Below are 144,179 nucleotides of genomic sequence, written 5' to 3'. Positions count from 1 at the left end.
ACCCTAACATTAACCCTTATCCTAACCCTAAACTTAACCCTAGCCCTAACTTTACCTCTTACCCTAAACCTTATTCTGAACCATCCCTAACTGTAACCGTAGCAAGCATTTGCTTATGAACAGATCTACAGAGCATCTACCGATGGACAATCTGGACTATCCAAATAAAGTGTGAGCGAACACACACACACACACACTTTCATAAGCTCTCCCTACCATACGCGTAGACACACACCACACCCTCAGGTATGCAATACAGTGTGTCGCCAATTTCGTTCTCTCTTACCAGGACAGAAATATTTTCTGGAAAAACAGTTACTATGAAACAAAGATTAATGATAGTAAAACGGTTTGGATCACTTTACATTACATTTTCGGCGAACTCGGCTCCATCCTTCATTGAATCAGGTGGCTCAATCATCACAAAACCCACCGATATTGCCAACTACTTAAATTGTTTTTTCATTGGCAAGATTAGCAAACTTTGGCATGACATGCCAACAGAAAATTCTGAACTTACACATCCATGCATAACTGACCAAATAATGAAAGACAAGCATTGTAATTCTGTAAAGTGAGTATGGAAGAGGTGAAACATATATTGTTGTCTATCAACAATGGCAAGCCACCTGGTTCTGACAACTTGGATGGAAAATTACTGGGGATAATAGCGGATGATATTGCCGCCCCCATTTGCCATCTTGTCAATCTAAGCCTACAGGAAAGTGTGTTTCCTCAGACCTGGAGGGAAGCAAAAGTCATTCTGCTCCCCAAGAACAGCAAAGCACCCTTTACTGGCTAAAACAGCCAACCAATCAGCCTGTTACCAACCCGTAGTAAACTTTTGGATCAAAAAATAGTGTTTGACCAGATACAATGCTATTTCACGATAAACAAATAAACAGCATATTTTCAAAGCGCTTATAGGGACGGGCATTCAACATGTACGCTACTTACACAAATCACTGATGATTGGCTAATAAAATAATAAGCAATACACAGATTGTTTTGTTAGTCTTCAGTGCAACTTTTGACATTATCTGTAATAAACTGCTGCTGTAAAAGCGTATGCGTTATGTAGTGTTCCCTCAGTGTTTTTCAGGCACTGAGCAAATTTCAGGTCTGCTTAACGTAAACCTGAATGTTGTGAAAATTCTGTGCAACTTTCAGCACATGTTTACTGTGAACACTGAGGTTGTACCCGCTTTAAGTTACAGTTTTAACAGTGGCCAAGTAGGCTACTGTAGCTATTTGATCATAATGTAGGCCAACCAGAGTAGCCTAACATCAAAACAATGGAGAAAATGCATCCCATAACATTTTAACATGGAAACGGCTGTTCTGTCATTCAGCCTAATGTAGCAGCCAATGTGGTGCTCAATGTAGGCCTACATTCCATGAGACTTTTGAAAAAAAGTGCAGGGCTTGACATTAACCTGTTTATCCACTTGTCCTTCAGACAAGGTGACTGAAAATGTTGTTGTTTGATGCAAGAAACCACTTTACAAAATACATTATTCCCATACCATTATTACAGAAAATCAGACAAATTATTCTACCCTCTGTCTATTGGCTACTTAGGTTATTCAAGCCTGTCTCAAAATACAACACTGCCCCTTTAAGACAAAAAAAAGCTCTTTACCTGACTCGCTTTTCAAAGACGTCTAGAAATGTATATGTTTTGTGCTCTTGTAGGAAGCAATCACTCCCCTATTGCTGACTACAGATTATCTATAACTGGGCTAATAACTCACTAACTAGCAAAGGATATGAACTAAATGTGCACACGTGGCTACAGCAGCTCTTACTTTGACCCCAAATGAAGAGCATCTACTCACGACCGCTCATGCTGCTAACACAGTCCAGTTCAATGTAAATGGAACATACCATATATGGCAATGATCTATTTGCATATAGGTCTACTGCAGCTCTGATTGTTTATACCGCACCGGTCTGTGTAGAGTACGGGCTGAGTAGTGCATGGGAAATGCAATAGAATCATACTCTGATGCTTTCTGCCTACAACAAAATCTCTTGCATAGTTTGTTTTTGTTTCGGTAATATTGCATTGATTCGATCACAATTTCCACAGTCCACGGTAAATGGAAACGTTGATAGTGTTAACAGGGAAAACCCTAGAACAGTGGTCACCAACCTTGTCTGAATCAAGATCACTGAGTCAAAATGTAAGCCGAGATCTACTACTCAGATTTTTCTTTAAACATGACTTTAAAAAATGTAAGCCTATGCAACAATCAATAACAGTTCTGTAGTAATAAGGTTTGTGCAGTAAGTTATAGGCCCAATACATTATCACTGCATATTGACTTTGCTTGAATTGCCCTGCCAATGCATTGTTGTTCAGGCAATAAAAAATACATTTAAACATTTTTTGGGGGGGCTGATGGTGCCTGCATCTGATGGTGAGTCTCAGCGGAGGGAGAGAGCAGCAGACTGAGGGTCCGCCTCTCAACATCCCTCCACTCTCCCTTTCCTCCACTGACAATGACCAAAAAGGGACACCATCTTCCAGCTGGCGAAACTCGACTCGCACCGCATTATTTCTGCCTCATGCACAAAGTCATGTCGAACAGAGAAAGTTAAATATTCCTCGAAATTAAAAAAGACCAAAGCCGCTAATAATAACAACACAAGCCTATAGATACACTTTCCTACTCATTCATTACTGCTGCAGTGCTTGTTGTAGCGCTGGGTGGAAATAGGAACAACGCGCATTTTATGGCTTATAAAAATGTGAAATACAAAGTGTTGACAGTGCTGAGTAAGAACTTGAACTCAGTCATAAAAACAGCATCTCTTTGCTGTATTCGCTGACAGTCTCTCTCTACTCATAGTTTTAAATGTTTAGAAATGTCACGGTATCAACTTTCTGTGGCTTTCTTTTATGACGTGCTACGTTACTGCAGACACGGTCATCTGAGCCATCCGATTGGCCAGCGGTAGGTCTATAGTGCACTTCATTTGCTTTCTGGGTCCGTAGGGAAGGCAGATTTTACTTTCAGACACATGCAATGGTTCAGAATGGCAACAGCTCACCTACCCGGGGCGCAGGGCAGCTGAATCGAGTGCACCTACCGCCAACAGCCCAAGACTAAAATGAAAAAATAGGAACAAAAGGCTTTATCGTTGTTGTTTTTTTACAGAAATGTTTGGCAATCGACTGGAGATTGCCAATGTCTTGGAGATTGACCGGTTGGTGGCCGCTGCTCTCGTGCTTCTCTCTGTGGGCTGATATTTCTGCGTGACAGTTCCGGGGCTACACGCGCGCAGCTTAGATGGAGCATTGGTGTTATGGCCTTACATACCCTGCTATATTGTGGATCGAGAGTTACCTGTATAACAGAACACAGGCCCCTTACTATTCAATCTTTACTAATGACCTGCCTGCCGTTGGCTCTGAGTTAAGCCTGTTTGTCTATGTATGCTGATGACTCAACACTCTACAGGTCAGCAACCACAGCAAGTGAAATCACTGCAGCGTTTAACACAGAGCTGCAGTCAGTTTCAGAATGGGTGGCAAGAAAGCAGTTGGTCCTAAATATTTCAAAAACTAAAAGCATTGTAATTGGGACAAATCATTCACTTAACCCTTAACCTCAACTAACTAATAATGTGGAAATTGAGCAAGTTGAGGAGACTAAGCTTCTTGGAGTATCCTTGGATTGTAAACTGTCATGGTCAAAACATTTTGACGCAGCAGTAACTAAGATGGGGAGAGGTCTGTCCATAATAAAGCGCTGCTCAGCTTTCTCAGCAATGCTATCATCAAGGCAGGTCCTACAGGCCCTAGACTACAGTCCAGTCGTCTGGTTAGGTGCTATGAAGAGGGACTTAGGAAAATTACATTTGGCCCAGAACAAGGCAGCACGGCTGGCTCGTAAATGTACACAGAGAGTTAACATTAATAATATGCATGTCAGTCTCACCTGGCTCAAAATAGAGGACAGACTGACTTCATCACTACTTGTGTTTGCGAGAGGCATTGACATGTTGAATGCACCAAACTATTAGCACACAGCTTGGACACCCATGCATACCCCACAAGATGCTACCTGAGGTCTCTTCACAGTCCCCAAGCCGGGGCGGCAGGGTAGCCTAGTGGTTAGAGTGTTGGACTAGTAACCGGAAGGTTGCAAGTTCAAACCCCCGAGCTGACAAGGTACAAATCTGTCGGTCTGCCCCTGAACAGGCAGTTAACCCACTGTTCCTAGGCCGTCATTGAAAATAAGAATTTGTTCTTAACTGACTTGCCTAGTTAAATAAAGGTAAAATAAAGCCTTGACCTCAATCCTATAGAAAATTTGTGGGCAGAACTGAAAAAGCGTGTGCGAGCAAGGAGGCCTACAAACCTGACTCAGATACACCAGCTCTGCCAGGAGGAATGGGTCAAAATGCACCTAACTTATTGTGGGAAGCTTGTGGAAGGCTACCTGAAACATTTGACCCAAGTCAAATTTTTACGAAGATTAAATGTCAGGAATTGTAAAAATAAAAATAAAAAAATTAAAAAGGGGGAAAAAAGTTGAAATGTATTTGGCAAAGGTGTATATAAACTTCTGACTTCAACTTTAGACACACCACACCCTCATTTATGCAAAACAGTGTGTCAACAATTTCATTCTCTCTTACCAGGACAGAAATATTTTCTGGAAAAACAGTCACTCATGATGACATCAGCTATGAGCAAGCCTGCATCCTCTACAACCTGGGTGAGTTGAACCATTTGAATGGTGTAGTGTAAAACTGACCTTAGATCAGCACTGAGGGCAAAACCATCCATTAAACAGCTATGTCCTGATTGCCATAATGTTGTCTTCTCTGTAGGTGCTCTCCACTCCATGTTGGGAGCCATGGATAACAGGGTGTCTGAAGAGGTGGGCAGAAGCAATGGCCGTCTATCTCTACCACGTTAACCTCTGACATCTCACACTGACATCCATTGTGTTGCCCCCCTCTTTCTGAAACTCAATATGTCCCTTTGTCTATTTCTCTCGCTTCCATCCTCACTCCCTTCTGTCTCCCTTCCCCTTTCTCTCTCCCTCTAGGGGATGAAGGTGTCATGTACACACTTCCAGTGCTCCGCGGGGGCCTTCTCCTACCTGAGGGACCACTTCAGCCACAACTTCAGCGTGGACATGAGTCACCAGATCCTTAACCTCAACATCAACCTCATGCTGGTAACTATTGCACACCGCACGTGTTCTCACACACACACACACACACACACACACACACACACACACACACACACACACACACACACACACACACACACACACACACACACACACACACACACACACACACACACACACACACTTCGTGGTTATTTGTCTCCATTCAGGGTCAGGCTCAAGAGTGTCTCCTGGAGAAGTCCATGCTGGACAACAGGAAGAGTTTCCTTGTAGCCCGCATCAGTGCTCAGGTAAATCTCTCTACTCTCAACACGACGTAGTAGCAGGGCACGATAACACCCTCTAGACCTCAGCTCCCGTAGAGCAGGGTTGTTCTCAATAGGAATCAAACGGGGAGGGACTAACTGAACTTGTCCAATAAGAAAATGCTAATTGTTTTTTGTTGCAAAATGTTTTGCTACGGTGTGCCCTAATGAATACGACCCAGGTGTGCGACTGTTCTGTTGTTGGCCTGGTGCAGGTGGTGGACTACTATAAGGAGGCATGCAGGGCTCTGGAGAACTCTGACACAGCTTCCATGCTGGGTAAAATCCAGAAGGACTGGAAGAAACTGGTGCAAATGAAGATCTCCTACTTTGCTTCCATCGCCCATGTGAGTTTGAGACAGAACAGTGAGTTGTGAGGGAGTTTATTGCGAATGTGTTCTCAATTTGGTTAACGGATACTCTGTTATTGAATAACAGAGTATTTATTTTTACATTTTTTATTTTCAGCTGCATATGGGGAAGCAGGCTGAGGAACAACAGAAATATGGAGAGCGGGTATGTCACCTTCTTGACTATCCCTACTCCCCCCGTGTATATTCCTCTGCATACCTCCATTCCTCTACATACCAATGTCTCTCCGTGTTTTTAACAGCTGGCTTACCTGCAGAGCTCATTAGACAAACTCAGTGAAGCCATCAAGTTGGCCAAGGTACAGTCACCTTCCAATTAACTCTGTGTGTAACCTTTTCAATTTGTCCTTCTGAAATGGTTTCTTTTGAATCTGTTATCAAGCTTACAATAACAAAGTAACTGTCTTTATGCTCCTTCCCCCTCAACCTCTCTGTTTGAACAGGGTCAGCCGGACAGCGTGCAGGAGGCCTTGAAGTTCACCATGGACGTGATAGGCGGAAAGTAAGCAGCTATATTCCCTACTGTATATTCACTTATGATAGTGGGTAGGTTGGTACAATCTTTACCCTTTGAGATAGGTAGACAGTCACACACACTCTGTCACTCAAACAGTGGCACTCTTGCTGAAGTGTTTCTCTGATCCTTCCTCTCCTGTTTTATTTAGCTATTCCTTATCCCCTGTCCTTCGTAGGTTCAACTCTGCCAAGAAAGACAATGACTTCATTTACCATGAGACTGTCCCCTCGTTGGAGACTCTTGCTTCCGTCAAAGGTGACATTAAACCCTGACCTATGACCTATCCTCACACACAACCTCTCCTGCATTTCATATACTATATTTTCATCATGTCCTCTCTAGGTGCCCCCTTGGTGAAGGCCTTGCCCGTGAACCCAACTGATCCCAGTGTCACAGGACCAGACCTGTTTGCCAAGCTGGTGCCCATGGCTGCCCACGAGGCCTCCTCTCTCTACAGTGAAGAGAAGGCCAAGTTGCTACGGGACATCATGGCCAAGATAGACAGCAGGAATGAGACTCTAGAGTGAGTAGGAGAGTCGGAGGGGCTGTGTGTGTATTTGTGTCGTCTAGGTACACCTTTTACGATTTAATATAGTGACTTTGTGTGGTTACTGACGTAGCTCTGGGTTTACAGGCAGTTTATGGACTCTCTGGGTCTGGAGCCAGACTCCGTAGATAACCTGGACATGTACAGTCACATCCCCCCTGTACTTATGGAGAAGTGTGCTGCGCTCAGTGTCAGACCAGACACCGTCAAGAGCCTCATTCAGTCCATGCAGGGTGAGTGGTTGGCCTGGGACACACACATACACACACATATATGTACACAGCCTTTCGATACTATCCCTATGTCTCTCTCCGTCAGTCCTGTCTGGTGTGTTCACGGACGTGGAGGCGTCTCTGAGGGAGATCCGGGACGTGCTGGAGGAGGACGAGGCCGGGGTGCGGGCGCTGCAAGAGGCGGCAGGAGGAGGCTCTGCGGCGGAGCTGCACCCCCAGGCACATGCCCAGACCCTGGCTGAGATCCGCAGGGACCTGGAGAAGTACATGGAGGCCCATGAGAAGGCCAGCTTCACCAACACAGAGCTGCACAGAGCCATGAACCTGCACATCAGTAACCTGAGGCTGCTGGGGGGACCACTGGATGCCCTGAGAGACGCCCTGCCGAGGCCACAACTCAACCAGGGTGGGTATAGGAAAGTGGAAAAGAGTTATGGTGTTTGTGGTGTCATCTAGAGTGTGTTTCTAAATATATATGTGTGTGTATTCCTACAGAGGAGGTGGCGGGGCTGCAGTGCATGAAGAGGATCCTGGGTAAGGTGCAGGAGATGAGGGACCAGAGGAGCACCCTAGAGAAACAGCTGCGTGACCTCATCCAGCAGGACGACATCACTTCCTCCCTGGTCACTACCGAGCGCACTGACATGAAGGTACAGGACATTGTGTGTGGGTTTGATCTTCATGACATTCTAGACTAACGCATGCCTCTTAACACACTATATGTAACATTTGCCTCTCTCCTCTCCCCACCTCCTCTCCCCCCCTCCCTCACTCCCCACCTCCCTCCCTCCCCCTCACTCTCCCTCCCTCCTCCCTCCCCCCCCTCCCTCCCTCACTCTCTCCCCCCCCTCCCTCCCCTCACTCCCCCCCTCCCCCTCCCCCTCCCCCCCTCCCTCCCTCCCTTCCCTCCCCCCCCCTCCCTCCCTCCTCTCTCCCTCTCCCCCCCTCCCTCCCTCCCTCTCTCCCTCTCCCCCCCCTCCCTCCCTCTCTCTCTCCCCCTCCCCCCTCCCTCTCTCTCCCCCCCTCCCTCCCTCCCTCCCTCCTCTCTCTCTCCCGCCCTCTCTCTCCCCCCCCTCCCTCTCCCTCTCCCCCCTCCCTCCCCCTCTCCCCCCCTCCCTCCCTCCCTCTCTCCCTCCCTCCCCCTCCCGCTCTACCTCTCCCCTCCCCCCACCTCCCTCCCTCCCTCACTCTCTCTCCCCCTCCCTCCCTCACTCTCCTCCCTCCCCCCTCTCCCTCCCTCTCCCCCACCTCCCTCCCTCCCTCCTCCCTCCCTCCCTCTCGCTCTCCCCACCTCCCCACCTCCCTCGCTCTCCCCACCTTCCTCCCTCCCTCCCCACCTCCCTCCCTCGCTCTCCCCACCTCCCTCCCTCTCTCCCTCTCCCTCTCTCTCTCCCCACCTCCCTCCCTCTCTCCCTCTCCCTCCCTCTCTCCCTATAGAGGTTGTTTGAGGAGCAGTTGAAGAAGTATGAGCAGGTGAAGGTGTACATCGACCAGAACCTGTCTGCCCAGGAGAACATCCTCAAGGCTCTGACGGAAGCCAACGTGCAATACGCCTCGGTCCGCAAGGGTCTCGCCAAGACGGAACACAAGTGAGCAAGGGCTTGGGAAGGGTTTTAGTAGGACACCAGCACTATTGGTCAAAGGACTTGTCAAAGGACACTGTTCCAGTCCAAGGTCATCGGGAAGGGGCCAATATAGGGAATCAGAACACACAAACAAATCAGAGCAGGTCCACTGGAAACACTAGATACATAAAGCACTAGCCTCATGTCATTGTTACTGAAGAAGTTCTCACCTCTCCCTTTCTCTTCCTCTTCCTCTTCTCCTTCCTTTCTCTCGCTCCAACTCTCAGGTGGAACGGCACGGTGCAGACCCTGGTGGCGTCCTACGAGGCTTACGAGGACCTGATGAAGAAGTCCCAGGAGGGGAAGGAGTTCTACGAGGACCTTGAGACCAAGTCCTCCCGCCTGCTGGAGAGAGCTAAGACTCTGTGTCAGGCCAGGGAGGAGGAGAGGAAGGCCGTGCTGGACAGGGAGACCCAGAAGAATCCCCCTTCTCGGCCCACTGCAGCCAAACCGTCCCTGGGGTCCAAGGGGGGCTCTGACGTGGACTCTGCCTGTTCTAGTTTGGAGGATGCCGAGCTAGCCCAGATCAACGCTGCTATACTGAGCCTGGGAGGAGACTTGCCTGACGAGCTCCGTAGTCTACCCCCCGACCACCCCTCCCTGCACTCTGCCATTCGCCCGGGACCTGAGGCTTTCCTTCCTGGTGCCAACCTGGGTGGCAATGCTTCATTACCCTGGCCAGGGGCACCTGGGCCACCGCTCTATACCCCTCAGTTCCCACCAAACCATCGCCCGCCCCAGTTCCCCGGCCCACTCCCCGCCCAGCGTTTCCCTCGCAGACCCTTCACTCAGCTACCCCCCCAGCAGACCCCTATTTCTGGCTATGCCCCTCCCCAGCCGCAAGCCCCCCAAACTGGGGGAGTCGGGCCTGCCCGTGCCCCTTTCCGTCCCTCCACTACTACAGTAGATAGTATCCAGACCCCCATCCCCAGTTATAACTCAGCCCCACGCCACCCTGTACCACCTACTGTCTCTGCAGGCTACGCTGTTCCCTCACAGATGGGTGTGTACCCACAGTACATGACCCAGCCTGGGGTGCCCTTGCAAGCACCCAGCCAGGTGTCACACCAACATCCACAGGTTCAGTACCAACACCCTCCTGGGCAGCTGCCCCCTGGCTACCAGTCTGCCCCCAGGGCCATGCCCGGTTCCCGACCCCCTCCCCAGGCACAGCAGGGTTACCCACAGTACATTCCCCCCCAGCACCAGCCCCGGCCACCCATGCCCCCCCAGTATCAGCAGCCATATCCTGGTCAGCCCCAGCCACAACCCCAGCATGCCTACCAGCCCCAGTTACCACAGGGCTATCAGCCTCAACATCCTCAGCAGGGCTACCTGCCCCAACAGCCCCCACACATGATCCCAAGGGGCCCTCACCCACAGATGCCCACCACTTCCCAGCCCATGCCCCCTGTCTCCCAACCATATATGCAACCTGCCAACCAACAGATGCCCCTGCACCCTCATCAGCAGATGCTACCTCCCCAACAACAACAAATGCATCCCAACACCCAGCAAATGCACCCGCATCCACAAATGCACCCTGGCCCTCATCAGCAGATACCCCCTAACAGCCAGCCAATGCCCCCAGTTTCCCAGGCTTACCTGCCCCCCACCAGCCAGCCCATGCCCCCTGGCCTGCACCAGCCCATGCCCCCTGCTTCCCAGCCCCAACATGTTCACCTCCCTCAGGCTTACCTGCCCAGGGGCCCCTCCCACCTCAGGGGCCCCAGATGCCCCACCCTGGTCAACCCCCCAACATGTCTACCAGCCCCAAGTACCACAGGGCTACCAACCTCCTATAATGCCTCAATCAGCCCCCAACAGTCCCAGGCTCCCCAGCCTGTAGCCCCCATGACCCCCACCATGTACCCTACTCCTCCAGGTGTGAACGGCTCTCCTGGAGCCCCACCACAGCCCACCTTTATGGGCCAACCTCGGCCCCCTCCCCAGCACATGATTCCACCAACTGCTGGAGCTCCTCCAGTGGCCCTCCCACCTAACGTCATCCTTCCCTCGCCCTCCCCTTCTCCCTCCCCGGGCCCCTCTTCCCTAGGCCTGGCTCCTCAGAGGCCCTCCCCGGCCCCCACCCCTGGCGGTCAACCCTCTCTCCCTTCCTCCTCATCCCCCTCCACCTCCCTCTTCCCGCGCCAGAACTCCTCCAGAACAGACGACCTGCTCTCCTCCAGCCCAGAGAGCCAGCCCGGTGGCCCCAAAGCCCCCGCCAACGTCCTCCAACCCACCAAGGCTGACCCTCAGGACGGGGAGCGCCGCAAGAAGAGCTCCCAGGGCGTCCGGCTGATCCAGGGCGACCCGTACCAAGCCCCCGAACGCGTAGCCCGCCTCTGCGGCGAACTCGAACGCTTCCGGTCGGCCGTGGAGTCTCTTGAGCGCCCGTCGGTGGACGAAGGTGGCCTGTCGCCGCTGGATGCCCGCTGGAAGGAGCTCCAGGAGGGGCAGGAGAGGGACGCCAGGCAGCTGTCCATCGCCATCGCCCGCTGCTACACCATGAAGAACCGTCACCAGGACGTGATGCCCTACGACTGTAACCGCGTGCTGCTGCGCTCTGGCAAGGACGACTACATCAACGGCAGCTTTGTGGAGGAGCTGTCGCCCTACTGCCCGCGCCTCATCGCCACGCAGGCGCCGCTGTCGGGCACGGCCGCCGACTTCTGGCTCATGGTGTGGGAGCAGAAGGTTTCACTGGTGGTCATGCTGGTCTCAGAGCAGGAGTTAGATAAGGTATGAACACACACTCAGGGGAGAAGGAATGGGCCATTTTATAATGCTTTATAATTTTATAAAGGCTTACTACTGTGGTAGTTGTACCACCTGTTTGGTTTTTACCCAAGAAGGAATAACAGGTAGGTAAGGAATTGGATAAGGCAGAACTTTGATTAGATGGTTTATTTACTTTCAGACTATTGACAGAAACATCTGTGAAAACACATTTCTTATTTAATTTGAAGTTAACAGTCCATATTTTGATTGACACATTGTAATTTGAGAGAACCCCAACTCCTAGTCGTTTCTTTACTGTGTTTCCGTAGGGAAAGGTTTTGTGCTATTTTCCGACAGAACGCGGCCAGCAGCTTGCTCAGGGACCAATCACAGTCACCCTGACTACGCAGAAGACCACACCCACCCACGTGGAGCGAATGATTGGCCTGCAATACCGTGACCAGAGCCTGAAACGCACCGTCATACACCTACAGTTCACCTCCTGGCCTGAGCTGTGAGTCCACACGGTAACAACTGTATAACCACTGTATGCATGGAAATTAATATCTGGCTAACGAATACCATTTCTCTTTCTCTCGCTCTCTTTCTCCCCACAGGGGTCTTCCTGAGAGCAAGAGCAATCTAATCTGCTTCATCCAGGAGGTTCATGGATACTACCTGCACCAGAGGCCCTTACACACACCTATTGTTGTGCACTGCAGGTAACACACACATTCTATTTTATTACTATCACCAAACATCATGATGATTCATCAAAACCAAGTGTGAGTATTGCCACGAACCCGGTCTCTCTCCGTGACCTCAGCTCTGGCGTGGGGCGTACCGGCGCCCTCTGTCTGCTGTATGCAGCGGTACAGGAGCTGGAGGCAGGGAACAGCATCCCTGACCTACCTCTACTGGTCCAGAAGATGAGGCAGCAGAGGAAGAACATGCTGCAGGAGAAGGTAAGAACACACATCAAACAAGCTCATGCTTTACAAGGGGTTAACTGTGTAGTTTCATAAGAGCGACGTCACATAGGCAAGTTCTCTAGTAAAAGCTCATGTCACTTTCCCAGTGCATTGAGTCAATGTTGTTTGTTGGTGTGATGGCTCTTCAAGGTGTCTCCTCTGGTGTCTGTCCGCAGCTGCACCTGAAGTTCTGTTACGAGGCGGTGCTGAAACACGCTGAGCAGGTCCTCCAGAGACACGGCTACCTCCCTACCGCCCCCTGCAGCAAGACACCCAGCACTGCTGCCACCAAGGTGAGCCCAGTCTCACTGAGACAGTTTTTCATCCTTTTTGCATTCGGGCTTTAGAGTCTCAGACACTTGAATAGTTAAGTTGATTGAGGTCGTAAATATGGTCCTATTGAAAAGTGAGTCGATAAACTATTTTGTATTTTCTTAAGATTTTGGTGGTACTCGATGTAAGCTAAAATTGAGAGGCCCTATAGATGGGTTAGCTGACAACGTCACGAAAACCAGGCTCACAAGAATTCCATGGGTTGTTGTGATTCTGGATGGCAAGATAGCTACCAACAATGACAAGAAACTGCCATGTGGGGAATCGTGACTCATGTCAGCTACAGTGCCTTGCGAAAGTATTCGGCCCCCTTGAACTTTGCGACCTTTTGCCATATTTCAGGCTTCAAACATAAAGATATAAAACTGTATTTTTTTTGTGAAGAATCAACAACAAGTGGGACACAATCATGAAGTGGAACAACATTTATTGGATATTTCAAACTTTTTTAACAAATCAAAAACGGAAAAATTGGGCGTGCAAAATTATTCAGCCCCTTTACTTTCAGTGCAGCAAACTCTCTCCAGAAGTTCAGTGAGGGTCTCTGAATGATCCAATGTTGACCTAAATGACGAATGATGATAAATACAATCCACCTGTGTGTAATCAAGTCTCCATATAAATGCACCTGCACTGTGATAGTCTCAGAGGTCCGTTAAAAGCGCAGAGAGCATCATGAAGAACAAGGAACACACCAGGCAGGTCCGAGATACTGTTGTGAAGAAGTTTAAAGCCGGATTTGGATACAAAAAGATTTCCCAAGCTTTAAACATACCAAGGAGCACTGTGCAAGCGACAATATTGAAATGGAAGGAGTATCAGACCACTGCAAATCTACCAAGACCTGGCCGTCCCTCTAAACTTTCAGCTCATACAAGGAGAAGACTGATCAGAGATGCAGCGAAGAGGCCCATGATCACTCTGGATGAACTGCAGAGATCTACAGCTGAGGTGGGAGACTCTGTCCATAGGACAACAATCAGTCGTATATTGCACAAATCTGGCCTTTATGGAAGAGTGGCAAGAAGAAAGCCATTACTTAAAGATATCCATAAAAAGTGTCGTTTAAAGTTTGCCACAAGCCACCTGGGAGACACATCAAACATGTGGAAGAAGGTGCTCTGGTCAGATTAAACCAAAATTGAACTTTTTGGCAACAATGCAAAACGTTATGTTTGGCGTAAAAGCAACACAGCTCATCACCCTGAACACACCATCCCCACTGTCAAACATGATGGTGGCAGCATCATGGTTTGGGCCTGCTTTTCTTCAGCATGGTCAGGGAAGATGGTTAAAATTGATGGGAAGATGGATGGAGCCAAATACAGGACCATTCTGGAAGAAAACCTGATGGAGTCTGCAAAAGACCTGAGACTGGGACGGAGATTTGTCGTCCAACAAGACAATGATCCAAAACATAAAGCAAAATCTACAATGGAATGGTTCAAAAATAAACATATCCAGGTGTTAGACTGGCCAAGTCAAAGTCCAGACCTGAATCCAATCGAGAATCTGTGGAAAGAACTGAAAACTGCTGTTCAAAAATGCTCTCCATCCAACCTCACTGAGCTCGAGCTGTTTTGCAAGGAGGAATGGGAAAAAATTTCAGTCTCTCGATGTGCAAAACTGATAGAGACATACCCCAAGCGACTTACAGCTGTAATCGCAGCAAAAGGTGGCGCTACAAAGTATTAACTTAAGGGGGCTGAATAATTTTGCACGCCCAATTTTTCAGTTTTTGATTTGTTAAAAAGTTTGAAATATCCAATAAATGTCGTTCCACTTCACGATTGTGTCCCACTTGTTGTTGATTCTTCACAAAAAAATAGTTTTATATCTTTATGTTTGAAGCCTGAAATGTGGCAAAAGGTCGCAAAGTCAAGGGGGCCGAATACTTTCGCAAGGCACTGTAGTTTCATCATGGTATATTTATCATGGACATGGTATATTTATCATGGACATGGTATATTTATCATAGACATGGTATATTGATACCATGTCGTGGTTGGACTGATTTCATGTTAATATGGCAAAACATTTGCGAGCTAGCTAATCAACAACTGTAATGATGTATGAGACAAGTGTTCATTGTGCACATTTGTTTTCAATAAACATTGGAGACTAAATATAGTTTACATGTTGTCAACAATCTAAGCCAACCACGTCTGTTTTGCACGTGTTGGTTTTGTTGCTTAACAACCAACCCTTCTGTGCTACACTACTGCTTTACTGCTCCCTCCTGTTTAAATATTGTCTGGTTGTCTTCTCCCTGTAGCCTTACTCTCGCCAGGAGTCCCAACAGGACATCGTTCTGGGAGGTGACATGACCATCAGCTCCATTCAGGCCACCATCGCCAAACTCAGCATCCGGCCCCCCAGTGCCTCTGACCCAGCCATGGACCCTGTCCCTGACATTGGTGCCCCTTCTGGCCTAGAGGACCAACCCTTCACCGGCCTGCCCTTGGATAGAGAGCGAGAGCCAGCCGCCACCCCCGTCCGGGACCCCTCTCCCAGCGGAACCCAACCCTCCTCCCTCAGTCCCCCACTCTCCTCCCCAGAGGAGGTTCAGTCCCCACCACCCAATGGTGTGGATACCACCGCCCCTTCCTCGCCCCCCACAGCCAATAACCAGGTGACCCCTGATCCAGCCCCTTCCTCTGGCCCGGCCCTGAACTCTCTGGAGCTGCTGGCCTCTCTGACGGCCGAGGCCTTCTCCATGGAGGGTGGTGGGTGCAAGGGGAAGCACCGTGTCACTAAGCAGAGCTTCCTGCAGCCTGCCGAGGGCCAGGGCCTCCACCAGGGGCCCCGCGAGGAGGAGGGAGACGACCCCCTGAGCAACCTCGACCCCCTCTGGAGCCTCAACAAGAACTGAAACACAGCCCCCGATGCCCTCGCTCTCACTTCATAGCTGTGTCAAACTAACCTGTAGCCTTTAGTACTAGTTCTTCTTGATTCTCTGCTAATGAACCAAAATGACTAGAATGGTGGAAACTCCAAGATTCACAACTAGAAGTTATTAGTGGTAGGGGCTGGTTTGAACCTGGTTTTGAATGCTTTAGGGACACTTCAGGGGTCCTACATTCAGTCACTAGTGACCTGGCTGTGCTTCTGGGACCGAATCACTGCACTTGTCTTTTCTTTCCCTGTCTTTCTACCTGTACCAGATGGGTCTGTTCTTCACTCGCTGCTTCAGAGCTGGCCACTCAGCTTCCCAGCATGCACTCCTAGCAGCAGTGTCTATGGTTCCCTCTTACAGCTGGTCGCTCTGGGCAAGGGGTTGGCGTGGACTCAGATGAAAGTGACTGATAGGATTGCCAAAGGGTGGGGGAGGAGCTTGCAGACGCAGGCTCTCGTTATGTTAACCGCATACATAGAGCAGAATCAGCACGTCTTAACAATATTTTTTTCCTTGTCTTTCATTAACACTGTAAATATATCTTGAATAAATTTAGGTTGGCATGGTTTTGACTATTGTATTTATTTAAAACACACCAACCGTGGATACTCAAACATTCCATAAGATAACCCCCCCCCCTACAGAAAATCACACACTACAGACCACATGACAAGGTATCAAAGACTCTTTATTTGGAAATTAGTACAAAGTTTTGCTCCTGTGTTAAAAATAGTAAAATAGCCCAGAACATTTGCTACCGCCACTACAGTCTGTGGCACCCTAGCCAACCGAAGGGAGGGGGTTCAGGAGGAGGGGGGCAGAACAGGCCTATGATTCCACAAAAACAATATTTACACCGGTTTCTTTCTGCCCCTCCCTCCCTCAACTATTTTGTAGGACCAAAAGGGTCGGGACATGGGCTGTGCTCCAATTATCTTAAATGCTTCCCTTCTCATCTCCTTTCATCACTACAGTGGCAGAACGCTGTAAAACAAATGTAGGAACTCCTGTTCCATAAACATTCCAATGTTGTTGGGAGCATAGTGCTCGCAGCACCAGAGTGATGAGGTTTCATTCCTGCATAGGCCACATATTGTGACAGTGTGGGTGGGTGTCATAACTATCGTATCATTATTTGCAAGCAAGGAGATAAGGAAAGGCAGCTTAAAAGGACCTGGAACACAACCATATTTAACTCAGGCAACCGTCTATATCCTTACAATGATAAGTGAATCGACACGCTCTAAAGCATTTACCTATTTACATTAAAAAAGGAAATAAATTAGAACCATTATATACGGGTGCACAACTCCAGTCCTTCTGGGATGGCGTGTGTCTGGGTTTTCGTTTCTTTTCAATTCATCATAAACCAGCCGACAACGCAACACTTGAGGACTAAAGCTGTCCACCCGTACATTCACAAGTCTGATGTGTGCGTTTTTATGCTTTCTGAATGTCTTTCTATACATTGTGTGTGTGAGCATGTGCATTTGAGAGGGTTAAGAGTTAGTGTTATATTTCTGTTGGTTGAAGTTGAGTGGATTTGCTTTTCAATATCAAGCATCTACATTCAGCTATGGGTGTAAGTAACCAAGTAGGCTAACGTCTACGGTCAAGTCCACTACGCGCTCGTTGCATTGCCTGTGTCTGCAGGCTCGCGCTACAGTCACTCAGAGGTAAGGAGAGAAAGGTTGAGTTATTAGTAGAGGCTCCAACCTAGAGGGTACCATCATAGCCCTCGCTGACTCCTTTGCTCACATGAAAAGACAAGGTGGAGTTAACCACATTACTGGTACACTACCCATCCTCTCCTTTTATGCCTGATAGGGTTCTCAAACTCACAAGCAGAGAATTACAGAGATAAGACCGAAAGAAAAGACACCTTTTCGGTGAATTGGGAAAAACATAGCGGACAGAGAAACGTAGTTGTACGATTTTTTTTCAAGAGGAAGCCATTTTAGGTATTTTAAAAAAGTAACGTGATTTCCTCAATGGAACCTTTAGTCCGAGAACAAGACGTACAAAAGGTAGAATGACAATGTTACTAACATAAAACCGTGCAATTGAATATAGTCACAATCTCAAAAGATCTGACATTTATCCTGGGCACAGTCAACATGGGAAGAGAGCAGCCAATGTAGAGCTGCCACACCTTCAGATGCAAATCTCAAATTCAAGCAGAAAGTATAGAGCCTTTTACAGTTTAAGGGGCTCTTAGGGGCCAGATGGGTCCTCTTGCAGCAACAGTAGCCCTAAAATCAGAGCTTGAGGCTGGGGTAAGGCAAGGAACCTCTCCCCCTCAATCCCCAACGCCAAGAAAACACAAGTGTTTTCAGTTCCAAAATATTATTACAAATCTTAATCTCATTATAACCAATGTTAAAAAAAAATACATCTAACCCTACATTTATGACATCATCTCCACATTATATTATGCACACCTCAAATTGTTATTTAAAAATGTATCACTAATAAATAGATTTAAACATAAAAAACAACCCCCTCTCAAGGTGCATTTCATTACAGTAATCGTATCCAGTTCCCTCTCGCACACACACACACAATAATGAAGGATTTTTGTCAGCAATGTTTTCACCATAAAACAGGACTGTTTCTTCCCCAGGACACAAAACACACACATGCTAATAACTGCTTTGCTTAGCCCAGCGGCCCTCAGACTTCATGACATGAGCCTGCTACAGCTGCACTACATTGATTGGCTGGCGTGGTATCAAACACTCCGCCAATGACAGCAGCATAGTGTGCAGTGACAGTCTGATTGCTGGATGGGAACCCCCTTGGGGTGTGTACCCCAAACCATCCAATGCTTGGATACAAGCTAGTAACAAGGCCAAAGGTCATCTTTCTGGTCAGACAGACCTCACCCTGTGGCAGGTTGACCACTTGTAAGTCTGTCTGTACATCTGTCTCTCCAACCAGACATTAGCTTTGTAAAAAAAGGCTATGTATTGCTATAGAAATGCCCTGCCAGCTAAATCATGTGAAGCGCTAACAATCTGAATGAGCCACAACTCTTTCCAAGGAGATTGTCCAACTGCAGCATAGTGTAGGGCCAAAATGAGTTGAGTTTGCATATATCCCCATTGTCAGTACTGACCATTTTGTCTACTTCTCCAGGCCACTGTGTGGCGCCTGTCCTAGTTCTGCTTCTGCTCAGTCCAGCTTCTCCAGCACCGCGGGTACGTAGACCAGGCTGAGCTCGGAGCCAAAGTCGCAGACGATGGCGGCATTGTTCAGCACCACGAGCTGGCGGACCCCCTGGCCGTCGCTGCTCTGGCCCAGGTAGACCGTCTGGAGGAGGTCCCCGAAGTTCAGGTCCCAGAAGGACACACAGCCCTGGCCCCCTGTCACCAGGAGAGACTCAGAGATCACCCCCAGACTGGCACCGCAGCCCACCTCCTGGGGGAAGGGGGAAAGAAAGACAGGTTAGGTTTAAAGAAGGAAGGATAAATTGGGATAGAAGCAGGTGAAGAGGCATAAACTATCGTTGAATAACAGGAAACTAGTTTACCTGATTTCTCCCAAATTAGCCACACAGAGACGCACCTGCTGTATGGAGTAGAGCTTGATGCCCGTGCTGCGGTCCCAGATGCAGATGAGGTCGTCGAGGCCGCTGCTGATCACGCACGATGTGGTGCAGACCAGTGAGGTCACGTCGCCGCGGTGACCGTACACGTGGCTCACCCGGCTGCCCGTCAGCACATCCCACAGACAGATTGCTCCGTCCTGCCCCCCACTGGCCAGAACCATGGTCTGCAACACGACAATGACATACTTCACATGGGTCATATTCATTAAGTACTTCACATGGGTCATATTCATTAAGTACAAACAGAAAAAAGTGAACTGCTATGAGGGACTGCCTGGACTTGTTCATAAGAAATCCTAATTTTCCGTTGCAAGATGTTTTGCTACGATGTGCCCTAGTAAGGGGGGCTTACACTTGAATGGATTTTGATCGGAAAGGAGTACCTTAGGCCGCGTTTACACAGGCAGACTTTTAACCAATGAGACCAGCTCTGAAAAAGATCTGATTTGAAAAGATTTGATGTGATTGGTCAAAAGACCAATTAGTGTAAAAAATATCAGAATTGGGCTGCCTGTGCCTTAGTGACTCTCCTGCACAGCCAGCAAGACTGGTACAGAAGGTATGGAGAAGGTGGAATTTTAGGAGCAAGGTGAGCACATTGCATAACTATCCTTCTGGGGGAAATTCTTAAAGGGAGCAGACTTTGGGTTGGAATGCAGCCAGACAACAGTTTAGCCATTGGAACACAGCTTTGGGGGACATGGCTGTACCATCGGACTGCCCCGATGGGGGGGGAATACAGACTGTACCATCGGACTGCCCCGATGGGGGGGGGGGGGGTACAGACTGTACCATCAGACTGCCCCAATGGGGGGGGGATACAGACTGTACCATTGACTAACCTGGTCTATGTAGATGGCAGTGATTCCACCAGAGTGGCCCTGGAGCGTGAAGAGACAGCATGAGTCCTCCAGACGATACACCTGACACACAGGGACAAACAGCAGGGTTTTAGTGTGTGAGTGTTGATTTTATACTGTATTATCATGCAAAAGGTCGGTGAACGATATACACGTGTGTGTGTGTGTGTATGCGTTTCTGTACATCTGTCAGCGTGTTTCTGTGAGCGTGTCCTCCCTCACCCTGACAGTGTGGTCCTGGCTGCCCGTGACCACTCTGCCGGCAGCGGCTCGCAGCACCGTGATGGGTTTCTGGTGGGCACACTGCACCGAGCGCGTCAGCTGGCATGAGATCACATCCTCACTGCTGTAGCAGGGCGAGGGCGGCATGTTACTACGCCCGGGGGGACCTGGCACCCACAACATAGATAACACACTCATCACAGACCTTTAGAGTTAAAACGCTCAGAAAGTCACAAAGGTCAAAAGTAAACATGTCTGGAGACACTTTACTTGATAATTAGTTAACTACACTATTTATAGCTACTGTTATAGCTACGGGCAATAACATGTGACTCCAGTTGTTAACATTTTACCGATTGTGACACAATCGACTTTCCAAGCATATTAGACATACACTGAGTGTACAAAACATTATGAAAACCTTCCGAATATTGAGTTGAACAGCCTCAACTGGTCGGGGCATGGACTCTACAAGGGGTCCAAAGTGTTCCACAGGGATGCTGGCCCATGTTGACTCCAATGCTTCCCACAGTTGTGTCAAGTTGGCTGGATGTCCGTTGGGTGGTGGACCATTCTTGATACACATGGGAAACTGTTGAGCGTGAAAAACCCAGCAGCTTTGCAGTTCTTGACCGCCTGGCACCTACTACCATACCCCGTTCAAAGGCACTTCAATCTTTTGTCTTGCACTTTCAACCTCAATGATACACAATCCATGTCTCAAGGCTTAAACATCATTATTTAACCTGTTTCCTCTCCTTCATCTACACCGATTGAAGTGGATTTAACAAGTGACATCAATAAGGGATCATAGCTTTCACCTGGTCAGTATATATCAAGGAAAAAGCAGGTTCCTAATGTTTTGTGCACTCGGTGTATATTGACATCATTGGGTCGTTTGACAGTGTGTGTGAAGCTCACCTCTGTACTGCAGTAAACCCAGAGGCTTGTTGATGTCGACAGTGAAGAAGTCTAGAGAGCCGTCGAGTCTGGCCGCCACGATCCTGTTGTTGAGGAAGGCCAGGGCCGTGATCCCCGAGACGCCGTCTTCATTACTGCAGCGTAACGAGCCCTCCACTGCATCCCACAGCTAACCACATAACACATTAGTGCACTTACCCTGTCTTTTTCTCACTTTCCCTTTGCCAATTTCTCCTACTCTGTCTCCTCTTGCAAATATTGTTTCCTGCTTGCTCATTATGACTACCTCCTCTCTTTCCCCTTCTCATCTCATCCACTCCCACTGCACCCATCCAGTTGTTTCTTTCTGTTCTACAAGGGAGCATCATAAAGTGTCTAGTGACGGTGTAGGGGGGTTGATTTGGGATTGGGTCTCACCTCTAGTTTGCCGTTGCTCCTTCCAGCAGCGATGAGGTTCCCCCGGAGCTCCATGGCCCACACGGCGCTTTCCCAGTCCGGGGTTTCCTGGCCCTGTGGAGCAGGGGAATGGATGTACCCCAGGCTGCGTATCCTCTGGGGAGGGGGTCCCGACAGGGGTGAGGGGTAGGAGGCAGTGAGGCCCGGCGAGGGAGGCTCGTGCTCCAGGTAGGCCTTCTCCACCAGCCCCCCGAAGTCAAAGCCATCCCTGGGCGGGGTGAGGAGGAGGTGGGAGGGGGCCTGGGAGTCGAAGTTGGTGTCGATGAGGGGGGTGAGGTCGGGTTGGTTCTCAAAGAGGGCAGGACGTGGGGTGGTCCGCCGCCTGAGAGGGTAGCCCTCGTCCTCGTCGAAAAACCCGCCCCCTGGTTCTGTCCCGCCCCCCAGATTTTCAGGTTCGGCCACACCCACAGCGTCCCAACCATCCCGCTGCTCCCAGCAGCCACTGCTGCTACTCCGCCGCAGCCTGACAGAGACAGTTTAGTGTTCAGACCAGGACGCTGGATATGCATATAGGAGAACAGGTTGGAAGACTATGTAGAAAGAAATAAAAGGACATGGGAATGGGACGAAGGGAGAACACATAAAAACTATGCTGAAAGAAAACAACATCTAATGACTTGTACTTACATATGTAAAATGAATATTGTACATTTATTTTTAAAATAATACAAGTTGTACTCCAAAGAGATGGGTAGTGCCAGAAAATATAACACATTATACATGAACACAAGCATGAACTGTCCATAGGTGTGTGTATGTACGTGTGGGTATGTAATCCTGTATCGGCCAAGGTGACCTTGTGGATATGGTATGTGGACACGCTGTGTGTGTGTCTTACCCATGTTTAGGAATGACGGTGAGGCAGTCTCCAGTCTGAGTGTCCCACACACGGATCTGTCCTGCCAGACAACAACTGGCCAGCAGCATGCCGTCACTCGCCAGACACTCTATATCCTGGTGTGTGTGTGTTTGTGTGAGTGAGTGAGTGAGTGAGTGTGAGAGAGTGAGAGAGTGTGAGTGAGAGAGAGAGTGTGAGTGAGAGAGAGAGAACGCAGAGGAGAGATACTTGTAAATATTCATGCAAATGAACAATGGTATTTGTGTCAGCGTGTGTGTGTGTGTGTGTGTGTGTGTGTGTGTGTGTGTGTGTGTGTGTGTGTGTGTGTGTGTGTGTGTGTGTGTGTGTGTGTGTGTGTGTGTGTGTGTGTGTGTGTGTGTGTGTGTGTGTGTGTGTGTGTGTGTGTGTGTGTGTGTGTGTGTGTGTGTGTGTGTGTGTGTGTGTGTGTGTGTGTGTGTGCGCCCAGTCTCTCACCATGCTGTGTCCACACAGCAGCAGGGGGGAGATCTCGCTGATGGGTGGCGAGTAGCCGTAGTCGTCGCAGGGCAGGTCACCGCGACGACGGCGTCCGTGGGCCACGCCGTTCTGGCCGTAGTTGCGGGAACAGAGGACCCGGTAGAGACAGAAGAGCAGCAGCACCAGCAGAACCCCTGCCGCCAGGCCCAGAGCTGCTACCCTAAAGAGAGACAGAGACAGACAGGGTTAATAACCTGTTTGCTGCCTTCTCCATACGTGCCAATAAAGCTGGTTTGGATTGCACTGACAGAGAGAGCAGGTTAAGCGTGTGAAGAGACAGCACGTTAGAGACAGAGAGTACCAATGACGGGGAGACCAAGCCATCATGTAGCACAGAGCATCTTACAATAGAAGGACTTGAACGTTGAGAACGGTGTGAACTTGACGCAATGACGTACCGACATAAATCATCAGCTCGTCAGAATGACATTTCATAACATGACCGGACTGTTCATTGTCCCCCCCCCCCGTGAGGAAAGCCTGGAAAGCAGATGTAATGGGTCCAGTGTGTCCCTCTAGTGGAGACAGGGGTAAAGGCAGAAGCCTAAACAAGCACCTGTAGTGTAGAATGAGTCACTGTCATGACAACAGGGCCTGACGCACTGGTGTGACCAGCTCGACGTGCAATACCAGTTCTGAAACCACGGCAGAGTCTGATTGGTCCAGCACACGTACTCTCCCACACATGTTCATGCATGGAGTCAGCGTGTGCACACTGACTTTATTGTCCCCTTAGGGAAACGTTGTACCCATGTGGTGTACACACTGACTTTATTGTCCCCTTAGGGAAACGTTGTACCCATGTGGTGTACACACTGACTTTATTGTCCCCTTAGGGAAACGTTGTGCCCATGTGGTGTACACACTGACTTTATTGTCCCCTTAGGGAAACGTTGTACCCATGTGGTGTACACACTGACTTTATTGTCTCCTTAGGGAAACGTTGTACCTATGTGGTGTACACACTGACTTTGCCTAGCATGTACAACTATGTGTACATGTACACCTATCTAGCATGTACACCTATCTACACCTATGTGGTGTACACACTGACTTTACCTAGCATGGCCTTGTAGATGACCTGGAGCCAGTGGGTCTGGCGACGAATATGTAGCGAGGGCCAGCCGACTAGAGCATACAAGTCGCAGTGGTGGGTAGTATAAGGTGCTTTAGTGACAAAACGGATGGCACTGTGATAAACTGCATCCAGTTTGCTGAGTAGAGTGTTGGAAGCAATTTTGTAGATGACATCGCCGAAGTCGAGGATCGGTAGGATAGTCAGTTTTACTAGGGTAAGCTTGGCAGCGTGAGTGAAGGAGGCTTTGTTGCGGAATAGAAAACCGACTCTTGATTTGATTTTCGATTGGAGATGTTTGATATGGGTCTGGAAGGAGAGTTTGCAGTCTAGCCAGACACCTAGGTACTTATAGGTGTCCACATATTCAAGGTCGGAACCATCCAGTGTGGTGATGCAAGTCGGGCATGCGGGTGCAGGCAGCGATCGGTTGAAAAGCATGCATTTGGTTTTACTAGCGTTTAAGAGCAGTTGGAGGCCACGGAAGGAGTGTTGTATGGCATTGAAGCTCGTTTGGAGGTTAGATAGCACAGTGTGCTATCTAGAGGGTCCAGATTGTCAAGCCCAGCTGATTTATACGGGTCCAGGTTTTGCAGCTCTTTCAGAACATCTGTTATCTGGATTTGGGTAAAGAAGAACCTGGAGAGGCTTGGGCGAGGAGCTGCGGGGGGGCCGGAGCTGTTGGCCGAGGTAGGAGTGGCCAGGCGGAAGGCATGGCCAGCCGTTGAGAAATGCTTGTTGAAGTTTTCGATAATCATGGATTTGTCGGTGGTGACCGTGTTCCCTAGCCTCAGTGCAGTGGGCAGCTGGGAGGAGGTGCTCTTATTCTCCATGGACTTCACAGTGTCCCAGAACTTTTTGGAGTTGGAGCTACAGGATGCAAACTTCTGCCTGAAGAAGCTGGCCTTAGCTTTCCTGACGGACTGCGTGTATTGGTTCCTGACTTCCCTGAACAGTTGCATATCGCGGGGACTGTTCGATGCTATTGCAGTCCGCCACAGGATGTTTTTGTGCTGGTCGAGGGCAGTCAGGTCTGGAGTGAACCAAGGGCTGTATCTGTTCTTAGTTCTGCATTATTTGAATGGAGCATGCTTATCTAAAATGGTGAGGAAGTTACTCTTAAAGAATGACCAGGCATCCTCAACTGACGGGATGAGGTCAATGTCCTTCCAGGATACCCGGGCCAGGTCGATTAGAAAGGCCTGCTCACAGAAGTGTTTTAGGGAACGTTTGACAGTGATGAGGGGTGGTCGTTTGACAGCGGCACCGTAGCGGATACAGGCAATGAGGCAGTGGTCTCTGAGATCCTGGTTGAAGACAGCGGAGGAGTATTTGGAGGGCCAGTTGGTCAGGATGACGTCTATGAGGGTGCCTTGCTTACAGAGTTAGGGTTGTACCTGGTGGGTTCCTTGATGATTTGTGTGAGATTGAGGGCATCTAGCTTAGATTGTAGGACTGCCGGGGTGTTAAGCATATCCCAGTTTAGGTCACCTAACAGAACAAACCCTTAGGGAAACGTTGTACCCATGTGGTGTGCACACTGACTTTATTGTCCCCTTAGGGAAACGCTGTACCCATGTGGTGTGCACACTGGCTGCACATGTTCAAGCCAATTAGACCACTTCAGTGGAAGTATGCAAATGTGGACCGCCAGGGACAAAATGGCTGTTTTTCCTCAACCTTAAGGTTGCACTTACATTCACACGACAACAGAAAGCAGCCTTTTTCCATTCACACGACAACAGAAAGCAGCCTTTTTCCAGTCACACGACAACAGAAAGCAGCCTTTTCCCAGTCACACGACAACAGAAAGCAGCCTTTCCATTCACACGACAACAGAAAGCAGCCTTTTTCCAGTCACACGACAACAGAAAGCAGCCTTTCCAGTCACACGACAACAGAAAGCAGCCTTTCCAGTCACACGACAACAGAAAGCAGCCTTTCCATTCACACTACAACAGAAAGCAGCCTTTCCATTCACACGACAACAGAACGCAGCCTTTCCATTCACACGACAACAGAACGCAGCCTTTCCATTCACACGACAACAGAAAGCAGCCTTTCCATTCACACGACAACAGAAAGCAGCCTTTCCATTCACATGACAACAGAAAGCAGCCTTTCCAGTCACACGACAACAGAAAGCAGCCTTTCCAGTCACACGACAACAGAAAGCAGCCTTTCCAGTCACACGACAACAGAAAGCAGCCTTTCCAGTCACACGACAACAGAAAGCAGCCTTTCCATTCACACGACAACAGAAAGCAGCCTTTCCAGTCACACGACAACAGAAAGCAGCCTTTCCAGTCACACGACAACAGAAAGCAGCCTTTCCAGTCACACGACAACAGAAAGCAGCCTTTCCAGTCACACGACAACAGAAAGCAGCCTTTCCATTCACACGACAACAGAAAGCAGCCTTTCCATTCACACGACAACAGAAAGCAGCCTTTCCAGTCATACGACAACAGAATGCAGCCTTTCCATTCACACGACAACAGAATGCAGCCTTTCCATTCACACGACAACAGAAAGCAGCCTTTCCATTCACACGACAACAGAAAGCAGCCTTTCCATTCACACGACAACAGAAAGCAGCCTTTCCAGTCACACGACAACAGAAAGCAGCCTTTCCAGTCACACGACAACAGAAAGCAGCCTTTCCATTCACACGACAACAGAAAGCAGCCTTTCCATTCACACGACAACAGAAAGCAGCCTTTCCATTCACACGACAACAGAAAGCAGCCTTTCCAGTCACACGACAACAGAATGCAGCCTTTCCATTCACACGACAACAGAATGCAGCCTTTCCATTCACACGACAACAGAAAGCAGCCTTTCCATTCACACGACAACAGAAAGCAGCCTTTCCATTCACACGACAACAGAAAGCAGCCTTTCCAGTCACACGACAACAGAAAGCAGCCTTTCCAGTCACACGACAACAGAATGCAGCCTTTCCATTCACACGACAACAGAAAGCAGCCTTTCCATTCACAAGACAACAGAAAGCAGCCTTTCCATTCACACGACAACAGAAAGCAGCCTTTCCAGTCACACGACAACAGAATGCAGCCTTTCTATTCACACGACAACAGAAAGCAGCCTTTCCATTCACACGACAACAGAAAGCAGCCTTTCCATTCACACGACAACAGAAAGCAGCCTTTCCATTCACACGACAACAGAAAGCAGCCTTTCCAGTCACACGACAACAGAATGCAGCCTTTCCATTCACACGACAACAGAAAGCAGCCTTTCCATTCACACGACAACAGAAAGCAGCCTTTCCATTCACACGACAACAGAAAGCAGCCTTTCCATTCACATGACAACAGAAAGCAGCCTTTCCATTCACACGACAACAGAAAGCAGCCTTTTTCCATTCACACTACAACAGAATGCAGCCTTTCCATTCACACGACAACAGAATGCAGCCTTTCCATTCACACGACAACAGAAAGCAGCCTTTCCATTCACACGACAACAGAAAGCAGCCTTTCCAGTCACACGACAACAGAAAGCAGCCTTTCCATTCACACGACAACAGAAAGCAGCCTTTCCAGTCACACGACAACAGAAAGCAGCCTTTCCAGTCACACGACAACAGAAAGCAGCCTTTCCAGTCACACGACAACAGAAAGCAGCCTTTCCAGTCACACGACAACAGAAAGCAGCCTTTCCATTCACACGACAACAGAAAGCAGCCTTTCCATTCACACGACAACAGAAAGCAGCCTTTCCAGTCACACGACAACAGAAAGCAGCCTTTCCAGTCACACGACAACAGAATGCAGCCTTTCCATTCACACGACAACAGAAAGCAGCCTTTCCAGTCACACGACAACAGAAAGCAGCCTTTCCAGTCACACGACAACAGAAAGCAGCCTTTCCAGTCACACGACAACAGAAAGCAGCCTTTCCATTCACACGACAACAGAAAGCAGCCTTTCCATTCACACGACAACAGAAAGCAGCCTTTCCAGTCACACGACAACAGAAAGCAGCCTTTCCAGTCACACAACAACAGAACGCAGCCTTTCCATTTGAGGCTTGAAATGTTAGGAAATTATCATATTCATGTAATTCCATCACCGCCACAGGCCTAACATAATAAAAGTGCCTAACATTGATTGGCAACCAGTTAATTTTTTTTATGACTATTGTAAACAGGCTGAGGGAGATTCTCTGAAAATAACACCGAGTCCACCTAAGCAAGAGTTCCAGGAAGCAGTCTTTGATTGGACAACCATAGATACGACAGATCCTACTTTATTCTGGAAGAACCATCCAGGCCCCTCTCCTCCTTGACCTGACCCAACGATTCTAATAGATCAATCTCCATCTGTGCCTGGCCTGTGTTCCAGAGATGACCTTCACCACTCTGACCTTTATCTCAGATATGAACCGTGAACACGGATCTGGGTTTCACAGATGACCATGACCTGATGAATATGATTCAAACCGGCCCACGTCCAATGAAAAACCTCCCTGGAGTTACACATCACAGTTCCACAGTTGGATCCATTTTAATATGCTATTGGTCAAGGATGTAGTATACTGCAGGAAAATCACTGGTGGTCTTTGAAAACAATATTCCCACCCTCACGTCTCAAGCAGCACAGCACCCCCCTGCATAATTCTGTTTGTTCTAATAGAAACATTGACGTTGGCCGTACTGTACTGCCTTACTTTGAGGAACCTTTGCCCCCTACTAGGGAGAACACAGTTGAGAGACCGTTTCACTCAGTCCAAAAACCACACCAACCATCACCCACTCCACCATGACATCATCAACCCACGGACATCTTACGAGTAACCTGACAGCCAATCAGATGAGCCGGTAGACAGGGCCAAAGTCTGAGTCAGTGAGGGAGTTAATTTTGCATGGCCCTGTGCCCCGGGTGGGTGGGGGCACCGATGCAAAACCAACCTCGCCCAAAAGCCAATCAACTCAACTATAGAGATAAGAGGGAAAAAAAAACATTTTCTTTCTTCCTACCTTTTTTGAGATTAACCATCAGACCAGGCCTTGTTTTGTTTGCAAGGTTAGAAAGAGAGGAAGAAGAGAGAGGTGTGGGACTAGCGTTGCAAATCCTGGTTGGATGCTTCTGGATTTCCTGCTTATTCCTTCCTGATTCTGGGAATCCTCCAACCAGGTTTTGGGGAAAACCAGGGAATTTATTGAAAGTTTCCGGAATTTTGCAACCCTACTTGGGACAAATGTAGGCCTATACTGTATGAGATGTGGGTTTGGACTGTATGGATTATCACTGTATCTCTTGGCCTTGAAGCCATAATCGTTTACTATAACATTGATCTTTCGCCTGCATGGACTTTGAAGTGGTGTGCACTGTGCATGGGTGTGTGTGTGTGTGTGTGTGTGTGTGTGTGTGTGTGTGTGTGTGTGTGTGTGTGTGTGTGTGTGTGTGTGTGTGTGTGTGTGTGTGTGTGTGTGTGTGTGTGTGTGTGTGTGTGTGTGTGTGTGTGTGTGTGTATTTGAAAAACATGAAATGCAGGGATGGTGGTAGGGGGAATTTTGGTCAATCTGTAGTTTGAAGGAGTTGGATATAGAGGTTGGTGTGTGTGTATGTCGGTACTGACTTGTAGAGCGTGAGGTCTGCGGGCAGGTCATTAGTTTTGAGGCTGGGCGGCGGGGGGTGGCGTGTGTCCTGGGGGTGACGTGTCTCGATGGCCTCCCGGGGGCTCAGGTGGAGCGTGATGGGGATGACAGGCAGGATGCTGATGTATCTGTGGGACAAAAAGGTAACAAAATGACATTTCCTAACATTAAACAATAAATTTGACCTAACCCAAAAGCATGGTAAGTAGGGTCAACAGTGACACACACACTATGCACATAAGCTCACACACATCCAATAAACACACACATGCAATAAACACACACACCCAGTAACTCATTCCAACTCCCCTGACCTACCTCTTGGCCAGAGTAATATTATAGTAGCTGAAGAGCGAGGGCCAGTGTCTGAAAGACAGCCTCCTCCAGCCCTCCTCATCCTCCGCCCCCCAGCTAATCTGGGGCACCAGGGGTACTCCTTCCCCGGGGGCCCCGTGGTGGCCCTGGGACTGGTTCTCTGGAAGCGGGGTGGGTTCAGCGGGGGCGGGGAGGACACTGAGGGTGTCGGCGGGGTCCCCTCCTGGTCCAGGGAAGACCGAGGCTACTCCCAGGTGGGGGGGCAGACCCCCGGCCCCGCCCTGCCCCAGGGGGCTCTGCTCAGACACCTGGGCTGCCAGGTAGGTACGGAGGCCAGCGGGGTCCGTGTAGGCCAGGATGCCAATCCAGATCACTGTACCCACCTACAACAATACAGGGATAGAGGGACATGTCAACACATACAGAGGACTACTTCAAGGAAATACTGGAAATGTTCAGACAGTCATACAGAGACAAATACTGACAGGCGAGACCGTAACACACGCAGACACGACGGCCCAACAGACTGACTTTCTGTGAAAAGGCCATGAGACAGTCACCCTCAAGGCTTTTTCACATTGCATGTTCTTATCCCAGTGCTAACTCACCCTTCTTTCACACGAGCATTTGTTAACACTGGACTAAGTGAAACTAGGGTCGCAAAATTCCAGAAAATCCAGTTGGAAGATTCCCGGAATCAGACGGGAATAAGCAGGAAATCAGGAGTCTTCCAATCCTAATTTCCGAAAAGCCTGTGCATTTTCCAAAAGAATGGTGCAACCCTAACTTAAACGATCTTTTCAGGAAGTGCCTCCAGCCAGTCTCACCATGATGAAGCGCTGGGCCAGACGCGTGCGGGCCAGGAAGTAGACCACACGGAGCCTCTTGGGCAGGCGCAGGTTCCTGAAGGCGGGCGTCTGCAGGGTGATGGTGTGGGGCGAGGGCCGTGGGGGAGGAGGCGCCTCCCGAGGGCGCAGGGGGCCCGGTTTGGGAAGGGGCATCCCCGCCTCGGCCGGAAGACGGCGGTTCAGATCGGCCAACTGTGTGTGAGAGGACAGTTTTAGGGAGCGTGGGCATGTGGGAGTGTGCAACACGTATGAGAGAACAAGTATGTGAGTACATGTGTATGAATTAGTGTTAGAGTATGCATGTGTATATGACTGTAACAGGGGAACAAGGTGGATAAAGACTATATTTTAAAGAGCACTGTAGACTGAGGAAATGACTCATGTCTGAAGAGACCTCACCTTCACATGGCAAATGTGTGTGTGTCTGTGACCTCACGTCCATGCTGTAAATTACTAAGGAAAGCACTGTTGACAGTGTGTGTGTGTGTGTGTGTGTGTGTGTGTGTGTGTGTGTGTGTGTGTGTGTGTGTGTGTGTGTGTGTGTGTGTGTGTGTGTGTGTGTGTGTGTGTGTGTGTGTGTGTGTGTGTGTGTGTGTGTGTGTGTGTGTGTGTGTGTGTGTGTGTGTGTGTGTGTGTTCACCTCCATGCGTCGGATGTCAATGGAAAGAACTGTGGTGAAGAAAAACATCTGAAGGAAGAAGTCAGACACCAGCCCCACCACAGCAAACAGACAGAACTCCTGGAAACACAGACATAAACAGCAGGCCACTCAAAACATACACAGTAGAAGTGGGTGTGTGCATGTTGTGTGGCAGTACGATCTACTCTGTCTATGTGAATGAAAGTGTGCGTCGACCTGTATTCATACGCCAGTGTGTGATAGATGTGTGTGTGTGTGTGTTACCTGGATAGCAGGCACCAGGGTGAAATATCCTATGAGGATGATGCACAGCTCTGTGGCCATGTTCTTCATGATAGACCAGCTCTCATTACTAAGGCCTGGAGAGGGACAACACAATAACACATTAACAAATGCTTGGATTTCACACACACACACACACACACACACACACACACACACACACACACACACACACACACACACACACACACACACACACACACACACACACACACACACACACACACACACACACACACACACACACGTTTTGTTCTTCTATCCTCTTGGGGACCTAAAATTAATTTCCATTCCAAATCTTATTTTCCCTAACACTTACACTCTAACCTGTAACCCTAGCCCCTTACCCCAATTGTTATTATCAAACCAGAAGCCAGCCGCATCAATATATCGGAGGAAACCGAAGTCAGCGTGCATGCGCCCGGTCCGCAACAAGGAGTCGCTAGAGCGCAATGGGACAAGGACATCCCGGACGGCCAAACCCGGACGACGCTGGGCAAATTGTGTGCTGCCTCAGGGGTCTCCCGGTTGCAGCTGGCTGCGAAACAGCCCGGGATCGAACCCTGGTCTGCAGCGACGCCTCAATCACGATGTAGTGCCTTAAACCGCTGCACCACTCAGGAAGCACCCTTACCCTAATTCTAACCTTAGAACACCCTTTGTCCTCATGGGGCCATGGGAAAGAGAATTTTCCTTGTTTTACTAATCCTTGTGGGGACTTATGGGGATAGAAGAACCAACCCACACACACTCTTACCCTGAGCGATGCGTAGTTTGACCTCCAGGTCAACAGGGGTGGACACCACAGACTTGGTGAGAACCAGGACGTTCTCCAGCCCTATCACCACCACCAGATAGGGGAAGATCTCACTGACAGAGAGAGAGAGACAACATGATTACAAGGCTGTTGTGAATAATACTTCATCATCTCATTTGAGTAACCAGTGCTCTCAGAGTACTTATTTGTGGATCAGGTGATTGATGCAAGTTTGGATGTTAGGGTGGGAGAGAGGTCAGGTTTTTCAATTTGATTGATTTTGATTGTCATTATGTGTCGTACAAATAAAAAAAAAATGGTTAAAAATAGGAAATGGGACATTTAGTAGACAAGAGTACAGATGAAGAAAGAGAGAAGGGACGATTGAAGACAGACAAGGTTTGACGGACAGTAAACTAGAGATATGCTATCATGACACGTGAAGATAAGGGTTGGAGGTCAGTACGGAACAAAACTTCACCACAGAAGATAAAGACTAAGCACATGTGTCATGTGGCCATTGTGTCAATATGCACAACAGTGGGTATGTAGGTCTATGTGCGTGTGGAACCTGGAATCTTGATCAATGAGATTTGGATGGTGTGAGATGGTCATGCCATCCTCTACATTCCAATAAGCTGGGTGTGATTGGCCAGGTACGCCACATCAATATCTATCCCCGCCCTCTTAAGAATCCCTCCTCCCCTTTAAGTCCACATCTGTTGCCCACATCTGTTGCCCTTGGTGTGTGTGTGTGTGTGTGTGTGTGTGTGTGTGTGTGTGTGTGTGTGTGTGTGTGTGTGTGTGTGTGTGTGTGTGTGTGTGTGTGTGTGTGTGTGTGTGTGTGTGTGTGTGTGTGTGTGTGTGTGTGTGTGTGTGTGTGTGTGTGTGTGTGTGTGTGTGTGTGTGTGTGTGTGTGTGTGTGTTTCTTACCCTCCATTGAGTGTGGGCGTCAGGCCGAACAGGGTGCAGAGCCCCACAGACATAAGCAGAGAGCTGAGCACTGTTACCACGGCAGCCAGCGCCAAGCCCCATTTTGACTTCACCATGTCAATCTTACCTGGAGAGAGGAAGAAGTAGAGTTAACATAGACAGAGTTTACACACACTGAGAGGAAATAGTTAACATAGACAGAGTTTACACACACTGAGAGGAAAGAGTTAGCATAGACAGAGGCTACACACACCGAGAGGAAAGAGTTAGCATAGACAGAGGCTACACACACCGAGAGGAAAGAGTTAACATAGACAGATTTTACACACACTGGAAAGAAAGACTCAACATAGACAGTTTACACACACTGGAAAGAAAGAGTTAACATAGACAGAGTTTACACACACTGAGAGGAAAGAGTTAACATAGAGGCTACACACACTGAGAGGAAAGAGTTAACATAGAGTTTACACACACTGGAAAGAAGAATGTCTCTGAGCATGAGAATTTATGCAGCTCTTAGTTGAAATGTGGTTTGTGTACAGTAGACTGCACGTGTGTGTGTGTGTGTGTGTGTGTGTGTGTGTGTGTGTGTGTGTGTGTGTGTGTGTGTGTGTGTGTGTGTGTGTGTGTGTGTGTGTGTGTGTGTGTGTGTGTGTGTGTGTGTGTGTGTGTGTGTGTGTGTGTGTGTGTGTGTGTGTGTGTGTGTGTGTCAGCATATTGTTGGTGAGTCTTATGGTAGATTCGTATGGTGGACTACAGTGTTCCTGTATAGGGGATTATCCCTGGACTAGACAGGAACAGCCTTGGCTAGGACTCGGTCAAACACACACACTAATCTGGGTCTTGGCTCTGTGGGCTTAACCGGGCACAATATTCCAGAGAAAACGAAGGGCCCCCAAAGCAAGAAAGTCGACTTCAGCATTTCATTTGAAACCAATTTCCCCCCACCGGCCTTAGTAATGTGACACATTACTTCAAGGAAGGAGGGATGGAAAGAAGGATGAATCTTTAACTAATTGAAACTAAGCCAACTCTTTCAGATCAGTGCAGATGAAGTGAACCTCTAGACTATTGAGATGCCCCCGTAGCACCCAGACTCCAGTCAGAGACTTACGTGTGGAGAAGTAGATGTAGGCAAACAGTATGATGTAGGTGGTGACCAGAGGGATGAGCTCGGCCATGCCTATCTCCTCCTTGAAGTGCACATGCACCATGTGGTCCGCGCGTAGGCTGCAGTTCACCGAGGGGTGTAGCTGGCGGAGACGCGCCCGCAGGCTAGACAGGAACCTGGTGTCGTAGCTGCCCAGGACCATGGTGATGGTGTAGGTGACCACCCTCTTCCTGCTGTACAGACTCACCCCTGTGTGTTTCACCGGGACGCCAAACAGCAGGTCACACACACACACACACACACACACACACACACACACACACACACACACACACACACACACACACACACACACACACACACACACACACACAGCATTGAACAATATCCTCATTACCAGTCTGCCTGACACTAGTTGGGGCCAGTGTATGTGAGCAGTGAGGAGCGTGCCCAATTTGACTGGAGCACGGCGTGAGATTCCCAAAAGGCTGGAGCGTCGGCCATCTTGCCCGCTCTAATTTCGCTCCAAAAAAGTAGTGTTCACTTCAGGAGCTCAGGGCATGTCCAAGCCCAGCATGCAGTTGTAGTCTACTTGTGTGTTGCTATATGCCCATGCTTTAGCTATAGCTATGGAGTTCACTAAATATTTTTATAAAGAAAATGATAAAACACACAGGTGCAAAATCAAGGTGACTGACAAAGATGAGGACCAAAAGCAAGAGAGAGAGAGAGTGTGGTGATGTAGTCCAAAAACTACAGAATCATTGTGGAATCTGACACGTTAACTGAAAGCATGATAGTATACTTACTACATGCACATGCTGAAAGAAAGGAACGAGGTTTGTAGATAACTAAAGTGTGTCATTGTAGCAAAGTATTTATAAACAATAAAAAAAAACATCTGATCTCTTAAAAGAGATCTATAAAATAGTCCATAAATATTTTGGCCCAATAGGCCTGGTAATGTTACATCCCCACTTTCAAGGAGCTTTCCGTTTTGCTTGGTTTATTTTGCCAAAAAACCTTTAGGCCTACTGATAGAACATTTTTAAAACATCTCAGCTCAGGCTGGCAAGAGTGGCCAAAAGGGTGTTTAACATCCCCAGTTGCTCTGCAAGCGTGGAGAGGGAATTCTCTGCTGCTGACCTCTCCAGGCACCATCACATGAAGACACAGACGGGCATGTATTCAAAACATTTATTAAAAGGCACTGTAGACAGAGAAGGCATTTTTTCATTTAATTTGTTTTTAATTATAAGTAAGTCACAGCCTAAATGTACAATTAACAGACTATAATGATTTAATACAACTAAATGTTATTTAAATGCTGAGCGCTTTATGTCCCTACCAGCCTGGTGTCGCATTCACAAATGCTTCACAATGTATTTCTTTATAAGCTATAGCCTTGAAATAATTGAAATAATAGCCTAAATAATTCATTTTTGTTCATTCTTAGGCTCCCTGTCTGGCTCCTGACCTATTTAGAGTGTTTATATGCTGTTTAATATGACATATAGCCTATTTCGCTTCTTGCAATCATCTTTACATGTTTATTCAAATACCTTTCATTCAAATCCATATGGTTTGGTTTCAATACTTTAAAAAAACATTTGTACACCATAGTGCCCTCAAAGCTCATCACTAAGCTAAGGACCCTGGGACTAAACATCTCCCTCTGCAACTGGATCCTGGACTTCCAGATGGGCCGCCCCCAGGTGGTAAGGGTAGGTAACAACACATCCGCCGCGCTGATTCTCACCATGGGGGCCCCTCAGGGATGCATGCTCAGTCCCCACCTGTACTCCCTGTTCACCCATGACTACATGGCCAAGCACGACTCCAACACCACCATTAAAGTTTGCCGACGACAACGATGAGACAGCCTATAGGGAGGAGGTCAGAGACCTGGCAGTGTGGTGCCAGGATAACAACCTCTCCATCAACGTAATCAAGACAAAGATGATTGTGGACTACAGGAAAAGGAGGGCCGAGCACGTCCCCATTCTCATCGATCGGGCTCTCGTGGAGCAGGTTGAGAGCTTCACGTTCCTTAGTGTCCACATCACCAATGACTATCATTATCCAAACACACCAAGACAGTCGTAAAGAGGGCACGACAAAGCCTGAAAAGATTTGGCATGGGTCCTCAGATCCTCAAAAAGTTCTACAGCCAACGAGAACACCCTGACTAGTTGCATCACTGCCTGGTATGGCAACTACTCGGCCTCCGACCGCAAGGCACTACAGAGGGTAGTGCATACGGCCCAGTACATCACTGGGGCCAAGCTTCCTGCCATCCAGGACCTCTATACCAGGTGGTGTCAGAGGAAGGCCCTAAAAATTGCCAAAGACTCCAGTCACCTTAGTCATAGACTGTTCTCTCAGCTACTGCACCGCAAACGGTACCAGAATGCCAAGTCTAGGTCCAAAAGGCTTCTTAACAGCTGCTACCCCCAAGTCAAAAGGCTATCCGGACTATTTGCATGGAACCCCACCCCACGCTGCTGTTACTCTCTGTTTATTATCTATGCATAGTTACTTTACCTCTACCTACATGTAGATATTACCCCAATTACCTCGACTAACCTGTGCCCCCGCACATTGACTCTGTACCGGTACCACCTGTATATAGGCCGTCAATGTAAATAAGAATTTGTTCTTAATTAACTGACTTGCCTAGTTAAATAAAGGTTAAATATATAGCCTCGCTACTGTTATTTTATTGTTGCTCTTCAATCATTTGTTATTTTTCACTAGCAAATACGTTAACGCTTATTTTTCTTAAAACTGCATTGTTGGTTAAGGGCTTGTAAGTAAGGATTTCACTGTAAGGTCTATTGTTGTATTTGGCGCATGTGACAAATACAATTTGATTTGTAGGTCCAGGTAGTCACAAAAATAGATGGGTGTTGGTTAAATTGTGATTTTAATAAATGGAGCAAATTTGGAGCGGGTTTTTATTGGAAAGGACATCGAGCGCAAGCACCATTAGCGATGAGCGGCTCTGCTCACACGCTCTGGTTGGGGCTCAATTAGCATTAGCTCGTTCTTCCTCTGCTCTGCCCTCATTTACCTCACCCCTTCCCTCCCTTCCTCCCCTCTCTACCTCTCAGTGTGGGGGAGGTGTGCAGTCCTTTGGGTTCGTGCTGGTGGACGGTCTTCAGCAGGTCGGGGTCAGAGTCAAACAGCTCCCGCTGGTTCTGCCAGTAGTTGCCGGGGGAGACCAGCAGACAACCGTGCTCCGGCAGCACTCTCTGCATACGCCGTAACCCCGGCAACAGGTCCGTCACCTGCAGGCAGAGCGCCTCCAAGCTCCTGACCCCAGAACTGCAAAGAGGTAAGTCCGGTCAAGTCGAGGCGCATTTTAAAATAGAGCAAGCTAAAGGTGGGGGAGAGACATCGGATGTGCGTGTGTAGTTTCCCATACCCGTCGTCGTGTACATGGTTGCGGATCTCCTCCAGCAGGCTGAATACGCGGCCCAGTGGGGAGCGGAACACGTCCACAGGGACCAGCGTACTGTCCCAGGGAGACACAGCTGCCTTCACCAGAACCGGCTGGATGTAGGCCACCGGAGGACCCCGATACTGGAGGAACAGAGCCATAGAGGGTTTTGAAAATCATGGCAGAGAAGCGAATGAGTTAGTTATTTTACAGTCCCTTTTTCAGTTGGTATTTCAAAGAATTCAATGCAAATGGTACTTGGGGGTGTTTGTAAAGATTATGATGTTACAAATGTACCATGTCAACAGTCAAGCCATGTAGGTACTGTAAGTGGGGTGATCTTTTAACCATGAGTCTTACCCAGTCAGGCCTCTCGCCGAGGTCTCCCTGGGGCTCATGGGAAGGGACGGTGTAATCTCGGACCCGTGTGGCGAATTCCACCGGCCCGGTTCCCGGCAGAGGCAGCCGCAGCAGGGGGTAACTGAGAGGGGGGGGAGAGAGCGTCGACATGGGAGAACATGGGATTGGAGAATAAGTGACAGTTGGGTCTGAATATTAGTTACAGGCCTGAGTATTGCGAAATCTTATCACAGCACTAAAATATACACCCTCTACCAAAATGATCATTGCCTTACAGTTAAATGTATGTACACTGAACAAAAACATAAAAATGCAATATGGAACAATTTCAAAGATTTTACTGAGTTACAGTTCATATAAGGAAATCAGTCAATTGAAATAAATTCAGGGCCTAATCTATGGATTTCTCATGACTGGGAACACATATATGCATCAGTTGGTCACAGATACCTTAAAAGAAATGGTAGGGGAGTGGATCAGAAAACCAGTCAGTATCTGGTGTGACCATTATTTGCCTCATATAGCATGACATCTTAGCATAGAGTTGATCAGGCTAATGCGAAGTTGCTGGATATTGGCGGGAACTGGTACAAGCTGCCGTACACATCGTTCCAGAGCATCCCAAACATGCTCAATGGGTGACATGTCTGGAGAGTATGCAGGCCATGGAAGAACTGGGACATTTTCAGCTTCTAGGAATTGTGTACAGATCCTTGCGACATGGGGCTGTGCATTATCATACTGAAAAATGAGGTGATTGCAGCGGATGAATGGCACGACAATGGGCCTCAGGATCTTTGTGCATTGAAATCGCCATCGATAAAATGCGATTGTGTTCATTGTCCGCAGCTTATGCCTTCCTATACCATAACCCCACTGCCACCATGTTCACAATAGCAAACCGCTCGCAAACACGACGGCATCTGCTGGTACAGTTGAAACCGGGATTCATCCGTGAAGAGCACACTTCTCCAGGATGCCAGTGGATATCTAATGTGAGCATTTGCCAACTGAAGTTGGTTGCGATGCTAAACTGCAGTCAGGTCAAGACCCTGGTGAGGATGACGAGCACGCATATGAGCTTCCCTGAGGTGGTTTCTGACAGTTTGTGCAGAAATTCTTCGGTTCTGCAAACCCACAGTTTCATCAGCTGTCCGGATGGCTGGTCTCAGACGATCCCACATGTGAAGAAGCAGAATGTGGGCCAATTGCACACTCCTTCGAAACTTAATACATCTGTGGTATTGTGTTGTGTGAAAACACTGCACATTTTAGAGTGGCCTTTTATTGTCCCCTGCACAAGGTGCACCTGTGTAATGAGTATGCTGTCTAATTAGCTTCTTGATATGCCACACCTGTTAGGTGGATGGATTATCTTGGCAAAGGTGAAATGCTCACTAACGGGGATGTAAACAAATTTGTGCACAAAATTTGACAGAATTTCTGCAATCTTTTATTTTAGCCCATGAAACCAACACTTTACATGTTGCATGTATATTGCTGTTCAGTATAATAACACATGTATGTGTATATAAGCATCCCAGAGTGTGAGAATGTCTGTAAGAGAGAAAAAAGAAGAAGCCACTGCTGGTGTGTTTTTAAAATATGATGTCATCATCTTCACTCAAGGCCCACTTTCTAGGGCCCGTTTGCCCTGCAAACAAACTCATTTTAAATGAGAAAACACACACACACACAAAGAAAACCAACAAGCCCATTACGTTCAAGGGCGCCTCCAAAATTCAGCCAGAGTGACAGTGCTGCATTTGTCTGTCTCTGTCAGGCCATTGGGTACACTTTACCACGACCGGAAATGATGGTGACAGCCTGGCAATACTGTAGCAAAGGGATGAAGGTAGGTACACATTTGGATGATGCCAACCATAGCCAGTTAAAATCTCTGTGCCACCTAGTTCTATAAATATCCGGACCTTGTGAGTGGAAATCTACAATTGTGTTATTTTATTACCCCACTGAGAAGGGTATAGGCCTAGCTCTATTGCTGAGAAGTTGTAGCCCACCCTCCAAAGACGAGCAAAAGCATTTCAAACCTCTTGAATAATTAACTAAAGATTCCAACAGGTCATTGGGAAATTGATTTTCATGTGAGGACTGAACACACTGAAACGTTTCTGGGTGTTCTACACACTAAACACTGACTCAGTATCCTGACCTGCACCACATCAATATGTGCAGCTTGCATAGTTCCAAAGTATAGTACAATAAATATAATCTTATTGGTCACAAACATATTTAGCAGATGTTTTTGCGGGTGTAGCGAAATGCTTGTGTTTTTTTAATAGTGACGTGACTGACAGTGTTGCTCAGTAAGTGCTTTAACACTCTTTCATCCTGGTTCTTTGGCAGCCTGTTAGGCCCGGGGCCACGGGATACAGATTTCTCTTTGAGGACACTACACCCTCTCTCCCACTCGCTCTCCCTCCCTCTCTAAGGTCACTGTACTGCCACAAAGGGCTTTTGTTTTGCAGCAGGAGCCCCCACCTCCTGGGAGGCAGATGGAGGGTCAGGCACACACAGATAGGCCTATTCTCCAGGGGTCACTTTCTCACAGCCCCCTGCTGTGTCTCTCTTTTTAACTCTGATCCCACCCCCTTAATTCCCTGCACTCAGTGCAGCCGTCAGCCAGCCGTGCTTTTGGCACTGCACTGCTGCCTCCACGGTTCCATGCTGTAACGTATTCGTTCCATCCTGTCCTGACTTCTCATCTGTGACAGGGTTGACCTCTAATGTGGAACTCTGAGGTGGAAAAGTGTGTGTTCTGTTCCCGAGTGCTGATTTATGTGTATGGCTACGGCCGTTTCATTTAGTTGACTGGGTTCTGCAGGGTCTGCTCCTTTTTCTCCCAGCTCTGTTGATTACCTCTTTTTACTTTCATCCATCCACTTCTCTTCTCCTGACCTACCATCTCACCTCCGCCCATGTTGATTAAAGAATAGATACAATCCTTTCACAACTTGCCTTAAACCAACAATGAACATGTTCAGAGAAAGCAGTACAAGAACTCACATCATCTCTTGAAGATGCCCATCCCCAGAACATCCCTCCCCATACACACATCCCTTCCTCAGACGTACCAGCAGGCGAGGATACTGGCGGAGGTGAAGAGGATGATGGGCACCGGATAGGATGCGCACAGCAGCCCGTGGCGGTAGAACGCCGCCGAGATCTTCTCCCGCAGCCGCTCTCTCACCGTCATCCTGGGGGGCGGGGTCAGCTGCCGGCCATCGGGGGGCGCCGTGCGCGGGTGGGCGAGGACCGAGCGCCGCGGGGCATCCAGGGACCTAGGGAACCACAGAGACGAGAGGTGTGGGTTAATACAAACTCAGATGATACCTGGGTTGGGGTTCAAATTGAATGCAGTCAATTCAGGAAGTGATTAGAATTTAAAATGAATACATGGAAAAGCTTTGGATTAAAGCAATGAACATAGGTATTTTTTTCTATTATTGAATTGTAATTCCATTTTACTTCCTCAATTTGAATTGGCCTCAACCCTGGAGGATACTCGGCACTCATCTCATAATCAGCTGCTGCTGAACGTAGCCTGTGTTCATGTTGCTTTGGACGGGTCTGCCTTATTACCAATTTATTACACAAAACACCTCAAACCCCTGTATGGCCACACACTGCAGAAACCAAAGAGAAGCCCTCTAACTCCCTGTCCCATCAGAAACACCATAGATATCGGAAAAAGTGCATTTCTGTCCCAGTACCTGTTCAGAGGGAAGCTTGGCTGCCTCATGCCTGTTTGGCCTTTGTCCCCCAAAAGCACCAGATTTTAAAAGGTTTCACGGAGATCCTTGGCTTAAAACAACAGAGTCCTATTCCAGGCACCACAGCCAAAGTGTGATTGACTGGCTCAGCTCTACCCCCTGAGAACTCTGGAAACATTCCTCTGGGGAATTTAGCCTACCTCTGGAGCGGCTTGATCTTCCACTATAAATACTCTATATACAGTAAACACAGCAGGCAGCACAACACACATACCAAAACAATGGGTAGAGGGTAAACCGAGGGTTGAATTTAATCAAAGAGACCTTGAGTGCCTTGACTCACCCCATTTCTACTTTGCTCTACATATTGACCTGATATCTAGCTTGTAGGTCCCATTATGCCCTGTGCGTCCATCTCCTCAGTCCTTCCCTGGTGTTGTGGTGCAGGAAAGCGAGGCCTGAGTTGGCAGGTGCTCAACATCATCTCCGTCAGTGAGTTAATCTGGGATAGGAAACGCCACGACGACGCTCGCAGGTCTACGCCCCCACCCTCTCTACCTCTTTTCCCATAGTCTCTCCATCCTGCAGCTACACGGGTGAGGCTGACTTAACAGGTAACACTCTGTACACACATCAGGCAGGCAGTCAAGTCAGTCTGCACATGATAGTGAGTCAGTGCATACCTCAGACTATGAGGCATTTTAAGACTAAAAAAAACAACTGTACCCAGCCAGCAATACCACAGAGACTTTATGATGCCAAGTCTTGAGACATGTGCCACTATGGATTCCAGTAGCCCAGCTCAGGGAGGGGGCAGCAGTTCACCTTCAGTAGGCCTACCTGCTTAACCACTCATACAGCAAACAATACAGTTTCTGACAAAACAGAGGATGTCATTATGTTCCAAAAGCACATGTGCGAGAAAGTCAGGGACAAAAATGCCTCTCGAAACCATAAACCTCTTCTTTACATAGTAGCCTGTGTGGACTGTAGACATGTTTTTCTAGTTGCAAGTTCCCAGGAAATGAAAATAAGATGAATAGAAGTGAAATGGTGCGTACCGGTAGACTACATTTTCCAACAAATGTGCAGACACGCTTCTCTCAGAAACATGTTTGCTAGCTCATGGAGGAATTGGTAACAGAGTTACACAAGACTAGGCTTAAGATTTCATCATATGCTGCTCGGAAGAAGAGTGTGCCTGAAGTAAACCAAATAAATGCTTACCTCCTAACGATGCTTCCTAAAATCCCCAGTTTGAAGGCATCACTGGATCCTATACAGTCCATTGCCATGATCCACACCTGTGTAAGGGGTCTTAAAACCCAACGTACAAAAGCTAAGACTCCTGGCAAGTAGCACCATAAATGCAGAGATTTTAGGCTGCATTGAGAAGCAGCAAGATGGTATTTCAGCTCACTTCTCCCATAGTGAACTGAGTACTTGCTCCTCAACTCTAATGCCCCATAACTGTACAGACCATTCTTGAGTCAATGTCAGCTGGGACTAATGCCGGCAGGCTTTATTGCGACATAACTCATTTACAGCCACCAATTTACAAACACACAGGGAGCAAACTGGCCCAGGCAATCAGTAACCACTATTATATAATTGAAAATGGCAAAAACCCGGTCCAAAAACTACAATGAAAACGTTGAGCGACCCGTCATAAAGGCTTTAGTGATGAGACACAATGAATATTTAAATGGAAAAATCAGTGGGCCTACGTAGTGTATTGCGCAAAAAAACTAAACTCCTTAACATTCACATACTGAGTTGAATAAAATATCAGCTTAAAAAAAACTGTATACAATGTGAATGTGTGGATCTGTGTCTTATAAACATGCATGAAACATACAGTAGGTGTCTGAATGGGAATGGGAGAAGTGTGTCTGAAAATGTGAAAGTGTACAAAATCTCAATAAGTCGATATTTAACTTTTTTGTCCAGCAGGTAATTTTATAAGCAACGTTTCATTTTGCAAAAACTCCAGAATGATATGAAGAGTGATCAGATTAATTGCAAAGTCCCTCTTTGCCATGCAAATGAACTGAATCCCCAAAAAACATTTCCACTGCATTTCAGCCCTGCCACAAAAAGGACCAGCTGACATCATGTCAGTGATTCTGTCGTTAACACAGGTGTGAGTGTTGACGAGGACAAGGCTGGAGATCACTCTGTCATGCTGATTGAGTTCGAATAACAGACTGGAAGCTTCAAAAGGAGGGTGGTGCTTGGAATCATTGTTCTTCCTCTATCAACCATGGTTACCTGCAAGGCAACACGTGCCGTCATCATTGCTTTGCACAAAAAGAGCTTCACAGGCAAGAATATTGCTGGCAGTAAGATTGCACCTAAATCAAACATGTATCAGATCATCAAGAACGTAAAGGAGAGCGGTTCAATTGTTGTGAAGAAGGCTTCAGGGCGCCCAAGAAAGTCCAGCAAGTGCCAGGACAGTCTCCCAAAGTTTATTCAGCTGCGGGATTGGGGCACCACCAGTACAGAGCTTGCTCAGGAATGGCAGCAGGCAGGTGTGAGTGCATCTGCACGCACAGTGAGGTGAAGACTTTTGGAGGATGGCCTGGTGTCAAGAAGAGCAGCAAAGAAAAACAGGAAAAACATCAGGGACAGACTGATATTCTGCAAAAGGTACAGGGATTGGACTGCTGAGGACAGGGGTAAAGTCATTTTCTCTGATGAATCCCCTTTCCGATTGTTTGGGGCATCTGGAAAAAAGCTTGTCCAGAGAAGAAGAGGTGAGCGCTACCATCAGTCCTGTGTCATGCCAACAGTGAAGCATCCTGAGACAATTCATGTGTGGGGTTGCTTCTCAGCCAAGGGAGTGGGCTCACTCACAATTTTGCCTAAGAACACAGCCATGAATAAAGAATGGTACCAACACATCCTTCGAGAGCACCTTCTCCCAACCATCCAGGAACAGTTTGGTGACGAACAACGCCTTTTCCAGCATGATGGACCGCCTTGCCATAAGGCAAAAGTGATAACTAAGTGGCTTGGGGAACAAAACATCAATATTTTGGGTCCATGGCCAGGAAACTCCACAGACCTTAATCCCATTGAGAACTTGTGGTCAATCCTCAAGAGGCGGGTGGACAAACAAAAACCCACAAATTCTGACAAACTCCACGCATTGATTATGCAAGAATGGGGCTGCCATCCGTCAGGAAGTGGCCCAGAAGTTAATTGACAGTATGCCAGGGCGGATTGCAGAGGTATTGAAAAAGAAGGGTCAACATTGCAAATATTGACTCTTTGCATCAACTTCATGTAATTGTCAATAAAAGCCTTGTGAAATGCTTGTAATTATACTTCAGTATACCATAGTAATATCTGACAAAAATATCTAAAGACACCGAAGCAGCAAACTTTGTGAAAATTAATATTTGTGTCATTCTCAAAACTTTTGGCCACGACTGTAAATAAAAGCCCTAACAGCAAAGCACCCCTACACCATCACACCTCCATGGTTCACAGTTGGAACCAGACATGTGGAGATCATCCATTCACCTACTCTGTATCTCACAAAGACACAGCGGTTGGAACCAAACATCTCAAATTTGGACTCATCAGACCAAAGGACAGATTTCCACCGGTATAATGTCCATTGCTCGTGCAAGTCTCTTATTATTATTAGTGTCCTTTAGTAGTGGTTTCTTTGCAGCAATTCGACCATGAAGGCCTGATTCACGCAGTCTCCTCTGAACAGTTGATGTTGAGATGTGTCTGTTGCTTGAACTTTGAAGCATTTATTTGGGCTGCGATTTCTGAGGCTGGTTACTCAACTGAACTTATCCTTTGCAGCAATGATAACTCTGGGTCTTCCTTTCCTGAAACAGAGCCAGTTTCATCATAGCGCTTGATTGTTTTTGCGACTGCACTTTTCCAGATTGACTGACCTTCCGGTCTTAAAGTAATGATGGCCTGTCATTTCCCTTTGCTTATTTGAGTTGTTCTTGCCACAAGATGGACTTGGTATTTTACCATATAGGGCTATATTCAGTATACCATACCTTGTCAAAAGACAACAGATTGGCTCAAACGCATTAAGAAGTTCAGAAATCCACAATTTAACAAGGCACACCTGTTAATTGAAATGCATTCCAGGTGATTACCTCATGAAGCTGGTTGAGAGAATGCCAAGAGCATGCAAAACTGTCAAAGGCAAAGGGTGGCTACTTTGAAGAATCTCAAATATAAAATATATTTTGATTTGTTTAAGACTTCTTTGGTTACTACATGATTCCATGTGTTTTTTCCTAGTTTGGATGTCTTCACTATTATTATACAATGTAGAAAATAGTAAGAATTAAGAAAAACCCTTGAATGAGTAGGTATGTCCAAACTTTGCCTAGTACTGTGTATGTATGCATATAGATATATATATATACACACAAAAATATAAAATGCAACATACAACAAATTCAACAATTTGACCAAGTTATAGTTCATATAAAGAAAACAGTTCATTTAAATAAAAAGATTAGACCCTAATCTATGAATTTCACAACTGGGAATACGGATATGCATCTGTTGGTCACAGAAACACTACATGACCAAAGTATGTGGGCACCTGCTCATCAAACATCTCATTCCAAAATCAAGGGCATTAATATGGAGTTGGTCCCCCCTTTGCTGCTATAACAGCCTCCACTCTTCTGAGAAGGCTTTCCATTAGATGTTGGAACATTGCTGTGTGGACTTGCTTCCATTCAGCCACAAGATCATTAGTGATGTTGGGCAATTAGGTCTGGCTCAGAGTCGGCATTCCAATTCATCCAAAATGTGTTAGATGGGGTTGAGATCAGGGCTCTGTGCAGGCCAGTCAAGTTCTTCCACACCGATCTCTACAAACTATTTCTGTATGGACCTCGCTTTGTGCACAGGGTCATTGTGATGCTGAAACAGGAAAGGGCCTTCCCCAAGCTGTTGCCACAAAGTTGGAAGCACAGAATCATTTAGAACATCATTGTACGCTGTAGGGTTAATATTTCCCTTTACTGGAACTAAGGAGCCTAGCCCAAACCATGAAAAACAGCTCCAGACCATTATTCCTCCTTCACCAAACAGTTGTGGCTGAATTAGCGAAATCCACTAATTGTAGGGGTGTCCACATACTTTTGTATATATAGTGTACCCTTAAAAAAAGGTAGTAGGGTGTGGATCAGAAAACTGGTCAGTATCTGGTGTGACCACCATCTGCCTCATGCAGCACGACATCTCTGTCGCATAGAGTTGATCAGGCTGTTGATTGTGGAATGTTGTCCCACTCCTCTTCAATGGCTGTGTGAAGTTGCTGGATATTGGTAGGAACAAGCCTTGATCTAGAGCATCCCAAACATGCTCAACAGGTGACATGTCTGGTAAGTATGCAGGTCATAGAACTGGGACATTTTCAGCTTCCAGGAATTGATTACAGATCCTTGCCACAGGGGGCCGTATATTATTATGCTGAAACATGAGGTGATAGCAGTGGATGAATGGCATGACAATTGGCCTCAGTATCGTCACAGGATCTCTGTGCATTCAAATCGCCATCGATAAAATGTCATTGTGTTTGTTGTCCGTAACTTATGCCTGCCCATACCATAGCCACCATGGGGTACTCTGTTCACAACGTTGACGTCAGCAAACTGCTCGCCCACACGACGCCATCTGCGGTTGAGGCCGGTTGGACATACTGACAAATTCCCTAAAACATAACTTCTTGTGCTTACGGCAGAGAAATTCTAATTAAATTCTCTGTCAACAGCTCTGATGGACATTCCTGCAGTCAGGATGCCAATTACACGCTCCCTCAACTTAAGACATCTTTGGCATTGTATGGTGTGACAAAACTTGTACATTTTAGAGTGGCCTTTTGTCCCCCCCCGCACAATGTGCACCTTTGTAATGATCATGCTGTTTAATCATCTTATTGATATGCCACACCAGTCAGGTGGGTGGATTATCTTAGCAAAGAAAAACATGCTCACTAACAGAAATGTAAACAAATGTGTGCACAAAGTTGGAGAGAAATAAGGTTTTCTTACACAATACTCCATAATGTCAAAGTGGAATTATGTTTTTTTGACATTTTTACAAATGTAATTTAAAAAGAAAGCTGAAATGTCTTGAGTCAATAAATACTCAACCACTGTTATGGCAAGCCTAAATAAGTTCAAGAATACAAATGTGCTTAACAAGTTCGCACCTCAACAGTATGTTTTAGGCCATTTGCGATGCAGCCAGAGGTGACAGAGTACACAAGTTTGGGCCAGGCCTACAAAACAGACCGTTTTCAAATGTCAAAGCAATTTTAGTGACAAAGGCCCAAATACACAGTTACTTAATTAATGTATAGCTGTTGACCAATCAAATTGCATTTGGTCAACGTTAACCAACTGGTGTGGCGCAGCTCTGTAACAATATACATTCCCCAGACAGAAAAAAAATTAACTACATTTTAATTTCACAATTTGGTACCAATTACAGTTAGTACTACTGCTAAAACATAATTCAGAAACACTGTCACCCTCGTCTGTGAACACAGTAGGTGAGGGTGGCGATGGTGATGCAACACAATAAATATCCCTGCAACATGATCTCATTCAAATAAATTGTGTGAAAGTTTTCCCAATGCTTAGATTAATGGTAATTAATTAAATGGGTGAATAATTGGTGTTAGTTTTCTGTCATGAGAACAAACTTTACAGGCCTCCCGAGGGCGCGCTGTCAAACGAGTCACCAGTAGCGTTAGCAAGCTAAGTAGCACCTGTTAAAGCTAACGTTAGCGAATGCAGGGCAACTTAATTTGAATGCCACTACCTAGCCAATATTTACTTCCTTCGTATAACCATATACAACTGAAATGTCAAAAACAATGTTAATCCATAATTCTGCAATATGGAAAGTTGTCAAATCAGCTTCAACGCTTGAATCAAGCGTAACGTCGTTAGCTTGCTTATGTTAGCAGATATGGTAAATGCTTGTTAACACTTTGCTGAATGATGCCAACCAACACCAGCAACGTATCCATGACAGCAAGGCAGGGTTGTTGACCTTAAACTGATAGTATGGCAGGCAGCTAGCAATTAGATAATCACATTAGCTAGCGATTTGCCGAGTAATGCCAGTGAGTCTGTTTAGCTATTAGTTAAGCGAACTTCGCTGGCTATAACGTAAGCTACCAAAAAACACCTAATCGCGAGTCCCGCGTTCATCCCCCCGCCAAACACAGATAAGTTCTACCCTAGGTCGAAAAAATATATCTTCAATCTAGGTTCTACCCGTCTAACTTCGTTAGCTAGTTTAAATATTATTATGAGCCGCTTTGCTGGCTAATCGAGTCAATTAGCTACCGAAGTTAACACACACCAAAGTTAACTAGCTACTAACTACTACGTTACACTTGACTTGCCTGGCTGAATAACTTTATCGTGTCTTCGTCGAGAGTGCTGGTCCTGCTATCCAGGAGCTATTCGTGTACGGTCTTATCCTCCTTATTATAGTAACTTAACTGGAAAAAACTGACTGCATCAACAGAACCATGTCACCACTGTGTATTTTCATCAGCAGCGTGAATTGTCGACCTCTCACCCTTTACTTCACCCAAGACAGGAAAGCATGAGGATATAGCGACACGCGCTGGATATTATTGAAAACGTGTTTTACTACTGTAAACCACACAGTATTTTACTTTCATGACCAACAACGCCCCCAAAAACTCACACTGGTCTTAAATGTGCAGTTTATTGTTTTGTATAACACAAGTGCAACCTAGTCAGGTCAGTTCACATGTCGCTTGAGAAATTACCTATTCACCCAGGCTTCCTATGTCAGCTTTGCAATGCATCTGCTGGGTTGGTTTTAAAGCGGAAATCCAATCTCCAGTTCAAAACTGATCCCGACCTGTTTCATGATCATGACCATCTTTGTAGCTGTGCCATTACATATATGACAGCATAGGCAGCTCCATTAAGGCATCTCCATTTTGAAGTAGTCCATTTTCTTCTTCACAATTGACTGATCCCTTCTGATGACCCAAATGGACATGATTCCAACAGTCACCAGGAGGGATCAGCCAATGAAGTTGGAAGTTCCATGAGGTTGACTACTTTAAAATGGCGGAGGTCCAATAGCCGCCCATGATAATATAGCCTTTTGGCCACTAGAGGTCTATCATTCTCTATGGCTGAGCCCAGGGAGCCATGTGACTGAGAGGTGAGGGAAGGGAGGCATTGAGGGCTCAAAGGACTGCACTGGACATCCCCCTGGCGAAAAAGGAAGCCCCCTTGTCATGGACCTTGTACTGGAAGAGTTTCTTCTGGGCCTGCTGCTTGTCACATTGTCCTCGCCAGCACACTTCCACCTGAAACACACAAACACAGTACAGTTCAGCTTAATGTGTTTAACAGTTTTCTACTGCATATAACATGCAATCTCTTTCTCTCCACTCTCTCTCTCTCTCTCACACACACAAATAATGTAATCCATCTGACTTGTCCGTGGATGTCCCTGCAGTAGCCGGTGGGAAGACCCTGTACATGGAGTGTGAGGCTGCACTGGTGTATAAGGCCCCTCAGGAGCCGCTCTGAGCCTTCATCATCACTCTCCTCTTCTTCTTCTGCCTCACATCGCACCAACATCACCATGCTGCCCTGCAGATCAAAAGGGAAAGGGATAGTAGATAGAGGAATGTGTGTGATTATTTGAACAGAGTCAGACAATGGAGAGACAGCGAGCTTGTGATAGCGTGCGCCTCCCATGTCACACCGCTCATCCGAACACTCCACTAGCTTCCAGCCGAAGCTCGCATCCACTACAAAATTATTGTACTTGCCTACGGAGCAGCAAGAGGAACTGCCCATCTCTACTTTCAGGCTATGCTCAAACCCTACACCCCAACCCGAGCACTCCGTTCTGCCTCATCTGGTCTCTTGGCCCTCTCACCCCTATGGCAGAACAACTCCCACTCAGCCCAGTCCAAGCTCTTCTCTGTCCAGGTACCCCAATGGTGGAACCAGCTTCCCCCCTAAAGCTAGAACAGCAGAGACCCTTCCCATCTTCCGAAAACATCTAAAAATCCTACCTCTTCAAAGAGTATCTTAAATCATCCCACAGCCCCCCACCCTTTCTACTTTGAGGAAAATGTACTTACTATGACTGTGTAATGTGGTTGTCCCACCTAGCTATCTTAAGATAAATGCACTAACTAAGTTGCTCTGGATAAGAGCGTCCACTAAATGACTCAAATGTAAATGTAAAATGTGATATACTGTATTATCTGACCTGCAGCTCAGAGCAGACAGTGGCTCTGCAGTAATGACTGAAGTCCAGCGCTGCCCCAACACTGACCCCCAGACTCAGGACCACACTGAGGTCATCCACCAGGAGCACAGGGGGACCCCACTCCTCAGCTCCACCCACTGCCCCCCCTTACATTGTCCCGCACAAAGTCATATAGACCCCGCAGGCCGGAACTGGGATCTCTGTGGAGAGGTGGAAGGGAACAGAGAGACAGGGAGAAAGATTGAGGGGGCGAGGGATGAGAGACAAAGAAAGAAAGGGGACAGAGGGGGAGATAAATGAAGCAGGAAGAGATTTTCAGATTCATACTTTCATTAACTGCTTCGATTACATCAGAAAAAAAGGTGTATGAGTGTGTCAAACAATACATATTGGATTCCCAGAACCAGATAAAGTCTATGATATTGTAGGACCAAAAAGCACTTTTAATGGAGCTTCTGCACTGAATGAACATGCTTTTTAGTCCAGGAGTAGGCTTAATCGAAGTCAACACTACAGACAGGTGGTACCTGAGGAAGTCCATTGTCCGGGTTCCTTTGCTGGCCTCCCCCTGAAGCAGTACCCCCAAGGATTCCTTTAGTCCCTCTAGGAACACCAGCTGCCCTTTCTCCCTTGCCTGGGTCAAACTCACACCCTGATTAACATGGAACACAATGAAAGAACCCATACAAAATGTAGTTAATACATCTCCACCAAGCAACAGCAAATCATACACAACTGTAAAGACATTTACTTGCACAGTATGTATAAGAGGGGCTGGGGGGAAGTTTAACCCAGCGTTTTGGAGGATAAGTATACTCACCAACCGTTGACTGATTGCACTGTAGTGACTGAAGGACTGCACAAGACCCAGGAAACACACCTTACAGCCCGCTGTAAATCACACAAACAAATTCTGAGCACATCTGGCCTCAACAGATTTTATTTTTGACCACTTATGAGAGTGCATCATAGTACACAACTTGGCCCCATTGGTTCCCTCTATTATTGTCATTTCAGCTAACACTACAGTTAACATCAATAGAGGGCATGGTGTTACAGACAAGTATCAGTCAACTAGACATCAGTCCACTCACATAAATCCTCACCTCGTAAATAAAAGGAGAGGAAATGGTGAATGAGGAAGGACGCGTCTGTATGTTTGTCAGACACTAAAATAAACTCTCCCTGTAAAAAAAACACACATAAATCCAAAGGTTAGGATTAGGCATAAGGGTTTAAATTGGTTACGGTTAGAGGTGAGGTTATGGTTACCGGCTTGAAGCTGTCAGGACTAGTATTGAGAATACTGTTGAGCTCTGCAAACATCTTGAGAAGGGATGAAGATTTATCTCATACGAATCTTTTGATGTCTTCTGGTGAGTTGCTAGTTAGCTATTAATAAAGTATTATCTAGCTAGCTAGATATCTTAACCAATGTCTTTACATATGAAAGCTTGACACTACCAGGAAAGTACATTTAGCTAGCTACAGTAGTACTGCAGACTGTCGAGGGAGGCTAGATTGTTGACACGATTTTGTTTTTTGCGTTATCCAGGACAAATCACACCAACTCAAAGTACCTTTTCATCAATAATAACTACATTAATTGAATATGTTCAAAACAATTCCCTATTCATAGCTATTTCTTTTTCCGAATGTTTGTTGTGAAAAAGTAGCATGATACACGACCGTAGTTTCTACTGCACGAAGAGAGGGACAATCTGATTATGTGAAAAGCGTTTCGACTTCTTCTTTGATGGAGTTTAACGGCGGTTGGCATCCAATAATTGTTGCATTACCGCCACCTACTAGACTGGAGTACAACTCCCTTATACTTTGCTTGAAACAAATAAAGAAATACCTTACCTTCTAAAAGTACACTCCTCCCAAAAATCTCCCTTCTCCACTATTTAAATATATTTAGTTCTACCTCAGTCCAACAACCTGAAAGGATGGGACACCACCACTTAACACACCCTGTAACTCTTCTGATGTCAAGTCTCGCACACCCAAATACCTCACTGCAGCTGCCACCACAACTTACATTTTCTGTGATTTACTTTCCTTACATGCAATACAGTTGATAACCATTGCTGTAAATGCAAAACATCCAATCTTACTGAAACATATATCAGTTGTTGGCCTATCCCTATGTACTGGTACAGATCTACTACTCACACCACTCCTCTCAGGATCCACCCCTCTGTACTGGTAAATATCAACAACTCACACCACTCCTCTCAGGATCCCTCCCCCTTGACCCATATTCCTCTACTTTCTTCACTGCCTCAGCATATGACAACTTCTGCACTACTGGAATCCTCAACCCGCCTCTCTCGCACGGGACATCCCTGATCCCCAGCCCCATGGGCACCCATACAATTAACACATACCACTACTATCCCCAATGCTACACATTCTTTTGTCTCATGCCCCTCTGCACACTTCTCACACCTAGGAACCACCCTCCTACACACTGCTGCCACATGCCCATAAGCTTGACACCTGTAACAACGTAATGTATTCGGCACAAAAACTCATACAGGATAACTTATATATACTAACATCACTTTGTCGGGCAAAGACTCAACATAAAAACTCAAAAGAACAGACAACAGACTTTTCTCTTTCACCACTCACGTCACCCTGTCTGCGTTGTACCAAATGACGAGCATCACAAACACCGGGAATCTTCCCCTTCAGTTGGTCAACTTTTATATTTACTGCTACCCCAGTAATCACTATTTTCAATGGCGCTCTTTTCTTGAGAGCAAAACAATTCACATTTCTTGCCTTCATTCGTTTAAAGCAGAGCGCCTTCTCCCTCTGACCAGCAGTAACACAAACAATCATCACAAGACCACTTCTGGTTATCCTAGCCGATTCCACAGCACCCAACTCTGTTTTCACCCACCCTGAAACCACAAATGGATCAGCCAAAAGGCAAGAGTCCACTTTTTCCAAAAACATCACTCCATCTTTATCCTGACCCTCGGTGCAAGGCTCATTCTCTGAGAACTTCACCACACCTACCACCGATACTTTGACCTCATTCACTTCCATTTCTCCTCCTGTCTTCAGGTCACTCTACTTACACTTTCTACCATTCCACTTTAACAAACCATCTCCCTTTTCCCCACTATTTTTGACAGACTCAAGCTCACCCTCTTCCTCCCTCTCTCTCTTAGACCTCCTCTGCCTCTCTTTTCCCTCCATTGCTCCTCCTTATTCCAAGTATACGACTCCTTATGATAATCATACACTTCCCTGACATGCATCTTGTTCTTGCCTTCTCAAGGGATGCCATTTAGCCAGCTGTCACAATTTCCATATGGACCCCTTCTTCTTCTTCGTTGGAGTTTAACGGCGGGTGGCATCCAATATGTTGCATTACCGCCCCCAACTCAACTATAATATAAATCCATTATACTTTGTGATACAACATTTTTTTTTAATTAAAAAACTTCCAACTAATCATACACATTAAAAATCTACGACCCTGTTCTTACACCATACCAACGGCCTGGGAGGACGGAAGACCACCACTCAACACCTCCTGTAACTCTTCAGAAATCAGATCTTGTATGCCAAAATACTTCTCTGCAGCTGTCACTACAACATCTGTCATGACACCATCTAGTGACATCTGTCACTACAACATCTATTTTCTGTGATGTATGTTCTATTTCTGCAGTACAATTGATAAGCATTGCTATGAATGCTAAGAAGCCAACCTTACTGAAGCATACAGTACCAGTCAAAAGTTTGGACACACCTACTCATTCAAGGGTTTTTCTTTATTTTTACTATTTTCTACATTGTAGTATAATAGTGAAGACATCAAAAACATGAAATAACACATATGGAATCATGTCGTAACCAAAAAAATGTTATAACATATATTTTGATTTGTTTATTTGAGATTCTTCAAAGTAGCCACCCTTTACCTTGATGACAGCTTTCCACACTCTTGGCATTCTCTCAACCAGCTTCATGAGGTAGTCATCTGGAATGTGTGCCTTGTTAAAAGTTCATTTGTGGAATTTTCCTTTCCTTCTTAATGTGTGTGAGCCAATCAGTTGTTTTGTGACAAGGTATGGTATACAGAAGATAGCCCTATTTGGTAAAAGACCAAGTCCATATTATGGCAAGAACAGCTCAAATAAGCAAAGTGAAATGACAGTCCATCATTACTTTAAGACATGAAGGTCAGTCAATCCTGAAAATTTTAAAAACTGAATGTTTCTTCAAGTACAGTTGTAAAACCAATCAAGCGCTATGATGAAACTGTCTCTCAGTTTCAGGAAAGGAAGACCCAGCGTTACCTCTGCTGCAGAGGATATGTTCATTAGAGTTACCAGTCTCAGAAATTGGAGCCCAAATAAATGCATTGCAGAGTTCAAGTACAGACACATCTCAACATCAACTGTTCAGAGGAGACAGCATGAATTTGGCCTTCATGGTCAAATTGCTGCAAAGAAACCACTACTAAAGGACACCAATAAGAAGAAGGGGCTTGCTTGGGCTAAGAAAGACTAGCAATCGACCTTAGACCAGTGGAAATATGTCCTTTGGTCTGATGAGTACAAATTTGAGATTTTTGGTTCCAACTACCATGTCTTTGTGAAATGCAGACTAGGTGAACAGATGATCTTCGCATGTTTGGTTCCCAACGTGAAGCATGGAAGATGTGTGATGGTTTTGGGGGTGCTATGCTGGTGACACTGTTTGTGAATGATTTAGAATTCAAGACACACTTAACCAGTATTGGTACCACAGCATTTTGCAGCGATACGCCATCCCATCTGGTTTGCGCTTAGTGGGACTATAATTTGTTTTCAACAGCACAATGACCGAACACACCTCCAGGCTGTATAAGGACTATTTGACCAAGAGCGAGAGTGATGGAGTGCTGCATCAGATGACCTGGCCTCCACAATCACCCGACTTCAACCCAATTGATATGGTTTGGGATGAGTTGGACCGCAGAGTGAAGGAAAAGTAGCCAACAAGTGCTCAGCATATGTAGGAACTCCTTCAAGACTGTTGGAAAAGCATTGTGCAAAGCTGTCATCAAGGCGAAGAGTGGCTACTTTGAAGAATCTCAAACTTGAAATATCTTTTGATTTGTTTAACACGGGTTACTTTGGTTACTACATGATTCCATATGTGTTATTTCATAGTTTGGATGTCTTCACTACTGTTCTACAATGTAGAAAATAGTAAAAATAAAGAAAAACCCTTGAATGAGTAGGCGTGTCCAAACTTTTGACCTGTACTGAATAACACTAGTTGGCCCATCCCTCTGTGGTGGCACAGATCTACAACTCACAGGGATCCTCTCAGGATCCCTCAACCATGACCCACCTTCCTATACTTTCTTCACTGTCTCAGCATACGACACCTTCTGCACTACTCTGACTCTAGCCACCTCCACCTGCCTCTCTCGCACTGAACACTTCCAATACCCAGCAACATGGGCAGCCCTACATTTGACACACACAACTTCATCCACCGAAACGATACACAATCCTCTATCCCATGCCCTCCTGCACACTTAACACATCATGGAATCTCCGTCCTACAAACTGCTGCGACATGACCATAAACGGTGCGCCTGAAACAGCGCAGGAGATTGTGTACCAAAGCTCTAACAGGATAAATCCTAAGGTGACTCAAAACTCAGAAGGACTGACAGTGACTCCTCTGTTTCACCACACTCACCACTGGGTCTGCGTCACAGCAAACGGAGGGCATCACAAACACCAGGAATCTTCAGCTTCAATTTCTCCACCTCCACACTTAACGCTATCACGAAATCAAAGAAAGAAACAGATCTTGAACCAAGTTACGTGATACCGAGCACCTACTCCCCCTGGTCAGAAGAAACTCAAAGAAACATCACAAGTCCACTACAGGTTACCTGATTCGACTGCACCCACCTCCTTTCCCTCCCACCCTGAAACCACAAATGGATCCGCCAAAAGGCAAGGACCCACTTTCTCCAAAAATGTCACTCCTACTGGACCAGATTCTTCTTTATCATGTCCATTGATGTCAGGCTCGGCGTCCGAGCTGTTCACTACACCTTCCACCTCACTTAACTCACCCTCATTCACTTCCATTTCTCCTCCAGAACTCGGTCTGGTTCACAGCTCACTCTGTTCGCACTTGACATCAATCCTCTTCAACACCCCATCTCTATTTTTATCACCATCTTCCTCAGTTTCAAATTCAACCTTTCCTTTCCTCATTTATCTTCAACCTCTTCTTCCTCTTTTCCCCCTCTATTCTTCGTCAGAATACACCTCTCTGTGTCCCTATCCCAATATTCCTCTTCCCCTGACTTTGCTTGCGGCCCGGTGGCATCCCGACGTAACTCCCTCGCATAATCCTGCTCACCTCGGAAACGTGTCTTCTCCGGGCGCCAACATTCTGAGAGCATGATCAGAGGCCCCAAACTGAACTCTGTTCTACTCTCGTCACGGTTGAAAACCTTCAGCTCTCCGCTTCTTTAGTCTCTTCCGCCATGTCGACATTTCACAAACAAATTTTACACATCATGTTTTAAAATATATGTTGCTCTCAGGGAATGTAATTCATTGAGCACTGCTCAATTATAGGTGAAAGATATGAAGCGCTCTTTGCATTTGAACATATCAAGGGAGGAATCACGGATGCATTTAATTGATGCATTTGCTCCATACACACGCTTGTCATTCTTAATCTTCTATAAATTTCTCTTGGCGGATGGCAACCGAGAGGTGCGTACACCGCCATTGTACTGGAGTGTGACGCGGGTCACGGCCTCTCTATTAATCAATTCCTCCTCTCTAGCCCTGTGTTTCCTCCTACTGTTCTGGAGTGTTGAATTCATTACACTTTGTGACACAAAGAATAAGTGAAATTTACGAGGGAAAAGGGAAGAAAAAATGCCCGACCAACTAACCAACTAAACACCCATTAAAACATCATCACTTTTCCACTGCTTGGGTCTATCTTATCCTACACTAGGCCGGCAGCTTCGGAGGACGGGCCCCTGTCATTTAACACACCTTGTAACTCTTCTGCAGTAAAATGTCATACACCTCAAGTACTTCTCTGCAGCTGCCACCACAAGATCTATTTTCTGTGATTTACATTCCCTTTCTAAGGTACAGATGATAGCCATGGCTACGAATGCTGAGAATCCAACCTTACAGAAGCACATGTGATTCCTATCACTCTATTGGCTTCAGCCTACTTAAAGGGAGTCTCTTAGGATCCTTCTCTCTGGACCCATCTTCCTTTACTACACTCTTCACTGCCTCGGCATACGACACCTTCTGTACTACTCTGATCCTGGCAGCCTCAACCTGCCTTTCCTTCACCAGACACTTCTGATCTCCAGCACCATGGTACTCCTACCTACAGGTAACACACACACAACTTTTCCCAACGATGCTGCAACCTGATCTGAGAGCATTTCGTTAGTATATGTTACGTCTCGTATGGTATGTATTCATTTGTGGATTTCATCACTCATTTCACACGATATGTTACGAATTACAATTTGTATTATATGTTACAAATTTGCAAAACAAAGTATTCAAACCCCTTTACTTTTTCCACATTTTGTTACGTTACAGACTTATTCTAAAATATATATTTTTAAATGTTCCTCATCAATCTACACACAATACATCATAATAACAAAGCAAAAACAGGTTTTTTACATTTTTGGACATAAAAAAAAACCTGAAAAATACATTTACATAAATATTCAGACCCTTTACTCAGTACTTTGTTGAAGCACCTTTTAGCAGTGATTACGGCCTCGAATCTTCTTGGGTATGATGCTACAAGCTTGTCACACCTGTATTTGGGGAGTTTCTCCCATTCTTCTCTGCAGATCCTCTCAAGCCCTGTCGGGTTGGATGGGGAGTGTCACAGCACAGCTATTTTCAGGTCTCTCCAGAGATTTTCAATCGGGTTCAAGTCAGGGCTCTGACTGGGCCACTCAAGGACATTCAGAGACTTGTCCCGAAGCCACTCCTGCATTGTCTTGGCTGTATGCTTAGGGTCGTTGTCCTGTTGGAAGGTAAAACTTTGCCCTAGTCTGAGGTCCTGAGCACTCTGGAGCAGATTTTCATCAAGAAGCTCTCTGTACTTTGCTCTGTTCATCTTTCCCTCGCTCCTGACTATTCTCCCAGTCCCTGTCACTGAAAAACTTCCCCACAGCATGATGCTGCCACCACCATGCTTCACCGTAGAGATGGTGCCAGGTTTCCTCCAGACGTGACACTTGGCATTCAGGCCAAAGCGTTAAATTTTGGTTTCATCAGACCAGAGAATCTTGTTTCTCATCAAATCAAATCAAATTTGATTTCTCATGGTCTGAGAGTCCTTTTTGGTGACTTTTGGCAAACTCCAAGCGGGTTGTCATGTGCATTTTACTGAGGAGTGGCTTCCATCTGGCCACTCTACCATAAAGGCCTGATTGGTGGAGTGCTGCAGAGATGGTTGTACTTCTGGAAGGTTCTCCCATCTCCACAGAGGAACTCTGGAGCTCTGTCAGAGTGACCATCGGCTTCTTGGTCACCTCCCTGAGGTCCTTCTCCCCCGATTGCTCATTTTGGCCGGGCGGCCAGCTCTAGGAAGAGTCTTGGTGGTTCCAAATTTCTTCCATTTAAGAATGATGGAGGCCACTGTGTTCTTGGGGACTTTTAATGCTGCAGACATTTTTTGGTACCCTTCCCCAGATCTGTGCTTCTACACAATTCTGTCTTGGAGCTCTATGGACAATTCCTTTGACCTCATAGTTTGGTCTTTGGATGATCAATGGATCAGGATGCACCTGAGCTCAATTTATTCTGAGTCTCATAGCAAAGGGTCTGAGTACTTATGGTATTGTCACATTTGTCGTATTGATGAGACCAAGGCGCAGCATGAAATGAATACATACTTCTTTTAATAAAGAAATTCCACTTAACAAAATAACAACACGACCGTGACGCTATATAAACCGAGTGCTGACAGGCAACTACACATAGACAATAACCCACAAAACCAAACGATAAACAGTTGCCTCTGATTGGGAACCAATTCAGGCCACCATAGACCTAAATTACCAAGACATACAAAAACCCCATAGATATACAAAAACCCTAAACAGGAAAAACACACATACCCACCCTCGTCACACCCTGACCTGACCAAAATAATACATAAAACATAGATAACTAAGGTCAGGGCGTGACAGGTATTTCTGTTTTTTTATTTGTTAGAAATTTGCAAACATTTCTAAAAACCTGTTTTCGCTTTGTCATTATGGGGTATTGTGTGCAGATTGATGAGGAAAAATAACTTTTATCCGTTTTTGATTAAGGCTGTAACGTAGCAAAATGTGGAAAAAGTGAAGAGGTCTGAATACTTTCTGAATGCACTGTATGTGTTCAGTATATCCATTGTGAAATATATCCATTGTTTTTATATAGTATATCCATTGTTTTTGTCCTTTTAGAATGTCCAATGGTAACTGCTCGAGCGACTGTTTGTTTTAAAATCAAGTATCCTCAATGTGTCTGAGACTTCACACTTGAGTTGTGTCACATTCATTTGCCAGTATTCAAGTATGTAGTGAATTTACGGCCACTGTTATGTAACTAACTATAGTATCCACCAGATGATGTGAGGTAGTTTGAAATCAAGGCAACCAGTAACCTTAATGGTCTGAAATAGCTTACTCTCCCAGATCAGTACAATAGATGAAAGAGAAGAGAAAAGAAGAGAAAGACATTTTAGACTATTGAAATACAGACCAAGATTTGTGATTAATATTTCAGCTGCACAGTTATGGAAGAATCCACCTTTTTATGTTTTGCAACTCGCCAACAACCCACTGACGATGGATAGAAAGTTCAGTATGACTCTGTCCACATGAGTATTATTTCATTGTTTGTCAGTACATTCTTTCAGTCTCCAGTTCCAGTACATTGCAACACTCTGTTTTAACATGTATGTCAGTATAGTGATAGATAGAGGTGTGGCGATGTTTGACCCAGAGCTTAGGGAGTGCACACCTTGGCTGTCTGTGGTCGTGCCCTATAACCCTTGGCGTCTATAGTCGGTAAGGACTGTATACTAAGGGGGTTGTACATAGGACAGGGGTGTGAAGGGGGGTACATGTCATCCTCCCACCTCAGTACCTTACCCCTGGGCCTGGCCCCTATCCGGTTGACAACAGGAGCTTTGGACAGGGCTTTGGGCACCTTGTAGAGGTACACGTCATATTGGATCAGGGGACTGCAGGGGGGCCTCGGCTTGGCGTTTTTGGGACGGTAGAGCTCCATCTCGATGGTCACCTCGCCCTTTAAGAACACACGCACAAACACACACACTCACAAACACATACACATACACACACACATGCACACATACAGTACAGAGTTGGGGAGGATCTGATTACATGTAATCAGTACATGTAATCTCATTTAAAAAAAATAGTAACTGTAATCAGTTACATTACGTTACAAGCAATATATTGTACTCAAATTCCAGATACTTTTGAAAAACTAGATGATTACTTCTTGGATTGCTTTTAAATTCAGAAAGGATGCGGGGAAAAAAACATTATGACACCTTTCTGTTTTCTCAATGACATTCAATTCAGCATTGATGAAAGGCGAATGTTTAAGTTTGTTCCACCTAAGCAGGTCTGACCACAAATCAGAGACCAAAAGTTATGTTACTGATTACAATTTTGGACAGGAGGTAACTAACAACTGTAACGGATTACATTTAGAAAGTAATGTATACCACCACACACACACACACACACACACACACACACACACACACACACACACACACACACACACACACACACACACACACACACACACACACACACACACACACACACACACACACACACACACACACACACACACACACACACACACACACACACACACACACACACACACACACACACACACACACACACACACACACCAGCTCATAGACACATCTGTGTGGTTAATTCTACCTAAAACGGTTTCCTACAGAATTGAAACACCAACATAAAGTGCCTTAATAGGACGTTGAGCCACCACAAACCAGAACAGCTTCAATCCGCCTTGGCATAGATTCCACAAGTGTCTGGAACTCTATTGGAGGGATGCGACAGCATTATTCCACAAGAAATTCCATAATTTGGTGTTTTAAATGATGGTGGTGGAAAATGCAGTCTCAGGCGCCGCTCCAGAATCTCCCATATTGGGTTATATACTGTACATAACGCTAAGCATGATGGGATGTGGATTTCTTATTTAACTCAGGAACCACACCTGTGTGGAAGCACCTGCTTTCAATTTACTTTGCATCCCTCATTTACTCAAGTATTTATTTTATTTAGCCAGTTACCTGTACCATCCAGCTCTTTACATATAACCTTTCCTTCTACCCCTAACTTCCATTGCAGCCGTACATTGATCTACACAGGGCAACACATCAGAGAAAGGCCAAACTCTGTGTTGTGAATAAATGTATATTTTTTCCCTCTCTCCTTTCTTTGGGGAAAGTGGGAGTAGGATTTGACCTCAGTGTGGTAACGTATGGGCACATTTCCATCAGAAAGGCTTCTCTGATGATCGTCTGCATTCCAGACATCCTCATTAATAAACCAGAGTAATGGTTCAATCAGACATAACTCACCCACCCTGCCTTTTAGTTTTAACACTTCCATCAGACATAACTCACCCACCCCCTGCCTTTTAGTTATAACACTTCCATCAGACATAACCCACCCACCCTGCCTTTTAGTTTTAACACTTCCATCAGACATAACTCACCCACCCCCTGCCTTTTAGTTTTAACACTTCCATCAGACATAACTCACCCACCCTGCCTTTTAGTTTTAACACTTCCACCCACCCTGCCTTTTAGTTTTAACACTTCCATCAGACAAAACTCACCCACCCTGCCTTTTAGTTTTAACACTTCCATCAGACATAACTCACCCACCCACACCCTGCCTTTTAGTTTTAACACTTCCATCAGACATAACTCACCCACCCACACCCTGCCTTTTAGTTATAACACTTCCATCAGACATAACTCACCCACCCTGCGTTTTAGTTTTAACACTTCTATCAGACAAAACTCACCCACCCTGCGTTTTAGTTTTAACACTTCCATCAGACATAACTCACCCACCCACACCCTGCCTTTTAGTTTTAACACTTCCATCAGACAAAACTCACCCACCCTGCGTTTTAGTTTTAACACTTCCATCAGACATAACTCACCCACCCACACCCTGCCTTTTAGTTTTAACACTTCCATCAGACATAACTCACCCACCCTGCCTTTTAGTTTTAACACTTCCATCAGACATAACTCACCCACCCACACCCTGCCTTTTAGTTTTAACACTTCCATCAGACAAAACTCACCCACCCTGCATTTTAGTTTTAACACTTCCATCAGACATAACCCACCCACAACCTGCCTTTTAGTTTGAACACTTCCATCAGACATAACTCACCCACCCTGCCTTTTAGTTTTAACACTTCCATCAGACATAACCCACCCACCCTGCCTTTTAGTTTTAACACTTCCATCAGACATAACCCACCCACCCTGCCTTTTAGTTTTAACACTTCCATCAGACATAACTCACCCACCCACACCCTGCCTTTTAGTTATAACACTTCCATCAGACATAACCCACCCACCCTGCCTTTTAGTTATAACACTTCCATCAGACATAACTCACCCACCCTGCCTTTTAGTTTTAACACTTCCATCAGACAAAACTCACCCACCCTGCCTTTTAGTTTTAACACTTCCATCAGACATAACTCACCCACCCACACCCTGCCTTTTAGTTATAACACTTCCATCAGACATAACTCACCCACCCACACCCTGCCTTTTAGTTATAACACTTCCATCAGACATAACTCACCCACCCTGCCTTTTAGTTTTAACACTTCCATCAGACATAACCCACCCACCCTGCCTTTTAGTTTTAACACTTCCATCAGACATAACTCACCCACCCTGCCTTTTAGTTTTAACACTTCCATCAGACAAAACTCACCCACCCTGCCTTTTAGTTTTAACACTTCCATCAGACATAACTCACCCACCCTGCCTTTTAGTTATAACACTTCCATCAGACATAACCCACCCACCCACCCTGCCTTTTAGTTATAACACTTCCATCAGACATAACTCACCCACCCTGCCTTTTAGTTTTAACACTTCCATCAGACATAACCCACCCACCCTGCCTTTTAGTTTTAACACTTCCATCAGACATAACTCACCCACCCTGCCTTTTAGTTTTAACACTTCCATCAGACATAACTCACCCACCCTGCCTTTTAGTTTTAACACTTCCATCAGACATAACCCACCCACCCTGCCTTTTATTTTTAACACTTCCATCAGACATAACTCACCCACCCTGCCTTTTATTTTTAACACTTCCATCAGACATAACTCACCCACCCTGCCTTTTAGTTTTAACACTTCCATCAGACATAACTCACCCACCCTGCCTTTTAGTTTTAACACTTCCATCAGACATAACCCACCCACCCTGCCTTTTATTTTTAACACTTCCATCAGACATAACTCACCCACCCTGCCTTTTAGTTTTAACACTTCCATCAGACAAAACTCACCCACCCTGCCTTTTAGTTTTAACACTTCCATCAGACATAACTCACCCACCCTGCCTTTTAGTTATAACACTTCCATCAGACATAACTCACCCACCCACACCCTGCCTTTTAGTTATAACACTTCCATCAGACATAACTCACCCACCCTGCCTTTTAGTTTTAACACTTCCATCAGACATAACCCACCCACCCTGCCTTTTAGTTTTAACACTTCCATCAGACATAACTCACCCACCCTGCCTTTTAGTTTTAACACTTCCATCAGACATAACTCACCCACCCTGCCTTTTAGTTTTAACACTTCCATCAGACATAACCCACCCACCCTGCCTTTTATTTTTAACACTTCCATCAGACATAACTCACCCACCCTGCCTTTTAGTTTTGCACTTCCATTCACCCACCCTGCCTTTTAGTTTTAACACTTCCATCAGACATAACCCACCCACCCTGCCTTTTATTTTTAACACTTCCATCAGACATAACTCACCCACCCTGCCTTTTAGTTTTAACACTTCCATCAGACATAACTCACCCACCCTGCCTTTTAGTTTTAACACTTCCATCAGACATAACTCACCCACCCTGCCTTTTAGTTTTAACACTTCCATCAGACATAACTCACCCACCCTGCCTTTTAGTTTTAACACTTCCATCAGACATAACTCACCCACCCTGCCTTTTAGTTTTAACACTTCCATCAGACATAACTCACCCACCCTGCCTTTTAGTTTTAACACTTCCATCAGACATAACTCACCCACCCTGCCTTTTAGTTTTAACACTTCCATCAGACATAACTCACCCACCCTGCGTTTTAGTTTTAACACTTCCATCAGACATAACTCACCCACCCTGCCTTTTAGTTTTAACACTTCCATCAGACATAACTCACCCACCCTGCCTTTTAGTTATAACACTTCCATCAGACATAACTCACCCACCCACACCCTGCCTTTTAGTTATAACACTTCCATCAGACATAACTCACCCACCCTGCCTTTTAGTTATAACACTTCCATCAGACATAACTCACCCACCCTGCCTTTTAGTTATAACACTTCCATCAGACATAACTCACCCACCCACACCCTGCCTTTTAGTTATAACACTTCCATCAGACATAACTCACCCACCCTGCCTTTTAGTTTTAACACTTCCATCAGACATAACCCACCCACCCTGCCTTTTAGTTTTAACACTTCCATCAGACATAACTCACCCACCCTGCCTTTTAGTTATAACACTTCCATCAGACATAACCCACCCACCCTGCCTTTTAGTTTTAACACTTCCATCAGACATAACTCACCCACCCTGCCTTTTAGTTTTAACACTTCCATCAGACATAACCCACCCACCCTGCCTTTTAGTTTTAACACTTCCATCAGACATAACTCACCCACCCTGCCTTTTAGTTTTAACACTTCCATCAGACAAAACTCACCCACCCACACCCTGCCTTTTAGTTTTAACACTTCCATCAGACAAAACTCACCCACCCTGCCTTTTAGTTATAACACTTCCCAGCTGCTCTATGAGCTTTTCTGCCAGTCTGTGTGTTTGTGTATACTTTGACTCTGTGCAATTTTGTGTGCTTCGTGTGTGTATGTGTGCGCTCGTGACTGTGCGTGCGAGCATGTATGTTTGTCTGTGTGTGTATGTGTTTGCGTTGGCCAATCCTGAGGCTCCCTGTGGAATTCACACACCATCGTTCCACCACATCCTCAGCCAATGGCAGTGTGCGGATGAATCCAACATCCCAGCAGGCTTAGGGAGGCAGAGAAAAATATTGACACGCCCTCTTTGTGCCCTCTCTTCCCCCCTTACCCCTCTCTCCCTACCTGAAGTGTGCCCTTCCTCTCTCCTCTCCAGATAAATTATTTGGTAAAGGTGAGCAGGAGTGTATTCATCGTCAGAACGGTGTAAAAATGCTATAAAACACAAAGTGGTGTTAATGTCAGCTAGAGAGAGAGAGAGTGCGACACAGTCTGGCTGTTCTAATCGTGTGTGTGTGCGTGTGTGTAGTCGTGTGTGCGTGGGTGTGTGTGTGAGAGAGAGAAAGAAAGAAAGAAAGAGAGAAAGAAAGAAAGGAATGGTGAGGTCATTGAGTTGGTCCTCTCAAGCTTGGACCAAAGCGACAGAATTGGTTTCCATGGCAACGATGCCCCCTCTGTCTGAGGCTGCATTTGTAAAGACCCTCCAGCAACAGGGAGGAGAGGAGCGATAGGAGAGAGGTGAGAGAGAAGAGGAGAGAGAGGACTGGGGGAACGATGTGAAACATTTTCTGGAGAGAGAGGGGGAATAAGCCAGACAGAGAGGGGGAGAGGTTGATGCCAGAAAAAGAGATATAAAGGGAACAAAAGGGAAAGAGGGTGGGGTGGGGGGGCTGTATAAAAATATATTTAGAAAGGGCAAACGGGTTTTAGAGGAATAGAGATAGACCTCTATCTCAGTGCCCAGCTCTCTCAACCACACCATCACCTCTTGTCCTGTGGTGTGATGGACACTGTGCTCTCTCTTCCCAGAGACAAGCCTGAACACACACCCACGCACGCACGCACGCATGCATGCATACACACACACCCCCACACACATGCACACAGAAACACACACAAACAGTCAAACCCAGAGTGGCCCCCAGGGAAAGGAGTCCTCAAGTTTCATTGGTGTTGATTGGAGATGGTGGAAATGAAAGAGATGAGGGTAGAAACATAACAGATTCATTAGAGACCTTGTTCGGTCTGCTAAAATGCCAAATAACAATCCCTAATGTAACGGACGTCAAGCTGTTCCATAACAAGTACCACTTTCTCCTGATTGGTCAAGCCAAGGCTCGAACCCAGGCACAATTGAGGAGCAAGTTGCTGAGCTCTAGCTCATGCAGGTTGAGTGATTTTATATTCCCTGTCCATCCCAAGGACACACAAACGTTTCAGCTTTACACCTTCTTCAGTGTGTGTATGTGTGTGTTTGTGCAAAGCGTAAACATTTTGTCTGAGAAAGGTGCAAAGCCAATAGGTCTTCTCGTTTGAACCATGGGTGCTGTGTTGTTCTCTGACATTACAGAGACTGAGGGAGAGATAGAGAGAATGTGTTAAGTGCTGTTGTAGCTGCTTGTCTGCTGTTCATTCCCATAGCCAAACATTTCCTCTGTAGTGGTTTGAATATTTCTCTGTCCCTATTGATGGGAAAGGGGTCCTCCATCCCCCATCTACCCAACCAAAGGTCCCACAGCCTGAGAAGGGCCCTACAATACCAGACTCTGTCCAATCAGTCGACAACTCTCTCAATGATTACTCCGACAAAGGCATGGCATCGGAGAGGCCTCCTTTGAGACTCGTTGAGAATGCTGTCCGGTATGAAAAATGATGTGTGAACGGGGAATGTAACAGAGGGTGTGTGTGTGTGTGTGCACGTGTGTGTGTAAGGAAGAAAGATAGTTATTTGTGTGTTTGGCATGAGTGGTGAGAGAAGAGTTTTCGTTTTGTGTGTTTCAGCTGCAGTTCTGTGAGAACGCAAACTACAGGATCCATGCAAGCTGCAGGTGTGTGTGTGTGTGTGTGTGTGTGTGTGTGTGTGTGTGTGTGTGTGTGTGTGTGTGTGTGTGTGTGTGTGTGTGTGTGTGTGTGTGTGTGTGTGTGTGTGTGTGTGTGTGTGTGTGTGTGTGTGTGTGTGTGTGTGTGTGTGTGTGTGTGTGTGTGTGTGTGTGAGAGCAACCTAAGGAGCTACCAAGATGTAATAAGCCATGCAAGAGTTGGAGAGGGAAAGGGACAATATTGGTCAGGAAAACACAGGGACAAAGGTGTCATGTTAAAAAGGTTTATTTCAACAACTCAGATTTTGTTCTCTGTTTTGAAGTCTGTATTCCCAAAAAAGTACAAAATAAAACAAGTACATCAAAGGATTAGAAATCACATCAATGAAAATGAAGACACATTGTGTTGTTTCTTTTATATCAATCCAAGCATTTTTTTCATATATTTATACATACTCACTTAATTAGTCAGACAAACATTGAAACCTCTCAGTAACTTTTATATTTTTTTACAATGTTTAACTTCTTTTTTAAAACTCCATATGATTTTTTTCTTTTTACAAAATACACCAATGCAGGCAGGGGAATATGAGTGTAAATGTGAGTGTGTGTATGTACATATATGTGTGTGTTTGTGTGTTCTGGTGTGTCGGTTTGTGTGTTCTAGTGTGTGTATGTGCGTGCGGGCAGGGGGTAAGGGGGAGCAGAGTGACAGCAACGAAGGGGCAGCGCAGCGAGGCAGGGGGCGTGATTGGGCGTAAGGGGTCGCTATAGGCGGTGGCAGGTCGGGGGGGAGTTTCAGCTGGGGTGGTGTGTTTTTTTTTTTTTTGCAGCGGCGTGGGCCGCTTGGTGGCAGTGTTGCCGTGTTGTAGACGGTGGTTGGCTGGTGGTAGCAGTTGTAGGCGTGGTGGCTGGGATAGAGAGCAGGACTGGAGCTCTCATCCCGACCCAGGCTTCTACATCATGTTGTTCTGCAGTGAGTTTACCTCCGAGGAGTTCTCCTCGCCCAGTACCTTGTGGTTCTCGTGTTTGGGGGTCAGGGAGTTGTGGATGTTCAGGGAGTCGTCCTCCTTGGGCACCGGGGCCTTCACGGGGTCCTCCAGCTTGTTCTGGGCATTAGGATCATCCTGCCAGGGACGGACGGACAGATGGACGGAGGGAAGAGAAAACACAGTTAGGCCCACCCAGTCAGACCGCACAAAACTGTTATAAACCAAACCCTCCCTCTAGTCTACCATGTGGTCTTTTGTTGCATCCTGTTATTGGGACTGTCACAGCATTGGCCAATAGATGGCCTTCAACCAATCAATTTATAGACCCTTATAGACAGACCGCTGCTTTTGCATATTTTCATTCCCTTAAAGAGATGACAATATCTGAAATACCATCTTAACATCTTCAAATATTAGAGCCTCTAACTCCACCTGTTACCACCCCTCTCCCCTCTACCCCTCTCTGTAATCCGATTTAATATATTGTTTGGATATAAATATCCCAAAATCGCATATTATCCTCACACTACCTGACTATCCGTCAATGGAAGAGAGCTGTGAGTCAGCTAACTGTAAAAAAGACCCATGTACTTTGGCCGTGGCTATCCAATTGTTCCAACATCATGCTCTCTTTGCACATTTGTTTTGGTTGAAGTGACATAGAGGTGATTGGAGAACTGTATGAGCGACTCCCTCCCACCCTTCATAACCCACCAACAAGCACCCCATCCAGGCCAACCGGGAAGCGCATGCATATCCACATGCAAGAACCCCCCCCACCATCACTCATCCAGCCCCCTTCACCTCGATACTGTCCCAATTAAAACACAATGAGCTGTGCCCTCATTGGCATTAAACACATTGTCTGTGGAACCACCTTCATACATACCTACAGTACAGCTGGAGCTGGAAAAACAATGCATTTTAGGACACAACTCTGTTTCACTTCAATTCATCCTTTTGGCTGCATTTAATTAAGGTCAAGAACAAGAATGGATTGGTATTCATTTGAACCTGATATTCCTAGCCTGTTATCCTGATTAATATTGCATAGCTTCATCGACCCTGCTGTGTTGAGGTAGAAGTGTCTGCCTGTGCTCAGGCTGACTGACAGACACACACATGCACACACATATACAAACACACACGCATATACACACAGTCACACACACGCGCAAGCACACACGCACGCACACACACAGGCACGTGCACACACACAGGCACGCGCACACACACAGGCACGCGCACACACACAGGCACGCACACACGCGCACACACACACACACACAGGCACGCGCACTGCAGACCCTGAGGGCTGTGCCATTACGAAACAGAGCTGAATGCTTGTTATTCAATGGCACACAAAAGGGATGGCGAGAGCATTTACCCATTGGCTGATGGCCTAGATAGTAACTTCGGGCAGGACGTGGGGATACGTCACTTCCATGGTTACAGGATAGGGGCCATCTTTCCTTCCGTCAGCGTGAAACTGGAAAATGTGTTTGTTTGTTTGCTGTTGTTTTCCATTGTATTGGGGAACGAGGGTGAGAGGGACTTTGTGGGGAGTTTTTGAAACAGAGATATACGGGGTGTTGAGATGGATGAAGATGAAACATGGACAGATCTTTGTATCCTTCCTGCTTTATGCCTGTGTGTGTGTGTGTGTGTGTGTGTGTGTGTGTGTGTGTGTGTGTGTGTGTGTGTGTGTGTGTGTGTGTGTGTGTGTGTGTGTGTGTGTGTGTGTGTGTGTGTGTGTGTGTGTGTGTGTGTGTGTGTGTGTGTGTGTGTGTGTGTGTGTGTGTGTGTGTGTGTGTGTGTGTGTGTGTGTGTGTGTGTGTGTGTGTGTGTGTTCAGAGTTGATGTGAGTGTGTCTGGAACAAAAACTTTGTGTGTGTGTGTGTTCAGAGTTGATGTGAGTGTGTCTTGAATTGCTTCTTTGTGTGTGTGTGTGTGTGTGTGTGTGTGTGTGTGTGTGTGTGTGTGTGTGTGTGTGTGTGTGTGTGTGTGTGTGTGTGTGTGTGTGTGTGTGTGTGTGTGTGTGTATATGTATCTGTGTATGCGTAGTAGAGGAAGGACACGAAGAGGGTGGGACAGGACTGAGTCAAACGATTTGTTACAGATAGATAGAGAGCCTCAATGGTCTTCACTGGCACGGCACAGTACAGTATGGCTCAGCACAGCACAGCAAAGCACAGCCTACGGGGCAGGACTGGACAATAGGGACACCGGTACTATACATCCCGGGACTTTAATCCACAGCACATGACTGGCATGTCAACATTACAAGGACATGTCAGTATTATGAAAACATGTTACTGAGTATCAGTACAATCCTATCATAATCACTTTATCAAAGTAATATTAATTCAATCAATACATAACACATAAACATATACATGTATGAATTACTCTAAATATAGACGTTTACTTATCATCTTTATCATTTTGTCAATTGACTGAGTTAGAATGGAATTGACACAAGCCATAGTTAAATATATGCTGTAAACCAGCATGGTCCATAAAATGACAAGTATTAATGTTGATAGGAGATTATGGGTAAACGGATACAATCCACTGTACTCGGTCCATGTAATGCTGAAAATAGAGAAACTATTCTCCCTCCAACAATATTTCACTCTCTAGTTGTATTATCTGTGTTTCTGCATATATTATAGTGTTTTTATACATGTTGGATTGTGTACCGTTTCTGACCATGTGTTTATCTGAAGAGAGAGTCTCTGTCTAACGAGATTTCTCTGGTTTCAGTCTACTGCAGTGTTTTCTCTTCTGCTAAGAACTCATGTGGGAAGGGTCGATATCCCCTTTCTGAAGGACACTACAAAATCGTACTGCTACTGGACTGCTACAATGCTTATCTCTGTGCCATTTAACCTAGATAAGACTGTACATTTCACATTTTAAATTCTGTTTATTTCGTAGTTGTTATTTTAAGAGCCCACAATATGTAAAGATATGTATCATGTCTAAAATCAGCATTTACTCGAATCCGGAAATGATCCATTAAGAGGCAAACTTAACTTAAAAACTGACTTTAGATCAGCATTTAGAAGTAACAGCACTAGGTTCTGACTAGCCAAGTTTGGGGCCGTGGATTGGTCCGTTGAGTTGAGAAAGGGTGACTGACAGGGTCACAGTACAACGAGAGCCGTTTAAGGGAGAGGGGACGGGCCATCTGAGGGGGTTTATCTTACCTCACTGTCGGGCTCCTCTTTGGTCTTACACTCCCAAGTGTATCTGCTCATGGTTTTCTGAAGGGGGGGAAGAGGGTTATATACATAACATCCTCAGAGAGAGAGAGAAGAGGAGAGGAGAGACCTAGTAAGGGGAACTTCCTAAGGATGATAGCTGATATTCCCAGCTCACATTGAGAGGTAGAGACTGTCTTGCCCATATAAGGACACTGAAGGATTTGTCTCAGTAACAATGGTGCTTTGTGGCCTTCACATTACCATAGTAAATGTTAGATGAAACTTTTCTGGGGGTACCGTGTTGACATAGAGGATAGAGAGATGTACTAATACATTGACTTGGAGCTGTAGAGCTAAGCTGCAAACCCAGGTTGAGACTCAAAGAGCAGAGCTATCCTGTTTCAGTGATTAGAAGATGTCTGGAAGATGGGGGTGTTATATGGTGTTTGTCTGGGAGATGGGGGTGTTATATGGTGTTTGTCTGGGAGATGGGGGTGTTATATGGTGTTTGTCTGGGAGATGGGGGTGTTATATGGTGTTTGTCTGGGAGATGGGGGTGTTATATGGTGTTTGTCTGGGAGATGGGGGTGTTATATGGTGTTTGTCTGGGAGATGGGGGTGTTATATGGTGTTTGTCTGGGAGATGGGGTGTTATATGGTGTTTGTCTGGGAGATGGGGGTGTTATATGGTGTTTGTCTGGGAGATGGGGGTGTTATATGGTGTTTGTCTGGGAGATGGGGGTGTTATATGGTGTTTGTCTGGGAGATGGGGGTGTTATATGGTGTTTGTCTGGGAGATGGGGGTGTTATATGGTGTTTGTCTGGGAGATGGGGGTGTTATATGGTGTTTGTCTGGGAGATGGGGGTGTTATATGGTGTTTGTCTGGGAGATGGGGGTGTTATATGGTGTTTGTCTGGGAGATGGGGGTGTTATATGGTGTTTGTCTGGGAGATGGGGGTGTTATATGGTGTTTGTCTGGAAGATGGGGGTGTTATATGGTGTTTGTCTGGGAGATGGGGGTGTTATATGGTGTTTGTCTGGGAGATGGGGGTGTTATGGGGGTGTTATATGGTGTTTGTCTGGGAGATGGGGGTGTTATATGGTGTTTGTCTGGGAGATGGGGGTGTTATATGGTGTTTGTCTGGGAGATGGGGGTGTTATATGGTGTTTGTCTGGGAGATGGGGGTGTTATATGGTGTTTGTCTGGGAGATGGGGGTGTTATATGGTGTTTGTCTGGGAGATGGGGGTGTTATATGGTGTTTGTCTGGGAGATGGGGGTGTTATATGGTGTTTGTCTGGGAGATGGGGGTGTTATATGGTGTTTTATTTGGTTGGGGATGATATTGGGTTGTGGTTACGGTTAGTAGTGTTCTGTATCATGGTATGAACCACGGCAATATGATGCCCCCCAAGTTGTCGCTATATTATATTTACAGGAACATTATCGCAATTACCCGGAAGGAAGAATAACACTGCATCTACAAACAAACAAAGAAACGAGCAAAAGAAAGCTAAGTGAAGCAATTTGCTTGTGGTTATACCAAGTACGACGACCAGAACTATTTGATGAGTTGTGAGAATGTGGCGCCACATCGTATGTCGTAGCACTACTTCTACTCATGCTGCTACGACCATGTTAGCGCTATGCTACCCCATGCTTCCGTTAGTTGTGCAGCTAGGTCTATACTCTCCCCCGCCACCTACAGGCAGCAGGGGGACGTTGCATCTCAAATGCTTATCCTGACTTAATAGCCCCGCCCACCGTGCACACATCTCGCACACCATCCGCTATCAACCTGATAATAACCCCATAAGCTAAATACATTTAATGCCCCCAGATTCACCCCCACCACCCCCCCAAAGCTCTATTATCAACCAATCAAGAGACCTTCACTTTTCTAACCTATCCAGCCCAAGTCAGGATAAACGAGTGAAACAGACGGACAGAGATACAGAGGCAGAGCGACAGACAGGCTGCTGCAGCGGCTGACATGGCCACCGGGGGGGGGGCACCATGTGAGCGATAGAGCAGGCATGCAGTGACATACCGATCGAAGGGAGAGCAGATCAGGGATAGATGGGGTGGAGGGGGTTACAGTGAGGGCTATAGGAGTTCTCTCTTGGTCAAGTCTTAGCCTAGGCAGATAGGCAGAACTGACCAGACCACCGGGTCAGGCAGATGTATAGGTAACATCAACTTATTTCACATCTACAGTGTGTGTACATGCATGTGTGTTTTTGTGTCACCTTCAAGTGGGATCAATAGCTAACAAAAAAACTCAACCAATAACTGACAATAAATAAGCAATGCACAGTAGAGACTTTACAGCCACGTTGTTGCTATGGTAACAGTGTTGCCTCAGTAACCGGGAGTAGTACTACGCCTGTAGACTTGTCCCATAGCGAAGGAGAACGCCCCCACTGTAACACCCGCCTTGTACCCCGGAGAGGTGACACTCAAGCCCATGCGGAGGAGGGAAGGAAGAAAAGGGTGAGAGAGAGACGAGAACCACGTTACCTGACAGATAATGTTATCATAGTAAGCCAAAGCACGGGCATGAGGGACGTTAGGAGGGGTGTCGCACAGTTTCCTTACATTTGGGTGGGAGCCTTCAGCGATGGTGGACAGGGAGAAATTATCATTGTGCTGCTCCGATGGAGGCCGGTACTTACTGCTGGGAAGAGGAGGAGGACAGGGAGGGGACCAGAGACGAGAGGAAGGGAGGACAGGGAGGGGACCAGAGATGAGAGGAAGGGAGGACAGGGAGGGGACCAGAGACGAGAGGAAGGGAGGACAGGGAGTGGACCAGAGACGAGAGGAAGGGAGGACAGGGAGGGGACCAGAGACGAGAGGAAGGGAGGACAGGGAGGGGACCAGAGACGTGAGGAAGGGAGGACAGGGAGGGGACCAGAGACGAGAGGGAGGGAGGACAGGGAGGGGACCAGAGACGAGAGGAAGGGAGGACAGGGAGGGGACCAGAGACGAGAGGAAGGGAGGACAGGGAGGGGACCAGAGGAAGGGAGGACAGGGAGGGGACCAGAGGAAGGGAGGACAGGGAGGGGACCAGAGACGAGAGGAAGGGACGACAGTGAGGGGACCAGAGACGAGAGGAAGGGAGGACAGGGAGGGGACCCAGAGACGAGAGGAAGGGAGGACAGGGAGGGGACCAGAGACGAGAGGAAGGGAGGACAGGGAGGGGACCAGAGACGAAAGGAAGGGAGGACAGGGAGGGGACCAGAGACGAGAGGAAGGGAGGACAGGGAGGGGACCAGAGACGAGAGGAAGGGAGGACAGGGAGGGGACCAGAGACGAGAGGAAGGGAGGACAGGGAAGGGACCAGAGGAAGGGAGGACAGGGAGGGGACCAGAGGAAGGGAGGACAGGGAGGGGACCAGAGACGAGAGGAAGGGACGACAGTGAGGGGACCAGAGACGAGAGGAAGGGAGGACAGGGAGGGGACCCAGAGACGAGAGGAAGGGAGGACAGGGAGGGGACCAGAGACGAGAGGGAGGACAGGGAGGGGACCAGAGACGAGAGGAAGGGAGGACAGGGAGGGGACCAGAGACGAGAGGAAGGGAGGACAGGGAGGGGACCAGAGGAAGGGAGGACAGGGAGGGGACCAGAGGAAGGGAGGACAGGGAGGGGACCAGAGACGAGAGGAAGGGACGACAGTGAGGGGACCAGAGACGAGAGGAAGGGAGGACAGTGAGGGGACCAGAGGAAGGGAGGACAGTGAGGGGACCAGGGAGAACGGGTAAAAGAGGATTAAACGAGGAGGAAAGTGGGAGTGGTCACATTGTGGTGGAAAAGGAGAGTGTCGATTGGGAGGGGGAGATTGAAAAAGAGGATGCAGCGAGAGGTGGAGAGAAGAGAAAAAAAGAGAGATGAACGGAGAATAGGGAGGATTCAAGGACGAGGGGAAAGTATGTAAAAACAGGGGGCAAAGAAGGTGGGGAGAGGAGGAAGGAGGGAGAGAACAAGCAAGAGAGAGCAGTGTTAGTTACAGTATAGTGCAAGTGTAAGACTTCAGTTTGCAGATGACAGACAGACAGATACCCTCTGTGATGCAACAAATCAGCTGTGAATCAAAAGTAGACTATAGCTATTTCCACTGAAAGTCAATCCTGGGTTGCATTCAATAGGGCACACTGTATAGCAAAATGTTTTGCAACTGAAAGCAAAAATGAGAGGTACTTTCCAAACAGGCAACAATGACTCACCATTGACCTACCATTGAAGCACTGTGATTCACTTTGTGTACCCAATTAAAAACTTGGAGAAACTTGATATCCAAAACAGACTTCCCAAACAGTCATTTGTCATTTTATGTTATTCTCGAAACGTCTGTTGGCTGGAAAGAGTTTCTCAGTTTCTCTGTCTCTTCTCGATCTCCTTCTCTCCCTCTCCTCATCATATCCATAGTTAAACATCCTCCGAAGTAGACCCATCAGTTCCTACTATTGTCTGACTGAGATGCCGCGCCAACATTTATATTTAATGAGTTCATATGACAGGCCAATCAAAGCTCAACTAATAAGGAGGGAGAGTGTGCTAGAGAGATGGAGTAGATAAATAAATAAATAAATAGGGAGACAGGAAGAAGTTGACAATATTTATTATTTTAATGATGTTAATATTGAAATCTCCAAAGTAAGCTTTGGCAATACATACATTGTTCTATCATGCCAATAAAGCAAATTTAATTTAATTGAAAGGAGGATACTACAAGGCTGAGAGAGAGAGAGAGAGAGAGAGAGAGAGAGAGAGAGAGAGAGAGAGAGAGAGAGAGAGAGAGAGAGAGAAAGGGGTGTGGTTTCTAAGCCGTGGCCCAGGAGACAAGGGACTAAAGCCAGGGTGTGTCAGTTTTAATCTCTCCTCCACATATGCAGCCGTGTACCTGCATCTCTCTCTCTGTCCTCTGCCATTCACTTTCTGCCACTCTTTTCACCCCTCTCGCTTTCTCTCTTTTTCCCTCCCTCAATCCCTACTATTTCTCCTTCCCTTTCTCCCCCTTCCTCCCATTCATGACCTCTCTCTTTCCCCACCTTCCCCAGCACCTCTCTCCCTCTATCTCTCTCTCGCTCCATCTTTCTCTCTGCCTCTCTCTCTGACAGGGAAGCATACCTCATCTTGACTGCGGCACATACATTGTGCAGGCCACTGCAATTATCTGCAGCAGATGGAGGGAGAGAGAGGTGGGCGTCTCATGTATATGAGCCTCATCAGCAGTGTCCTATAGACGCGTGCACACGCGTGCACACACACACACACCCCCAGGTCGCACAGCTGCATGTAGGTCAACTTCATCTTCCCTGCCTTGTCTCCCCTCCCCTCTCATACACTCCTGATCAGACTGCCCTACTTTCAGCTGGAGCCAGAGCAGCAATGACATCACTATTTTCAGCTAGCACCGCGCGCTAGCCATCAGCATGCTATCCACCGCACTGACTGCTCCACTTTCCTTCATCATCATCATAATGCTAACATCATCATCCTCAGCTAAGAAATGTGCATTGCTGATGGAAGCATCCACACTCATCCACCCTCCTACATGACTTCACTGTTGCTAGGCAAAACGACTAGCGAAGGCACAGCCGCATCTCATACTGCACTCGTTCTATCTATCCTCATCCTGTTCTCTTTCAATGCAAACTCAATCCCTCCCTTTTTCTCTCTCTCTCTCTCTCTCTCTCTCTCTCTCTCTCTCTCTCTCTCTCTCTCTCTCTCTCTGTCTGCTTTATCTTTTCTCTCTTTCTGCGTTTCTTCCCTCATCTATCTTGTCATCGTGTTTTCCGCCCCCTCCTCTTCCTCCGCATTCCTTCATTGTCTCCTTCGGTCATTTAATATCCTCCCCCCTTTATCTGATCCATCCAATTCTCCCCCTCTGTCTGTTCTGTCTATCGCCTCTTCTTGTTTGTGACCCATCCCCCATCCTCCTCTTTCCAGTCCAGCCTCCCTCCCTCCCTTCCTCCCTCCCTCCCTCCCTCAGCCTCTTCTCTCGAATACTAAATATGATCATTTTAAAAAGTGCAGAAAATGCTAAGCTTTGTTGATAGTGAGTGTCACATACATATGCTGTGAGAATACAAGAGCTCAAATACCTGTCTATCTGCTGCCTGGTTTTTCTAGTCCATAAGCTCACCTGCATTTGCACAGACAGTTTTCCATGGGTTCTATGATCTCTGGTTGCTCTGCCTGGTTTTTCCTGGTTTTCTTACACCTTTGTGCAAACTGGTTTTATCTGGTCCATAGACTCCCCTATATTTGTGCAGGTTTCCCCATGCCCCCGCTGTAAGCTTACCTGCGTTTGCGCAGCTTGCTGTTCTCGGTCTTGAGCACGTGGAGCTTCTTGGCGAAGCAGACAATGATCATGAAAAGCAGCAGCACCATGAGGGCCGACGCCCCGATGGTCAGACACAGCACCTGGAACTCTGTCACCACCGACTCACAGCGGGAACCCTTGTGCCAGATGTAGTCCTGGACGTTACACCTGCATGGAGAAGGAGGAATGGAGAGAGAGAGGGGAGCAAAAAGGAGAGGAGAGAAAAAGAAGAAGAAGAAGAAAGAGGAAGAACAGGAAGATGAAGATGAAGACGAAGAGGGGAAGTAGTAGTAGTGGAAACAATAAGGCGTGTGTAATGGAATACGGAGAGGAAAGCGAAGAGCAGCCAGTGAAAGATATGGTGACAGATGAAATGGCCAGATAAGGGAAGAGTGGAGAAAGGCCACGAGAGGAGCATAAAGGAAATAAATCAAGGATGGAGAGAAAAGACGGGCGGGTGAGAAATGGAAGAGGGTTTATTTACCAAATAGAACATGTCAACAAAATTGTGTGTGTGTGTGTCTCTGTCTGTGTGTGTGTGCAGGCTCTAAATGATTTAGATTAGGATGAGGGCAGTACCACTGTGTCATTCATCGTTCAAGCGTGAATGGTTGGCACACATTTACATCCAGTTAGCTCTGTTTAAGAACATCAAGAATTTATGTTTATAATTATCCCAAGTGCTTCATTATGTGAGTCTGAAAGCTTTCAGGGCTGAATTCAATCCGTATCGCGGAAGTATCGTGGACAATCTCAGATTTGTACTTTAAAAAATTTGACCTTTGTTTAACCCGGTAGGCCAGTTGAGAACAAGTTCTCATTTACAACTGCGACCTGGCCAAGATAAAGCAAAGCAGTGCGACAAAAACAACAACACAGAGTTACACATTGGCAAACGTTCGATCATACAACACAATAGAAAAATCTATGCGGGAACATTGTCTTTCAATTTAAATCGAGCTGTATCGCAGACCTTCCACGATACAGATGAAATCCAGCCCTGATGTGGGGTCTAAAAAAGGCTCTTCAACATCCCACATATGCAGCCGTGTATATCATTTATGGAAGTGAAATTTCAAGTCTTCGTCTAAAACAGACTCTCAGATGCCTTAATTAAGTGTCACCAGCAGGCCGTCAACATGGCTCTATTTGAAGGGATAATGTGATCAGAGAGAAGAATTTAGAACAAAACAAAGAGCCAGAGGCTGTTTTCCACACACACACACACACACACACACACACACACACACACACACACACACACACACACACACACACACACACACACACACACACACACACACACACACACACACACACACACGCACACGCACACGCACACACACACACACACACACACACACACACCGCCATCTGAGCCCTAGACTCTTTTTTTCACCAGTTTGCCAGTGTACGGTTTCCGCCTGGGGACAAAAATGACAGAGGCAGATGGCTTTTTGTGCTGACTATCTGGCATCTAAATATCTCAGTTCTTAACAAGACTGGAACCTTACTAACCAAATGTGCTGCTTCACATGCTTGTAACCACTACGAGAATGAGTTGTATGGCATGTTGCATAAGAAGACATAGACTCTATAAACTGGGTCGATCACACTGGTTACAAGGGGAAATGGTAATGTCTCTCACTGCTTATAACTTGAATGAAACCATAGTAACCAGATACTATGTATATTCCTGCTGCTACTGTATCTAGAACCTAAAAGGGTTCTTTGGTTGTTCCCACAGGTGTCACGTTCTGACCTTTATTTCCTGTGTTTTGTATTTAGTTAGTATGGTCAGGGCGTGAGTTGGGTGGGCAGTCTATGTTTGTTTTTCTATGATTTTGGGTATTTCTATGTTTCGGCCTAGTATGGTTCTCAATCAGAGGCAGGTGTCATTAGTTTTCTCTGATTGAGAATCATACTTAGGGAGCCTGGGTTTCACTGTGTGTTTGTGGGTGATTGTTCCTATCTCTGTGATTGCACCAGATAGGACTGTTTTGAGTTTTCACATTTCTTGTTTTTTGTAGTCAGTTGTTCATGTGTACCTTAACGTCTTAAAAAGAACCATGGACACTTACCACGCCGCATATTGGTCCTCTGATCCGTTTCGCCTCTCCTCTTCGGAAGAAGAGGAGGAAATTCATTACACAGAAGAACCCTTTTTGGTTCCAGGTAGAACCCTTAGGTTCCAGGTTGAATATCTGCACGTGGATTTTAGGGGGAAATCACCACTTACGGATGGACTCACATTCACTTGGAAGAATTTGAATGTGAAGAGCAACATAAATTCACCTCTCCCTTCCCCTGTTCCCCAAACACAGGCCAAGAGACCTACAGACTCACACAGATGAATGTAAATGCGCAATATGAATGGAGGTGTGAGTATGGTCTTTGAGATTCACAGTTTCAATTCAGCCCAGTAAGCGGGTGATGGGGGGCTCGGTTCCTTACAGCACCACTTCCTGCATCCTGCCCCCTTTCTGTCTGAGCTGAACGTGCCAACCGAGGAGCATTGGCTCCGTGCCAGGGTACCAGGGTACCCTCCGTGCCAGAGTACTGTATGTTGGTACAAAGAGGTAGTTTATATAGGAAAGAGAGAGAGAGAGAGTAAATTTAAGGAGAGGGTAAGGAGGATGGTTGGTTGCCATGGTGATCCCGCTGAGTCACACAAGAAGCAGATGCAGCACTGATATGTAATTCCACCACACACACACACACACACACACACACACACACACACACACACACACACACACACACACACACACACACACACACACACACACACACACACACACACACACACACACACACACACACACACACACACACACACACACACACACAGCTCTCATGAGACTCTCTCTCGCTTAGTAATCTCTTTATTTTTCATTTTCAATGTCCTCTTACTCCCTCCTTTATCACTCTGCCCCTTGAGTTTCTCCATCGCCCTAATTTATCACTGATTTACCACCTCTTCTTCTCCTCCTCCCACTATCCTTATGTCTCTCTCTCCCCTTCCGCTCTCCTGCTCTTTGCCAGCTGCCTCCAGCAGACTTTGGTTTTGACATCTTTTAAATGGTGTCCTAAAACAGCAGTACTAAAAACCCTACAATTTGACTTGAAGATTTTGGTTGCACGTTTTCTCAAGTGTTAAAATCAAACGGAAACAATCCAACTGAAATAAACCCAGTAGAAACATTCACCATGGCTCTTTGTTTGTTTTACCTTAAAAGGCTTGGCTCTTGCTTGGTTCTCTCTCTCTCTGAGCTCCTCGTTTAAACACTCACGACTCCCACAGCTTTACCCTAACCAGTTACCCAGTGTAACCACAGAGCCTTCCCTCCCTACCCCATCATTAACTCAATTAAGATTTACCACAACCCCCAATCGCAACCAAATACAGCCCTCTAACCCAGTGACACAATGGAATTACCCGAACCTGAGCCACATCACAAATCCCCTCAATATTAACTTGATTGGGCTTGTAAAGGCTGCTCGACTGCCAACTCCCCCGGGATAGATACCCTAACCTGGCCAAGAGGAGGGGGGGCACAGATGGGACGCCCCCCTACTGGGAGGCCCCCCACAGTGTTGTGGGGTGAGGTTGACGGGGGATGAGGGTAGATGGGGGATAGGAAGGAAAGGGGGTTGGGGCAGGTTAGTGGGGGGTACTGTACAAAGGGAAGGAGAACGAGGGATAATGAAAGGGTAATGGAGTGTAAATGGAGGGGAGGAACAGCAACGTTAATCAGAGCCCAGCATGACTGTCACAACATTGAGCAGTGTTTCCCCTAGTTTAACAACTAGAGCCCCAGCTTAGTCGACCCCCGAATCGATACTAAAATATTAAATTGAAACTCATTTAATTGACAAATGAAGGTGTGGAAAGTCATTGGGTGGGTGGCACCATGACCGGGAAAATGTTATCGATAGAGGAAACAAATCAGTCAAACTATCACCCATATGCCTCCTCTGGCAATACAAAACCCATCACCCTGCTGGGTAACGCTTTACCTGACCCCTAGCGTCATAACACATTATGACACGGCCATAACCATGTCATAACAGCTGACATAACTTGTTATAGCCTGCCATAATATGGTCATAACACTGTCATGACAAATACATTTAGACCTGTTGTGATATATATTGCGTTATTTTATGACTGGTTATGACACCTACATAAGAGTGTCAAAACTCACTCCATTACACCATAGCTGACTTGCCAACAGTATTTTTATGTTATGTAATATTTTCAGAAATTGGCCATATTAAATTATCATTGTAATTGAGCACACATTGATGTCAGACATGCACCTACCCCAATGCTCTGTTGCTGATGACTGGGATGAATGCAGGAGTAGATTTTCAGAGCAGGACAAGACACCCTCTTTTTAACTGATGACTGACACAAGGGCATGTACGTGATAGGCCTATGGTTATAATGCTTAGTCCAAGTAAAGTGACGCAGGATGGTCATAATGCTTCACGACAGTGTCAAAAAGTGTATTTCTTTAGTCCAAGTAAAGTGACGCAGGATGGTCATAATTTCTCTTGACGGTGTCATAAAGTGTATTTTCTACAAGTTCTTTAAGATACGACAAAAGAAACATGACTGTATAGAAATCATTACTACAACAACAACAATAGATTTAAGGTACCAATTTTCAAAAAGGAAACTTCTGCGCTGTGCCACTCGGGAGGCCTCGACTAACCATTTCTGTAGGGACCTTGCTTTGTGAACTGGGGCATTGTCATGTTGATACAGGAAAGGGCCTTCCCCAAACTGTTGCCACAAATTTGGAAGCACAGATAAGTCTAGAATGTCACTGTATGCTGTCGCGTTAAGATTTCCTTTCACTGGAACTAAGGGGTCTATGCCGAACCATGAAAAACAGCGCCAGACCATTATTCTTCCTCCACCAAACTCTACAGTTGGCACTATGCATTGGGGCAGGTAGCGTTCTCCTGGCATCCACCAAACCCAGATTCATCCGTCGGACTGCCAGATGGTGAAGTGTAATTCATCACTCCAGAGAACGCGTTTCCACTGCTCCAGAGTCCAATAGCGGAGAGCTCTACACCACTCCAGCCAACGATTGGCATTGCGCATGGTGATCTTAGGCTTGTGTGCGGCTGCTCGGCCATGGAAACCCATTTCATGAAGCTCCCAACAGACAGTTCTTGCGCTAACGTCGCTTCTAGAAGCAGTTTGGAGCTTGGTAGTGAGTGTTGCAATCGAGGTCTGACAATTTTTACGTGCGACGCGCTTCAGCACTCGACGGTCACATTCTGTGAGCTTGTGTGGCCTACCACTTCGCGTCTGAGCCGTTGTTGCTCCGAGACGTTTTCACTTCACAATGACAGTACTTACAACTGACTGGGGCAGCTCTAGCAGGGCAGAAATTTGACGTACTGTCTTGTTGGAAAGGTGGCATCCTATGACGGTGCCACGTTGAAAGTCACTGAGCTCTTCATTAAGGCCATTCTACTGCAAATGTTTGTCTATGGAGATTGCATGGCCGTGTGTTCGATTTTATACACCTGTCAGCAACTGGTTTGGCTGAAATCCAATAATTTGAAGGGGTGTCCACATACATTTGTATATAAAGTGAATGTCACAGGTGTAAATATATGGATCATGACAGTGTTATGACCATATTATTACAGGTTATGACCGTGTCATAACAGGTTTTGACGCTAGATGTCAAGTAAAGTGTTACCAAATACCGTCCTCCCCATAGTGTGATAACAATGCCATGAACCCTAATTTGAAATACCTGTAGTACATCTGCCCCATGTTCCATTTAACTGCTGTGTGTGTGTGTGTGTGTGTGTGTGTGTGTGTGTGTGTGTGTGTGTGTGTGTGTGTGTGTGTGTGTGTGTGTGTGTGTGTGTGTGTGTGTGTGTGTGTGTGTGTGTGTGTGTCTACTGCCACGGAATGGCTCATCGTATACATTGGACTACCTTACTGTGTCCGTGTTTGTGTGGGTCTGTGTGTTTGGGTCTGTGTGTTTGGGTCTGTGTGTTTGGGTCTGTGTGTTTGGGTCTGTGTGTTTTCCCTGATCTGAGCCCTCTCACTAGATCTTCATCTCCTGTGTCTGACCTCTTAACCACTTGAATGACTCTGTGCTCTCTTACTTCTGCTTATTGGTGGAGGGGGTCTTAATATAGCCATAATCCTAGAGGAGAGGGAGTGTGTGCGTGCGTGCGTATGTGTGTGCGTGCACATGCATATTTATTTGTGTGTATACTTGTCATAATGCGACCCAAAATTTTTAATCGCCATGATTACATGGGACTCCTGGTGGTAATACCACTTTTTAATTATATCAAGCTGCAGGACACACACACACACACTAAAATACAGCTATAACTGTATACACACACACACACACACACACACACACACACACACACACACACACACACACACACACACACACACACACACACACACACACACACACACACACACACACACACACACACACACACACACACACACACACACACACACAGAGTTAATTTAACCTGGCTCGTCCTGATCTGTTTCCATACTGGCAGGCAGGACGAACTCTGACTCATTTTCTCTCCTTCGGTCCCTCCTACTTTTTCTCTCTTTCTCTGCCATGTCTATCTCCATCCATCTCCCTCTCTCTCTTTCCCTCCTACACTCCATTTTACAGAGTGTTGTCCTCAGTCCTCCAGCTTTGGGGGTAATTATAAAAAGTGTTAGCGCTCTCAGGCCATGTCAGTTAGGACAGTAGAGAGAGGTAAACTATTGACAACGTTAGGTAGATCAAACATTCAAATTAGAACCACTTCATATCCAAACCAGCGCACACACGTGTAGAATGCAAATGCTTACAGTGAACACATACATAGCAGGACATGGCTTTGTCGGTAAACCCCAGAGAGAGATGTGGAGGGCAGACACAACCAACTACTGTGTTATAACAGAGGGCAGAGCCCTTTGCATTCATCCCACTGTGATTCAATTGGGCTGGTGTATGAATCAGCCCCAGTTCACCATTACACACACAGACGCACACAAACTAAAATTGTGCCAGAGCTCCACTGACCCATATTGCTTCTTACTCCAACCTCAGACAGAAGTTGGACTGTCCCTCAGTGTAACACAGATCTTCACTGACTCAGTCCAACAGTCTCGTGGGACAGTGTCATCTAGCATGGACTTCTCACAGACATCAAAATCAATGTACGTTAGTGCATTGTTTACTGTTTGTTTATGATCTCTTTAAGCCCACCAAAGACCTTGTCTTCTATAAGTGCAGTGATAACCATTTACATTTGAGTCATTTATCAGATGCTCTTATGCAGAGTGACTTACAGAAGCAATTAGGGTTAAGTGCCTTGCTCAAGGGCACATTAACAGACTATTCAACTAAACGGCTCAGGGATTTCGAACTAGCGATCTTTCGTTTATTGGCCCAACGCTCTTAACCACTACCCGCCGCCACATTGCTGTAATATCCTAGTTAAGTTTTATGGGAGTGATTTGCGATATTGCTCTTGGCTTTCCAATGGTTATAAACCAGTATAAAGGATAAGACCAATCTCTGCAAAGATTGGGCATCTGCCATCTCAATCACACACCTCATCTCTGGCCATTAGGCCTGCTGGGAGATTACCTACTGCTGACCTGCCACAGGAAACTGTCAGAGTCAAGAGGTCAGGGTCAAGATCACTCAACAGTTGAACTGTGTAGCTGCACACTGGTGAGAAACTGTGTGTCTGCGGGGGGAGGAGAACAGAGGGTCATAATGTCATGATTAGGGCCTTGAGTTGGGAGAGGTTCTATTGGGTTCATGGTAAAAGCAAAACATATGTGTGTGTTTGTGTGTTTGTGTGTGTGTATCTGCATCTGTGTGTATGCGTACCTGCATGTGTGTGTGTGTCTCAACTTGAGTGTGTGAGCTCTCCTGTCGTGTGAACATAATCCCGTTGGCATGGCGACCCTGTCTGTTCGATACATCTGTGCCAGCTCTCATTGCCATCATCATCCCCCTTAGCACAAGTCAGGAGGCGATGGTCATCCAGGGACTAACTACCACACATACATTTGCATGCTAATCCACACAGATGTTTGCTCATTTCTGATCTCTCCCTGCTGATTGGTTAGTTCGGTGAGTTACAGGATTAAGGGAAATAAATATCTTGGCATAGATCTGCATAATGACCGGCAGAATGGTTTTATAACAATGGGTTGGGTGAGTTTGGGGAGGAGGGGGTTTTGTTGAAGAAAGGGCCTTAGACAGAGGTACTGCTGTGCCCCTCAACAGTTTAAACATCTAGAGATTTAGTGCTCCATTCCATTTAAACTCAAGCTAATACCCAAAATTGAATCAGACATGGGATTTGAAACCCTTTCTGAATCCCAATCTACATATTGGGAAGGTTTCATTTCAAATGCCATTGTTGGGTTCTGATTTCTTGACTTATGAAATCATGAAATATATTTATTCCTTTCACTGAGGGAGAGAGGGTAATTTCTATTATTTACATAATGTCAAGCTATGGGAAAGGGAATATTTAATGGTGTTGAATGCCCTGTATCTATCCTGACTTTCTGGTGAGGCCTGATCAATCTCACTAGAAATGATCGAAACAGGTGGGATTTAATTATAAAATGAATGAGAAACACTAGTCTCTATTATGTTTTAACGTTACTTTATGGGATACCATTATTTCCTTATGGAGTTATCAAGAGTTGTAATTCTACGTTGATTGGTTATTCGAAATAGTTTCTTTTTTATTTAACATGTTGTTCTTGAATCACGATGTGAATCATGTGTTCAAAGGGGAAATTAACTTTTTTGTACTTCCGGCGCCGACAGAGAAGGCCGCCTCGCTTCGCGTTCCTAGGAAACTATGCAGTTTTTTGTTTTTTTACGTGTTATTTCTTACATTGGTACCCCAGGTCATCTTAGGTTTCATTACATACAGTCGAGAAGAACTACTGAACATAAGAGCAACGTCAACTCACCATCAGTACGACCAAGAATATGACTTTCGCGAAGCGGATCCTGTGTTCTGCCTTTCACCCAGGACAAAGGAATCGATCCGAGCTGGCGACCCCAAAAAACGACTTTGAAAAAGGGGAAAACGAAGCGGTCTTCTGGTCAGACTCCGGAGACGGGCACATCGTGCACCACTCCCTAGCATTCTCCTCGCCAATGTCCAGTCTCTTGACAACAAGGTTGATGAAATCCGAGCAAGGGTAGCATTCCAGAGGGACATCAGAGACTGTAACGTTCTTTGCTTCACGGAAACATGGGTCACTGGAGAGACGCTATCGAAGACGGTGCAGCCAGCTGGTTTCTCCACGCATCGCGCCGACAGAAACAAAAATCTTTCTGGTAAGAAGAGGGGCGGGGGCGTATGCTTTATGGTTAACGTGACGTGGTGTGGCCACAACAACATACAGGAACTCAAGTCCTTCTGTTCACCTGATTTAGAATTCCTCACAATCAAATGTAGACCGCATTATCTACCAAGGGAATTCTCTTCGATTATAATCACAGCCGTATATATTCCCCCCAAGTAGACACATCGATGGCTCTGAACGAACTTTATTTGACTCTTTGCAAACTGGAATCCATATATCCGGAGGCTGCATTCATTGTAGCTGGGGATTTTAACAAGGCTAATCTGAAAACAAGACTCCCTAAATGTTATCAGCATATCGATTGCGCAACCAGCGCGACGCATATAAGGCCCTGCCCCGCCCTCCTTTCGGAAAAGCTGACCACGACTCCATTTTGTTGATCCCTGCCTACAGACAGAAACTAAAACAAGAAGCTCCCGCGCTGAGGTCTGTTCAACGCTGGTCCGACCAATCTGATTCCACACTCCAAGACTGCTTCCATCACGTGGACTGGGATATGTTCCGTACTGCGTCAGACAACAACATTGACGAATACGCTGATTCGGTGTGCGAGTTCATTAGAACGTGCGTTGAAGATGTTGTTCCCATAGCAACGATTAAAACATTCCCAAACCAGAAACCGTAGATTGATGGCAGCATTCGCGTGAAACTGAAAGCGCGGACCACTGCTTTTAATCAGGGCAAGGTGACTGGAAACATGACCGAATACAAACAGTGTAACTATTCCCTCCGCAAGGCAATCACCTCCACCCTACCTGACACCCTAGACCCACTCCAATTTGCTTACCGCCCAAATAGGTCCACAGACGATGCAATCTCAACCACACTGCACACTGCCCTAACCCATCTGGACAAGATGAATACCTATGTGAGAATGCTGTTCATCGACTACAGCCCGGCATTTAACACCATAGTGCCCTCAAAGCTCGTCATCAAGCTCGAGACCCTGGGTCTCGACCCCGCCCTGTGCAACTGGGTACTGGACTTCCTGACGGGTCGCCCCCAGGTGGTGAGGGTAGGCAACAACATCTCCACCCCGCTGATCCTCAACACTGGGGCCCCACAAGGGTGCGTTCTGAGCCCTCTCCTGTACTCCCTGTTCACCCACGACTGCGTGGCCACGCACGCCTCCAACTCAATCATCAAGTTTGCGGACGACACAACAGTGGTAGGCTTGATTACCAACAACGACGAGACGGCCTACAGGGAGGAGGTGAGGGCCTTCTGAGTGTGGTGTCAGGAAAATAACCTCACACTCAACGTCAACAAAACTAAGGAGATGATTGTGGACTTTAGGAAACAGCAGAGGGAACATCCCCCTATCCACATCGATGGAACAGTAGTGGAGAGGGTAGTAAGTTTTAAGTTCCTCGGCATACACATCACAGACAAACTGAATTGGTCCACCCACACAGACAGCATCGTGAAGAAGGCGCAGCAGCGCCTCTTCAACCTCAGGAGGCTGAAGAAATTTGGCTTGTCACCAAAAGCACTCACAAACTTCTACAGATGCACAATCGAGAGCATCCTGTCGGGCTGTATCACCGCCTAGTACGACAACTGCTCCGCCCACAACCGTAAGGCTCTCCAGAGGGTAGTGAGGTCTGCACAACGCATCACTGGGGGCAAACTACCTGCCCTCCAGGACACTTACACCACCCGATGTCACAGGAAGGCCATAAAGATCATCAAGGACAACAACCACCCAAGCCACTGCTTGTTCACCCCGCTATCATCCAGAAGTCGAGGTCAGTACAGGTGCATCAAAGCTGGGACCAAGAGACTGAAAAACAGCTTCTATCTCAAGGCCATCAGACCACTAACATTGAGTGGCTGCTGCCAACACACTGACTCAACTCCAGCCACTTTAATAATGGGAATTGATGGGAAATTATGTAAAATATATCACTAGCCACTTTAAACAATGTTACCTAATATAATGTTTACATACCCTACATTATTCATCTCATATGTATACGTATATACTGTACTCTATATCATCTACTGCATCCTTATGTAATACATGTATCACTAGCCACTTTGTTTATGCCACTTTGTTTACATACTCATCTCATATGTATATACTGCACTCTATACCATCTACTGTATCTTGCCTATGCCGCTCTGTACCATCACTCATTCATATATCTTTATGTACATATTCTTTATCCCCTTACACTTGTGTCTATAAGGTAGTAGTTTTGGAATTGTTAGCTAGATTACTTGTTGGTTATTATTGTCGGAACTAGAAGCACAAGCATTTCGCTACACTCGCACTAACATCTGCTAACCATGTGTATGTGACAATCCAAATGGATTGTGATATGTGTATTGCTGATTTCATTAAATGGATTGTGATATCTGTACTGCTGATTTAATTTTTTGTCTTTGTTTCGATACAAATTTCACCAGATTGGGTCTGCTGGATTGTTGGGATTCACCGATGGGTTAGATTGCTAACTCCCTGATCTGGTAACTCTTCCGAGAGGTCGCCAGTAAAATAAGGTAGCCTGCAGAGTTCTGTCTTACAATCCAGGTCTTGATGCCCTCAATCTCACACAAATTATCAATGAACCTACCAGGTACAACCCCAAATCCGTAAACACAGGCATCCTCATATATATCATCCTAACCAACCTGCCCTCCAACCTGCCCTCCCTCTGCTGTCTTCAACCAGGATCTCAGCGATCACTGCCCAATTGATTGCGTCCGCAATGGGTCTGCGGTCAAACGTCCACCCCTCATCACTGTCAAACGCTCCCTAAAACACTTCAGCAAGCAGGCCTTTCTAATCGACCTGGCCCGGATATCCTGAAAGGACATTGACCTCATTCCGTCAGTAGAAGATGCTTGGTTATTCTTTAAAAGTGCTTTCCTCACAATCTTAAATAAGCATGCCTCATTTAAAAAAGGACCAGATACAGACCGTGGTTCACTCCAGACCTGACTGCCCTTGATCAGCACAAAAACATCCTGCATTAGAATCGAATAGCCCCCGCAATATGCAACTTTTAAGGGAAGTTCTGGACCCTTAAAAATCAGAAGGACTAGACAATCTGGACCCTCTCTTTCTAAAATGATCAGCCAAAATTGTTGCAACCCCTATTACGAGCCTGTTCAACCTCTCTTTCGTATCGTCTGAGATCCCCAAAGATTGGAAAGCTGCTGCGGTCATCCCCCTCTTCAAAGAGGGAGACACTCCAGACCCAAACTGCTACAAACCTATATCTATCCTACCCTGCCTTTCTAAGGTCTTCAAAAGCCAAGTTAACAAACAGATCACCGACCATTTCGAATCACTGTACCTTCTCGGGTATGCAATCTGGTTTCCGAGCTGGTCATGGGTGCACCTCAACCACGCTCAAGGCCCTAAATTATATCCTAACCTCTATCGATAAGAGACAATACTGTGCAGCTGTATTCATAGACCTGGCCAAGGCTTTCAACTCTGTCAATCACAACATTCTTATCGGCAGCCTCAACAGCCTTGGTTTCTCAAACCTGGTTCACCAACTACTTCTCAGTTCAGTGTGTCAAATCGGAGGGCCTGTTGTCCGCACCTCTGGCAGTCTATGGGGGTGCTACAGGGTTCAATTCTCTGGCCGACTCTTTTCTGTACACATCTTGCTGCTGGTGATTCTCTAATCCACCTCTACACAGACGACACCATTCTGTATACTTCTGGCCCTTCTTTGGACACTGTGTTACCTAACCTCCAGACGAGCTTCAATGCCATACAACTCTCCTTCCGTGACCTCCAACTGCTCTTAAATGCAAGAAAAACTAAATGGATGCTCTTCAACCGATCACTACCAGCACCTGCACGCCTGTCCAGCATCACTACTTTGGACGGTTCTGACTTAGAATATGTGGACATCTACAAATACCTAGGTGTCTGGTTAGACTGTAAACTCTCCTTCCAGACTCACATTAAGCATCTCCAATCCAAAATTACATCTAGAATCGGCATTCTATTTCACAACAAAGCATCCTTCACTCATGCTGCCAAACATACCCTCGCAAAACTGACTATCCTACCGATCCTTGACTTCGGCGATGTCATTTTCAAAATAGCCTCCAACACTATACTCAGCAAATTGGATGTAAGTCTATCACAGTGCCATCCCTTTTGTCACCAAAGCCCCATATACTACCCACCACTGCGACCTGAATGCTCTCGTTGGCTGGCCCTCGCTTCATATTCGTCACCAAACCCACTGGCTCCAGGTCATCTTTAAGTCTTTGCTAGGTAAAGCACCATCTTATCTCAGCTCACTGGTCACCATAGCAGCACCCACCCATAGCACACGCTCTAGCAGGTACATTTCACTGGTCACCCCCAAAGTCAATTCCCCCTTTGGCCGCCTTTCCTTCCAGTTCTCTGCTGCCAATGAAAAAATCACTGATGCTGGAGACTCATACCTCCCTCACTAACTTTAAGCACCAGCTGTCAGAGCAACTCACAGATCACTGCACCTGTACATAGCCCATCTGTAAATATTCCATCCAACTACCTCATCACCATACTGTTATTTATTTCTTTTTGCTCCTTTGCACCCCAGTATCTCTACTTGCACATTCATCTTCTGCACATCTATCACTCCAGTCTCTATCACTCCAGTGTTTAAATGCTAAATTGTAATTATTTTGCCACTATGGCCTATTTATTGCCTTACCTCACTTATCTTACCTCATTTGCACACACTGTATATATCATTTTTTTCTATTGTGTTATTGACGGTTTGTTTTGTTAATTCCATGTGTAACTCTGTGTTGTTGTTTGTGTCGCACTGCTTTGCTTTATCTTGGCCAGGTCGCAGTTGTAAATGAGAACTTGTTCTCAACTAGCCTACCTGGTTAAATAAAGGTGAAATAAAAATGTCATAAAAATGAGTCCTGAGACGGCGCATGTGGAGTGAGCGATGAGAGAGACAACATACAAACTTCTCTCATGCTCCTGGTGTACTGGTGGGAGAAATGAACCAGACTGAATGGTGGTAGCAGCTCAGGTGAGAGACTCATGTACGTGGGAAAAACTGATGCATCTATTTGGAAATTGAAATCGGTGCATTATCAAGTGCCAACAAACGTGACAGGCAAGAGTGCCATGTTGGGAAGATGAACTGTAACGCTATCTGAAGAAGACACGCTAGAATGTTAAGTGCCTGGAGAACAGGGGGGGGGGGGATCAACCGTGCCTGTAATTGTTTAATTGGGGTATCAGGTTTATTGCGGAAGGTCTACACTCTACGAACAATTTAGATAAGAAAGCATTGAGATACCGATCTTTCAGTACCATGCCACTCGCGACAGGAACACAGGGACAAAGGGGGGCTGTAATGAGAAGAGTTATTACCGGCAATAAAAGGTCCCGTTTATAAATGTACATTCTAACCGTGATGATGTGTGCTAGGTTGAGAAACTCGAATTTGAGCGATAGACTAAAGCACTAAGGACTATTCTTCTAAATTTGGGTTGGATAATTTATAAAATGTTTTAGTTATGATTTGGATACCTTCGTCAGGGAGGTTGTTAGAGAACTCACTGGATGATGGCTTCGTCAGGGAGGTTGTTAGAGAACTCACTGGATGATGGCTTCGACAGGGAGGTTGTTAGAGAACTCACTGGATGATGGCTTCGACAGGGAGGTTGTTAGAGAACTCACTGGATGATGGCTTCGACAGGGAGGTTGTTAGAGAACTCACTGGATGATGGCTTCGTCAGGGAGGTTGTTAGAGAACTCACTGGATGATGGCTTCGTCAGGGAGGTTGTTAGAGAACTCACTGGATGATGGCTTCGACAGGGAGGTTGTTAGAGAACTCACTGGATGATGGCTTCATCAGGGAGGTTGTTAGAGAACTCACTGGATGATGGCTTCGTCAGGGAGGTTGTTACATGGTTGTTACAGCATTACATGGGCATGGAGACCGGCATTACATGGGCATGGAGACCGGCATTACATGGGCATGGAGACCAGCATCACATGGGCATGGAGACCGGCATTACATGGGCATGGAGACCAGCATTACATGGGCATGGAGACCAGCATTACATGGGCATGGAGACCAGCATCACATGGGCATAGAGACCAGCATCACATGGGCATGGAGACCAGCATTACCTGGGCATGGAGACCAGCATCACATGGGCATGGAGACCAGCATCACATGGGCATGGAGACCAGCATCACATGGGCATGGAGACCAGCATTACATGGGCATGGAGACCAGCATCACATGGGCATGGAGACCAGCATCACATGGGCATGGAGACCAGCATCACATGGGCATGGAGACCAGCATCACATGGGCATGGAGACCAGCATCACATGGGCATAGAGACCAGCATCACATGGGCATGGAGACCAGCATCACATGGGCATAGAACGTAATGGATAGACGGTTCTTTCCCCAGTCTTAGACGCATCAAGGGTGGTGTGAAATTATTGTATTTTCTCTCTTCCCTGCTTAAGTCAATATGTTTTTAGGTTTCGTGGAACATAAGAGTGATCATTGTTCCAGAGGAGGGACTGAGATATATTGACTAATTGATTTGACATTGTTTTAGTATGGTTATAACTTTAGAAGTGCATTAGGAGTAGTGACCATTGTGTTATGGGTTTGATTGAATGACTTATGTGCAAATGTATCTGTAGCAGAAGCCTGGTACACATGAGGCCTGTGTTTGAGACATAATGTTTACATAAGGATGTTAAGTGGGATGGAATGTGACTGGGGTGGAGACCTGTGGGGTCTCATAAATAAAGGTTGTGGTGACAGAGTGGTATCATTCTCAGAGATGTCTTTTGTGACAGGAGATAGCTCGTAGGATGGGGAGGACAGCTAACTGTACACAATATATTATGAAATTCAGTTGAAAGTTAAGCATACCCAGATCATGGTGAGTTGCAGAGATAGTGTTGGCATTTCAGACACTATTGTCAACTTTCAAAAAACCTGTGTCTCAGAGTTTTGTTAGGTTGAATATTCTCCCAACGTCATTAATCTCTATCCCATTTTATAACAGCCAGCGAACACTTGACAAATTCCATGCAGTAGTTATTCTCACGGCAGTCACTGTAGGGGCAGTAATTAAAGGGGGCTAAAGTAACAGCATGGAATTGGACTACAGTGCAAATTAGTGAATTTGAGGTATGCATAGTGCAGTGTTATTCAAGTCACAAATGAGTGATCTTGCCATAAGGGGAGAGTCTATGTTGTCCTGTTGTCAGGAAATGACCCGTGCGTTGCAGTGTGTATATTCCCAGGTGAAAGCGGCACATTAGGAGCAGGAGATAACCAAGGGTACGGGCTGAGTTCTGGAGATTGAGTGTACATCAAGATACACCAGGCGGGACAGCGTTGGTCTGGTCCACACACAGTACTCCTTTCAGCACCTGCAGCAGTAAAGATCGTCATGTCTCTTCTCGGTGAGTTCACACTTCTCACGTTAAATGAGATCCAGCTGCATAATGGGTGAGCGTGAAGACGCCTTGACAGAGGAAGCGAAGCTAATGAGAGAGAGAAAGACTAGATTTTACTGTAGACATACAGATGGGTTGGGTCTGGGAACTACTTTAACCACCATAGTTAGGTTGGGTTAGTTGCTTTATTGGTTAATGCATCATATAAAAGGATAGATGTTGGGGTAATTGTCAGAGGTGTGGACTCGAGTCACAAATATGATGACTTGCAACTCGACTTTGACTTTAACACCAATGACTCGTGACTTGACTTGGACTTGAGCCTTATGACTCGACCTGATACCCTCCCAAAGCCCAAATATTAAAAATGATACTATTTAAAAAGATTGTCAGCGCATCAACTCTTCATTTAACGGATTACAGTTAGAATCGGACAGCCGCCAATCAAATTGTGCCAGCTGAGAAAAAGTTGTGCGTGGCAGTGCAGAGGAACGTCGGAGGGTGAATTCAGATGGAGCCTTTGGAAAGATAATACCCCAAATTATTTTTTGGGATATAAAGACGACGCTGTATCAACAAAATATTTATTTTAATTAGCAAAATATGAAAATTAAAGAAAATAAAATTACAGATGGAGGCGCAACAATTTCCAACTTTGTTCGACATTTGAAATTGCACAAAGAATGGTAGGTCGTGGCTAATATAGCCGACAGCTATATATTTTATTACTTTACTAGTATCATGTAGGCTAATGTAATGTTATATCAATGAGCCTCTACACAGTCAGTCAGTGTGGGAACGTGATCATTGCACCCAAGATGGAGCTACAACTGGCTAGGCAGTTGGTAGCCTAAATCCTGCCTGATGTTACTGCCGTTCCTAAAACCATTGACATACGTTAGTTAGCCTACTGTAACCACAGAGAGAGAGAGAGAGAGAGAGAGAGAGAGAGAGAGAGAGAGAGAGAGAGAGAGAGAGAGAGAGAGAGAGAGAGAGAGAGAGAGAGAGAGAGAGAGAGAGAGAGAGAGAGAGAGTGTGTGTGTGTGTTAAGGTTGGGCGATTGTGTACAAGCCTACATCGTGCACGGCGCCCCATAGCGATCCTCGGTGGATCACTACTGGGGGGGGTCTTTCTCACGGCTACCCATGTATTTCCTTGGAAATATAAAGTTTAATAGGAAAGTAATAAATATATAGATGATTTGCGTAAATGTAATATACTAACTACTACGCTTGTTAAAAATGTGAAATGGTATTTCATTTTGTGAAGAGCATATTATGACTTTAGGACTTGACTTGATACTTGACGGTCTTGACTTGGGACTTGACTCGGACTTGCCTGTCTTGACTTGAGACTTGACTCGGACTTGCCTGTCTTGACTTGAGACTTGACTCGGACTTGCCTGTCTTTACTTGGGACTTGACTTGGACTTGCCTGTCTTGACTTGGGACTTGACTCGGACTTGCCTGTCTTGATTTGAGACTTACTTGTGACTTGTAAGACAATGACTTGGCCCCACCTCTGGTAATTGTACACTTGATAACAAGATTGATGTGAAAGCATATACAGTGCTGAGTTACCTCAAGAGGATGTAGTAGTGATTAGGGATACGCACTTGCCTATCAGGTGACGTGCCTATCAGGTGACGTGCCTATCAGGTGACGTGCCTATCAGGTGGCAATTGAGGAGATGGGGAACAAAGTGAAAATGGCAAGGCTTAGGAACACCTCTCGGAGCCTGTGGCCGGAAAGGGGAAGACTGGGCGAAAGCATGAGGAGGTTCTCTAGGGCCTTCATGTTTGTGGAATCCAGCAGATAAGTACCCTGAAGGCACAGTTAGGCGAGAGAGAGTGGGAATTGTCATGTTATCAGACGTTGGGTTTTCATGCATATATAATTATGCATAGCTTACATAGCTTGTTAATACTGTTATGTTTTGTGTTTCCCGTTGCTTTTCAAGTCTTGTGCTGTCACTATATTAGGAACCAGAAGGAGAAAGTTGAAAAGAAAGAAGTCACCAGCTCCAGCGGACACAGTATTTTCAGTGTTCTATGAGAAATGGAAATGAGAGTGTGCATTGGGTGTGACTATAGAACAGAGCCCATAAGTCTCTGAGTTTGTAAACCTCACTGTGAATGTTAATCATCTTTTTTTTGTGTTCATGTTTTGTTGTCATTGATGGTTGATTTATCAGTCATTTCCAAGTTTATATAAATTGAACAGTAGGAAGATATTTGTTCAAAAGGAGGGACTGTTGGGTTCTGATTTCTTGACTTATGAAATCATGAAATATACTTATTCCTTTCACTGAGGGAGAGAGGGTCATTTATAACAAAGGGTTAAATATCAGTGCTTGTGTGAATGTCTTTTGTCTGTACAGCTGTTTGACCCTTTGGGATGAATAAACGAGTTCTTACTCTAATAATTAGAACCTAACACCATGTTACCTGATGTGATGGATGAATCAATGCCGCTCGTTTGATGGTTGAGGCAGAATACCACAAGATTTGTCTGTCTAACATCTTATTCCAACCAACCAGCCCCTCCTCCCCCATCCACCGTATTAATCCTCAACCTAACATGATGACATGTCATGGTTTTTCCTACTCATGTAACCTGGCTTACACTCCTCATGATGACCTCTATAAAGACCTGTTGACCTGGTATCAATGCACCAGGATTGGGAACCTTGTAAAACACACAAAATCACACAACCACCCTTTCACCAAACTTAATCAGTGTTTCATCTAGAAATACATGTTTCACATTGCAATACATGTTCATATAAAGTAATTGCCTTTTACACTGAAATGCTCACATTACTTTGATATGATTCCCTTCTAATGTGTTGAAATACATTTATTACTTCATCCGACCGCTGTTAATTGATAATCACTTAACCGTTTGGTAAACCTATAGATTTTATATTGGTTGGTCTACTGCATATTTTGAGAGGTACAATGAAAATGTATGTTTGTTAATTAAGTAGAAACATGTGAAGTATGATATATACTGTACTGCACGATTACCACTATTCTGATATTACATCACAGTAAACGTAAAGAATCAGACAATGACAAGATCAGAGGTGTACTGTATGTAATGCATCCCCTATACTGTGAACATATGTCCAAAATGATGTTCCTGGGGTATTTTTCTCTACTAAAATTGCATTGGCCAATACAGTACTGTAATATATGTCATTTACGAAGCAGGTATTTTTTGTCCACACATTTTTGCATGTGACCCCAGTGGGAATCAAACCAACCACCCTGGTGTTGCTAGTGCCATGCTCTTAATACTGTAAGTGAGCCACACAGGACCACTGCAATACATACGTACAATACAATACTGTAAAATACAATACATACGTACAATACAATACTGTAAAATACAATACATGATTACAGTACAAGTGGAAGGTGTATGACTGTCATCCCCATGAGCATGCTACCCTCCGCCAGGCCATGGACGAAGCATGCAATGACATCAGAGTGCAAAGCTGTCATCAAGGCAAAGGGTGGCTGCTTTGAAGAATCTCAAATATAAAATGTATTTTGAATTGTTTAACACTTTTTTGGTTACTACATGATTCCATATGTGTTATTTCATAGTTTTGCTACAATGTAGAAAATAGTAAATATAAAGAAAATCCCTTGAATGAGTAGGTGTGTCCAAACCTTTGACTGGTACTGTAGGTCAAGCTTGGATTCACCATGCCCCCCCCAAAAAAAAATCCACAGGTGCATGAACAATGAGGACATTTACTGTGATGTCGATGAGAACCTACAGACAAATGCTCTACTGGCTTGATGCAAACTAGTGCCTGCTAAACGTTATGTTTCTTTCATTCATTGAATTTCTTTCATTTGATTACAGCACACCTATATTGTAATGACATCTGAACAATATATTTTTTGCATCAATGATTGTGAAAGATGTCTTCAATTATCGCACACCTTTGATCACACATAGGATAGAAATGATGGGAATTCGATGTTCCATTTTTGGTTGATATTGCCTAATGTGAAAACAGTGTAATATATGTACAGTACTGTAGCATATTGCATTCAAAGGAACATTTTGAAACATGTACAGTATCTTTTTTGCTATTGGATTAACTGGTTGTTAAAATAACTACATTGAGAAGATATCATCATTATCATTCCTAAGAGTTTATACGCCGCGCACCAAAGCGACTGAAAAAAACAGTATTATACATTGTCTGAGGTTGAGACTGACAGGCTGTGGAGCTTTGGCCAGTGTTGACCATACTCACATGATGCCTAACATTTGGAAATATAATTAGGACAAGACGATAAAATAGAATATGGAAATAGAATTTGTGTGTGTGTGTGTGTGTGTGTGTGTGTGTGTGTGTGTGTGTGTGTGTGTGTGTGTGTGTGTGTGTGTGTGTGTGTGTGTGTGTGTGTGTGTGTGTGTGTGTGTGTGTGTGTGTGTGATTGATTGCGTGATTGATTGTGCACGTGGGACGCGTGACTACCACACTACAACCGGATGGTTGAAATTGATCTGGCATATAGGGTTCTCTCTATCTCTCTTTCTCCCCTCCCCTCTCTCTCTCTCCCTCCCTCCCTCTCTCGCTCCGTCTCCCTCCCTCCCTCTCTCCGTCTCCTCTCTCTCTCTCTCTCTCTCTCTCTCTCTCTCTCTCTCACTCTCTCTCTCTCTCACTCCTCTCCCACTCTCTCTCTCTCTCCTCCTCTCCCTCCCTCCCTCTCTCTCTCTCTCTCTCTCTCTCTCTCTCTCTCTCTCTCTCTCTCTCTCTCTCTCTCTCTCTCTCTCTCTCTCTCTCTCTCTCTCTCTCTCTCTCTCGCTCCGTCTCGCTCCCTCTCTCTCTCTCTCTCTCTCTCTCTCTCTCTCTCTCTCTCTCTCTCTCTCTCTCTCTCTCTCTCTCTCTCTCTCTCTCTCTCTCTCTGTGTTTGTGATGGGGAACTGTTTTCCATCCTCCATCTCATTCACTCATCAGGCTAGCTCATACTTTCTAAACACATTGTCAAGGGTGTAGATATCTGTTATTGTAATATAGATGGGTTTTATTGGGTTCAATGTTTATCTCTGATATGTTAGTGAATTTGATTTCTTCCATCTGGATGCCTTGCCTATGATGTTAGGGCGTGATGGCTGTGTGTGCCAAAGTGTGTGTGTGTTTGTGTGTGTTTGTGTGTGTGTACGTTAATTCCATCTCTCACCTGCAGAAGACCCCCATGCCATCCAGTAGGTAGCACTGGCCTCCGTTGAAGCAGTAGCTGGGCAGTGTGTCGCAGGGGGAGCGGCAGGTTCCATTCTGCTTCACGTAGCCCTGGCGGCAGCCACCGGCTCCGTCTGAGCCATCCACGGGTAACGCTGGAGGGGCTGCCGCAGGGCCCTCTGGAGCAGCAGCAGCACCTCCACTGGGCAGCCTCTTGTCTGGGGTGAAGGAGCCGGAACCTGGGGGAGCCCTGGGCCTGGAGCGCGATGGAGGCCCGGCAGTTAGCCTCAAGTCGTCATCCCCATCCAAGGTATCAGTAGTGGTGCTGTAGGAGTACTCATCAGGGGTGGGCGACGCACCGTCTTCGTACGGCGTGAGGTAGTCGTAGTTGTCTGGCATGGCCCAGGAAGTGGGGTCGCCACCCTGGAGCTCGTGGGCCAAAGAGGAGGGAGAGGGCGGGGCTAGGTCCAGGCCGCGGCCGCGAGAGGCGGGGTCGAAGAAGTCCACCGTGAGGACGTCTGGGCGGGAGGGGTTAGCAGCAGCGGGTGGAGGGGCAGTGGTGGTGGCCAGATTGGCTACTCCTTCTTGGAAGTGGCGGTCCAGGTCGAAGACGTTGTCTCTGGCGTTCAGCCACGGTGGGTCGGTGTGCTCCTCTTCATCCTCTTCCTCCTCCGTGCCACGAGGGTTGCTAGGCAGCAGGAGCTCTGTCTCTGCTGAGTCAGGGCTGATCCTGGGCGGGGCCACCACCTCCTCCTCGGCTGGCAACACCCCTTCTCCCAGCATGCCGCTGCCTTGCTCCTCCTCGGAGCGGGGCATGTGGCCGGGCCTCTGGGTCACTGTGAAGATGGGGCTGACTGAGCTGCTGATCCAGGTCACCTTGGTAACGACATCATTCACTTTGGCCGCTTCTTTGCCCTTACTGGGCAGGGATGTCACATTGGCTGTGGTGTCCAACTCAGTGACATTGGCCCCCAGAGTGTTCCCTGCAAACATACAAGAAAACAATTCTGTCAGGGCCATGAGTGAATATCCTTTAATCAATCTGTCCACTTAATGTCATTCATAATAAAAAACACGGACACAAGAACTAGACCTAATATAAGCGGCAGAGACACAGATGTAGGATCTCAATTGGAGCCAGTTTCCTACGGCATGAAAATAATCCGGCAGCAACAAGAAATGCGAATTATTATGTGCATTAGAATGAATCAACTTTTTTTGTAGGAGTTGATACATTTTTCATTAGGGCAAGTCAAGTCTGACATTTTTTATGTGTAAATTACAAACCTTAGAATCCTTTTTAAATCTCAGATACACTACATGTTTGCATTTCCTGCTGTGCAGGAAAATTCTCAGCAACAAAAGAGTGATCAAATGAACATCCGACATCTGTAGTAAACAAACACCAACCGAACAAACTATGAGATGAACAGTGACTTTCTTGCATTGAGGCTTCAGCCAAAAATCCACACACGAGTTGTGTCAGCCATTGAATGACTGAACATATTGTGACTCAAGTCCCTAGTCATTGGGCGGTATCTGTCTCCCAAACTGGCTCAACAGTCCAGCATTACCCTGAAGCTAAAATGCAAAACAAATTAAACCAAGATGGACTGGCCATATACTTAACCACTGGTAAATGACTTCAGCCAAGTGTAGCTCCTTATTCCTCTCCTAAAGCAGCTTTGGCGAACCCCATGGATTATGTGTAATAATTGACTAATGTACTTGAATGGCAAGGAGCTGGGATTAGGGATTATGGTTCGGGGTTTAGGGTCTCCGGGGCTCCCTGTGGGAGGTGGAGTGATCTGGAGGGGAGACGGTCATATGGCATCTTCAGCCTGCAGTCTCACAGAGAGCAGCGCTGAGAGAAACACAGTGAGACACATTACTTTAACCAGACAAACATGTAGTTCAGTGAAAAAGTGTTGGACTTTTTGTTTTCTTTCACAGAAATGCCATCATCATATTTAATAAGCGCTATGCCATTTGTGACGTGATGTCTCGGTTTCAGCGTGAAAACAAAGAAGAAGAACCTTCACACCCACACGAACCATTATCTCATATGAAACAATAGAACTATTTCTTCATTAAACGTGGTGCGTGACAACCAAGGAACTCACAAAGATTCAACAAAACCAGTTGCTGTTGTACTAGAATTATTTCTAGGAAATATACAGTGGGCCTATAGAGTAATACATTACTAAGCAGATAAAGGTTGTTAATGGGTGCCGTCACGTTAGTATTATGGTAGCAGCCAGGTGGAATCCTGGGCTTTTTACTGCTGTAGTCAGAGAAACAGAGGCTTTCAAAAAGAGGATGAATTTTGAGTTAATCCATCCACCAGATAGACTCGCGCTGCTGTTAAAGACATCATCTGACATTCTGAGCAGCGCAGCTTTGGCCAAAACCACTATGGCATGCCACGCTTACACACATATCCAGGGAATATACTTAAAGGAATATAATGCACACACACACACAGACGAACACACACACGGACACACACACATACACACACACACATACAGAGACGCATGGACACACACGCGCGCGCACACACACACACACACACACACACACACACACACACACACACACACACACACACACACACACACACACACACACACACACACACACACACACACACACACACACACACACACACACACACACACACACACGGACACACACACACACACACACACACAGTCATTCCCTCATGAAGTGATCAACTCTACAGAGAACAGAACAGGCTAACTCTGTGTGAGTAGTCCCCAGGGGAGCAGAGTACTCAACAGACAGCTCCCTCTGACGGTAAAGAGACACTTTAGTCACACTTCTGTATTTGTTCAGCTCTAACAATTACTCAGTCAGTTTGTGTCTTTTATAGTTGTACGTCTGGAAAACAAACAGAGACAGAAAGTAACGTTCCAAAGACAAGGTCTGTCTCATTGTTTCTGGCAAAAATGGCCAAACAGTAGCATGAGTCTGTTTCCTGTTGTTTTCACAATCAACAACTAAACGTCCCTTTTTCAGGACCCTGTCTTTCAAAGACTAAAAATCCAAATGACTTCACAGATCTTCATTGTAAAGGGTTTAAACACTGTTTCCCATGCTTGTTCAATGAACCATAAATAATTAATGAACATGCACCTGTGGAACGGTCGTTAGGACACTAACAGCTTCCAGACGATACGCAATTAAGGTCACAGTTATTAAAACTTCGGACACTAAAGAGGCCTTTCTGCTGACTGAAAAACACCAAAAGAAAGATGCCCAGGGTCCCTGCTCATCTGCGTGAACGTGCCTTAGGCATGCTGCAAGGAGGCATGAGGACTGCAGATGTGGCCAGGGCAATAAATTGCAATGTCTGTACTGTGAGACGCCTAAGACAGCTCTACAGGGAGACAAGACGGACAGCTGATCTTCCTCGCAGTGGCAGACCATGTGTAACATCACCTGCACAGGATCGGTACATCCGAACATCTCACCTGCAGGGCAGTTACAAGATGGCAACAACAACTGCCCGAGTTACACCAGGAACACACAATCCCTCGATCAGTGCTCAGACTGTCTGTAATAGGCTGAGGCTGGACTGAGGGCTTGTAGGCCTGTTGTAAGGCAGGTCCTCACCAGACATCACCGGCAACAACATCCCCTATGGGCACAAACCACCATCGCTGGACCAGACAGAACTGGCAAAAAGTGTTCTTCACTGACGAGTGGCGGTCTTGTCTCACCAGGGCCAATGGTTAGATTTGCGTTGATCTTCGAAGGAATGAGCGTTACACCGAGGCCTGTACTCTGAAGCTGGATCGTTTTGGAGGTGGAGGGCCAGTCATGGTCTGGGGCGGTGTGTGACAGCATCATCGGACTGAGCTTGTTGTCATTGCAGGCAATCTCAACGCTGTGCGTTACAGGGAAGACATCATCCTCCCTCATGTGGTACCCTTCCTGCAGGCTCATCCTGACATGACCCTCCAGCATGACAATGCCACCAGCCATACTGCTCGTTCTGTGCGTTATTTCCTGCAAAACAGGAATGTCAGCCATGCCAGTGAAAAGCCCGGATCTCAATCCCATTGAGCACGTCTGGGACTTGATGGATCGGAGGGTGAGGGCTAGGGCCATTCCCCCCAGAAATGTCCAAGAACTTGCAGGTGCCTTGGTGGAAGAGTGGGGTAACATCTCACAGCAAGAACTGGCAAATCTGGTGCCGTCCATAAGGAGGAGATGCACTGCAGTACTTAATGCAGCTGGTGACCACGCCAGATACTGACTGTTACTTTTGATTTTGACCCCCCCCCTTTGTTCAGGGACACATTGTTCCATTTCTGTTAGTCACATGTCTGTGGAACTTGTTCAGTTGTTTATGTCTCAGTTGTTGAATCTTATTATGTTCATACAAATATTTACACATGTTAATTTTGCTGAACATAAACGCAGTTGACAGTGAGAGGACGTTTATTTTTTTGCTGTGCTTATAACAGTATCATTCAAAGTATGGTCAGTGCTGTGGCCTAACAGCCTTAGAAATATTTTTGTGATACGTGGCTGTCATTTATGTGCAGTATAAATGTCTAGATTTCATGGGATGTCGGGTTTGTCAGGGTTATTAAGTTAGGAGTACTGGAGTTGTACTGCATTGGGCATCAACTCTTTCATCAATTAAAACATTCCATACATGTGGTTCTCTTTTCTAAAATGTCATATAATCACTATATAAGCAATGTCATATCATGGAGAATCATAGGCTGTCCAAAATTTGAATCTTCAAGTGATTACTTCAAGGTAAAAAATAAATCATCTTCAAAGGATTCTTAAAACCTTTTACTACAGTGGGCTAAATCAGGGTCACACAGAGTGTTTCTTGGTAGTCTTAACCAAATCTACTTTGAAAAAAGTATACACCTCACACACATGGTGCTTAAAGAAAAGGAAACACCTGTAAATTGTCAGATATAGAGTTGAAATATATTACATTTGAGTTTGCATACCAATATAACACTGTATATACTATACATCACAGAAGACTGAAATATAACAAAACCGTTTGACATAGAAACACTGGATTTTCAGCAGGTTTTTATAAATAACGTTAATTAATTATGAAATTACGAAAAATATGAATACCATTCCACCCATGAGGCCACTAGGGGGCGATTTGGTCATTTGACTGCAGGAAAGGTTATTAATCACTTAACAACGTAGACACACACACACACACACTCTCTCTCAACCCCTTCCGTTTCTCTCTGTCTGTCTCTCTCTAAGGAGGACACCAGTGGTGCTCTTGAAGAGCCACTGTATTGGAGGCAGCAGTGTGTCTGTCTGCCAGGGAGCTTTGCTGATTCTCTAAAGTGAGTCTCAATTAAACATGCATCCTCACATAGAGTCTTGTTAACCTAATTGGATTAACAAGGAGACTTTTGACAGGTCGCTGATTTCGCTGGGCACCACCAGCCAGGACTATGGTTGTAAAATTCTGTGAACTCTTCATAAATTCCCTGGTTTTCCAGAAATTCTGGTTGGAGATTTCCAGATTCCGGGAATCCTGCGACCGGGATATCGGGAAAACCAGGGCATTTATTGAAAGTTCACGGGATTTTGCAGCCTTAGCCAGGACCCATAGAGAACCACTGTGAACAGCAGACTCGTATCTCCCACTAGTACACAGCTATCTATCTCCTCACCTGACCAGGCCACAAGTAAAGGCTTTTGATTCAATAAGGAGAACTGTTTAGTCCTAGACACTTCTGCTCACATGCAAGGAGAGTGGGCCGGCCCATATATATGTGTGGCTGTTTCTGAAGTCAAACTAGAACACATTAAGTTGCTTACGCCATTCTTGGAGTTACTTGAGTTGAGGTTTCCATTGAAAGACTTGTATACACCAGAGACAAATAGCAGTCTCATTCTCTTTAAACAATGTGAAGACACTGATTTGATTTATCCAGTTGCAAGGCGAGACTATTAATACCAGTCCAAAAATACTTCATATTGCGTTTGAGACTGTTTGTGATCAAGAAATGTTTTAGGAGATCAGAGAATACAAAACCTGCATGTAATTATCTAAAAAAAAAGCGAGTGATCAAAAATGCAATGTATTTTAACGCCTAACTTGAGGTGGGCCTACAGAGGCAAAACTATTGTGTAGCTCATGGACTGATATCAAAGGGAGGCTTGTGTGAGATAGAGGTAGGTGACATACCTATTCAGCATGAGTAACCATACATCCTGAACATCAACCCAATCCCAGCCAACAAGATACACTGTGCCCACTATGACACAGAGTCTGTTAACAAGGCTGTGGTATACGGGATGCCCAATAAAATGGACATTAGATCCACAGGTCCAGCAGGGTGGCAGCCTGGCATGATGCCACAATGGCCTGAATGGGGATTGCCAGGGCATTGCCAGGGTAGGGTCAGGTCCCTGTTTAGACCTGGTCTTCTCACCGTCCACGGCCTCCACCACTGATTGTCCCCCTGGCCCAGATGGAATCAGGCTCACAGAGGCCACAGCAGACCCCCGGACTTAGGGCTGTCAGAGAGCGGTGTGTGGCGGCCTGGGAGGATGGGGGGGGGGATAAAGTGGTCTTTGTGCTCCACTTTCAGACAAGACAGTCAAACAATGTTACATAAGGAACCCCCTCACCCCTTAAAGGGTATTCTGAGGTGTTTGCGGGGTATGGGGGGGTTGGGGTAGGTTCCAGCCCCTGTAGCGGAGGGCGTGGGTGGCGGTAATGAGAGATATTTGGCATTGCCAGGGGCAACAGGGTTGATGTTGGCTATCTGCCAAGTCTTTTGTTTCCTGGTTAGTTGGGATGCGTTGCCTACCTCCAAATGAAACAGGGGATTGTGATTGGCTATGACAGACAGTAAAGAGAACGGTGATTGTTTGTGACAGATTTTTAGCTCCCAGACAGTGTCTGCTGACACCGACAGAAGGATATAGGGGTGAAGGGTCAATGGTCAGGGTGGCCAGAGCAGTGAGATAAAGTGGGAAAGAGGGGGAGGGAAAGGGAGGGAAAATGGGAGGGAAAGAGAGGGAGGGAAAAAGCGAGGGAAAGAGTGGGAGGGAAAGAGAGGGGGAAAAGGGAGGGAAAGCGGGAGGGAGAGAGAGGGAGGGAAAGAGAGAGGGAAATGGGAGGGAACGAGAGGGAGGGAAAATGGGAGGGAAAGAGAGGGAGGGAAAATGGGAGGGAGGAAAAGGGAGGGAAAGCGGGAGGAGGGAAAGAGGGATGGAAAGAGAAAGCAGCTGAGAGAGAAATGGATAGAGCGGATGGAGGCACAGAATAAGGGAGAGAGAGTATGGAGATGCCAATAATGAGAGTGTGTGATAGGAGGATGGTGTCGTGAAAAAGATAAGCAGACGAAATGGCAGTTAGGTGAGCATGAGAGAGAGATGAACAGCAAAGGATGATAGTCAAGTGAAAAGGATTGTGAGGTTGTGTGTGAGAGAGTGAGTGTGACTGATCACTCATTTCCATTGATTTTATAGTGAGCTCCCTCTAAACAATCCTCAAGAGAGGACCTTCATACTGTGTATAGACACACACGTACACACGTGTGCACGTATAACACACACACACACTATATAACCATTATGAATAATGCATTAACCTTTTTCTCTTTACTCAATACCATTCATTAATATCGGTGAAAGTGGATATGCATGAGTCTGCATTCAGCAGACTAACACCCCTGCACTGATTTCCACCTACCACTCTGCCACTCTCTCAATCTCTCTCTCTCCTTCTCTCTCTCTATACCTTCCTCCCTCCATCACATTAAACCTTTCATTTTTGTGCTCAACAGGTGGCAGGCTGGAGGAGGGATGGGTTGCCATGGCAACGGTCTTGCCCTCACTGTGCAGAGGGAGAGTTGATGCAGCGTCGCTAACCTAACAGATCTGCACACAAACACACGCATGCACACGCACACATCACAAGGACAAAACGCTAATACTCACATTTCCAGACATAAATATTCATTGCGTAAGAGCAAAGGGTGTGTGTGCAGGTGTGTAGCTTACATAACACTTGAAGTTTGTGTATGCCTGGTTGTGTGTGTGCATGTGTGTTATCAAAATGCAGAACAGGGAGCCTGTCCTCTCTCAGCATGCCCCTCCGGTGTCCATACTCTCCTCCTTTACTTCCTCCTGATTGGTTTAAGTCAGCGGTTCCCAACCAGAGGTAATAGGAACCCTGGGGTACTTGGCCTATCCATAGGGGGCACTTGAGACTCATGATACCATAAAAAGCACACAAGGGGGTACCACAGGGGTCCTCCAGGCAGAGCTAAATTCAGTTGGCGCTGTACAGTAACTAAACGAGGTTGGGAGCCACTGATTTAAGTGATTAGCCTAATTAAAAATCAAGGATTCGATAAACTCCCGTCTTTCAAACAGTCCACATTAATCCAGCTATCAGTAATCTTATTATCCATTTTATGCTTGTTTTTCCTTTTGTTCTGTCTTGGACTGGTTCAGCTGAATGTGCTAGTGTGGTGGATCTTTATTAATATATAATAACACATGCCATTTAGCAGATGCTTTTATCCAAAGTGTCTTACAGTCACGCATGCATACATTTTACATACGGGTGGTCCAGGGACTGTAACCCACTGTCCTCGTGTTGCAAGCACTGTGCTCTACCAACGGCGCTACAGAGGACCACCTCTTTGACAGGGGGAGGTGGGGGAATGAATACTAATAGGACAGGGCTCAACTATGGACGCCCGTCTCGGTGATGTAATACGCTCCTCTCGCATTGCAGAGCACGGTTCGCTTTGTGGAGGAGACTAGATGTGCGCTGACACATTCGGAGGCGCGTGCACTGACATGAACTCACTGACACGCACACAGACTACTAGAAGGTGCAAGAACACAAAGATACAAACTTATTCTTAACACTATCACAACCTATGGGAATGCTCACACACACGTTTAAACGGCTGGCCAGGTCAAGCCAACCCACACCTATGTTAATGGTCCCCTGCTGGCAACTGGAGGCAGAACCTTGGAGCAGGGGGTGCAGGGAGGTGCAGGTGGTAGGACAGAGAGAACGGGATAACACTATTGTGTCTTCTTCTCTGCTTCTCCCCGTGCTTCTCCTCCTCTGATGAGATGCAAGGTCACTCCACAATCCCCCTGAAGCAACACCGAGAAGAGCTGCCTAAAGCGGGTTTCATGTTACACATGCAGAGGCGTCTTTGCGCGGAGCACGCCATTGTTTGAGATGGAGGGAGGTGGATTGCAGATGTTCTACCAAGCAGCATGTGAGGTGCACGGGGTTGAGGTACACGGGGTTGAGGTACTCCTAATGATTGTAGAGAGAGAGAGAGGTAGAGAGAGAGAGAGGTAGAGCGAGAGAGAGAGAGAGAGAGAGAGAGAGAGGTAGAGAGAGAGAGATGTAGAGCGAGAGAGGTAGCGAGAGAGAGGTAAAGCGAGAGAGAAAGAGAGGTAGAGAGAGAGGTAGAGAGAGAGAGAGAGGTAGAGCGAGAGAGAGAGGTAGAGCAAGATAGGGAGAGAGAGAGAGAGGTAGAGAGAGAGAGAGGTAAAGCGAGAGAGGGAGAGAGAGGTAGAGAGAGAGAGGTAGAGTGAGAGAGAGAGATAGAGAAAGAGAAAGAGAAAGAGAAAGAGAAAGAGAGAGAGAGAGAGAGAGAGAGAGAGAGAGAGAGAGAGAGAGAGAGAGAGAGAGAGAGAGAAAGAGAGAGAGTTAGAGCGGGAGAGAGAGCGGTAGAGCGAGAGAGAGGTAGAGCGAGAGAGAGAGGTAGAGCGAGAGAGAGAGAGAAAGAGAGATGTAGAGCGAGAGGTAGAGAGAGAGAGAGGTAGAGAGAGAGAGAGAGAGAGAGAGAGAGAGAGAGAGAGAGAGAGAGAGAGAGAGAGAGAGAGAGAGAGAGAGAGAGAGAGAGAGAGAGAGAGATGTGCACTATTTCTCCAATTTACTTTATATTGATTTTAAAATGACTGTTATGATCAAAATGTGTGTTTTTTCCTAAACTGCTATATAAAAGGCTGGGGGGATTTGGCTTGAAGATTAACACACTGCGTTTCAAAGATAATCTGTCCGTGGCAGATGTGTGTCAGCAGGCCAGAGGAGAGCAGAGGAAAGGAGGGAGAGGCAGGCAGGAGGGAGAGGCAGGCAGGAGGGAGGGAGAGGCAGGCAGGAGGGAGAGGCAGGCAGGCAGGCAGGCGGGCTGGGAGGCTGACCTTCCCAGAGTCCATCCTTCCCAGAGGCCATCACCATGCTGGCCCCAGGGACATAAATTCTGGAAATGTGGCTGAGCCTTGACTACCATTACCCCCTCCATCACCCGTCCAAACCCGCTCACACAGCCATCATTCTGAATGGGGGAAGGGAGATGCCTCTACGTCCCTCACCCCCAACCATCTCTTCACTTCAGAAGACTGAAAATGGCACCAAGAAGAGGTGCCCTGTCCCTAACAACTGTCATTGTTAGGGACACCATTCTTTGGTCACCACAGTGTTCACAGTAGAAGGAGCAGGTGGTGCCACTGCCACAGCCCACCGGTGAAGCAAGAAAATGAATAAAAGCCTAGTTCACAAATTTTGTGGAACTAATGTTTTTAATTGTATTTTTATCAGAGGGTGCTGCACCCTCAGCACACCTACTTTCCTGCAGCTATGATTGTATATATTTGGCAAGGCTGACATATTATATATTCATCCATTTAATCCGGACATTGTTTAAGCATGTCTTGGCGCATTGGTACCGTCTTCGGTGCCCTGTTGCTGGGCGGTGATGGGCATAAACGGATCCTCTTTTTGCCGGTTGGACAATAGTGCACCAACCCGGACCAGCGACGCGCCAGGGAGATTCCAGTCTCCAGAGGCTACACAGATTGACATATGGATAAATAAATATAGCCTATCATCCCATCCTTCCGCAGACTACATTGCCTGTAGAGTACCAATTCCCGCTCCCATTCCTACAATCACTGGGCATCATCCTCCCATCCAAGCAGAAGTGGCCAAACATAAAAATCTAATGGTAATGGCGACCGCGTAAGGAAATTGAAATCAAATGAATCGACTAGATTAGGTAGCCTATATCCCCATGATGTCATATTGATTCTATCCCTGGGCTATTCATATCCAACAACATTATTAACATGTAAGAAGTGCTGTGATTCAGCATGAGACAATGAGGATAAAGAGTTTGTGTCTTTTCATGTTTTCTATAAAAGCCAAGGCGCGCTGTATCAGAATGTCCGTCCAAATTGGTTGATGAATAATGCAACAGAGACTCCGACCGTAATCCTGCCTTTGTGTCGCCTGGCTCCATCACTGCCAGAGTGACAGCAGCAGCCTAGGGGAAGCAGTCCTAGCGCATCGGCTCGCCACTATTACCCGGTAACACCGATACAGAGAGTGGGTCATTGCTGAAAGGCAATTGTGCCATCCGGCTCTCCAAAAACCAATACAACCTCCATGCAATTGCCACTCTTTGGAATTGACACATTGCCCGACAATATCCCACCCAAAACGTCATATCATAACCCAAATAAAATATTGGTTTGCGTCCTGGGTAAAGACAACCTATGGTGCAGTGCTTAATTAATGACGCTATTCTGAGAGTGAGCGCATGACCATTCACTGGTCCCCTTTGTTGGACTGACTCTCTGTGCAAGTGTGTTTTGTCACTGGTTTCACGGTGGTCAGCCTATCACACGCATGCGAGGGAAAACAAAGAGACAACCCATGCTTTCTTGTGAGTCAAAAATGATATGATTTCTTACCATGTACAAAGAGGGGAATCAAGTGTAGAACCAGAATGCTTGACAGCAGCAGTAGCCTCCAGCATCCCGTGCAAAACCTCGCTTCCTTTCCGTTCATGCTTGCGTGTGATAATGGCCAGAAAATCTGATTAATATCCCTCTCAAAATGAAGTGTTCAAAATTGTATTAATCCGAAGAGTAAATGTTCTGATTTGATTTGTGCCCCCTATCCACGTTAGACTCCCGCCTCCCTGCGCTTCTCCATGGTAACTTCGTCTTGAGTGGTGTGCTCGTATTTACTTCTCCCGCTTCTTCAATTAACCACAGTTCAATCGTTCAAGGCCCCGTCGCCACCGAATATCGGCCAGACGGAGACCTCGCACAGCCAAGGATGGACGTTCCGTACTGGAGCTGAGTTGAGCGCAAGCGAAAGCTGCGGCTCCGTTTGTTTTTGATTAGAGCGATGGCACTTCACCATAGGACGACTGGGAACACTCCGCGGAATGTGATGCGATCCGCACTGTTCTCACCATCTGGGAAGGGAAAAGGATTGTTGCTGCCCCCCTCCTCCGGTCTCCTACCCCTCCTCTTCCCAAGGCTTTTTTCCTTTCAATAATTTGGACCAATTTGCTATTCAACTGAGACTTGGATCTTGCCAGTGCACACACTCAGCTCGGCGCTTCAGCAGCCTTTTAAACACAATTTATAAACGGAGACTTAAAATAAAAATGATAATAGTTCTGCGTGAGCTGCAGGCGTGTGCTTATTTTCCACTGTCAAATGTTTCAAGCATTTCCCTGAAGAGATTGATGCTTTGGCCAAACGTTTGAATAAATCAAGTTAAAAATAAATCATGGGGTTTAAGCACTGTGGTCAAACTATTCGGTGCATGGGCCACATGCCACATAACAGTTGGATGAGAGGGAGATTTAAAGTAAAGTAGTGTTTTAATGCTTTAGAAACAACATGTTTTGGTTAATTGTGTGTTAAGATAAAGAAACAAACAGCAGAGACTGGGTGGGGTGTGAGAGACATTGGGATGCAGTGATGAATGCATGAGGGCCCAGGGTACTGACGGTAGGGGTCCTACATTCCTTCACAAGCTACCAGCTCTCACAGCCTCAGGTCAGAATTAGGCTACATGTTCATCCATGTTTCTCAAATGTGAAATTTCGAAGTTCTTCCAAATGTGACATTTCAAGGTGTTTAGGGTTTAGTTTAGGCATTTACATCCCAATTCTTAAGATTAGGCATTAACTCCGAATGAATAGGCTTAAAACAATAGCATCAAAAACGTTCTATTGCTGGATTCCAACATGCAATCTTTGGAATCAGAGGCAGATGCTTGAAGCTATTTAACAATGCTCACTGTTGCCCCTAGTGGGCGTTTTACACTTCATCTCCCAACGTTCTCAGACATGGGTGGACTTAGAATACTGACTTGTATCACGAGTGACCTGGCTGGCCACAAGACCATGCAGGAAGACCATGGAGGAAGAGGGGAAGAAGTCCCGGCAACAGGCTTTTATGTTGTGTGTGTGCGTGTTTTTGTGAGCGTCTGAATGCTTGGCTGCACGCGCACATGTGTGTGTTAATTGTGGAAAGTAAGTCAAGTAGAAATGCAGTGTGAAACAAATGAATAATTGACTGTCCTATTTCAAATGAGACTTTTCAACGTTTTCACGTAGGCAGGGTTCAGCTAAATTAATGATGGTACTCACACATCCTACCTCTCCAACACACCTGACCTGAAGATGATCACTTTGCATTCTTGTGAGGGCTTTGTGTGTGTGTGTGTATGTGTGTGGTCGCGCCCTGCAGACTGCCTCAAGCAGTCTGCAGCCCCCCTGCCTACCAATACTCCTCTTTGGGGGAGCAGACAAACAGACATACAGTACCTTCAGACACTCATTCTCCCCTCAATGAACTTTGCTAAGATCTAGAAATCATCTATCAGAGCTCTCCTTCACCAACTGTTCTCAAAGTCTGCAGTCCCCATGCTTAAAAAAAACATTATACAGAGACATTGTTAGTATCCTCTATGTCCTGAGTGACTATATAGTAACATTGGAGATGGGATCGATTGAGTCAGAGTGACTTGACTTTCACTACCCTCTCTACTCACCCGACAACCCCTTTTATTTTCCCTTAAGAAATGCACCCATCCGGAGCTGAATCAGCCATTTGGCTATGTGTGAGTCAGGTTGATGGGTTAGATGAGGGGATTTACCCAATGCCCAAATAGACCCCCCCAAACCACCTCACCCCAGATCTGTCTCTGGGTGTCATATACTCATTTTGGGTTAACACCTATTACAGCTATCATGTCTGCTCTAGCCAGGACTGTTGTTATGAAAGCCTCACCAATCGGTTTAATTTTGAACACGGGGCCGTCAACAACGTTGGGATTAGACAATAATCCTCACTCTCCTCTCCCCAAAAATATGTCTGACCCCCTACCTCAGGGTAACAATTATTATCCGGTTCTGGTGACACATGGGTACTGGGTGCAGGCAGGCATGCATGCACACAACAACAAAACAAACAATGTAACAATTAGGCAGTTTCTCAGACACCCTGGGGAAGACTGAGGTCATCATAGGTCAGACTGGAAAGGTGGGAGGTTCAAAGGTCATACCTACCCATCTAACAATCAAAAAAATACTTTTTCTTCAATGTTCTAGGAACACCTCCCTTTAGCTCTGTTGTTGAAATGTTCTCAGAATGTTTCTAAAGCTATTATAGATTATACCGTTGACAGACATTAGACCGTTATCCCTAACCTTTATCGAAGAAACACTGCAAGATGTTTGCTGTGTGGGTAACATATCCTGTGTTAGGTATGAACATGATAAAGTGAGATTGGAGAAGAGTTTAACAGATGATCTCAGGTCATTCAATGACCCACATTACTTTATATACTTACTAATAATATCTCATTATGGTTTCATTATTACAGCTGTGTGGAAGATAGGCTGCTTCTTTTAGGCTGCTTCTCTTCTGAATTCCAGCTACTGTATACATGCCCAGTGAAAACGCTCATGTGGGAGTTTGAGACAGAGGGAGAGACAGTGTTCGTGTGGGAGGTGTCTGTGTGTGTGTGTGTGTGTGTGTGTGTGTGTGTGTGTGTGTGTGTGTGTGTGTGTGTGTGTGTGTGTGTGTGTGTGTGTGTGTGTGTGTGTGTGTGTGTGTGTGTGTGTGTGTGTGTGTGTGTGTGTGTGTGTACATACTCGTAGTTGTGTGTGTGGTGTGGCATGAGGTCTTTATCAATGAATGGAGAAGAGTCTCAGTGGGTATTTTTCCTGGAAGAGATACATGGATGAGACATGTATACTCAGATGGACAGACACACACAGATTCTATTGTACAGATCCATGTTCCAGATGTATTTTACAATCCACTTCCAGTCCAGTTAAAACCCATACTGCCACAGCCTTCCCTTTTTCTCCATCCCTCTTTGTCCTCCTCCTCCCACCTCCTCCTTCTTTCCATCGCCATCTGAGCAGTGCTTCTATTCCTAGTGCCGGGTTGGGCTTTGGGAAACACAAGCTGACATGCTGCTAACCAGAGCAGAACTAAACTGTTTGTGCCCCCCTTTTAAAACAAACTCCCATCCCCAAACACCCCCCCCCCTTTTAAAACAAACTCCCATCCTCAAAACCCCTCCCTCTTTGTTTAAACCCCAAACATAACACGTTGAACAGGCCACCAATTATCCAAACCATCGTCCCCCTGCATACATACTGTACGTAAGCTTCAGCCTCACCCGTTCCAGTCACCCCCTCTCCCTCTCTGCACCCAGCAGCAACACCTTCCTCATCCTTCTCTCTCAATCTCTCTCTCTCTCTCTTCCTTCCTTCTTTTGTCAGAAAAGCTTCAGTAATTTGCACGAGCATTTGTTACTATGTACATAGCCAAGGCAACCACCCACTCACAGGCTCCAGAAACTAAGATGGGAGTATAAAAGAATGGTCTAATGCACAGATGGAAACCCACATCCACACACACACGCACCACACACACACACACACACACACACACACACACACACACACACACACACACACACACATTAACAAACATACTTCTTTTTTTCTTTGTAAACCAGACATTTCCTGGACCAGTTTTCCTCTCTGCAAATTTACCAGTGTCAAAATAAAGCACCGCCTGGCACGTGTCAATATTTGATCGCCTCTCATACGTCAATTCCAGTAAACCATTGAGATCAATTTAGCAACATTGGCTCCAATGAGACTGGTGGATGTTTGGCTCATGGAAATGGCACAAGACTAATCTCTGCAGGAACCAGTTAGCCGAGGCCAATGACCAATATGAGAGTGAGAGTTGAGAGGGACTGGCGACTCATGACTCCACCATTCCTAATTCTACAGACTCCATGTTGACATAGTAAGTCAGTAAATATAAGGTTCATGAATAAACAAGACATGACAGTGTCATCAACAGCAGAGTGGGGCCTGTTGAAGGGTTGGTGTGTGTGTGTGTGTGTGGGGGGGGTTCTGAGTAGAGAGAACAAAGAGAGTTAAGTAAGTTGCACACAACACACTACACACATACACTTTGATATTATCACGCTGCATTTTTGTACTTTCATTATATCACGTCGTCAAACGTGGGCCATGGATATAGAGATCAATCCTAGCCGCTGGAGCCTACTGTCGAGCCACTGACGATTTCTTCTGGCATAATTTGAAGTTTGAGACAGTGACAGACAAAATGGATGCAGGTAATGAGGGAAATGGGGCGAAACGGAATGTTTATGTATCCGTCGGCCAGGGCGCAATGAGGCGTGGAAACACAGGTCATAATAGCGCAAGTGTGTGTGTGAGGAGATAGAGAGCTCTATTGTCATTGTCCCCTCATGTGTTCACAGCTAATGCGTTCTCATCAAATACCCAGCAGAAAGATGACAGAACTGCAGGAATCCAAGCGGGGGCTGCCAGAGTTGCTTTGCCCATTAGGAAGCACTGAAACCTCTTGTCGACAGCACTTTTACAGCCTATGACTGGGATAATTAGCTAAGTACTGCTCAGCAATGGCTTTCACTCAACCAGTCGAGCGGAAGAACAGAATCGGAGCAATTGAAAGGAACATTTGGTAGCCCTGTGTACAACTAAAAGCACGGTAAGTGAGGCTGATTGTGTGTGATGCTACTTTATGCATGAGTCATCCATCGCCAGTGTTTACATTGCAACAGTACAATCGAATGGTATCTAAATGTCATTTCAGTGTAGTTCACACTGGCTTTTGTCAGTTCCATTTACATGTCAAAGGTCACTTCATAGTGGAGAAGGGATAGATGGGCGAATGCAGTACAAAGACTGACATAAAAAAAAAAAAGCTTGCTTGACCATTTCCCTCCAAAAATACAGTAAATATTGAGTAATAACTGAGAAATGTTGGGCAGTACTACCGTAAATTAATATGGTCTGATACCTGCGTTGGAGTGATTAAAACAATGAGATGAGAATGTCTGTGAGGAGAGAGGGATGGTGGGTGAAGGAGAGGAGAGATAAGGAGAGGTTTGCATACGTCACTCCTTTCCCCATCACCCCCTCTGGCAGTGTGAACCGCCGCCCTACTTTAACATCCTCCATCTTTAATAAACCCCTCGCTCGCATCCCCCTCAGCGCTTACAGTATGAGACCTCAACCTGTCAGACAGGAGCACAACACACACACACTTGTCTTACTGCAAAAGCTGATGTGTGGTGAAGTCTCTGGCACAAAATGGCTGCCGTGCACCACCCACCTAAGTGGATGCTATGTATTGGTTGTGGATGGAGTTAACCATACACAATGTGAAGTGCTTGACGCATGGTGAAAGCACTATTTCAATGCAGTCCGTGATTATTATCATAGCACTATGCCACTGTTCTTTGACACTAACCTGTGTGATGGATTGCCCATGGCGCTACTTGCTCTAGTGCTATACAGTGAAAGAATGTCGCCATGGCAACATCCTCCGTGAAAGGGCAAGGACCCTCTGTGCGTCAGATAGAGATGGAACCTACCTGTTACACAGGCACAGGCGTACGCACGCTGCTAAAAAAACAGATGGTGTTACTCACACAGGCTGCCATTATTTGCTTCATCCTCCCTACATTTGCATTGCGCTGGAAATATGTTTCAATGGCACAGAGCATCTATTGCAGCCACACACAGAAACTGGGAACATTTTGCCTAGGTTTGTATGCAATATGGTTAAGGAGGACACTTCTATCCTCTACTTTCAAATGCCCTATTCATAGACCTGTTTAAGGTCTGTCAACACAAATCACTTCATATTCATGAATCTGTTTATGGATGATACTTATGCATCTGTTTATGTTTACAGCCACTAAATCAAGCACATAGGGCTGGACTATTGGCCCGAAGGGAAGGATGAAATTGACACACTATTGCCATTACCGGTAAGCAAGACAGCTGGGCTGATGCTAAAAACAGTTCGACACAATAGCAGCATGTTAGGCTACTTCAATTACTAAGGGTACTCAATCTGTAGCCTAAGCAACCAAAGCGAGGAACAGGAAGATGGGACTGCAGAGGGAGCAGAGAAGAAAAATAAAATGTTGAAAATCAAGGTGAAGGTAAAATGAGGAGAATGAACATCAAGGGGGAAATCAGAGGAGAGAAGGGGAGCGTGAAGGAGAGCTATGCTTGAGTTGTGAAGAGTAAAGCTCATTGGCAGTGGCAGAATCGGCACAGCTGTGGGAGGGCAGAGGGAGACACTGTGTCAATTATGAAACATCTCATCTCAACTCATTCAGGGAGCAGCTAGTCTCTATCCCCGTTCCCATCAGCAGCACACTCTCTCGCTGCGTCTATCTCTACCACTCACTCAGCTGGGGAAGAGGAAGGAGAGTGTATGGAGGACCGGGAGGTTGAACCCCTTGTCTTCTTTCCTCTGTGATCACTGGTAAACAGAAGGACTGGATAGGTGTCCTGTCCACCATATTGCCATGCTTTTATACAAGACCAAAATGTAAACTCAACATATACCAATTTAAAAGATTTTACTGAGTTACAGTTCAGATATGGAAATCAGTCAATTGAGATGAATTCATTAGGCCATAATCTATGGATTTCACATGACTGGGAATACAGATGTGAATCTGTTGGTAACAGATACCTTAGAAGAAAATGGTAGGGGCGTGGATCAGAAAACCACTCAGTGTAACCACCTCATGCAGCGTGACATCTCCTTCTCAAAGAGTTGATCAGGCTGTTGATTGTGGCCTGTGAAATGTTGTCCCACTCCTCTTCAATGGCTGTTTAAAGTTGCTGGATATTAGCGGAACACGCCATCGTACACGTCGATCCAGAGCATCCCCAACATGCTCAATGTGTGACATGCCTGGTGAGTATGTAGGCCATGGAAGAACTGGGTAATTTCCAGATTCCAGGAATTGTGTACAGATCATTGCGACATGGGGATGTGCAATATCATGCTAAAACATGAGGTGATGGTGGCTGATAAACGGAACGACAACGGGGCTCAGGATCTCAACACGGTATCTCTGTACATTCAAATTTAGATCGATAAAATCCAATTGTGTTTGTTGACTGTAGCTGCCCATACCATAACCCCACCACCACCATGGGGCACTCTGTTCACAACGTTGACATCAGAAAACTGCTCGCCCACACGACGACATACACGTGGTCTGCAGTTGTGATGCCGGTTGGATGTACTGCCAAATGATCTAAAACCATGTTGGAGGCGGCTTATGGTAGAGAAATTAACATTCAATTGTCTGGCACCAGCTCTTATACTGCACACTCCCTCAAAACTTGAGACATCTGTGGCAATGTGGTGTGTCCCCAGCACAAGGTGCACCTGTGTAATGATCATGCTGTTTAATCAGCTTCTTGATATGCCACACCTGTCAAGTGGATAGATTATCTTGGCAAAGTAGAATTGCGCGCTAACAGGTAAATAAACAAATTTGTGCAGAACATTTGAGAAATATGTAACATTTCTGGGATTTTTACATGTTGCGTTTATATTTTTGTTCCGTGTAGACGCCCTTTCAGGTCTGGAGAGGAGCTGTTCAAAACATTGAGCCTGTCTATGTGAAGAGAAGTAGATCGTACAGAGTAGGGGTATGCAACCCTGTTCTGTTTCAGGCACCACACCTGACCATCTGAGCTGATTGATCAGTTCAGTGATTGCCTAAATTCAACACACCTGGTCTTCCAGGTCAGTTAAATCAAAAACATGAGGTGCTTGTGACCCTCCAGGACCAGGGTTGCCTAACTCTGTTCTAAAGGGTGATGCTTTGTCATTACTGTATCTGTACTGCGTGATCACTGTTTCCCTCCTCTACGGCTGCTCAGATAAAAATAAAAACACCCCTCCCAACCCCCACTCAACCCAAGACATAATCGTCCCTCATCCCTCTCAATAACATCCTCCTGGCCAATCTCCATGGGCAGAGAAAGCCCCCCCTCTCGCCAGATTACAGTGCTGGCTGCCTGGGATTAGGGCTTAAATGACACCAGGATGAATAGACGCCGTTATAATTTTTCCTCATATGCATTTGCAGCTGCTGCATAAGATCCTAAGCAGCAAAACAACTACACAAAGACCCATCTCTCCCCTGTAGCACCTTGCCTTTGTCCTAGAATCCTCACCAGACAAAATTAAATATGGCTTTAGTTATTTTTTTGCAACCATAAAATTATTACCCCGAAATATCTATAGAAAAAGATAGGAAAGAGAATATTCTTAACCATTTCCCAGGATAATGTGAGCATTTCGTCGTGCTCTAGATATTTTACACTCCCTGAAATACAATATCTATAAAAACCGAATGCGTAAGTACGAAATCCAACATTTAGTTCAGAATAAATTAACTACTGAAAATATCAGACATCACTTCATACAAAAACAATTTATTAGACATTGTCCAGGTCCAAGTACCAACAGACCTGAATAAACAAACAAAGAATGCTACAAACTTCCAAGAACAAAGATAACTCAATCTACAAAGTTAATTCTTAAAAATACATGACCATAAAACTGAAAAAAGATACAAGATGTAAGGGGGTTCTCATCCTTTGTGATATAACAGACTGGAAAGACCTTGAATGAGGAAGTGTGTGAGAGCATGAGAGAGATGCTGTGTATGCGTGTGTGATATTCTACCTGAGGGGGGGGGTAACAGTAACGCAGCAGTCACGTGGGCAGCGAATGAGAGAGGGGTACTAGAGGTAGCAGAGGGGTGCGTAGAGCAGAGAGGTAGCTAGCAGAGAGCAAGAGCAGTTCTACAGAGGTAGCAGACAGACAAAGAAGGGGAGGAGGCAGAGGTAGCAGAAAGGTGTAGAGGGGTGTTGAAATGAATGGAGATGGATGAAGAGAGGTAGCGCTAGGTAGCGGTAGCAGCTACATTATCAGCACCAGAACAGCTAGAAGCCCACTCCACCACAGAGGAAGAGCACATGGTTTTTAACTACAACTTTATCACCATACCTAGCTCACTAAAAGGATGGATGAAGGTCAGTGGGATATTCGGCCTGTGTGTGAACAGCCCCCAGGGTACTAGAGCAGGGTTCAGCGAAGTGTGTGAGTAGTACAGTTCTACGCCTGGCTGGTGGGGGCTATGGGTGAGGGGGGGGCAGAGCAGCTCAGCAGACAGTCATCAAACACCCATCTCTGCTGTACGCACATTCTGCTCTTCTGACACGCCAACAACAAACAACTGAACAGACGCTTCGGACTACAGTGTTTAAGCTTCAGAAGAGCAAAGTGGAGAGGTAGATTCTCAGTAAGAAGAGTGTGTGTGAGGGGAGGGTTACTGGTCCCCTCTGTGTGTGTCGAAGGAAACCCTCATGATCCCATTCATTACAGTACACAACACACATCCCTAAATGATCAACTAGCTCCCCTGGTGTTGTGTTGGGGGGGAAGACGCAAGGGAGGGGGGAAGGACGCGAGGGAGAGGGAGGAAGACGCGAGGGAGAAAGACGAGAGGGAGGAAGAGAGGGGGAGGAAGAGAGGGGGAGTTGGTGTTGCGCTGAAGGAAAGGAAGAGACTAGTGTCATTCTAAAAGGTGAGAGGAAAGAGGGAAAAGTGGGAGTTCTCCGATTTTCTCCCAAAATATTAGCTTCATATTCTTTTAAATAGAGAACAAACACAATATATTATTTTAAATGACTGGGAGGAGCCCATCTGATCTGCCCCACACCAGACTGACTGAGGAGAAAACAGTGTTCTTACTAGGAGGGCCAGAGTCACAGACCCCTTGACGCTGTGCCCTGAGAGGGAGGTGTGTGTGTGTGTGTGTGTAAGCCAGGATGAGTTTTTGGAGCTGAGAGAACACCCAGCCAGTAGCAAGGCCATCAATGAGCTGAGGTTTTACAAGAGGTGTGTGTGTGTGTGTGTGTTGGTGTGTGTTTGTTTGGGGACAGGGATCTTAGTTGTCAGCAACTCGTGCTGGGGCTGCCGCTTGAGGTCCCACAGACGCTGGGGGCATACCATCAGCCTGTACAGGCGAGGGACCAGGGTCTGAGGACAGAGAACACACTGGTTTGAGAATGGGACACACCAACACACACTTTCTGGCTGAGTAGGATCTGGAAGGCGGATACAGATAGTGTACTCACACATGCCGTTGGGGGCTCCAGGGTGGCGGGGACCCATCATGGGAGGCATGCTGCCAGTGGGGGGGGCACCGGGCATCATGCGCCCTGGCATGGGCTGACCGGGCCCTCCCATTGGTCCTAAACAGAAGGACAGGCTTGGTGAGACTCTTGGGCTATCACAGAATCAGTGTGCTGGAACATGTTTTTGAAAACAAGCCAATGTTTCCTAGCTAATATTTGGTGTTATTCCCTTGTCTTGGATATAGTTCCAAGACTGTTGGGGTCTTTCTGTGCTTCTTTGCTGAGAGTCTTTGTGCTCCAGTGTGTGTGTCCTTACCTGTCGGTTGTGGGTGGTGGGGACCCATGGGGTGGAACCCGGGGCCGGGGGGGCCGTGTCCAGAGTGCATGGCGGGAGGGGGTCCGTGGTGGGGGGGTCCGTGGAGCATGCCTGGCCCTGGGGGGCCATGGTGGGGTGCGGGGCCCTGGGCCGCTGCACTGGCCTGCTGCTGCTCCATCTGCTGGCGGGCCTTCATCTCAGCATACTTCAACTGCTCCATGTGGAAAGCCTGGCGCTCCGTAAGCAGCTGCTGCCTCTGCAACTCCAACTAGAGGGGGTGCCATAATTTTATACTATTAATCATGATTATCATTCTCAAAAGCCCATTGTCCACAAGGACATAAGGTTGACCATTACTCATAGTATCACTTTGAAAAGATAATCATGTCAATAAAGCTAATTTAATTGAACACAGAGTGAGAGAGCGATACATCAAGTCAACAGTGTTATATGACCAGGGTGATGATACAGAAACAGCTTCATTTTATGGATTGATAAATCAAAGAACGAAGTATAAGCTATAAAGACAAGCTGATCTGAATAGCTGACATTATGACAAAGGGGAAGAGCGGTACAGCGGGAGGGAGGAAAAGCGATGGAATGAGACTGTGGGGAGGAAGAGAGGGGGCAGTGAAACAGGACCACTCTGGAAGCAGGAAGGAGAGAGGGAGCAATGGCTGGAAATGTCGATAAAGGGATTGATTGCATGCAATAAACCACTAACACTCTGTCTGACACGGAATCAACGGGTGAATTTCATTACCAGAAACACAGCGATGGAGAGAGGTGGAGAAAGTGATGGAAGGAGGTGAGGAAGTCTATTCCGTGTGTGTGCCCTGGTAAGTACATTTGTAGTGGTGGAAAAGTGTGGAGTAGTAAGACAGTGAGGAGTGCCCTTATTTAGTGTGTGTGTGTGTGTGTGTGTGTTTAAGACAGAGACAGTGTGTATATGAGAGGGTGTGTGTGTAACCCAGTGTTCACAGCCTGTGGTAACGGTAGGAGAGAGGCAGTCTGGGTGCTGTTCCAGAGGGTTATGTAATGGCTGGCTGGCTTTTTCATGCACTATTTATCAGGCTGTTCAACTGGGCTGCGGTCCACAGCAGCTCCACGCTTTACAGTTTTACACAAACACTTTCCACTGTCTACCCAGCAGTTAGTTGACCATCTTATTTTACTGCTCTTAAACCACGTGTACCCAAATGGACAAAGCAACGATGCCTGAACCCCCCCCCAAAGTGCTTTCCCTTCAACTATCCTCTGTGCACTCTGCAACTACCCCTCATAATTACCACCTATTATTAATGCAAATGTTTAATATTGACACTTTTCACTTCCTCTGCTCATGTTGTAGATATAGGCCCACTCCCAAAACCAGCTCGTTGTCCTTCCAAGTTATCCATCTGCCGGCTCTCCCTCACACACATCTCTGAAATGCCTGGATGGATGACAACTGACATGGATATAGCCTAGATACCACCACAATCAAGATTCATATCCAATCCTTTCACATTCCAAAGGGGTCTGAAAATACAAGCGACTTCAACCCGCATGCAGTCTCCCACTGAACTACATTTCCCACAACCCACCTCGGCGCCACTACTTACAGCCTCTTTCTCTCGGTCCATGATGGTTTCCAGCTCCTCAAAGTGTCTGAGCTTGATCTCCAGCTTCTTCATCTGAGTCTCCACCAGCAGAGCCACCAGAGATTTGATCTTCCTCTCCTCCACCGCCGCCAGGTGCTACAGGGAAAGGGAGAAACAGAGTAAAGAGATGTAACAGAAATCGAAATATAAAGCGTCGCCAAACTAGACTGGCCAGGTAGCGTAAGAGTAGCACAAGCACTTTTGAGCCGTGGGCAAAACTGACACACCAATCAATGAGATGCTACACCGGCAGCGCAAGCATAGCATGAGTGAACGGAGCTGGAGCTGCTGAAGCATATGTTAAGGCCTCAGGTCTATTTCAAGCATTTCGTTGACTTTTCCCAACTGACAAGTCGGCTCTCACTTTTGATTTCTGTCTCCGTTTGCTTCTTCTGGTTTCAAACACCAAAAACAGCACATACCGAAAGCTAGCGCTATACTTGCAGTGTAGTTTGAGTTTGATATACAAAGTGCTATACCCTTGGACCTCTGGAAGAAGCTCACCTTGGCCTTGGTGGCAGCTGAGGCGAGGGCAGCAGCGGCAGCAGTGGCAATGTTACCCTCCCCTCCGTCCGGCTCTAACTTCTTCCTCTCCTCTTCCTCCTCTTCCATCGTTCCCTGCTCCTCCTTCTCCTTGTCCTCAGAGGTCTCCATGGCCTCCTCCTTGTCTTTGTCTGAAAACATTGCATAAACATCATTCAAGTCAATGCTGGACTTCTACGACCCTCCCCCCAAAAATGGATGATTCAATCGGAGCGGAATAGCCATCTACTCTACCTGCTGTAGCCTTGCCCTCTCCTCCCTCGCTCTCCCCCTCCTCCCGCTCCGATGGCTCGGCCATCTCGCTCTTCACCTTCTCTCCCTCAGCCAGCTTCTCAGCAGACTCACTGGGCTTCTCTGCCTCGTCCTTAGACTCAGCCTGAGACAACAGAGACAGGTAAGACTGTGGTGTTACAGCTGATTATATTTACAGAGCCTTCGGAAAGTATTCAGACCCCTTCACTTTCTGCACATTGTGATATGTTACAAAAAAAATCCTCAGCAATCTACACACAATACCCCATTATGACGAAGCGAAAAGAGGTTTATAGAAATGTTAGCAAATTTATTTAAAAAATATAACACAAAAATAGCTTATTTACATAAGTATTCAGACCGTTTGCTATGAGACTCGAAATTGAGCTCCGGTGCATCCTGTTTCCATTGACCATCCTTCAGATGTTCCTACAACTTGGGAGTCCATCTGCAGTAAATTAAATTGATTTAACAAGATGGCACACACCTGTCTATATAAAAGGTCCCACAGTTGACAGTGCATGTCAGAGCAAAAACCAAGCCACGAGGTCGAAGGAATTGTCCGTAGAGCTCCGAGACAGGATTTGGGAAGGCACAGATCTGGGGAAGGGCACCAAAAAAATTGCTGCAGCATTGAAGGTCCCCAAGGACACAGTGGCCTCCATCATTCTTAAATGGAAGAAGTTTGGAACCACCAAGTCTCTTCCCAGAGCTGGACGCCTGGCCAACTGAGCAATCGGGGGAGAAGGGCCTTAGTCAGGGAGGTGACCAAGAACCAGATGGAAACCTGGAATCATCCCTACGGTGAAGCATGGTGGTGGTAGCGTCATGCTGTGGGGATGGTTTTCAGCGGCAGGGCGAGGGAGACTAGTCAGGATCGAGGCAAAGATGAACGGTGCAGGGTACAGAGAGATCCTTGGTGAAATCCTGCTCTAGAGTGCTCAGGAGCTCAGACTGGGGTGAAGAATCACCTTCCATCAGGACAATGACCCTAAGCACACCGCCAAGACAACACAGGAGTGGCTTCGGCACAAGTCTCTGAACATCCTTGAGTGGCCCAGCCAGAGCCCAGACTTGAACCCGATCAAACATCTCTGGAGAGACCTGAAAATAGCTGTGCAGCGAAGCGCCCCATCCAACCTGACAGCGCTTGAGAGGATCTGCAGGAACTCCCCAAATACAGGTGTACCAAGCTTGTAGCGACATACCCAAGAAGACTGAAGGCTGTAATCACTGCCAAAGGTGCTTTAATGTATTGAGTAAAGAGTGAAGAGATACATCCGGAAAAATTCTAAAACCTTGTTTTTGCTTTGTCATTATGGGTGTGTGTGGATAAGAGGGGGGGACAATTTAATCAATTATAAGGCTGTAACGTAACAAATAAATGGGGAAAAGGTCAAGCGTGCTGAATACACTGTATATGCAGGTCAGAACTGAGAAACACCTAACTGAAGATTATAGCTAGACGGGTCCTTGAGAGTGAAGGAGAAAATATACAAAACCCAACAAGGGTCAAAGCTAATGCCCTGCATTTCAAAAAGCCTGCAGTAAAGCCATCGGGACAAGAACCGCCGTGGATCTGCGATGGCTAGTGAAGGTTAATGAAGATGTCAACCTCTACAGTGGTCAACCACGCATGGCTAACGTTATCTGTGGCGTTACATTTGCCCCGTGGCCATCCTAAACACAGGGAAATAGGACGGATGGAGAGAATTGAGTAAGCGAAAGACGGAGAGTAGTAAATAGAGGGGCAGACTGTACGACTGCCAGCTTTAAAAATAAAGTTAAAAACAGTTTGATGTCTTCTGTGCACATATGAATGTCCCCTACGACGTAACTGCAATGAGATGTTGTTCTTCTTTGTTACATTATCTCGCTGTCATACTGTGTTCAACCGTGTTCGATCTTGCCTTGCCATCTTGTTTCAAGAGGATCACAATGTCAATATGTCCCAGACTTTATTGTATTTTACCCTCCACGATTTAACAATGTAAATAAGTCCCAGACTTTGTGTGTTATCCTCCACGATTTAACAATGGAAATAAGTCCCAGCCTTTGTGTGTTATCCTCCACGATTTAACAATGGAAATAAGTCCCAGACTTTGTGTGTTATCCTCCACGATTTAACAATGGAAATAAGTCCCAGACTTTGTGTGTTATCCTCCACGATTTAACAATGGAAATAAGTCCCAGACTTTGTGTGTTATCCTCCACGATTTAACAATGGAAATAAGTCCCAGACTTTGTGTGTTATCCTCCACGATTTAACAATGGAAATAAGTCCCAGACTTTGTGTGTTATCCTCCACAATTTAACAATGGAAATAAGTCCCAGACTGTGTGTTATCCTCCACGATTTAACAATGGAAATAAGTCCCAGACTGTGTGTTATCCTCCACGATTTAACAATGGAAATAAGTCCCAGACTTTGTGTGTTATCCTCCACGATTTAACAATGGAAATAAGTCCCAGACTGTGTGTTATCCTCCACGATTTAACAATGGAAATAAGTCCCAGACTTTGTGTGTTATCCTCCACGATTTAACAATGGAAATAAGTCCCAGACTTTGTGTGTTATCCTCCACGATTTAACAATGGAAATAAGTCCCAGACTTTGTGTGTTATCCTCCACGATTTAACAATGGAAATAAGTCCCAGACTTTGTGTGTTATCCTCCACGATTTAACAATGGAAATAAGTCCCAGACTTTGTGTGTTATCCTCCACGATTTAACAATGGAAATAAGTCCCAGACTTTGTGTGTTATCCTCCACGATTTAACAATGGAAATAAGTCCCAGACTTTGTGTGTTATCCTCCACAATTTAACAATGGAAATAAGTCCCAGACTGTGTGTTATCCTCCACGATTTAACAATGGAAATAAGTCCCAGACTGTGTGTTATCCTCCACGATTTAACAATGGAAATAAGTCCCAGACTTTGTGTGTTATCCTCCACGATTTAACAATGGAAATAAGTCCCAGACTGTGTGTTATCCTCCACGATTTAACAATGGAAATAAGTCCCAGACTTTGTGTGTTATCCTCCACGATTTAACAATGGAAATAAGTCCCAGACTTTGTGTGTTATCCTCCACGATTTAACAATGGAAATAAGTCCCAGACTGTGTGTTATCCTCCACGATTTAACAATGGAAATAAGTCCCAGACTTTTTGTTATCCTCCAATTTAACAATGGAAATAAGTCCCAGACTTTGTGTGTTATCCTCCACGATTTAACAATGGAAATAAGTCCCAGACTTTGTGTGTTATCCTCCACGATTTAACAATGGAAATAAGTCCCAGACTTTGTGTGTTATCCTCCACGATTTAACAATGGAAATAAGTCCCAGACTTTGTGTGTTATCCTCCACGATTTAACAATGGAAATAAGTCCCAGACTTTGTGTGTTATCCTCCACAATTTAACAATGGAAATAAGTCCCAGACTTTGTGTGTTATCAATTTAACAATGGAAATAAGTCCCAGACCACGATTTAACAATGGAAATAAGTCCCAGACTGTGTGTTATCCTCCACGATTTAACAATGGAAATAAGTCCCAGACTTTGTGTGTTATCCTCCACGATTTAACAATGGAAATAAGTCCCAGACTGTGTTATCCTCCACGATTTAACAATGGAAATAAGTCCCAGACTTTGTGTGTTATCCTCCACGATTTAACAATGGAAATAAGTCCCAGACTTTGTGTGTTATCCTCCACGATTTAACAATGGAAATAAGTCCCAGACTGTGTGTTATCCTCCACGATTTAACAATGGAAATAAGTCCCAGACTTTGTGTGTTATCCTCCACGATTTAACAATGGAAATAAGTCCCAGACTTTGTGTGTTATCCTCCACGATTTAACAATGGAAATAAGTCCCAGACTTTGTGTGTTATCCTCCACGATTTAACAATGGAAATAAGTCCCAGACTTTGTGTGTTATCCTCCACGATTTAACAATGGAAATAAGTCCCAGACTTTGTGTGTTATCCTCCACGATTTAACAATGGAAATAAGTCCCAGACTTTGTGTGTTATCCTCCACGATTTAACTCATGTGCATGTATGGCTTTTTCAAGTTTTATGTGTGCTTTTTTAAATTTTATGGTTGAATTAATAAACTAAACTAAAGACCTCACCCCTGGGCCGTCTCACCTTGTCAGGCTGCTGGGAGTCGGAGTCTGTGTCCATCTTCTCTGTTTCTGCTGGCTCTACAGTGACAGACAGGGAGAGAGAGGGGCTTTGAAAAGAGGGCTAGACAAAGAACAAGACATCTCTCAGAGAAAATGATCAAACAGATGACGCATCCTAAGTTGAACCTCACCATGGTTCAGACATTACTGTGGTTAGGAATGACAGTATGTGTGTGTGTGTGTGCGTGCGCATGTGCAAATGTGGGAGAAAGTGAGCGAGTCGATGCCGAGTGAGAGTGCATGAATGTGTGTGTTTGGGGAAAAAAAACATGCCCGCATGTGCATTTGGACGCGTTTTTTACTATGCGAGTATTGACCCGTATGAGAGATGGTAGACTGCTGTGGGGAGGGTATTGAATGCAATTAGGCCCTTTATTGGTTGTTGATGCGTGTATGTGTAACATGCATTTATTCATGTGTAATTGCTGATTGAGCGATTGCTGTGTGTGTGTGTACCAGGCATTGAGGCCGTAGCATAGTGTGTTGACCCAGTTTCAACCCCTTCCCCCACGCCCCGTCTGCTGTTCTAATCCACTGGTTACCACGACAGCCGGACACATAGACATTACACACTCTGAAGAAACCTGAAACATCTACGTCGCCCCCCACTGGCCATCCTGATTTCAACTGGCAGGCACCTCAAAATGTATTGGTGAGAATAAACATCTGGCTTTACCCACGCGAGCACACACACACACGCACAGGAGGTAGGTATAAGGTCTAGGTGACCTGCGAACAGCTGGCTACGAGCAGCCTCGTCCTAACCTGTTAGCTGTGGTCTGTCTGTGTCTTGGCCATTTGCTGCCCTCCACTGGTAACACTCAGTACTCCGTCTAAATGTGGGGGGATGTATATGGGTGGGTATTTTGTGTGTGTGAGTATTGCATGCATGAGTATGTTGGATGCATGTGATGAGAGAATGCTTTTGTGTGTTTATATGAAGGCCTGTGTGTTTACACGATTCTATAGGCATTGCTATTCGATACTGTGACTGAGATTCGCTGTACCAAACAAATTGCTCACCAGAGGTCTTCTGCAGAGACAAGAGAGCCATGAAAAAGAGTCTTGAACAGTCATTGAAATAAAATTGCTGATATCAAATTGGCTCCTTATTTAAAAAGATGGAGAACGAGCTGAAGGAAAAATACTGGAGTTTTGGTGCAGGTACAACCAACTAGCGCAAAAATAATATACTGATATTGACAAAACGGTAAGAAAAATGATATCCCAATAAATAACTATTGTTTCCCCCCCTCCCGATCAATGTTGTATACTGTGTGATCGTTTTTATGTTTGTGTGCGCACAAGAGTATTTTTTATCTATCTTTGCAAATGTGCGACTGTGTATCTGAATGCATGTGTTTTGCTCCGGGTGTGTGTGTTACCGGTCTTCTCGGGCTCCTCGGGGGCGGTTCCTGCGATGCCGCTGCTCTCCAGGCCATAGGCAGGGTCTACCTTGCCCGTGCTGCGGGCCGCCTCCTGCACCTTCTTCACATGGGCCTCCACCAGCTCTGCTGGCACCTCCTCACGCACACGGCTAAACTCCTCTGGAGAGAGAGGGAGACACTGTAGTTAGCTACACACACACAGATATGTTCAAACACACAGCAATATTACACACACAACAGTGTCATTACGACACACTACATACAAAGTGATATTACATACAAATTAAAAACATTTTATTTTGTGAATAAACACATTGTGATAAAACACCCTTGCAAATGACCCACATACCCAGTCCCCACAACACGTACCCAGTCCCCACAACACGTACCCAGTCCCCACAACACGTACCCAGTCCCCACAACACGTACCCAGTCCCCACAACACGTACCCAGTCCCCACAACACGTACCCAGTCCCCACAACACGTACCCAGTCCCCACAACACGTACCCAGTCCCCACAACACGTACCCAGGGCTGCCTTGGCGGCGGCGGAGGCCACGCGGGGGTCCACCACGGAGGCCAGGAAGGCCACGGTGCTCATGACAGGGTTGCCTGACTGGCTGAAGGGTACGGGCTGGTAGGCCAGGGGGCCCAGGGACGACTCAGAATTCTCCAGGTAGGGGTCCTCGATGGGCAGACGCAGGAAGTGCAGGATACACTCGTCCTGGGTGCGCGAGCCCACGTGCTCCGACACCTTGTTCCAGTCGTCCTTGTACATCTCCAGAGCCTGGTAGGGAGGCGATAAAGGAATGAGAAGGGTTCTGATAGGCTGGTAGGTTTTAGATTATGTGTGTGATTGGTCAGCTGGTCTGTTGTGACTGACGTACCTCCAATAGGAGCAGAGTCTCCTGCTCGGTCCACTCCCGGCCGCCGCTGGTTCCTTTACTCTTGGGGTTCTTCTTGGAGTAGAGGTCATTACGCAGGCCAAAGTTCTGCATGTCAGAGGGCTTGTCTTTGCCCTTCTCTGGGAAGTTGAGCATCTGCTGGCCAGAGGGGATCTAGAAGAATGGATGGAGAGACAGGGGAGGAGGTTGAAAGGAATCACACTGTGGTCAGAGGATGCAGTGTATACTTTCACAACATTTATGACCCATGAAATAATCAAACTCAACGGTTTCAGACACACAACGCCTGTATGTGTATTTGGATAGAATTCGCTATCGGCACTAACTTGCTTGAGTTTAAAGACCCTTCCCCAAGCCCCTACTCCCTCAGTATCCAACTACCTGAAAGAACTGGATAGATGAAAGAAATATGACCATAGCTCCATGTAGTAGTTTATCTAACCTGTGGGGGGGCGGTGGTGCATCGGCGTCAGGCCAGAGGGGGTGTCAGCCAGCACGTTGAAGTGGGGGGTGGGCGGGGGGCCCATGGGGAGGGGGCGGCTCTCAGCATCCACCTGGTAGTTCACCAGCCCCCACTGCTCCAGGAACGCATGGACCCTAGTAGAGAGAAAAAACGAACTGGAACAGTAAGGGACAACCTAAACGTCTCCTATAAAAAAAATATATATATTACAAAGTGTCTTGCAGACGGTGCACCCTGACGAACAATGTCCTAACTTTTGCCATAGGGAATCCATTTCACGTTAACCCCTTGACCCTTCACCTCATGACAGCACACACGTCTCCTGTCAGGTTCCTGCGGCAGGAGGTGGAGGTCAGGTACTCCTGGGGGTTGAGCCGGTACGTGTCGATCATGAAGTTACGGTAGGCCAGGTATCTGACAGGGACAAACACATTTTACAAAAAAACACAAGGGTCTGAACAAATAAGGACGTCATGTGTTAGACAGCAATGATGTGTATTTGTACGATGAAAGATTCTTAGTGAAAGCGTGCATCTGCAGTTCTTTAATGGGTTGAGTGAGTTGATGTGTTGGGCAGTGTTCTCCAGTGACTCACATTTCTGGGGACTTGGACTTGTTCTTGCCGTTGAAAAACTCTGGCAGTGCACGCCTCTCAATCTCATGGATACTGAAAGAGGGGGCCGGGGGGGTAAACTCAAAACACAAATATAAAATACAGCCCAACACCCCCATGCTACACTCCCCACACACTAAGAACAGTGGGGCCATTCTCACCAGTTGTAGTCGAACCAGGCGGCGTAGCTGGGGATGATGATGTGGTGGGTCTGCTCGGTCACATTGTCCTCGCTGGAGTCGATGAGGCGGTTGACCTCGGCCTTGCCCTGCTCCTCCTCCTCCTGCAGGGGGAGACAGTCACACGGATTGGATCAGATCAACATAGGCAAGAAAGGAGAGCAGAATTTTGGCTCGTGCTTGCTTGGTCAGTTTCTATTATATATGAACGGAGGATACAATATTAGAAAAGCAGGAGTTCCAGATTAAATCAGGAATAATCCCATCCCAAATAAAGAAAAACTGGACCTGAATGAGTTAACGCTGCACTGGAAAATGCTCGTAATCTAACGCATGCCTCAAACCACTCGTAGAACAGCTAAGTGCATTGTTAGCTGCTTTTTTGCCCTCCCGCGTCACTTGATACACAGTAGACCTCCACTAAACATAGCACCACATGGTTTATCAGTCTGTGACCGCTGATAACATCAGAACAAAGTTGACTACAAATACAAAAAAGTTGCCAATATCTTTGCGATGGATACAACGGAGTTCTATTTTGCTAATTGTAGGCTACTGTCTAATTTGTCTCAATATATTTCATGATGTGTAGCCTATTGTAGGTGGTAATAGGCCGTAGGTGGTAATAGGAGCTGATCAGTCATCAGTATTGTGAAATAATTATAATTTTAAGAAAAGATTTGTATGGAGAAAGCTGATTGAGACCAGCACTCTCTTTCGATCCTATCAGTATGGACACATGTTCCAACGATGCACTTCATGACCGTTCTCTCAGCGTTGTGTTTTTGGAAATGCATGTAACGTCTTCGGCAGTTGTAGGAAATATGCATTGTTACAAAACAGCCGTAGGCCTAAGTTCCATCGCTATCGGGAAACCGGGCCCAAATCTACAAATGGGTAGACATTGCCTCTAAAACAGAAACCAGGTGAGATATTTTTCCATCTCCCTTCTGGATTTGCTAAGAAGTGGGGGATAATCTGACCGTGGATCTATCAATGACGACTATAGTTTTGGGTGAATAGGGAAAGGTTTAAGATGAAGATGGAGAAGAGACAGCATTGAGAGGCAATCATTAAAGGTTTTTCAGGAAAAGCTGGTGTTACCTTGCCTCCAGAGACCAGAGAGTCATCCTCCAGATCATCTAGAAGACCGAGAGGGCATTAGGACGTCACTCTATCCATTGCTTGACACAATACATCTCGGTGATTGACTGTTTAGTACTGGGACAGGCAGATACTTAAAAACACTGAAATAGTTCTACACATACACACTCACCCAAATCTGCCACTGCCCCTCCCTTCACTGGGGTGTTCTCGCTGTCTTTCTTAGAGTTCACTGAGGACAGGGAAGGGGAAAAAAGGCTGAAGAATAGCCAGAGTATAGTAGGGGTGAAATGCACTGACAGAGGCTATTGGCTCTCTTTTCTCTTGTAAGCTCCCTCTTCAAAATCAACCACGGAAATAGATACAGAGGGGGGAGGGGGTTGCAGAAGTGGGACATTGCAGATGGGACTGGGTCAAAAAGGCCATTTTTAGTTAAGTGCATTTGGCTTAGAGCACATTCAGCTGGAATAGCACTCCATTCAATGCACCACTGAAGAAAGTCCCCCCAGGCAATTCCATGCCATCTTGGCAAGGACAGAGCGCACAGTTAGAAAATAACTCATTCAGAGGAAAAAACTGCAGTTACTAGAGATGAATAAACTGCAAGTCAACATGGTGACAAGCATAAGATTGATGCAATGAGAGAAAGAAACAGGACCATGAGAGAGAGAATGGGAGACTGAGTGACTGAGCCAATGAAGGAGAAGAGGAGGGGACCATGAGGAGGAGGAGAGGTAGGGGTGAGAAAGAAGACAGAGTGAAGGATCAAGAGGGAGGAGAGCAGATGTGGGAGAGGGAGACAATGAGAGGGACGAGTTGGACAATCAACTGACCGTTCTTGGGCAAAGTGACCTCCTCCATGCTGGGAACAGGCGAGGGGTCCTCCATGTCCTTGGTCAGATCCTCTTCCTCCTCCTCGTCCTCGCCACGGTGGCCACGACGCTTCCAGTGAGACCCAGGGTTCCTGGGGACAGGAGAATAGGTCAAGGGTCGGTGGAGTTTTCCCAAGACACTGATCCATGGTCAGTTTAGTCATTTTCTCCCTAATGATTAAGGTTAGGATTTGGGAAGGTGAAGCTGGTCATAGATCTGTGGCTATAGGGGGACTCACCCCTTCTTGCCACCCTTCTTGCGGGACTCGGCTGGGGTGGTCGGGGGAGATGGCGAGCGCCGCCTCTTCTTCCCGGCGGCGTTGGCCTTGCGCTCCTTGCGATCGGGTGTACGGGAAGACTGATCAGAACCACGAGGGATGGCCAGATGAGAGAGAGAGAATGAGAGGATGGAACAGTCTCACACAGAGGGGAGCGGGGGAGGAGGAGAAGAGGGAGGATGTGGTGGTGAGGAGATGAAGGAAGAGTTTGAAAGGACGGGTGACACGACACAGACAAACAAGACAACAATCCACAGAGTGCAGCAACTCACTTAAACACACACTTCCTAAGAATCCATAACACACACCCCAGAGTTTGGCCTACCTCCTCCTCCTTTGGGAAGATCCTCTGGCGGAAGCTCACAGTCTTCTTGTTCTCGTCCACCTCATAGTCTTCCTCATTCATCCACTCGTTGAAGGCATCGGTGTCCAGGACCCACTTGGCATGCACCTGGGAAAGGAGGAGAGGGAGAGAGCAGCCGAAACTAATCCACTACTCAAGGGTGGTGTTGTCTGCTAGTACTTTTCAGGCTGGTGGTGGAGGTTGATTTGGCCTATATAAAACATTAACATGACTGGATGCTCCATTCTCACCTTCCAGGGCTTCTCAGAGGTGGGTGGGTCCTCCACATCCCCCTCCACATCACTGGTGGACACCCAGGTGTCATAACTGACCACACAGAGAAGACGGGTTAAAGGTCAGTAACAGGTCACAGTGGGTGGACATGTAAGAGGGCAGAGTGGACCAGCAAAGCTGTAGTCTAACAGTGCCAGGCTCTCACCTGTCTGGGTACATGCCCCAGTGCACCAGCATCTGCTTGTCCTTACGCATGACCGGACGGAGCCACTCCTCTGCAAGACAAACACACTTTTTTATCAGCGTATACACACACACATACTCGAGTAATGCATACAGACTACTGTATTAATAATAGTATATTACTGTATACACACATTTCACTTTCTTTGAAATGTGATATGAGAGTAGAGTAAGCCTCTGTAAGGTGACCATAAGGAATTAGATTAAAAGAATACAGCACAACCCAGACTACACCAGAACTTAAGGCATATGTATATAAAAATATATCATTTTTGAACATTTCATCAATTTAGCAGACGCTCTACCAACTGAGCCACATGGGACCAAGTAACAAAGTATATGATATATATACATTGCAAGGGGGAGCTTTATTTCCTTTCTCAGTAGAGCACATCACTTACCATCCTCCTGCTGGGTTAGAGAGGGGTAGATATGATGGGTGGCCTTAGACTTGTCCTCGGTGATAGAGCCCTAAAGGAAAGGAAGGAGAGAGCTTTATGATGCCATTTGAATTCCTGGTGAAACAATCCTACCATTGGTTGGTAGGATTTGGGTGGGCGTGTCTTACCTGGTGTCTTTTGATGATGTCCTTCAGCTTATTGGCCTGCTTCTGCTCCATGTCAGGCACCAGGAACACGGTTGGTCGAGTCAGGCAGTTATTCTGAACCAGGGTCTTCTCTACATTCAAGAACATCTCCACATTCCTGTCCATCCTGGAGGGGTTCTGCAGGTCAAACCTACGCCTGCACAGATAGGAGGGATAGAACATGTTGTTAGTTACAGTCTCAACTCCACAGGGCATCTTTTTTCCCCCTCCCTCTATTGGAGCAACCACTACCTTCTACGGTGATTCCGTGATTATTCCAAGGTGGGAATGATGCATTTTTAAAAAAAGTATTCAAATCAAGACCCTACTCACCAGCCCTGCTCGCTCTTGAACTTGTAGGTGGAGCCCAGGATATGACATAGAGCACCCCCTGCCTTGAAGTCCAGGAAGGTCTTGGTCTGATGAGGCAATACAGAAGAAAAGGCAAGGGACATTCACGCAAGCTAGCTCAGATAGATAAAGACATGGAAAACTACTGTGACACAAAATGTGCAGAAGTGATTGGGAAGCCCTAAAACACTCTACAGCCCACTCTTCCCTTGCCCCAAAAATATCACTGTGTGTGTAGGTCCCGTCCCTGTCCGACCTGGTCAGGTGTAAAGATGTGTGTGGAGGAGATACTCACAGGTAACTTGGTGAGGGCAGGGTTGTTCACCCTCCGTCCAAAAGCATCTTCCTGGAACTGAAGCAGCTGCACCACCAGCCCTGCCAGGGACTTATTGGAAGGAGAGTCTGCCTGGACATACTGAGACACCACAAAGCCACTGTGTTAGTCAGGGCGGCACACTCATGTGTGACAAAGGAAGGATTGAATATTGTGAGACCACAGAAGTGTTAGGCTACATTGGTCAGACAAACACATGGCCAATGCAGGCACACATAAGATCTCATGAGTAGATAGCTCATACTATAACAGCAAAACAGCAGCCTTTAGGTAAATGTGGGGTGATATGACTTTTTCTTTCAGTGAGGCCCCTTCCCTGGTCACTGAAAAGAGTGGCAAAGTATATGAAGCAAAGTAACAAGAAAATAAATACAGTAGAAAATAGTTTACAGTAGCTAGCTATTTCTTTTCAACAGTTGTTTTGGGAAATCCACATCCATGCTGAGATGTTTTGCTGCAGCAAATGCAGCCATTGCTTGGTTGTGTGTGGAACACTTTGTCTCCAGCGCAAAGTAGTTCAGTACGAGGTAGTCGAGGTTTCCCATCAAGACGATTCAGCTAATTACATAGACATAAATATAAGTCATCAATGGACCAATCGACCTGTCTGCTATTCTCTGGTCAATCACAATGTTACCAAACGTTACTGTAGCTAACTAATGTTGTTAATTACATCAAGACCCGTGCCTGGCCAGCGTTGTGCCGAAAATCTCCCCCGACAGAATTCTCCCCCCTTCACTTTCATTGCGGGCGACTTGGTTGCTAGTTGAGATTTCTGCACTTCACTCATCTTAGTAGCATGAAGCATTTTTGTCTGCAGTTTTCGGTTTTGCTTCAAGTGTATGAAGTGGTTCTAACTTGTATGGCGCCCTGAGCGAACCCCCCCCCCCCTTCAGCGGCCGACCGCCCCCGGGGACGCCCCATGCCGCCCGTACCTACATCCGCTACTGATTTGTATTAGTCTATAAATAAATCTCGTTGCCAAAATTCGTCACCCCTCACATGTCTTATTCGACTCGTATTTTTGAAAGTGTAAGGATAATAATTCAGCTGTCGTTGCTCTGAAATGTGTATTGCTTGCCAACATTTTACTCCCTCTTTGTTTAATATAACATACACATTACGGGACACATTACGCATTTCGGTTGCCTATCCTTACGAAGTGTGTTATATAGAAAGTATTTGACTCTGATGTGTGCCACAGAAAGTATTTAACTCTAGCCACAAAATTAAGGAAATTTTCGGCACAACACCTGTTCACCGCAACAATGTTTACGTCAACGATACCGTTTCAAGACATGTTAACTAACTAGTTATCTTACCTACTTAAACTAGTTTTCGTTGCGTTAGATAGCCAGCTACGCTCAGATAGTCAGATGAAAACAGGAGTAATTATGTTAGCTACCTTGCTACCCTAGATTGGTAGGTTACACAAACAGACAACTCTTCAGCTAGTGTCGGCGGTGCAACAAATCAAACGGCCGGTACGATAGCTAATTCAGTTAGCAGCTAATGTTAGCTAGCCTAACAATCGCTTGACATGTAATGTTCATGTTGTTGGGTAATGTTGTGATGGATATCTTTAGATGCATGAAGCTAGCTATCTAGTAATATCTAGTTTGCCACAAGTACTTAATACGAGCGATATATTGAAAGAGATATCTAGATAGCACTTCCATTGTGTTAGAGACGCGTGCCTTAACGTTGGAAATCAATGGAGGTTAAAACCACCGCTCGCTAACCTTTTTGTAGTGTTTCCCGATCCATTGGCGCACGGAATCGATCTGAGAGACCGTTTCTGCGCTCTCCCAGTATTTCGACGAAGGACCTCCATCTTTCTTACGGCCCACCGAAGTACCAACGCCCACAGGGCCGGCTGCAGGTCCCCCTGAACCCGTTCCACCCGCTGCAGTTGCCGCTGTCGCCATTGTTTCTTGTCCTGTCCGCTGCTGTTTCGCTTCTCAACCGCGTCACTCACCAAGGGGGTTGCGCGCATGCGCATATTGGTAAATAACGTAAAGTTATTTAATCTCGCGATAAAGAGGGTCCATATGGGTGATCTGCTTTTCATAGACAAGTATTCTTAGCGTGGCCGTTAATTTAATGCAGAAAGTATGTTACTCAATTATGATGCATTTTTATCTCGTAACAATATCCATGTTACATCTAGAGAGGTCGCCATAGTCTTTGATGCTAATTCCATCTGGAACTCTCATGTTGTTCAGAGGTGTAACCAGACCTCACCCTCTTGACCTACCCTCGCTTAATCCAGTTGACTCTCCAGTAGGAAAACATTTTTTTCTCCTTGCTCCCTCAGAACAACAGATCTATACGTGCTTTATTTCAAATGGATATTGTATCCATTCCTTATGTCATAATTTACTGGAATACATTTGTCAATAATTTCAGTTGGAAAAAAGACTCGTTATTACCACACAATTACCTGCTTACAACTGGATTAAGCGAGGGTAGGTCAAGAGGGTGAGGTCTGGTTACAAGGTCAAAGAGGCTCTTTCAGAATGCGAATCATTACCTGAAAAAACTCAAAAAAATACATAAACATTAACTGTGCTTTTTGTGTTGAGCATCCTGAAACAGTTTTGCATTTATTTTTGCATTGTCTACTTGTAAAGAAATTATGGAAAGGTATTCATAGTTTTATAATTGTTAATATTCTTCATGACTTTTGTTTTTATGTGAGAATGTGCTGCTCGGTTTCCTTAACTATAAAAATGATTAAAACATTTTTTTTTACCTCATAAATCTAATTGTGCTAATGGCAAAATTTAATATTCATAAATGTAAATTCACAAATAAAAAAACACTCTTCCGTGTTTTCTATAAGGAATTCCAGCAGTACATTAAGACCATTCAACATTCTTCTAATAAGAAAGCTGTTAAATCAATCAATGTGTGCATCTTTTAAGGTCTTTGTATAATTTGTCATTTGTTGTACACCCTAGCATATGTTATCATTGTCTGTTTGTATACTTCTTGTATGTATACTGTTTTTTCTGCAATAAAAAAATACATGAAAAGCCGAGCGGAAATGGAGGAAAACTCGCCTCCCTGCGGACCTGGCATCCTTTCGCTCCCTCCTCTCTACATTTTCCTCTTCTGTCTCTGCTGCTAAAGCCACTTTCTACCACTCTAAATTCCAAGCTTCTGCCTCTAACCCTAGGAAGCTCTTTGCCACCTTCTCCTCCCTCCTGAATCCTCCTCCCCCTCCCCCCCCCCTCCTCCCTCTCTGCAGATGACTTCGTCAACCATTTTGAAAAGAAGGTCGACGACATCCGATCCTCGTTTGCTAAGTCAAACGACACCGCTGGTTCTGCTCACACTGCACTACCCTGTACTCTGAACTCTTTCTCCTCTCTCTCCAGATGAAATCTCGCGTCTTGTGACGGCCGGCCGCCCAACAACCTGCCCGCTTGACCCTATCCCCTCCTCTCTTCTCCAGACCATTTCCGGAGACCTTCTCCCTTACCTCACCTCGCTCATCAACTCATCCCTGACCGCTGGCTACGTCCCTTCCGTCTTCAAGAGAGCGAGAGTTGCACCCCTTCTGAAAAAACCTACACTCGATCCCTCCGATGTCAACAACTACAGACCAGTATCCCTTCTTTCTTTTCTCTCCAAAACTCTTGAACGTGCCGTCCTTGGCCAGCTCTCCCGCTATCTCTCTCAGAATGACCTTCTTGATCCAAATCAGTCAGGTTTCAAGACTCTCCTATTCTCGCTATACACCAAGTCACTTGGCTCTGTCATAACCTCACATGGTCTCTCCTATCATTGCTATGCAGACGACACACAATTAATCTTCTCCTTTCCCCCTTCTGATGACCAGGTGGCGAATCGCATCTCTGCATGTCTGGCAGACATATCAGTGTGGATGACGGATCACCACCTCAAGCTGAACCTCGGCAAGATGGAGCTGCTCTTCCTCCCGGGGAAGGACTGCCCGTTCCATGATCTCGCCATCACGGTTGACAACTCCATTGTGTCCTCCTCCCAGAGCGCTAAGAACCTTGGCGTGATCCTGGACAACACCCTGTCGTTCTCAACTAACATCAAGGCGGTGGCCCGTTCCTGTAGGTTCATGCTCTACAACATCCGCAGAGTACGACCCTGCCTCACACAGGAAGCGGCGCAGGTCCTAATCCAGGCACTTGTCATCTCCCGTCTGGATTACTGCAACTCGCTGTTGGCTGGGCTCCCTGCCTGTGCCATTAAACCCCTACAACTCATCCAGAACGCCGCAGCCCGTCTGGTGTTCAACCTTCCCAAGTTCTCTCACGTCACCCCGCTCCTCCGCTCTTTCCACTGGCTTCCAGTTGAAGCTCGCATCCGCTACAAGACCATGGTGCTTGCCTACGGAGCTGTGAGGGGAACGGCACCTCAGTACCTCCAGGCTCTGATCAGGCCCTACACCCAAACAAGGGCACTGCGTTCATCCACCTCTGGCCTGCTCGCCTCCCTACCACTGAGGAAGTACAGTTCCCGCTCAGCCCAGTCAAAAGTGTTCGCTGCGCTGGCCCCCCAATGGTGGAACAAACTCCCTCACGACGCCAGGACAGCGGAGTCAATCACCACCTTCCGGAGACACCTGAAACCCCACCTCTTTAAGGAATACCTAGGATAGGATAAGTAATCCCTCTCACCCCCCCCCTTTAAGATTTAGATGCACTATTCTAAAGTGACTGTTCCACTCGATGTCATAAGGTGAATGCACCAATTTGTAAGTCGCTCTGGATAAGAGCGTCTGCTAAATGACTTAAATGTAAATGTAAATTTAATTGGGGGTGTCTTGCTAATTGCCTATAATTTCCACCTGTTGTCTATTCCATTTGCACAACAGCATGTGAAATTTATTGTCTTTCAGTGTTGCTTCCTAAGTGGACAGTTTGATTTCACAGAAGTGTGATTGACTTGGAGTGACATTGTGTTGTTTAAGTGTTCCCTTTATTTTTTTGAGCAGTGTATATTGAGTACATTTATTCATTTACATCTGTTTTACTGAAACCGTACTTACTGTAATGTCTCCTATCAATGTACTGTATTGTATGTTAATGTATTCGGAGAAGATAAAGTGTAACACAACACCAACGTTTCCGAAGCATTTCATGGTGTCAAGCATGTACACACACACTCACATATGCAAGCCCACACATACTGTATACACACTCACTTGGTCAGATATAAGAGTGTGGATTGCAATTGCACTAGAGAGTAAGAAAACATTGAAGTAATTTTATAATTATACACTTTTAGTCTATTTTTATTTTATTTTATTTAGTCATCATCTGCAATAGAACATCTGAAGTGGAATAAGAATACATTACATGCAATATGTTGCCTGGTTCCTGTATGCTTTTGAGATTCTATAAGTAGCAATGTTAACTTCTCTGTAACACATTGAACATGTTTCCTGTTATTCCCTTCTATACAACTATATCCTGATCATTCAATTATACTGTCTCTATCTTGCGATGAATTGGAATCATGTTTTAGTTATTTGTCTCAATGATTATGTCACAGGGTGGAAAAGTGACATGTTCTAAGGTCTGAGTTGAGCAGGCAGAGTGAAGCAGAGGCAAACAACAAAAGGTATATTTTTATTTTCATACGGCGTGGTTTTCAGTTGTCATCGTTTCAGT

The 144,179-nt window shown here is 46.1% G+C and overlaps 5 protein-coding genes across 17 annotated transcripts in view; 1 reads left to right on the top strand and 4 right to left on the bottom strand.

Moving 5' to 3' along the window:
• The window catches only part of LOC124005136 (tyrosine-protein phosphatase non-receptor type 23-like), a 22,619-nt gene extending 6,378 nt beyond the window's left edge, over positions 1-16,241 (top strand). Inside the window, exons 4-23 of the mRNA XM_046314113.1 lie at positions 4,654-4,730; positions 4,846-4,895; positions 5,067-5,198; positions 5,366-5,446; positions 5,677-5,808; positions 5,930-5,977; positions 6,075-6,131; positions 6,276-6,334; positions 6,525-6,604; positions 6,692-6,872; positions 6,984-7,129; positions 7,215-7,535; positions 7,625-7,779; positions 8,567-8,718; positions 8,982-11,496; positions 11,805-11,989; positions 12,093-12,197; positions 12,302-12,440; positions 12,623-12,739; positions 15,055-16,241. Of these exons, the coding sequence (XP_046170069.1) occupies positions 4,654-4,730; positions 4,846-4,895; positions 5,067-5,198; positions 5,366-5,446; positions 5,677-5,808; positions 5,930-5,977; positions 6,075-6,131; positions 6,276-6,334; positions 6,525-6,604; positions 6,692-6,872; positions 6,984-7,129; positions 7,215-7,535; positions 7,625-7,779; positions 8,567-8,718; positions 8,982-11,496; positions 11,805-11,989; positions 12,093-12,197; positions 12,302-12,440; positions 12,623-12,739; positions 15,055-15,651 (5,329 nt within the window). The 3' untranslated portion in view covers positions 15,652-16,241. The remainder of the gene's footprint in view (positions 1-4,653; positions 4,731-4,845; positions 4,896-5,066; positions 5,199-5,365; positions 5,447-5,676; positions 5,809-5,929; positions 5,978-6,074; positions 6,132-6,275; positions 6,335-6,524; positions 6,605-6,691; positions 6,873-6,983; positions 7,130-7,214; positions 7,536-7,624; positions 7,780-8,566; positions 8,719-8,981; positions 11,497-11,804; positions 11,990-12,092; positions 12,198-12,301; positions 12,441-12,622; positions 12,740-15,054) is intronic.
• A 104-nt stretch (positions 16,242-16,345) lies between these two features.
• On the bottom strand, positions 16,346-49,829 carry LOC124005137 (sterol regulatory element-binding protein cleavage-activating protein-like). Of its 2 annotated transcripts, none has more exons than XM_046314115.1 (21): positions 49,645-49,829; positions 41,586-41,792; positions 38,491-38,611; positions 38,116-38,273; positions 37,795-38,015; positions 34,692-34,970; positions 33,575-33,701; positions 32,642-32,754; positions 31,867-31,961; positions 31,603-31,701; positions 30,942-31,154; positions 30,118-30,497; positions 29,781-29,927; positions 23,057-23,258; positions 22,583-22,698; positions 21,706-22,207; positions 21,289-21,457; positions 20,368-20,534; positions 20,128-20,208; positions 19,243-19,449; positions 16,346-19,095 (listed from the first exon to the last, which is right to left on the bottom strand). In XM_046314115.1, exons 2-21 carry the CDS (start codon positions 41,705-41,707, stop codon positions 18,850-18,852), a joined length of 3,765 nt encoding a protein of 1,254 aa, XP_046170071.1. In that variant the 5' UTR covers positions 41,708-41,792; positions 49,645-49,829; the 3' UTR covers positions 16,346-18,849. The 2 variants fall into 2 exon arrangements, with proteins under 2 accessions (XP_046170071.1, XP_046170070.1); XM_046314114.1 differs by lacking the exon at positions 49,645-49,829 and adding an exon at positions 43,452-43,718.
• Positions 49,830-49,957: 128 nt separating this feature from the next.
• On the bottom strand, positions 49,958-53,241 carry LOC124005140 (elongator complex protein 6-like). Its single transcript, XM_046314119.1, is given in 8 exon segments — positions 49,958-50,595; positions 50,726-50,884; positions 51,516-51,659; positions 51,661-51,715; positions 52,043-52,167; positions 52,336-52,406; positions 52,622-52,700; positions 52,788-53,241. Coding segments are annotated over 8 exon segments (810 nt in total). The 5' UTR covers positions 52,842-53,241; the 3' UTR covers positions 49,958-50,472.
• A 15,758-nt stretch (positions 53,242-68,999) lies between these two features.
• cspg5a (chondroitin sulfate proteoglycan 5a) lies at positions 69,000-113,711 on the bottom strand. Of its 12 annotated transcripts, none has more exons than XM_046316114.1 (7): positions 113,077-113,711; positions 101,306-102,287; positions 79,234-79,422; positions 75,451-75,607; positions 72,934-72,990; positions 71,109-71,210; positions 69,718-69,856 (listed from the first exon to the last, which is right to left on the bottom strand). In XM_046316114.1, the coding sequence occupies exons 1-6, from the start codon at positions 113,171-113,173 to the stop codon at positions 71,124-71,126; spliced, it is 1,569 nt and encodes a 522-aa protein (XP_046172070.1). In that variant the 5' UTR covers positions 113,174-113,711; the 3' UTR covers positions 69,718-69,856; positions 71,109-71,123. The 12 variants fall into 12 exon arrangements, with proteins under 12 accessions (XP_046172064.1, XP_046172068.1, XP_046172065.1 ...); XM_046316117.1 differs by having other exon boundaries at positions 75,529-75,607; XM_046316108.1 differs by lacking the exon at positions 71,109-71,210 and having other exon boundaries at positions 69,000-69,856.
• Positions 113,712-121,950: 8,239 nt separating this feature from the next.
• On the bottom strand, positions 121,951-140,499 carry LOC124005270 (SWI/SNF complex subunit SMARCC1-like). The gene is made up of 26 exons (XM_046314372.1): positions 140,265-140,499; positions 138,484-138,603; positions 138,171-138,256; positions 137,820-137,994; positions 137,653-137,722; positions 137,214-137,283; positions 137,026-137,101; positions 136,757-136,882; positions 136,393-136,511; positions 136,115-136,245; positions 135,454-135,513; positions 135,282-135,319; positions 134,160-134,281; positions 133,981-134,052; positions 133,686-133,799; positions 133,368-133,519; positions 132,905-133,077; positions 132,546-132,804; positions 132,014-132,175; positions 130,591-130,646; positions 126,417-126,558; positions 126,144-126,313; positions 125,601-125,735; positions 123,997-124,264; positions 123,681-123,797; positions 121,951-123,582 (listed from the first exon to the last, which is right to left on the bottom strand). The coding sequence occupies exons 1-26, from the start codon at positions 140,448-140,450 to the stop codon at positions 123,491-123,493; spliced, it is 3,291 nt and encodes a 1,096-aa protein (XP_046170328.1). The 5' UTR covers positions 140,451-140,499; the 3' UTR covers positions 121,951-123,490.
• Positions 140,500-144,179: the final 3,680 nt, after the last annotated feature.

The sequence above is a fragment of the Oncorhynchus gorbuscha genome, linkage group LG19 (genome assembly GCF_021184085.1).
Source record: "Oncorhynchus gorbuscha isolate QuinsamMale2020 ecotype Even-year linkage group LG19, OgorEven_v1.0, whole genome shotgun sequence".
NCBI classification, from domain to species: Eukaryota; Metazoa; Chordata; class Actinopteri; order Salmoniformes; family Salmonidae; genus Oncorhynchus; species Oncorhynchus gorbuscha.
The sequence above is the reverse complement of the archived record's forward strand: the minus strand, read 5'-3'. Positions and strand labels throughout refer to the sequence as shown.

What these genes read in the sequence shown, in the direction of transcription:
- LOC124005137 (XM_046314114.1), bottom strand. Translation starts at nt 43,519, where the DNA reads ATGGCAATGGACTGTATAGGATCCAGTGATGCCTTCAAACTGGGGATT. An exon ending in TGGCCCAGCGCTTCATCATG is followed by an intron (nt 30,498 to 30,941) that starts GTGAGACTGGCT and finishes GTATTGTTGTAG; the next exon opens with GTGGGTACAGTGATCTGGAT. An exon ending in GGAGCAACGGCAAACTAGAG is followed by an intron (nt 21,458 to 21,705) that starts GTGAGACCCAAT and finishes TTATGTGGTTAG; the next exon opens with CTGTGGGATGCAGTGGAGGG.
- cspg5a (XM_046316108.1), bottom strand. Translation starts at nt 113,173, where the DNA reads ATGAACGGAAAGGAAGCGAGGTTTTGCACGGGATGCTGGAGGCTACTG. An exon ending in GATTCCCCTCTTTGTACATG is followed by an intron (nt 102,288 to 113,076) that starts GTAAGAAATCAT and finishes GTATGTTTGCAG; the next exon opens with GGAACACTCTGGGGGCCAAT. An exon ending in AGCAAGCTGCGCAAACGCAG is followed by an intron (nt 75,608 to 79,233) that starts GTAAGCTTACAG and finishes TCCTCTTCCCAG; the next exon opens with CAGTAAGTACCGGCCTCCAT.
- LOC124005270 (XM_046314372.1), bottom strand. Translation starts at nt 140,450, where the DNA reads ATGGCGACAGCGGCAACTGCAGCGGGTGGAACGGGTTCAGGGGGACCT. An exon ending in TCGGGAAACACTACAAAAAG is followed by an intron (nt 138,604 to 140,264) that starts GTTAGCGAGCGG and finishes GTGGTGTCTCAG; the next exon opens with TATGTCCAGGCAGACTCTCC. An exon ending in TTCAAGAGCGAGCAGGGCTG is followed by an intron (nt 137,995 to 138,170) that starts GTGAGTAGGGTC and finishes CTATCTGTGCAG; the next exon opens with GCGTAGGTTTGACCTGCAGA.